The sequence below is a fragment of the Aquarana catesbeiana genome, linkage group LG03, assembly GCF_042186555.1.
Source record: "Aquarana catesbeiana isolate 2022-GZ linkage group LG03, ASM4218655v1, whole genome shotgun sequence".
Lineage (NCBI taxonomy): Eukaryota > Metazoa > Chordata > Amphibia > Anura > Ranidae > Aquarana > Aquarana catesbeiana.
Window position 1 is genome coordinate 78,007,491 of NC_133326.1, and position 137,713 is coordinate 78,145,203.

Below are 137,713 nucleotides of genomic sequence, written 5' to 3' on the forward strand. Positions count from 1 at the left end.
AAAATCAGCCTCCTGACCTACATTTAGGAGCTTTTAGGTATCAGCACCTCTAATCCCATATGAGAAAGGAAAGTCCTACAGCGACTGATCTAGAAAGTGCAGTAGCAAGATTTTATATGTAACTTATTTGGCAGACAGGAAAATTCACGGGATAAATTAAATAAAAAAAAAAATTATATTATATATATATATATATATATATTATATATATATATATATATATATATATATATATATATATATATATTATATATATATATATATATTATATATATATATATTTTGTATTCTGAGTATTAAAATCAACATCATAATAACAGTCAGGAGTAGGTGTAAGTAATGTCAGCCTTTATATTGTCCCGACTTTTCTTTCGTTGCACAGCACAACTGCACTGTCAAACAGGGAGAAGCATTGTTGTAGTGCTAGTATCATAGGCACTGCAGCACCACTTCTTGCTGTCTGACAGCGGCAGGTCAAAGCTTAGGAGAGGCTCGCAGTCACATGACCCCACCGAGGGAAGGACTTCCCTCACTCTTGATCTGGTAAGGAGATCTGCACCAAAGGGGAGACTTTACTGGGGTCTGTACTGAAGGGTTAAGCTGAATAGTTTCATGCTCCAGCATTCCTGAAACTAAAGGGCATACACAGCAATGTTTAGCATTAGTTTTTTTCATTTAAAACTTATAAAAGAAAACCATGATAACAAACAATGATGGAGGAAAGTATGTTCTGACAGGCAGTCACAATATGTCACAATGGTATTATGGAATCTGAAACTAGTTGCTGGGACAAGGTTAGCCAGCGCCCAGGGCAAAGATACCAAACTGTGACCCCCCCACCCACATACACCGTTCATGATTTGCAAGCATAAGGGATCCTACGCCCAGCAGAAACTTGCTTGTCAGAATCACTGCCGCTATCACTACTCCTGTCAGGCGCCTCCATCCCTACAGTAAACCATTGCACCCAGGGCACCCACCCTTCCCTCCCACCCCTTGTCCTGGCCCTGCCTGATATAAGGCAGGGCTGAAATGTACAAAGATAAGCTACACATATTTTGGGCACATCATATAAGGATATACTGTCACACAGCAGACATATGGGCATGGTTCAATGAAGACAGAGGATTTCAGATACAGGTGTAAAATATCCATGTTTATTATTGGGTCGAGAGGAATGGTGGAGATGGCTCTGCCAGCTTTCCTGTCTTTTCTGGCAAATTACTCACAATGTAAAAATAAATGTGTACAGAAAGACCGTTGGCCCGTGTATTCATATCTCATCACCTGCTTTGCTCAGTGAAGTGACTGAAGTTTTCCAATGGAAAAACAGGTTCACATTTGCCAGTTATTTAGTATCGTGAGCTCTATAAATCCCCCATTACTCACCAATCATTGGCTGCAAGAAGTTTTCCAGCACTCGGACAAGCTGCTGGTATATCTGGATGGCCAGGTCGCTCAGCACTTGCCTATATTCAGCAAGGTCGAAGTTTGTTAGACAATGATCATTCTGCCTGGGTGTGTTGTGCTTCATAAATGCCTGTAGAGAAACAATATCATGTTGATCCAAATGCTTCAATTAAACAATCTTAGTTCAAATCTATAGACATACATTTTAACTTTCCTAATACATGTATATGACAGATATAACTTGAAATGTAATACTAATATTTGCATGAAACAAAGTTACTAAGTGTGCATGGATGACTTGATTGAAGGAAGTCATGGCTCACTCAATGTGTATGAACCAGACTGTTGTATGCCATAGTAAAGTCTCCTACACTCAGCCACTAAGATGCTCTTATGGGGCGTACACACATGCGGACTTTCCGACGGACTTTTGACAGACTTACGACTGACTTTTTTTTACGAACAGATTTGCCTACACACGACCGGACTACGCACGGACTTGCCTACACACGACCGGACTTTCAGGCAGACTATGTCCGCCGGTCTTCCCGACGGAGTTACGACGGACTTTCCGAATGAATGGACTTGCCCAGACACGAACAAGTCCGTTCATTTTGAACGTGACTTGGGTACGACGGGACTAGAAAAGGAAATCAATCAACGGCCAGGGTTGTTGGGAAGAGGCCCTTGTCTTCATCAACATGGGGACAAGGTGCTTTGGGGGAGGGGAGGGCCGCAGGGCCCCCCCTCCCCCAAAGCACCCACCCCCCATGTTGAGGCTTGGCACGGTTCAGGAGGAGGGAGGGCACTCGCTTGTCCCCACCCCCTTTCCTGACCGGCCGGGCTGCGTGCTCGGATAGGGGTCTGGTATGGATTTTGGGGGGACCCCATGCTGTTTTTTCGGCGTAAGGGGGTTCCCCTTAAAATCCATACCAGACCTAAGGGACATCATCGCCTCGCGCTGGCCGCAATAGGAAAATTTGTTTTGCCTATTGCAGCGAGCGCGAGATGTAGTACCCTGCCCCTGCATCATATCTGGTCGGTCGGACCAGCATACAGACAAACGGGTTTTCCGTTAGGAACTGAGTCCGGCGGAGTTACAACGTAAAGATTTGAAGCAGGTTTCAAATCTAAAGTCCGTCGGAAGTCCAATGCAGCCCACACACGGTGGGATTGTAGTCCGGTCGGAAAGTCCGCTCTTGTGTACGCTGCATTAGAATCTTCTATTATTGCTGATCTTTTCAGATTTGTCAAAGGTTCCTAATATCTGAAAATGTTTCTCATATACATATAGGCATAAGCAAATTTTAATGCCAGAATCTACCCACAACATCTCTGTGTTACACAATCTAGAATTCTCATTTTGTAAAAACAGACAATTCCTATAAGAACAGTCCAGTAATAAGAAACTGTTAAACTTTAACTGAGGCAGATATAAAATAAAATGCATTTTATTAATTTTATTTAAAGGAGAAGTTGGGTTAAAAAAAATAAACACGCATACTCGCCTCCACGCTGCAGCATCAGTGTAATGCTGCAGCTGCCCCATGTTGGCTATTGATCAGTCAGTGCTCACTGGAGGGCCAGACATGGGAGGGGTTTGTACAGCTGGCTCCGGCTCTCAGCTGCACACTGAGAGGTGGGGCCAGCCGTCAATTAGACAGCCAGGTGGATCCCAGCAATATTATCAGGATCCTTTTAGAGCCTGGCGCAACTTTGCCATTTCAGCTGACAGCAGGCAATAGCCTGCCATCAGCTTACTCTGGGGCTAGGAGGGCAAAAGTAAGTGTACTCCCGTTATCCATAAGAGAAGTATGACCAAAAAAGCTTTGGCCATACATCTTTTTTAAAAAAATACCAAAAGTATTCAGCAAAAAAGACCTGTATCATAAAGTCTGCAATAGCTCTACATTTCTTTTATTGCACCAATAAGACCAGGCAGGACAAGTGACATACATTAGCCCATCTTAGTTATGTCTCAGACAGGAACACCCTGGATATGTCTACAGGGGTGTAACCAACGCTAGAGGCAAATTAATAAAGAGCTGTGCTATCCACTTTATTTATAAAAAAAAAATTATTTCACAGTTTTTTTTTAAAGGTAAATGTAAGCGATATAAGCGCTTGAATCCATCTTTATATCTGCATCTTATAATCCACTACACAGCAGCACTCAGACTGTGAGAGGGAAGGTCAGTACTTAGCCAGGCTCTGCAACGTGTATATGTGCTGACAGGGAACATGTTGATTTGGTGAGGGAGAAAAACGATAATTTCATCGGTCTGCTGCTATTTCAATATCCAGTCATAGGCTGGGGACAAAATGGTGACCTAGCTTTATCATTTAATACTGTACTGTCCGGAAGGGTTGTGAAAATTTCAGAACTGGCAACACAACGTTACAAATTCTTCTGCAGACATTTCACCTGTGAATTTAGCTTCTAAGCAACTAAAAAATGTAAGTTTTAGCCCAAGTTAACACTAGTCTGAATGGTAAAATGTAACGTTTTACTATGCAGGCCAGTGTCAAGTCTGCTCCAGCAGAGAGCTGTGCAGTGCCTATTTCAGTGCATTGCACTGCTTGTTTTTTTTTCTCCAACTTTATTTGACATGTCACATAGTGACACTTTATTCATGTCACTGCACTGCTGTCCAGTGACATGTAGGGCCATCCAGCGTGGTGTGGAAGAATACAGACACGCTGCATTTTTCCACACTGCAAACGCAAAGCACATCACACCAGCAGATTACTGCATAAAGTGTGAACGAGCCCTTAAAATAATTTGTTCACAAATGCCTATAAGGCTTACATTACACAAGCTAATGTTTACATGGCAACTGTAATATTTAGGGGATTGTTTGGAGGATGCACAGAATCGTAACTCATCTACCATCTATTAAAACCAATGTGGTCCTATCCTCTTGCCTCCCATGTAACGCATATGTGCAGCTTTAACGCCCACAAGCTGCACATATGCGTCCATAGGAAGCTAAGGATTCTGTGCTAACAGTTTGTGCTCACTGCGTGCTCTCAGCAGTCATAGCCAGCCCCTGGTCTCTAGTAATGCTTGGGAGCCAGCAGGATTGCCTCCCAATCATGTGACTACTATAACAGTCCATCACAGTGGTCACATGATTGGGTAGTCCTTCCCGTTCCCCCGGGGTGTAAAGACCTTGTTAAAGGGATGTCGGGGCTGGGTGGGAAGAGGTTAAGGTTGCACAACGATGAGAGACAGAGAACATTTGGGAGTGAAGTACCTCTTCTCCGCTGTACTGCTTCACGCAATGGAGGAATTGGCAGGTGTTGGAAAGCCAGAAGGACACGGTTTCAAAATCATCTCCTCTTTTCTGTGTAAGAGAAACAAACAAATACACGAAGCTTCAATGAAAACACAAGTTTCAATAATAGTTGAATCTAACCAACTTGGTTAACTAGGTGCATAATATATTCAGAAATACATTGAGGAGTAATTGTATGTGTGACAATGTGAGAATAGTTATATGGTGGTAGTCGTATGATTATAGTGATACAGTTGACCTCACACTTGGTTCTAATTTAGAGTTTAGTTTTTAAGTTTTTAATTTAGAGTCAGGACAACTAGAATCTAGTTTAGAATCAATCAAACATTCCTCGTTTCGAAATCTCGTTTCCTCAAGACTTAAGCTAGGTACATACAGTTCGAATATCAGCCGGTTCAGCAGGAACCAGCAAACATTTGGACCATGTGTACAGCTGTCCATCTGACAAAAGCCGGTCTAAGGACCGGCTTCTGTTGAAGGAACATGATGGAAAACCAGCACCCGCTCAGCCAATGGCACCGAGCACTGATTAGTGTGTTCTGGTGGGGGGGTGGAGAGTTTGCTGCACTAACATCACTTAATTAGTACAACAATCTCTCCGTTTTTTCCGTTCAGCATGCTGGGTTGAAAAAAAAAACAAAAACTGAATGTTTGTACCAGGCATTATGGAGTCCATGGATGAATCTATAAGTTCTGAAAAAGTGGATCATTTGAAGAATGCTTAGACGTTCGTAGATTGCTGGCATTTCAAACAATATGTCTGTCTAAAGACATGATGGTCATGAGACAAATTATTGGCGGTCTATTCTTTGTTTATGATAGGTGTTAGATTTTTTTTTTTGGTGTAATTATGTACAAAAAAGAAAAAAACATTTTTTTTAAACATAATTTTGTGGATTGCGTTGATGTGAAAATGACTGACAAAGAATAACGTAAAAATCTTAGTGAATCAAATGAAAAGGAGGCGCTAAAAATGCTGACAGTTACAATGGTAACAATACAATATTCTCACAAAATACTCAACTGTACAAACCGCAAAATAAAATATATCTGTGCACAGACTTAATTCAAATATCCATAGTGCAACACAAGTCCTTGAAAATTTGCCAAATCATATGTTGTCTCCTCCGCCACTGTGAAACCACACTCCTTTCTGAGGATGCCATATAGGCAAAATGCATATAGATGGGACTTCTGGCTGTCACTTTCAGCTCCAGTGACATCATTTCCGGTATTTGGAGTGCCCAGAGTGACAGCACTTCCAACTTAATACATCTAACAGAGTGATGGTTGTTTTGGTGCCAGGCTGGGCGCATGAAAATGTGAGTAAAATATTTTATGTTGAGTATTTTGTGAGATTATTGCACAGAGTTACTATTGTAACTGTTAGCTTGTATATAGCACCACATTTTCATTTGATTCACAAAGTATATACATGTAAGCGTACACTTTTAAAGGGGCAGCTGATATTATACAAGAGGAGTGATTAAATTTAGGAGCACAAGGCCCACTGTTATTTCCCTAAAAATATTTGGCATTAAGAGTAGGAAAGCGTTTAGATATATAATAAGACTTACCCACAGGTAGTGTAAATATCTCCTAAACGGGCACCAATTAGGAGATATTTACTGTCAGTGCCACTCCATATGGAGCGTAGAGGCGCCGCCGCCCTAATCCATGGACCCGGCCCCTAATCTGCATGCTGGGCACCGGACCATGGATTCCAATGGGTTTTTTTTTTTTTTAAGCACAAGATAAGAGCCTGAGGCTCTAATTGGCTTCAAAAAAAGGGTGGGCTCGGGGTGAAGAGCACTGCGCCCCGAGGCCACCCAGTTGTGTCACAATAGCTTATTAATATTCGCTATTGTCTTTATGCTTCTCCTCCCAGCCAATCAGGAAGCTTGAGGAGCGCGATTAGCCAAGAGGAGAAGCAATCGTATTGGCTGGTATCGGTGATGGGGAGGATGCACGGGGAGATCTATAAGCAGAGGGTTCTCTCTGCTCTGCATGGCCACCCGGCTGCGTGAGTACCACCCACCGTGATGGTGGTGGGGGGGTCCGGGTGGTCTGATTGCCGCCGCCAGGGGTTCGTTTGCCCCCCACCCCGGCTGGAGCACCAGCCGCCATTGTTTACTATACATGCAGCCAGTGAAGTCACTGGCGTATTCACTCTGAAGTAAAGGCCACCCGTGCCACTCTTTCAGAGCCCTGTGCCGTTAACGTCATCGTGCCGTCATCGTCACAGAGCCGGATCCCTCAAACCCGGAAGCGAGACGGGTGAAGATGGAAGCGGCCTCCAGCGATGACATCGCATTGCTGGAATGCTTTGTTTTCAGGTAAGTTTCACATAATGTGCTAGTATGCAATTATCACATTACCTTTCAAGGAAAAAAAAAAAACGTCCAGCGGTATACAACCGCTTTAAGAATAGAATATTGCAATCTTAACAACTTTACTCTTGAACCTGGCATATTTTTTATTTCTTTTGCAGTAATTTTACCTGTGGGCAGAACAGAATTTCAGAATAAATTCCTGATAAAACCGTATTGTTCATTATTAGAGCCCAGATACTAAAGAATAATGTTACAGAAGAACGTCTAGAAGAGTTAAACAGCAGGGAGTAACTTCAGACTAGGCAGTTTTGGCAGGCGTGCTCTGTACAACCATGCCCATTGTTCAGTAGTGGAAAGAAGCCATCATGCATAACATGTCATTTCAGCAGAAGTCATTGAGACGGTAGAATTCGGCTCCAAGTCACTGCATAGTTTGTCTCACTCCCTGTAGCCGCGGACATGCAGAACTGCGCCCAGCCTGGTACAGTCACTAAGACTGCATTCATACATGAATCACACATACAGCCATGTTCATCCCAAGGCAGACAATCAGACCCGCCAACAACCAAACTGTGCATGCAGGAAGAGAACAGATTTATAGTAACAAAGCGTAAATCATCAACGCAGTATATGGCTTTAAATAAGTCCAGTGAACACAACATCATGTGACTTAATGACATTTTCCACTGTTATTTCATTAACCATTTAGTGGATTGGAACATGTTTTAGATCAAAACAACTAACACCAGTCTTTCTTATCCTTTTTAATATGGAGGAACCGTTTAAAGGGATGGTAAACCTCAGACATGAAATATGAACAAAGCATATCCCTCTATAGTGTGTGCTTGTCTCAATTAAGATACCGTAACTGTCATTTCTGTCTGCTGCTTCCTTCCTCTGTTATCAGCAAGAATCACTTCTGACAAGTTTTCCTGACACCAAGAGAAAAAAGGTGACAGGGCAGGGAGCTCCAAAACACATCCTTAGCTCTGTTCCTGTGTGGAGGGGGCGTGTCCCTTCCCTCCAATCAGCTTATAGCGCTCTCCTCACTGAGCTCTGCAGAATGTAACTTGAGCTCTCTGTCCTTTTTTCTGACAGCTCAGACAAGCTGTATAAATGCTGGACTTATGTAGAGAAGACTGCAATTTATGCAGGAGGATTTGTTTACTCTCTGTGTATCACCTAAAGCCAGTCACTTCACTGGGTATATGTAAGGGGTTTGCAACCACTTTAACCACTTCCTGCCCACCATATAGCAAAACGATAGCCGGAAAGTGGTTTCATTATCCTGATTGGGCGTCATATGACGTCCAGCAGGATAAGCAGCGAACGCGAGCCAGCAGGGGGCGCGCAGCAGGGCGATCCGTGGTGTGGTGTGTCAGTCTAACACACTGCATCTCCGATCTAGGTAAAGAGCCTCTGACGGAGGCTATTTACAACGTTATCAGCTATGTCCAATCACAGCTGATCAGTGTAAACAGGAAAAGCCGTATATCTGCTTTTCCTCTACTCGCGCTGACAGACGCCAGAAAAGGAGAGCTGATCGGCTGCTCCCCTGAAAACAATGATAAGAATTTTGTTTGGTTACAGCGTCGAATGACCGCGCAATTGTCATTCCAAATGTGATAGCGCTAAAATCTGAAAATTGGTCTGGGCAGGAAGGTGTATAAGTGTATTGAAGTGGTTAAATAACATTCTGGGCTTGGAAAACTCCTGCTAATAGGGGAGGGTCTAGATGATGTCACGACACGGTGTACATGGAGATAGTGCGGTAATAATACTATTAAGAAAGTGGATTGTCACGGCTATTAGATTCATTGTATTTGCTGTATAAGCCTGGTGTGCTTCACCTGTAAAAAGTGAGTGGATATCTGGAGGTTTTTAGAAGCAATAAATTGTTTTACAAGGATAAAGCACACTGTTTGGTGGTTTCTTCTTCCCTATGAGGAGAAGAACTTGCACACGGAGGTATGCAGAAGCATCTGTGAAATCCATTGATCTGGGAATGTTTAGTAAGTCTACTATGAAGGATGCAAGCATTTAGAGACCATACTTAATTATACGATCCTATATTCCAGGTGAGAGCACATCTGGTGGAGGGTATTCATGTCACTTTAAAGGGCAAGTTCACCTTAACAGAAAAATCTCTAAGGTGAACTTACACAGGACCCCCTCCTCAGCCCCTCCCCCCCGTCCCGCTGACCTGGAGCACGGTGATCTCCCGTTATGAGGCCTGGTATAGCCGCCTCACTGGGCCGCGGCTTGGAAATCCCCTCGGCTTAATCTCCAAAACGTCCCCTGTCAGGAGGTATGTTTAGGAGCATTCTAATTGGTCAGCCCTGACACATGAACGGCATCGACCAATCAGATCCCGTGTAGCCCGTCTTGTCAGCAGGGAAGAAGTAGAGAGAATGCCGAGGGGATTTATAAGCCCCGGTCTGGTGAGGCGGGTATACCGGGGCTCAGAACAGGAGATCGCTGCACTGCAGGTCAGCGGGACGGGGGGGGGGCTGGGGTCCTGTGAAAGCTCACCTTACAGATTTTTCCATAAACGTAAACTTACACTTTAAGCATTATTGCCACAAAGTGCTGGATTAACACAAGTGATTGAATATACAATTACTGGCCACATTAGATACACCTGCTCAATTGCTTGGTAACACAAATTGCTAATCGGCCAATCACATGGCAGCAACTCAATGCATTTAGGCATCTAGATGTGGTGAAGACGACTTGCTGAAGTTCAAACAGAGTATCAGAATGGGGAAGAAAGGGGATTTAAGTGACTTTGAACATGGCATGGCTGTTGGTGCCAGAGGGCTGGTCTGAGTATTTCAAAAACTGCTGATCTACTGGGATTTTCATGCACAACCATCTCTAGGGTTTACAGAGAATGGTCCAAAAAAAAAAAAAAGAGAAAATATCCAGTGAGTGGCAGTTGTGTGGAGGAACATGCCTTGTTGATGTCAGAGGTCAGAGTAGAATAGGCAGACTGGTTTGATATAATAGAAAAGCAACAGTAACACAAATAACCATTCGTTACAACCAAGGTATGCAGAATACCATCTCTGAACGCACAACACCTTGAAGCACGTGGGCTACAGCAGCAGCAGCCCACTCCTGTTAGCTAGGAACAGGAAACTGAGGCTACAATTTACACAGGCTCACCAAAATTGGACAATAAAAGATTGGAAAAACGTTGCCTGCTCTGATGAGTCCTGATCTCGATTTTCAGATCACTGAGACCTTTGACCTGAAGGCTCGGTTCACACTGGGGCGACTTGGGATCCGACTTGTACGCCCTCCAGTCGCCCCAAGTCGCCCCAGAAATAGTTTCAATGGGAGTGAACGCTAGCGTCTTAATAGACGCTACTGAAGTCGCTCCGACTTCAGAGCGTACTCCCTGTACTACTTTGATCCGACTTGGTAGGCGACCTGTACCATAGAAATCAATGGAAGTCGCCTCCAAGTCGGATCTCTCTGTAAAGTCAAGCGACTTTGCAGGGAAAACCCCTCCCTCCCCCCCTCCCTCCCAGAGAGCTGATTGGCCACAGGCGAAGTCGCCTGTCATGGAGGCGACTTCAAGTCGCCTTGTAATTTGCTGAAGTCGCGCTGAAGTTGCGCTGAAGTCGCGGTACAAAGTCGCGCTGAAGTCGTGTTGCCCCAGTGTGAACCGACCCGAAGAGGCTTTGTTTAAAGAGGAATTTCGTTTTTTTTATTTTTCACAAGAAAAGGAATTTCATTATTTAGTCCAACATATACCAAACAATTATATGGCCACTATCTATGCAAAGCAAGTATCTTCAAACAAAACTATAGATCCCACTTGAAAAAGAGAACAGTAAGGAACTGGATGAGATCTGGGAATACATTTATAAAAAGGGAAAGCTGGTAATTACCGGTAATCATCAATCAATTAATGACTGATTACCAGCTTTGTCTGTGTCAGATTACTAGATGCACAGAAATGCAGTTTCATTTGTTCACCCGAGGCCATCCATGGAGTGGGAACTCCTGTTTTCAAACTTCTGGTTACACTAGGAGGCATCACACATTTTGACTGACATACATACTTTAAAACATGCAAGATATACACAGCTTGTCAAATTGTTTACCCCGGAGGAGCTGAATACCAGATATTTTGCTTACAAAGTTATAATCTTACTAGTGGAGTGACAGAGTTTGTGAAGGTCGGTGGTTGGCATACGTATTCCCATTTGGGTGTACTACTATGAATCACCAATAGAGGTGTACTTTAGATTAAAGTACTGTATGTGTAAACCCTCACCTTGTAAAACCCATTCAGTTTAAAATAGATATGTAAGGCAAAACATTTGTGTATAAATATAATAGAATCATTATAAATACCCTTTTTTAAAGTGATCACATAGCCTCTGTTTTCAGCTGCATACACAGTTCAGAGAGCAAACTGATCTTCCCAATGAATGGCTGTGCACGGGGCGTTCAGCACAAGTCTGATTGAAGGAGAGCAAGTGGAGTTCTCAACACAGCTAGAAAACTGACCAGGCTGAGCTCTCATGCCTAGTGTGGTCAGTTTTTAATAGGAAGCAGAGGGACTGGCAGGAGCACCGGGGATTTCACACAAAAGAAAGCAATACAAAGATTTCCAGTTTCAAATTTTTACTTTCAGAGATGTTATATTGTCCTTATAAATGGCGGACCATGATTATATGAAAGACATTAGTCTAATACCTACTGGTTAGAGAGGTATTTTTGTAGGAAAGGTGGTCTAACCAAAATTCTGTAATACATTATTTTTTTATGCTTTTTTTGAAACGTACTACAAAGATTTTTCCCTTCTTCCATTTTTATTAATTTGTTATGTTCCCCAGGGGACAAAGTATATAAAGCATTCAGTCCCATCTTCCTATGTTCTGTCTAATGCTATCTATGGGGCTGGACAGGGAATAACTTCTCCCCTAATGGCTGTCCGACAATGCAGCCACTTACCTCCCTGGGGCCAGTCTAACATCACGCCATGGCATGCACCACACGAGGATTGAGGTAAACATGAACTTTGGTGGATAGATACCTGCAGTTTGACAATATTTAATGCTGTTTACAGTCTGATGTACTTACAGCACCAGGTAAATGTGAGTGTTTTACTATAGATGCATTTGAAATAAAAACTGGTTGTTTTTAAAAGGATAAGCACTATGTTTAGCTTTTTCTTTTGGTCATGTGGATGCGTGCAGAGAACCCATAGGAGAGGAGGACCCAGATCCAGAGGTACCCATAAGGAGAGGAACATCATTTCAGATCCCCAGAGTGGCAAATACCGCATATAGGCCATTCTTTAGGGCTCCGCTTTCCTCAGTGGGGGAATCGATCCGCTGATCCCTAATGAGCAGGAGCATGACAGGTCCGTCTCCGCTCACTGTGCTGAGACGGACCTGTCAGAGCCCCACTGTCCTCTATGTGGAGATCGGATAAAAATTGACCCCCTGTCTGTTTTCATCTGATCCCATTTGATGCGATCCGCCAGATGGATGGAAAATACATCCACTGCTTCATAGAGGTAAACGGAGGGTCTGATCAGGTCCGCTTAAAAAACTGGCAGGCGGACCTGATCGGAAAGCCTGTGTGAAAGGTGCCTTAGCTTTAACCCCCAGGTGAGGGCACATCAGGTGAGGGGATAGTCCCCTTTGATGGCTGAATGATGGCTAACATAGAGGGGAACAATATTTATGTTGATGCACGTTTGAAAATACCAACAACTCTTACGATACTGCTGGAATTGGTGGTGTATATAATCACATATATACCAAAGAACATTTTAAAGACTATTTAATCACTGTTTGGATCATGATTTTTGGACATTTATAATTTGAGATATACCTTATATTGTATGATGGTAAGGTTGTCTTAAAGAGACAGGAACAACGATTTGGGATCACACCATTTCTGTCTATATTTGTAACATTTTAAGGCCCCTTTCACACTTGTGTGACTTGTCCTGCGACTTAGGACTGCAAAGTCACATGACAAGTCGTACCCCATGATTTCTAGTGGGTACCATTTATATCTGTGCGACTTCAAAGTAGTCCCTGTACTACTTTGGTCCGACTTTGAGTCGAGGTTCTTAGACCTCAAGTTAACACAGGCATTCTCTGAAATCGCTGCAAAATCATGGCTAAATCGCGGCCGCAAAATCGCAATAAAAATCACTGCAAAATCACGCAACTTTCAAGTCGCGGCAGTGTGAAAGGGGCCTAAAAGACTACACAAATAAAAGTGACTTTTTATAAATATCAAGTTTTCCCAGATCCCATCCAATTCTTAGCTGCTTACCATTATTTCAAATATTAGTTATGAATCAAACAAACCCCAAAAAAGTAGAATAAAGGATCAGAGAGATCAGAGGGAAAGGATGAAAAACTCACCTTTAAGATCTTTTTAATATCGTTAATTGTTGATGTGAGAAGAGAGCGAACTTTCTGGTCATCATTGAGGTAATCAGCATGGCGCACACACATAAACAATATATATGCCGGCAATCCTGGAATAAGGTTCACAGCAACACCACGGGGCTTTAGGTCTGGTAAAGAAATACAAAGCGATTACAAAATGTATATTTAAAGTTCCTGGGTATTTACAGCTCATATTCTCATCTGTAAAGCTCATATTTTGCCTCCACCTCTTTGTTTGCCTTTTGAAATAAAGTGAAATACTTGGTACTCCTGTGTATGAGGTGCATGTAATGGTCTACCCTCCCCTCTCACAATTCAGTGTTGGGCGGTAACCAATCACAATTCCCAAGCACTGCCAAGTGGGGATTGATAAGCCCAGACTGACTTAGAGCTTACACGGGACTATGTTTTACTTTGCTCTGGCTGGTGAACAGAGCAGAAAGGGAACAAAATGTAGGCCAGTATAAGCAATGGAGGAGAATTAGAAAAATGTAAGTTGTTGCACTACCTTCTCAAAGTTTGGGTGACGTGAAATGGTGCAACTACTACAAAACGAATGCAATGCTGATCTAAGGCCGCGTATTGCAAGCTGGCAAAAAAACTACAACTTGTGATATCACTGCAATTTCCTGAACTGCTTGATCCAGCAGCCCATGCAGATAGCTAATCACATCAGCTCATCTCTTGTAGACAGACTATAAAGATTATTACCCATGTAATTTCCAACTGCTATACCCATCAACAGCTTAGGATGAGTGGCCAAACTAAGGTCGGGAACCATCCAAGATTTGAACCATTAATGGGCAGGCTGAATGTACCAAGTTGATCAATCGATCAGTTTGGGTACAACCAGCCTGCCAGATTTGCTTCAGATTATCACAAGCGGCTGCTAGAGTTGCTAGCGATAATCACTGTCTTCTCCCGGTAGGGACAGCTTCCCGAAACTACCGGGAGAAGACAATTGCTTGGCAGGAGGGATTCCACGGGCACTGTCTGCATTGATGGTGGAAATGTGCAAATTTCTTTCCTGCAACCCATGAGCTGCCTAAGGTGCTTTACACAAGAAACAAGGTGGAGGATTCATTGGCCAGACTGGTAACGGCTTAGGAGGCAGCGAGGTACAATCTAGGCACCAGTTTCTTAAAACTTGGAATTTAGTTTTAAAAGATAAGTTGACCTTTCATAACATGTTGCACCCATATTCAGGGTGTAACATGTAACTTACATATAGTTACATAGTAGGCGAGGTTGAAAAAAAGACACAAGTCCAACCTATGTGTGTGATTACGTGTCAGTATTACATTGTATATCCCTGTATGTTGCGGTCGTTCAGGTGCTTAGCTAATAGTTTTTTGAAGCTATCGATGCCCCCCGCTGAGACCACAGCCTGTGGAAGGGAATTCCACATACTTGCCGTTTTTACACTAAAGAACCCTCTAACGTAGTTTAAGGTGAAACCTCTTTTCTTCTAATTTTAATGAATGGCCACGTGTCTTGTTAAACTCCCTTCCGTGGGCGTGTTTAAGATGGCGCTGTGAGCTGACACTTTCCTCTGAGCTCCGCTGGGATCTGAGTCGCAATCCGGACCATCGTGTGCCAAGACCTCTGCCTGACCATCAGCGGAGGGAGCCCTAAGCACAGGCAGTCTGGGAAACCAGCCGGCGGGCTACTGTTTGGCATGCAGCGGGTGCTATCCTCCCCTTCTGCTCCTGCTCCGGTCCCCACACGAGGTGCGGCACAGAGCCCGGCGCGCACGAGGCCTCCAACGGTGACACATCCCCTGCCTGACCTCCAGCAGAGGGAGCCCCAAGTGCTGGCAGTTTGGGGAACTAGTCGGTGGGCCTCGGCTTGGCTTGCAGCGGCCACTATCCTATCCTTCTCCTCCGGCCCCCCCACGAGGCGCAGCACACAGAGTCTGGGGCGCATGAGGCCTCCAACGTGGACGCAGAGATACCTGAATGAGGCGCCGCCAAATCGGGTGCAATGGCCGGTAAGGGGGAAAAAAATCAAATTCCCTCTCCTCCTAAAGAGCCCCCTTCCACTGCCAGAACCACCAGCAGACCCCTGGGCCACACGCAGTTCACACAGGGCATCACAGACAGGTCCAATGGAAGCTGAGGAAGCAAGATCCCCCTGGCTAGCAGAGATTATGGCGGCCATAGCCACATGCCAATCCACCCTCACTGCAAAAATAGAGGCTGTGCAAATGGATGTGGGCCTTTTAAGACAGGATATGGATAAACTCAGATCCAGGGTGGCAGAAACAGAACAGACGGTCAGTAACAAAGACGATACAGTTGCAGAACATAGTGCGGCACTTCACTCACTTCAAACCAAAGTTAAAAGCCCTGGAGTATAGAGCGGAAGACGCCGAGAGCAGAAATAGACGCAACAATCTGCGCATAGTCGGCTTGTCGGAGGGTGCAAAGGGCAATAACCCCACCTGTTATGTGGAAGACATGCTGCGCAACCTGCTACCTGACGCCCGCCTATTTTCTCACTATGCGGTGGAAAGGGCACACGGATACCCCACCTAAACCTGGCCCACCGGGTGCCCCCCACGAACATTCAAAGACTCCTCAATTTCCGGGGACAGAGATGAGATCCTCCACGCGTCCAGGACGGTGGGGGATCCGAGACATCAGAACAACAAGTTAATGATTTTCCCTGATTATTCAGTAGAAATGCAGAAACTCAGGAAATCGTTCGACCACGTAAAGGCTGCAATGAGGGCACGCAACATTCAAGCCTGCCTGAGGGTCCAGAATGGAGAAACAACCCGCTTTTTCACCTCCCCCCGAGAGGCTTCCACAAGGCTGGAGTCGCTGCTCCAGGATCGACAACCGAGAGCTTAATATGTGAGTACCCGCTGACATCGTTTAACATGCACTGGGTCCCGGGACCAAGCTTGACACTGAGAGCTACACTAACCGTGTCTTTCCCTGATGTTTGACAACCTATGTTGCACCTGTTGTGCCCTGTTTACACACAAGGTTGCATGCACAGGGTGCCCCGGGACACCCCAAAGGATGGGCCAGGAGACTCTCAAGGCCGTTGCGGCATGCACTGTTCCCTCTCATTCCGGGACTCCAGGGAACCTAACTGACATGCACACCTATCGATGGTTGATTTTTTTCTCCACTGAAGGGACCTCTCCAGTCCTATGCCCAGTTTTCCTTTTTCTTTTTCCCCCTAAATCATGGTCCCTAACAGTTCAATTAAACATTACGGCGAGTGGGAGAAGCAGTTCAGCTCACTCCTTGACCCCGCAGAACTTTCGGAGGGGTTGGGAGCGCCTCTTGCACAGGACCCCCCTTTGCAGCCGGCGAGCTTATTTTCTTTGGGATGGAAACCTGCCTCAGTTTTAAGCGGTTGGGGGGGGTGGGGGAGAGAGAGTTGCCCCAACGGGGCTGGTGTATGGTTAATTTTTGGTTTAAGAAAAAAATATTGCTAACATGTTCTGAAAGTGCATTACAAATCTCAGTACTGTCTGTCTGTTCTTACTGCCCCTTCCGAGTCCAACGAGCGGTCTCAGGGGGGCGGCACCCCTTCACTCCTACAATTACTCTCCCAAGACGCAAATATGCCATCCCTTCACATATTATCATGGCACACCAGGGGTTTGAATTCCCCGGTTAAAAGATCTCTGGTGTTCCAATTCATTAAGACCCACAGTCCACACATCTGCATTCTCCAGGAAACCCACTTGGTGGGTAGTAGAACCCTGACCCTAAAAAAGCCCTGGATTAGATACCACCATCACTCCACACACTCCAACTTCGCAAGGGGCATCAGCATCCTGGTGCACAAGTCCCTCCCCTTTAGGCTGCTAGACCTGGTATTGGACTCGGAGGGCAGATATGTACTGATTCATGCACAGATCCATTCCATTAAGTGGGTTATAGCAGGACTGAATTTGCCCCCCCCCAGCATCATTGTCTCTTCTAAATCAGATGACCTCAAAAATTGCAGAATTTGCCAGTGATAACATGGTCGTACCAGGAGACTTCAATATGGATCCTGACCTGGACATGGATAGGATGTCCGCAAGTGGACACTCCCACTCAGGACTTGTGGAGTGGGCAGAAATGTATGGCGCTGGAGAAATCCTCACTCCAGGGCATACACCTGTCACTCTGTATCTCACCGATCCTTCTCTAGGATCGATCTGGCATATGTGGGTGGCCTGGCTTTATACAAGGTAGCGGACATTAGGATACTTCCCAGGGGCATATCTGACCATGCGCCGCTTCTTCTAACCATGGAACTCTCCTCGGCCCCAGAAATTACTCTGTGGAGACTATACAGGTTCTGGGTGTCGGATGAAGTGGTGGATGGTCAATTCAGAAGGGCACTGCAGGAATATTGGAGAGTCAACCCCGGCCCGGCCAGCGCATTGATGGTGTGGGATGCTTTCAAAGCATACACTAGGGGGAGGTACCAGACTATTATAGCCCAGGTTCACAGGGAAAGACGTGCTGACTTGAGCAGTGCAGAAGAGAAGGCTGATCTGCAGGAAGCACAATTTGTTAGATCCAAGTACCCTAGGGTTTATGACACACTTCAGTCTCTGACTGGAGATGTCAGAAAAACCAATGATGAACTGACTTCCTACCTAGACCCCACTGACACCCCGGTCCTGACCGCAAAATATCGCGAGACGCTTGATGCCCCTATTACCATGGACAAAATCTTAAAAGATCTTAAAACTCTACAATCCGGTAAGACCCCTGGCCCCGACGGTATACCGGTTGAATTCTACAAGCAGTATGCCGAGGAGCTGACGGGCACGCTACATGCTATGTTAATTGAGGCGCAGAGGGTGGAAGAGCTCCTGAATTCCCTGAGCGAGGCAGTGGTAGTTGTGATCCCCAAGCCAGGCAAGGACCCATCCCTGTGCTCCTCTTACCGTCCTATCTCATTGATAAATGTTGATGCAAAACTCCTAGCCTGCTTTAGCGCATTCGGATCAAACGGGGTTCATGCCGGGGAGGGGAACAGACATCAACATTAGAAGGCTTTTTACACACATGAACAGGGCACAACCAGGGCCGGCGGGAGTGGTGGCTTCACTGGATGCTGAAAAAGCCTTTGACTAACTAGAATGGGAGTCCCTTTGGGGGGTCCTCTCGAAGTTCGGATTTGGGCCAAAATTCAAGACATGGTTGAGGATGCTCTATGCCAGCCCAAGAGCAAGGGTCCGCATGAATGGTACAATCTCTGATACCTTTACCCTGGGCAGGGGCACTCAACTTTATCTTGCGGATGCCTCACAATTGCTGCGGAGGGCACTAGACCTGTTTAAGGACTTTGGTCGATTCTCTGGCATCCGCACAAATTGGGGCAAGTCGGTCTTGTTTCCGCTGCACCCCTCGCTCCCAAAAGGGGACACCGGAACCCTACTCCAGTGGGTGGGGGAATTTACCTACCTGGGCATTAAGATTAGCAACACCACACATAAATTTACAGAGAAGAACGTGCAACCTCTCCTCTACCTTCTTACAGTCAAATGCACAGCCTGGCGCACCCTCCTGCTCACACCAGTGGGTAGAGTTAACCTACTCAAAATAGTATTCCTCTCCAAATTTTTATATTTCTTTCATAAAACCCCGTCCCACATACCTAGATCCTTCTTTAGGCGCTTGGAGGGAGTACTGACCTCATTCATCTGGGCCAGGAAGCCACCCAGGGTGGCAAAGCGGACATTGTACCTTCCCCTATCGGGAGGAGGTCTGGCTCTCCTAAATTTCCTGCTGTACTGAGGGACAGTCGTCCTAGTCACAGTACGCTGGTGGTTCTCCCAGCCCAGACAGAATCCGGGGGTGAGACTAGAGGCGGCTATCCCGCTGTGTCTCTTTCGTTTTCTATCTTAGCCACCCTAATTTCACCCTTACATTTCCTGTTGCATTCTTTATAAAGTTTGAATGCTGATGATGATCAATCCCTCAACCTTGTATTTTTTGAAGGCCTTCCCTTTTGCTTTTATATGCATTTTTACATTGGCGTTAAGCCATCCAGGACTTTTGTTCGCACTTTTAAATTTATTACCCAATGGGATGCACTGGCTAATGCCCTTATTTAATATACTGTTAAAGCGAACCCATCTCTCCTCCGTGTTCTTTGTTCCTAAGATTTTATCCCAATTTATATCTATCTTCTAGCAAGCTTCGTACTTTAGGGAAGTTGGCTCTTTTGAAATTCAGTGTCTTTGTATTTCCCTTATGTTTCCTATTTGTGTGATTTATACTGAAGTCAATTGACCTGTGATCGGGGTTTCCTAAATGGCCCGGTATTTCCACATCCGTGATCAGGTCGGTATTGTTCGTAATCAGTAAATCTAGAAACGCTTTATTTCTAGTTGGTGCGTCTACCATCTAACCCATGAAATTGTCCTGCAAGACATTTAGGAACTGGCGAGCCTTAGACGAATGCGTGGTTCCCTCCACCCAGTCTATATCTGGATAATTAAAATCCCCCATTATAACACTTCCCATCCTTGCTGCTAATTCAAATTGTTATAGGAGGTCCACCTCCCCCTCCTTCCTCAGGTTAGGGGGGCTATAGCATATTTCCAGTATTATTTTCCCCTTAGCTTCATCCCTAGCTCTACTCATATGGATTCCACCTCCTCCCTAGCTCCCTTAGTGATGTCATCTCTCACATTCACTTGTACATTATTCTTGATATACAGGCATACCCCTTCCCCTTTTTACCCTCTCTTTCCCTGCGATAAAGTGTATACCCTTGAATGGTTGCCAGCCAATCATGAGAGCTGTTGAACCGTCTCTGAAATTCCCACAAAATCCAAATCCTCCTTGTACAACAGTATCTCTAGTTTACTCATCTTGTCCGTCAGGCTCCTTGCATTGGTGAACATGCCACGTAGTTTAGACCGGTTGCATACTATCCTCTTATTGGGTGTTCCGAGATTGCAACTAGGACTTGTTACTATACTTACCTTGGGTTTATGTGCTTTAGTCAACCTACCACTAATGCCCCCAATACTACTCTCTGGAATATGTTCCACGTTGACTATCTCTGCCTCTGGACCCTCCCCAATCACCTAGTTTAAAAACCCCTCTTTTTGTCCATCTTTACTCCAAAGCAGATCTGCACCCTCCTCATTTTGGTGCAGTCCATCCCTTCTATAGTACTGGTGATCGACTGAGAAGTCGGCCCAGTCCTCCAGGAACCCAAACCCCTCCTTATTAGACCAGCCCCTCAGCCATTTGTTTACTTCCCTAATCTCCCTATGCCTTTCTGGTGTGGCTCGATGTACTGGTAGTATTCCTGAGAATACTACCTTGGAGGTCCTTTTCCTCAATTTAGCTGCCAAGTCCCTAAAATTGTTCTTTGGGACACTCCATCTGCCTCTGACTTTATCGTTGGTGCCAAAGTGCACCATGACAGCCGGGTCTTCCCCAGCCCCTCCCAGTGATCAGTCCACCAGATCCGTGATGTGCCGAACTAGTTATGAAAGGAGCAGCCCCCTCTCTGACAGCTAGCAAGGGACCTCCCACCCCCCGTTAGCTGGCAAAATTTTAGCCTTAGCGGCTGTTGGCTTGTAGTTCTCAATGAACTACCACGGTGCTGTGAGTGCTGTGGTAGTTCATTGAGGCTTCCTGTCAGAGTGTGTCGGCTTTCCCGTACGAGGTACAAGCAAGTTGATATACTGACAGTCTGCTGGAGACCTGCATGGCACTGGTGATTTCCTGATTGCTGGTGCAATGCTTTTCAGGCTCCTACAACAAAAAATAATAAAATGCACTTTTTTTTACCTGCAAAAAAATGTGCATTTAATATTTTTTTGTAAAAAGGTGAATTTATCATTTACGTAAAATTAATTACAAAACTTTCAACCTAAATATTCAGTTTGGCCTTTTAGATAGTAAGACAAACTAGTCACTTATTTCCCTGAACAATGATTTGCTTTGCATAAAACATCTGTTTCTTCACTTCACTTCAAGCTAAGTCTAAACAACTAGGCTCTGGCTACACAAACACTTAGCGCAGGCTGCATTTTTTTTGCAGCATAAACTGTACCCTGTGGTGCTCTGCAGTACCCTGCAGTGCAGGTGTGTTGTGCAGAAATGGTGTTAAAGGATAAGTTCACCTTTTTGCACCTGTTTTTAGGGTGGGACATGTAACATGCTCCCACTGCTGCAACTGCCGATAGCTGCAATGCGCTTCAATGCAGACAACCATGTCTCTGTTAACTGTATAGTTTACCACAACTTAAAGGAGAAGTGCGTAAAATAAAAAAATACAGTATCTCACAAAAGTGAGTACACCCCTCACATTTTTGTAAATATTTTATTATATATTTTCATGTGACAACACTGAAGAAATTACACTTTGCTACAATGTAAAGTAGTGAGTGTACAGCGTGTATAACAGTGTAAAGTTATTTTGACGGGACAGCAAATTAACACACAGCCATTAACCACTTGCCGACCGCCTAACGCAGATATACTGCGGCAGAATGGCACGGGCAGGCAAAATCACGTACCTGGTACGTGATCTGCCTCCCGCCCGAGGCGGTCAGCTTGTGTCTGGCAGCGATCAGACGTGAGGGGTAAACCATCCATTCGTGCCCCCCCCCGCGATCGCTCCCAGCCAATCAGATTCTTTCTCTGCTGCTGTATAGTACACAGCAGCAGAGGAAATGATGTCATCTCTCCTCGGCTCTGTATTTTCCGTTCCGGCGCCAAGGAGAGAAGACATCCGAGTGAGTGCACAAACACTACACACACAGTAGAACACGCCAGGCATACATTACACCCCCGATTACACCCCCAATCACCCCCCCCCCCCCGTCACACTGACACCAAGCAGTTTTTTTTTTTTTTTTTTTTTCTGATTACTGCATTGGTGTCAGTTTGTGACAGTTAGTGTGGTAGGGCAGTTAGTGTTAGCCCCCTTTAGGTCTAGGGTACCCCCCTAACCAAGTTTTAACCCCTTGATCACCCCCCATTGCCAGTGTCACTAAGCGATCATTTTTCTGATCGCTGTATTAGTGTCACTGGTGACGCTAGTTAGGGAGGTAAATATTTAGGTTCGCCGTCAGCGTTTTATAGCATCAGGGACCCCCATATACTCCCTAATAAAGGTTTTAACCCCTTGATTGCCCCCTAATTAACCCTTTCACCAGTGATCACCGTATAACTGTTACGGGTGACACTGGTTAGTTAGTTTATTTTTTATAGTGTCAGGGCACCCGCCTTTATTACCTAAATAAAGGTTTAGCCCCCTAATCGCCCGACGGTGATATAACTTAGGTTTTAGGGTCAGATAGGGTCTGCGTCGCCCCAGGCAGCGTCAGGTTAGCGCCAGTACCGCTAACACCCACGCACGCACCGTACACCTCCCTTAGTGGTATAGTATCTGAACGGATCAATATCTGATCCGATCAGATCTATACTAGCGTCCCCAGCAGTTTAGGGTTCCCAAAAACGCAGTGTTAGCGGGATCAGTCCAGATACCTGCTAGCACCTGCGTTTTGCCCCTCCGCCCAGCCCTGCCCAGCCCACCCAAGTGCAGTATCGATCGATCACTGTCACTTACAAAACACTAAACGCATAACTGCAGCGCTCGCAGAGTCAGGCCTGATCCCTGCGATCGCTAAAAGTTTTTTTGGTAGCGTTTTGGTGAACTGGCAAGCACCAGCCCCAGGCAGCGTCAGGTTAGTGCCAGTAGCGCTAACACCCACGCACGCACCGTACACCTCCCTCAGTGGTATAGTATCTGAACGGATCAATATCTGATTCGATCAGATCTATACTAGTGTCCCCAGCAGTTTAGGGTTCCCAAAAACGCAGTGTTAGTGGGATCAGCCCAGATACCTGCTAGCACCTGCGTTTTGCCCCTCCGCCCGGCCCAGCCCAGCCCACCCAAGTGCAGTATCGATCGATCACTGTCACTTACAAAACACTAAACGCATAACTGCAGCGTTCGCAGAGTCAGGCCTGAGCCCTGCGATCGCGAACAGTTTTTTTGGTAGCGTTTTGGTGAACTGGCAAGCACCAGCGGCCTAGTACACCCCGGTCATAGTCAAACCAGCACTGCAGTAACACTTGGTGATGTGGCGAGTTCCATAAGTGCAGTTCAAGCTGGTGAGGTGGCAAGCACAAGTAGTGTCCCGCTGCCACCAAGAAGACAAACACAGGCCCGTCGTTCCCATAGTGCCCTTCCTGCTGCATTCGCCAATCCTAATAATTGGGAACCCACCACTTCTGCAGCGCCCATACTTCCCCCATTCACATCCCCAACCAAATGCAGTCGGCTGCATGAGAGGCATTTTCTTTATGTCCTCCCGAGTACCCCTACCCAACGAACCCCCCCAAAAAAGATGTCGTGTCTGCAGCAAGCACGGATATAGGCGTGACACCCGCTATTATTGTCCCTCCTGTCCTGACAATCCTGGTCTTTGCATTGGTGAATGTTTTGAATGCTACCATTCACTAGTTGAGTATTAGCGTAGGGTACAGCATTGCACAGACTAGGCACACTTTCACAGGGTCTCCCAAGATGCCATCGCATTTTGAGAGACCCGAACCTGGAACCGGTTACAGTTATAAAAGTTAGTTACAAAAAAAAGTGTAAAAAAAAAAAAATAGTTGTCGTTTTATTGTTCTCTCTCTCTATTCTCTCTCTATTGTTCTGCTCTTTTTTACTGTATTCTATTCTGCAATGTTTTATTGTTATTATGTTTTATCATGTTTGCTTTTCAGGTATGCAATTATTTCTACTTTACCGTTTACTGTGTTTTATTGTTAACCATTTTTTTGTCTTCAGGTACGCCATTCACGACTTTAAGTGGTTATACCAGAAAGATGCCTGCAGGTTTAGGTATCATCTTGGTATCATTCTTTTCAGCCAGCGTTCAACTTTCATGTAAAAGCAATCCTAGCGGCTAATTAGCCTCTAGACTGCTTTTACAAGCAATGGGAGGGAATGCCCCCCCCCACAGTCTTCCGTGTTTTTCTCTGGCTCTCCAATCTCAACAGGGAACCTGAGAATGCAGCCGGTGATTCAGCCAGCTGACCATAGAGATGATCAGAGACCAGAGTGGCTCCAAACATCTCTATGGCCTAAGAAACCTGAAGCTACGAGCATTTCATGACTTAGATTTCGCCGGATGTAAACAGCGCCATTGGGAAATTGGGAAAGCATTTTATCACACCGATCTTGGTGTGGTCAGATGCTTTGAGGGCAGAGGAGAGATCTAGCGTCTTATAGACCCCAATTTTTTCAAAAAAAGAGTATCTGTCACTACCTATTGCTATCATAGGGGATATTTACATTCCCTGGGATAATAAAAATGATTTAAAAAAAAAAATACAAAATGAAAGGAACAGTTTAAAAATAAGATAAAAAAGCAAAAAAATAAGAAAAAAAAAAAAAAAAAAAAAAAAAAGCATCTCTGTGCCCCCCTGCTCTCGTGCTAAGGGGAACGCAAGCGTCGGTCTGGCGTCAAATGTAAACAGCAATTGCTCCATGCATGTGAGGTATCACCGCGAAGGTCAGATCGAGGGCAGTAATTTTAGCAGTAGACCTCCTCTGTAAATCTAAAGTGGTAACCTGTAAAGGCTTTTAAAAATGTATTCAGTTTGTCGCCACTGCACGTTTGTGCGCAATTTTAAAGCATGTCATGTTTGGTATCCAAGTACTCGGCCTAAGATCATCTTTTTTATTTCATCAAACATTTGGGCAATATAGTGTGTTTTAGTGCATTAAAATTTTAAAAGTGTGTTTTTTCCCAAAAAAATGCGTTTGAAAAATCGCTGCGCAAATACTGTGTGAAAAAAAAAAAAAATGAAACACCCACCATTTTAATCTGTAGGGCATTTGCTTTAAAAAAATATATAATGTTTGGGGGTTCAAAGTAATTTTCTTGCAAAAAAAAAAAAAAAATTGTTTTCATGTAAACAAAAAGTGTCAGAAAGGGCTTTGTCTTCAAGTGGTTAGAAGAGTGGGTAATGTGTGACATAAGCTTCTAAATGTTGTGCATAAAAAGCCGGGACAGTTCAAAACCCCCCCAAATGACCCCATTTTGGAAAGTAGACACCCCAAGCTATTTGCCGAGAGGCATGTCGAGTCCATGGAATATTTTATATTGTGACACAAGTTGCGGGAAAAAGACAATTTTTTTTTTTTTTTTTGCACAAAGTTGTCACTAAATGATATATTGCTCAAACATGTGATAGGCAGTGAAGAGTGAAATAAAAAATTTACGCCCTTAGAAATCCTGAAGGCGGTGATTGGTTTTCGGGGCCCCGTACGCGGCTAGGCTCCCAAAAAAGTCTCACACATGTGGTATCCCCATACTCAGGAGAAGCAGCTAAATGTATTTTGGGGTGCAATTTTAGCGACAACTTTTTGTAATTTTTTTTTGTCATTATTCAATCACTTGGGACAAAAAAAAAAAAAATAAAAATTTCAATGGGCTCACTATGCCTCTCAGCAATTTCCTTGGGGGTGTCTACTTTCCAAAATGGGGTAATTTGGGGGTGGGGTTTGTCATTTTAGCACCTCAAGAAATGACATAGGCAGTCAAACTAAAAGCTGTGTAAATTCCAGAAAATGTACCCTAGTTTGTAGACGCTATAACTTTTGCGCAAACCAATAAATATACGCTTATTGACATTTTTTTTACCAAATACATGTGGCCGAATACATTTTGGCCTAAATGTATGACTAAAATTGAGTTTCTTGGATTTTTATTATAATAAAAAGTAGAAAATATTTTTTTTTCAAAATTTTCGGTCTTTTTCCGTTTATAGCGCAAAAAATAAAAACCGCAGAGGTGATCAAATACCATCAAAAGAAAGCTCTATTTGTGGGAAGAAAAGGATGCAAATTTCGTTTGGACACAGCACTGCATGACCGCGCAATTAGCAGTTAAAGCGACGCAGTGCCAAATTGTAAAAAGTGCTCTAGTCAGGAAGGGGGTAAATCCTTCCGGGGCTGAAGTGGTTAATGTCTAAACCGCTGGCAACAAAAGTGAGTACACCCCTAAGTGAAAATGTCCAAATTGGGCCCAACGTGTCAATATTTATATTTCAATATTATGTTATTTTCCAGCACTGCCTTAACCCTCCTGGGCATGGAGTTCACCAGAGCTTCACAGGTTGCCACTAGAGTCCTCCTCCATGAGGACATCCTGGAGCTGGTGGATGTTAGAGATCCTGCACGCCTCCACCTTCTATTTGAGGATGCCCCATAGATGCTCATTAGGGTTTAGGTCTGGAGACATGCTTGGCCAGTCCATCACTTTTACCCTCAGCGTCTTTAGCAAGGCAGTAGTCATCTTGGAGGAGTGTTTGGGGTCGTCATGTTGGAATACTGCCCTGCGGCCTAGTCTCCCAAGGGAGGGGATCATGCTCTGCTTCAGTATGTCACAGTACATGTTGGCATTCATGGTTCCCTCAATAAACCGTAGCTCACCAGTACCGGCAGCACTCATTCAGCCCCAGAACATGACACTCCCCACCACCATGCTTGACTGTAGGCAAGACACACTTGTCTTTGTACTCCTCACCTGGTTGCCGCCACACACATTAGAAACCATCTAAACCAAATAAGTTTATCTTGGTCTCATCAGACCACAGGACATGGTTACAGTAATCCATGTCCTTAGTCTGCTTGTCTTCAGCAAACTGCGGGCTTTCTTGTGCATCATCTTTAGAAGAGGCTTCCTTCTGGGATGACAGCCATGCAGACCAATTTGATGCAGTGTGTGACGTATGGTCTGAACACTAACAGGCTGACCCCCACCCCTTAAATCTCTGCAGCAATGCTGGCAGCACTCATACGTCTATTTACCGAAGGCAACCTCTGGATATGACGCTGAGTACGTGCACTCAACTTCTTTGGTCGACCATGGCAAGGCCTGTTCTGAGTGGAACATGTCCTGTTAAACCGCTGTATAGTCTTGGCCACCGTGCTTCAGCTCAGTTTCAGCGTCCTGGCAATCTTCTTATAGTCTAGGCCACCTTTATGTAGAGCAACAATTCTTTTTTTCAGCTCCTCAGAGAGTTCTTTGCCATGAGGTGCCATGTTGAATTTCCAGTGACCAGTATGAGAGAGTGAGAGCGATAACACCAAATTTAATAATACACCTGCTCCCCATTCGCACCTGAGACCTTGTAACGCTAACGAGTCACATGACACCGGGGAGGGAAAATGGCTAATTGGGCCCAACTTGGACATTTTCACTTTGGGGTGTACTCACTTTTGTTGCCAGCGGTTTAGACATTAATGGCTGTGTGTCAAGTTATTTTGAGGGGACAGCAAATTTACACTGTTTTACAAGCTGTACACTCACTACTTTACATTGTAGCAAAGTGTCATTTCTTCAGTGTTGTTACATGAAAAGATATAATAAAATATTTATAAAAATGTGAGGGGTGTACTCACTTGTGAGATACTGTACATACTTACCTATATAGTTGGGTGCAGCTGTCCCACACTGGCTCTAAAACAGAACTGAGCAATCACATGACCGCTGATCGCTCAGTCCTCAGTGTTCACTGAGTAGAGAGTGGTGATGGTCAGTCACCCAGTCTTTGTTTTGCCCCTGCAGCACTCATAGAAGCAACGGGCTGTGAAGGAGGCAGGAGATGCTGGCTCAGGCTCTCAGAAGCACGCCGGGTGGATCTTGACTTTAAAGTCGGGTTCCTTGCAAAACCTGGACCGGGTCTGTGAAGTCAGCTGTCGGATGAATCTGGGTCACAGGAGTGTGCAAGAGAAGTGTGTCCAAAAAAGCTTTGGCCATACTTAACTTTTAAAGCCAATTTTCTACTTCAACTAACTGTGTGGTTTTACAAGTTTTTTTTAAAATGCAATTTCTATTATGTTTGTTAAGGCTCAGACAATGTATATGCGTTTCGCGTCAATTACCATGTACTCACTAAGGCCTCTTGCACATTGCAGCTTGAAAAAAGTTCAGGACAGCTTATTTTTTTATTGAGCTAAAATACAGCCCTCTAATTGTAATGTGCCTATGCAGACATGAGCATAAACAAACGGCGTGTATTTTTCAGTAAAAAATAAAGAATAGAAAATTCAGCATTTTTGGTCATCAATTTACACCTCATTTGCACACAAATGTCCATTACATATTGTCAACGCGAGAAAAAGTTTGCTCGCATGTGCGCGAAAACTCACAAACTTGCAGGAACGCATATGCGTGCAAATGCTTCCAAAAAAAAAAAAGGCTGAAAAAATAGATGCTCAAACAGGAGTATTGTGTGCAAGAGGCCTTACTCTTAAGCTGGCCATACATAGTCCAAAATTCATCTGGTTCAGCAGGCACTGACCACATTTCAATCCATATGTGGCCACGGTAGTTGAACAGAAGTCAATCTACCGATCAACCACCCTGTTGGATTTTAGACACTTGATCAGTGCTGCTGGCTATAGCTTGATCAGTGTATTCTTATGGGGGAAAGTCTCCCTGCTGTCAGAATACAAAGACACAGGGGGGGCAGTTTTTTGCTCAACCCACTCGCTGAACAAAAAAAAAAAAAAAACGGACTCATCTATGCCCAGCTTTACACTGCTTTAGTATCACAAGTGAAGGTCAATTACTTACTGCTAAAATATAGCAGGCAGTGAATAGGTAGCCTAGGTTTACTAAATCATCTTCACTTTATTCCAAATGACAAAGCAGATAACAGCTGTGCATTATCACCAAGCAGAAGTGAGGTAGGCCATTCCCCACACAATGACCATTTATGATCAATTTGCTCATTTGGCAACTCTCCATTAATTATTCAAATTCAGACTGATTATATTGGTAGACAATTTCAGTTCTAAATTTTTAGATGGGAGATAATAAACCGTATGTGGAACATAAATTGCTTCATTGCAGTAACCAGATATATAGTAGTAAGGATGCTATACGAGGTTTAGGATGTCTGCAAAATGTTACAAATGGCAGAAGGCATATATCGGTGTACGATGACCAAACCTAGCTATGTCTGTGGCACAATCACCAAACTTTTCCTCCAGCCATTTAATTACCATACCAACCAGCACAGCTCTATATATTTCACCATACGTTTGAAATTTAGGTCAGCCTGAGAGCCTTGATTTGCTGGTGTATGGTGGTGCTTATGGCTCAGAATACATAGGAAAAAATACATTTGCATATACTTCCCCAATATAAGATTTTTAATTAATTTTGGTTCATCCTCCTCCTTATACTCCAGCATTCCTTGGAAGTCTTTCTCCTTACGTGGTATATTGAGTGGACGAATAGGTTCAACTACTATTTGACCAGGAGACATATTTTCCATTTGACCAACTGTAATACATATGAAATGTGCAAACTGTAATTATGCCGAAACCAGAGGACATCTATAACAAAAGAACCCTACGGCACACCATGAAGACCAAAGTCTGGATGTGTCATGTCCTAAATACCCATTGTAAGGGGTATGGTGGATTATCCTACTAAGCAAATCATATTTCCCAGAAGTCCATTGTTTTTTTAAAACCTAACTCCAGCTACATTTTTTTTTTTGGATAGATAGGAGAAGACTTAAAATGTTGGTTATGATCGTTACTTTCTTTACACCCCTCCTGACTCTATAGCCTCATTGCAAGCTTTGCATAATTTACAGGTTGAAGCTTCTAAATGCTAGAACACTGACTGGATTGAAACCGTACTAAAATGTAATAAATAAATAATAGTTTATTGATTAAAAAAAAGGTATTGCATTCAAGTCCAATATCTATATTTATAATGTGAGACACTATCAGTTTTCTTTTGTTCAGCATCTTTTAAGTTCTACATTGTAAATATAGAAATTGGTGTTTCTGTGGTGCCTTGAGTGTACATGACAATTCTGTTGAATTGTCTGAGAATCCTTATCGAGTATATAGAGGTAATGTATTAAAGTGTCATTAAACCCAAAACATTTCTTTATATATGTGTCTTCAAAATTAGGTCCTATGCTAGTGTGCATATGCATACTACCATCCATCTGTTTGATCTTTATAAATACCTGGTTGCCTTGCAATATCTATGCACTGCCCCATTGTCAGTCACAACGCCATTGCAGGCGATCCTGTGCCACATTGCCACTCTTATTGTGCATGCTCCCCTTGGTGCCTGTTGGGAAACCATTAATTTCCTAATTTCTAACAAGCTGTCCCATATCTCCCAATGACTGGGGCTCAGAACCAACTTCGCCATTATAAAACAACTATTATTTAAAGAGGTATTTAACGCAACTTAAAAAAAAAAAAAACTGCTGCCAGGTAGGGATTTTATGAGACACTTTATTGGTCTCTACTGTCATAAATGCTTCCCTCTGCCTGTCAGCTTTCATGTACACTAAGCCACATATGGGCAGTTCAGAGTACATGTACAGCATCAGATCTGTGCAGCAATGATGTGCCTCCCTGTGGACATGTGGGGGAGTGACATCATCCCAGCATGGCCAATCAAGCGGCAGAAACAGATGGAACCCGCAAGAAAGATGGGACAAAGATGGAAGCGCCCAGGACCAACGGCAACAATGACAGTGCAGCAATAGAGGGCACCGTTTGACAGATAAGTGGTGGGGCATACTAGCACATTATGGCACAAACCACTTAAGGGCCCATTAAAAAAAAAAAAAAATTGTTTAACACCATTTTAATTCATTTTATTACCGTTATTTTGGATAGCAATAATTGCTTAAACGGTTGTTGATGATTTTTTTTTTTCATTTAATTTAGAATACTTTTCCTTCAGTTAAACTATGTGACTGCCAATCAACGCTGGGCAGCCACAGAAAAACAAATAAAACTTCCTGCAGTGATTTCTGCAGGATACATCGGAAGTTTAATGGTTGCTCTGCCCACCGATTGCACAGTGCAGAGCATATGAATAAAAGTCACCTGACCAGTATATATATATATAAGGAATAAAATAAGGTATTTGGAATTTTTTTTTTTTTAATCAGTTCTACTTACAAATGCCTATATTGGTATATTCATTTGTCATGATATGCAAATCTGGCTGAGGGTTTTATGACACTAATGAAGCCCAAATATAAAAAGCCACCATCACCAAGATGGAGACCCAATGGGATATCTTATTTGGTTTCCCTGCAACACAGTAACATCCACTTATAGTGGAGCTAGATCCGAGTTAATAGCATGAAATTTGTATTGAAAATGCTTCTGCAGACATTTTTACCATGGTACATGCTGGAACTATTTGCCATCTCCTCAAGGAATGTCAGAGCAAAAAAAATATCCAGTTTACAGAATTCTTATAAAGCCATGTGGGAGGAGAAAATCAAGCAAACAGTATATTCAGATTAAACTGGATGATACAAAAGCAGATGCAGCATATTACCTTCCAGCTCCCCGATTTTCTTTGCAAATGCTTTCAACTGCTTTTTCAGCTTCCTGACTGTCTTATCCTGCTTCTCAAGTTGCTCCATTAGATCCTGCAGAGATTAACATTATCTTAATAAAAAACACCCTTTTAAACAACATAGCAGGTTTTGCACACAACTTGCCAAGCCAAGGTTAGTGTAGAACAGGACCAGACAGCTAGGTAACAGCGCCACCAACGGGCGGATGTGTGTACTGCATGTATAGGAGTGTCAGTGCTGATTTGGGCAGAATTCAGTAATTGAAAAAAAAAATCTACACATCCCCTACAAGTCTAATGAACCATTCATTTAAAGTATGGCTTTTATGGCACAACAGATAATTTCATCTGTCAGAAGATACACTTGCTTGTGCAGGTACATATATTATGCTGTGGGTAATTTACCTGTCAGTGAGTACAAAAAAAAAAAAATATTGTGTAGTAAAGTCATATGGCATATATAACAAGCTTGTAGAATTCTGCCCAAAGAATTGCCAACTATAAATTACAAGTTTAAAAACTGCAGGGTAGACAGAATATAAATAGAAGGGAGCAACTACAGAAGAACCATGCAAATCATGGCATCCTGGCACAATAGGCAAAATATAAAATATTACATCCAACATGAAGAATCAGGAGCTGAGAGCAAGTCAGTGTAAAAAAGGCTTTCCATTCTTGGTAAAAGAAAAAAAAATCCAGTTGGAAAATAATGTACACTGTTAGGTGCTCCCACCATGTTGATGGAGTTCCCACTTCATGAGCTGTGCGGTATGAGACATGGAACTAGGAACTAAAGCACCACAGCACTGCTCAGTAGTCCAGATAAAATTTTATTCCAGTAGGAGTCAAGTGGACAATAAAAGGACCTACTGAGGAAGCTCTGTTTGTGGTGTAATGCGTATAGGAGTGGTACCTGCTGATGATGCCATCGTGTGCACATTTGAAGGAGGCCAGTGATGTGTAATGCTTTTTTTTTACATTTTATGATGCTCTTGTTGCTGTGGCTTACAGAGGATGTTGGTGAGAGGGGCTATGACCAAAGACAGATTGGATGATGTACCCATTATGGAAAAGCTCTTTTGACCTCTGAGGAAGCTTTGAGGTCCAATATAGAGGTGAGTGGACTCACTTGCCACATGCTTTGTGGAACATTTCACAGAAGATTACTGGCACTGTTCATAACTGAAGATTCTAATAGGGCTACTTCTCTATTGATTTAAGTATATGATGTGTTTGGACTTTTATCACATCTACTTCTGAATTAGGGGAAAGCTGACTTATTTAAGATTTCTATAAGTCAAAAGTATAAGTTTTGTCATAGTAATTCTGTTTTGAGCACATAATTTAGTAGTTTCGGTAGCGCTACACTATTTCATTTATTATGTTAATAAAAGGAGTATACAATGCTTTTTGGAAGGCCCCACAAACATCCCTTTCATCAGGGTTTTCAATAGGAAACAATGTATAAGGACTGAATATTGACTGGAACTTCAATCGTTTTTTTATTTTATTTTAATCTTCACAGATCTTGTCAGCAATTGGTTCATACACAATCCATGCTGTCTACCATTGTAACTATTCAGTGGGATGTTAGAATCTATATCTGGGCACTGAATGATTTGGATCCATATCATTTTGTATATAGTGTGGCATTTCAATTTTTACTCTTGCCACTTTGCCCTATAAACCAAGGAAACTGTGGTGGTCTGCTAGGGTATGGAAGCTACCTGCCAAATAAAATAACCAGATCACCTACATCGCCCTCATCACAACACTACTGGATAGCAACACCTATAAGGCAACTTTATGGGTCCAGCTCAATCTTTCAACTTTTGTACAATCCAATTATTTATCACTTTCATAAAAGTTAATTTTACAAAAAATAAAAATGTAGTAGTGAGTCTATAACATTTTGTTTACCTTTTTGTTGATTGGATTTGTCTAAATACGAAAAAAATAGTTGTGTGTAACTTGAGTTGTAACTATTTAGGTATATAAGAAATATGAAAATGCAATAAGAAATATGAAAATGCGATATTTCATATATTTACCTGATTAAACTATTAAAAAAATTAATTAAATCATGTTCCGAACACAATACCTTTTATATTAATTAAAAAACTGCTTACCGAACCCTTCAAAAATTGAATTCAGATAATCTCAACAGTTCGGCTTGGTTTCTGAATCACAGACACTTCCTAATAAAAGCAATCTGTTACTCACCTTGCCAGGTCCCTGGGATACACGACCTGTATACACTACCTTTCAGAACTATGGATCTCATAGTCACAGGGATCCTAGTCCGAACCCACTTGGGCAATACAGCTAGGAAGTGGCCAATCAGATGGTCCAGGCATTCCCCGCCCTGCAGCCATGCATATACATGTGCAGCTGTGGGTCAGAGAATGTCTTGGCCACTTATGGTTGGCTAAATTCAGTGATAATGCCCAGATGAGTTCAGACCATGATCCAAACATACCCACGGTCATCCCTAGTCATAGGCAGGCCATACACAGTGCAAATTTCTTTTCTGCAACTACGAGTTGCAAGAAATAAATTCACACGATTCCCCCATCAACACAGAGACAGTGCTGACGGGGGAATCAGCAATTATCTTCTCCCAGCAGGGGAAGCCATCCATGCCAGGAGAAGAGCGTGATTATTGCTAGCAGCTGCTAGTGATAATCGCAAGAGAATCTGGCAGGCTGGTTGTACCCAAGTTGACAGATCGATCAACTTGGTACATTCAGCCTGCCCATTAACAGTTCAAATTTTGACCGGTTCCTGCTGAAGTGGCCGAGATTCAAACCATGTATTACCGGCCATTGCCCCAGAATTCCCTCACTTACTCACACATTAAGATTTATAGATATAATCTTTAGGATTGTAAACTAATAAGTGCTGCATAAATGGCATTAGGAAGATGGACAGAGTTCAACTGAGTTTGATGGTATTAACAAAATGTATATAAATAAACTACATTACACCTAAAACTAGAGAAACCAAAAGAAAAAAATATGATCATGTTTGCTGTTTGGTAATGGTAAATGCCAGGACTGTGATGAAATTAAAAAGGCAAAAAAATAAAATTATGAAATCACTGTACACAAAATGTCAAAGGAGATGGGGCAAACTTTGCAACATTCCATATCTGACATACAACGTTATCTGTAAGTATGGAGATTCAAATCTGTATGTCACTCAACCTGCACTGGATTGTATATAATGTCATGTACAATAAACAATGGTGAAATTAGATTGCAATGTAGAGAATTTCATTGGGTTGTGGTTAGAATAACTTTGTGTACAGATGCGGTTAGGAAGTAGTTGTGCTCTTGTGCTGAACATGAAGACAGGACACAATGACACTGAAAGCTGTGATGGTAAGGGACACAATGAAGCCTTGTCATTACGACAGCATCAGACAGCCAGACAGGCTGAATCTCAGTTAGTTTTCAACGACACTACAAGGACAAAAGAGCAAGCAGATGTGTGATTTACATACAATGATCCGTCTGTAAAGTGAAATCCGGTACGATTGATACTTCATGGGATCATCTGCTTAGAACTACTCAAAATACTGAAAAAATAGGTAGAATGCATGTACCCTCTTCAATTAGAATTTCACATTAAGGACTAATTTGTTCACAATGACCAATAATTACAAATCTCAATTCCAGAGCCATGGTTAATTGGATTAAAAGCATGATTTTAGATTTCACATATAATATTTTACTATGCTAGTAAAACAATTTCATTGGTAATGCGGTCTTGTGCATGGTGCTCCTAAAAACAGCCAAATACGGTATTTCCAAATAAAGTAAGTGGTCTAGTAACAGAATGATTTAAATTCTTCTCACCAAAAATAATCCATATTAAATGGGGCTTGTCTAATAGGAGACACACATGTAGCCATTGAGGTTGATTTACCAAAACTTGAGCAAAGAAACCAGCAACAAAAACAGAGCAACTGCCCACAGAAACCAATAATGCTACCTGCACACTATGCTCTGTGTAGCACTGGTAGATTTGTGATCTACCACGTTAGGTAAATTTAGTAACTTGTTCGTTAGGAAGGTTAAGTTTGCCTCTGTTCCAGCTTGGCTGACGTTGCGTGTGTTTCCATGCTGACCGGTGGGTGTCGCTGTTATCACTGGTTAGTGTTGGAAAGTCAACGTGTCGAAGCGTATGGATGCTCTTTTGTCCCGGAGACAACTCGGTGGAGGTGGTCCTCAGAGTTGCATTCTGGGCGAGGGTATTTATGGGACAGACATTTTTTGGGGTTCGTTTTACAGCCACCTGCTGGCCCTCCTGGCCGACAGGTATGCATTAGAGAGCTATCTTGTGGTCCTCCGTTCCGGAGGCCCACGTCGCTGCGGTGCAGGGGTGGGCCCAGAGGCTTGTCTGGGGCCTACCACAGCGGCCGAGAAATGGTCCTGAGCTGTCTATCCCGTGTGAAGAAGCTGGACATCCGAGGAGATCCCAAGGGAGGACCCGTCATGGAAGGATCATGCAGAGTGCTGGTCTGGAGAGGGGCCTGGTGACTCGGTTGGAGGACGTATCCGAAAGTAACTATACAGCATAGTGTTGCCGGGTTGGCTTAAAGGTTCAGGCACTGTGACTGACGTTTATTGCAGAAAAAGACCAATACATCCTGTGGCAGAGGATCGTACGGATTTGTCCCAAACAAGTCTGTGACAGAGACTTTTGTTCCTGCTATGTACTGGCTGCTAGGCAAGTGAGAGAGGCCTATCCAGGCGGGCAAGGAGTGTGTCCCATGAGGGGAGCGCATCCTATTATAATATCTAAATTCTACCAGGACATTTGTCAAAGACCCTACAAGAAGATATTTGAGTTTCTTCTGCAGTTTCCTTTCCACCTCTTCCCTGCTACTTCCTAAGCAAGTTGTTTAATAAAGCATTGAAAACGTACTCAAGTGTTGGTGTGTGTGTCGTCCAGAGGTAAACTCAACGGAACCCTAGACCCGCTGCCGGTGAAACAGAGGGAAGGAGAGTGAAGGTAACAGACCAACTTAAATTAGCAGCTCCATCGAGAGTTAGTGCTACATCTGCATAAAAACCAATCAGTTTCCAGGTATATTTTTGTCAAAGCTTAAAGTGATTGTGAAGGTAAAAAACAAAAAAATAACAAACAGGTCTATGACTAAGCACCAGTAAGGGATGTGAAACGCGTCAGTTCTTTTTGATTCCACTGTTTCCGCATGCTGTATGGACTGAATTTTTATTTAATAAAGACATTTTCATTGAAGTGCGGCTGTCCAGACTTTCCCGTTTGCAAACATGTCTATACTTACCTGCTCTGTGCAATGGAATTGCATAGAGCGGCCGCTAACCTCCTCTTTTTGGGTCTTCCACTGGCGCTACTGGCCACACCTCTCTGTCCAGTGCCCCCATGCGAAGGCGCTTCCAATGAGGGCACTCATGCACGCTGGCTCCCAAGCTCGGCTGCAGCATCCATTGACAGTGGGACTTGGCCCCCCCCCCCCTTCAGTGTCACTGGCTTTGATTGACAGCACTGGGAGCTAATGAATTCCAGTGCCCCAGCAAAGCCAGCCAGAGCCGGAAATGAGGGGAGAAGAGCTGCAGACGTGCACTGCAATCAGGGCTCAGGTAAGTGAAAGGGGGGGGGGGGGGGGGTGAGTGGGGATGCTGATGCTTAAACATTTTTTACCTTAATGCAAGGAATGCATTAAAAGCGAAGTATGAGATTTTTTTTTTTTTTTAATCAAACTTACCTAGGTGGATGCAGGTCCGATGCTGCATATGTCCCTTGCCGGCTCTAAGCCTGTGAACCAATCGATCAAACACTGCTGATTGCTCAGTTCTCAGTGGTCCCTGAGCAGAAAACTGGTGATTGGCAGTCACCGCTGTCTGCTCCGCCCCCCCCCCCACGCTCACCGCACTGAAACACTGGGCTGTGGGGCTGGGAGCGGCCGGCTCAGGCTCTCAGCGGCTCGCTGAGAGCCTGAGCCGGGTCCCAGTCCAGGTATGTGGGTGGATCCTGACCGCATGGTCATGTTTCCTGAGCCTGGACTAGCTCTGTGACATCAGTCTGCTGAAAACAGGTCACAGGAGTGCAGAACGAACAAGCTTTGGCTGTACTTCTCCTTTAAGGTAAAAAATGTTTAGACTTTAGAACCACTTTAATTAAACAAGCTGAAGATAGACTGGCCATACATTATATATTTTTCTTGTACAATTTTCCATTAGATTTACCTAAAACATATAATATACGATCAAACTGAAACACTTTCAATATGTATGCAGGCAGGCCTTTCCACTACATAGTCGAAGATAAATCTAAAGAAAATTGTAAAATGTATGGCCAGCTTTAGAAGCCGATTGGCTACCATGCACAGCTGCACCAGATTTTTTACTCTCCAGTAAATCATTCCCATGGTGTGTCAAATCCCAGCGTTTTAGTTCACCTGAGAGGCACAGATGCAGCGTGTAGCCCCGCTGTCTGCAGTCTGTTAAAGTTGATGGCAGGCTGAAATGGGGCTGAACGCTTCAATGAATGGTGCCCATGTTTAGTATGTGTTCAGGAACATATGCCCAGAACGCAGACGTGGCATCTCAAGTTTGCGCATTTATTTTATTTAAAATAGGCAAAAATGATAAATCCAGCAAAACTCTTTAAAGTGAAACTTCATTCCAAACATTTTTCCTGATGGATTTGATAGGAGTTATAGATGTATGTGTGTCCTTTGGGGAGATCTGGCTGTGTCACTGGAGCAGGAAGTAAAATAGAGCTCTAAAATGGGGGGGGGGACAATAAAAACATTTTTATATTGTTTTTAGAAGTGCTAGAACCCCTATATCAAAAAATGTATTGATCCTGATACTTTTTCCTTTGTTACTCTAATCTATCTAAAACAAAAAGTTTTGGCTTGAGTTCCTCTCCAAATAAAGAATTCAGATCTCCGCTTCATCTCTTCTCCATGTGCCCTCATGGCAAGCCACTTGGGGGCACACGTGCAGTCACAATCCCCGAGCTGGGCTGTGTGCTTCCATAGACACATACAGCGCAGCACGGTCCTGCACCCCATTCCCTTCTCACAGGATTTGACTGACAGCAGCAGAAGTGTCAATGGCTCCCACTGCTTTCAGAAAAGTATGTGAGAGCAGACAGAGGGGAAAGAGAGGGGAGAGAAGACTGGAAGCTAGGCACAGTGGTGGATCAATATGGGACTTGGGTAAGTGCTGGAGGGGGACGGGGACATATAGTGAAAAAGTGTTTACCTTAAAGTGCTAATAAATCCAAGAGAAAGCATGTGTTCTATTGCAGCTTACCAATTCTTAGATGTGTTGGCTGCATTCGTTTTACAGAATAAGTTCACTTAAAAAAAAAAAATGTGTATTCATTTTTTGCAGTAGGAGCCTGGAAAGCATTGCACCAGCAATCAGCAGATGCCATGCAGGTCTCCTGCACACTGTCAGAGTATTTGCTTGCCATACATCCTGTACAGGGAAACCGATACTCCTTGACAGGAAGACTCAATGAGCTACCACAGCGCTCCACAGTGCCACAGAGAACTACAAGGCGACAGCTGCTAGGGATGTTTGTAGTTCATTCAGAGCTGTGTGTATGAATGACGCGCCCATGTGGGCGGAGCCCACTGCAGCACTGGTAACGTGCTACATGTTCCACCATAAAATTGGGTGTAGCATGTTCCCAAAGGTGAACTTATCCTTCTATCGTCTCTACTATCACCTGGTGATCTGGCCGGTAATTTTGCTGTGTTTCAAAAGAACAAGCTCTCCTGCAGATGTAGCAGTTTGAGGGATGAGGCAAACCCATTAACACTTACAGGGGTGCTTACAATCATCAGATTTTATTTATGTAAAACCTTTATTCCTAAAAAAAAGTCTGCTGTAACTGCATATAAAAGTGTGAGCTGGAGTTTGGCTTCAATGTGTTAGTGTATCTAAATCTGCTATTACATCTAACACTCTCCTACCCCCAGTCTGACAACAATGCTCTCCAAAAAGGTGCCCCCTGTGCTCCTTTATCCAGTGTGGAGGCACTCTAGTACAGGAGGTGCGATACTGGCCAGATCACCAGGTGAGAACAAAGGGAAAAAAGCAAAAAAAAAGAAAACTAATAGAGCCACCACATCAAATGATTGGTAATCTGCAATTCATTTCTGTTTTTGGGTTTAATACCATTTTAATGCAGAGAATGCATTAGGTAAAGACCTTTAGAGATTAGAACCACTTTAAATTGATATGTACCTTTTCAGCCCCAGGAGTCCAGTGTAGTGATTATAGCATAGGGCTTTCCAAACACTTAATCCTATTCCTCCCTCTCCCATGTCCATAATCCTGCTATGGCAGCCAGGAATATACTTGAAAAGACAATCCTTCCATTTCCATTACAGGCAAGATTCTCTTTTTTAATTGCTTTTCCTATGCAGACAGCATATAGAAGAAAATGACAGTGGGCAGCCTTGAGTTGCAGACAAATGAATAAATGAAAACACAATCTAAGCAATACTTTTGAGGACATCCCCAATGAATGACCTACATACCAGATTCTCATTGGTCAGCCGGGTAATCTCATGCTGTAAACTGGCTTCAATTCGAGCCTCAGGAGGCAGTTGCAGGTTCTGGGCAAGTAGCTGTTGCTGGCGGTTGTTTTCCTCCCGTAGACCCTGGATCTCTCCCTTGAGAGCTTCCAACTCATTCTCATAGCTCTTCTTCTGAGTTTGGAGCTGTGACTCTAGAACTCTAAACGGCAGTATAAAAAAGTCAATATTTGCTATACATCTCTTGGCTTTTTCTCTGTATGAAAGTAAAGCAGCAGAATTAAAGCATCAGCCCCATTCACCATGGCAAAACACACAAACCCATAAACGTTTTCTATAAGTAGTACTGGGTTTAAAACAGGACTGTTACATAAACCATCCAGGACAAACACATTGCTGGGTTAGTTTTATTCCATTCATATTGTCCCTAGTGCATGTATCTGTTTGGCTAGTGCAGGGGCATTAGACTGTGAGCTCCCTTAGAGGTAAGAATCTGGAGTAGATGATCCTACATAGAATATAAAACAATTAAAAATCAAGGTCACATAGTATAAATTATTAGAAAACATTTGTGTGTATTGATTATGATAAAATAAAGAGAGGACACATCCTCTGCTGGGTAAAATGCTAATGTGGTTTACTACATCGTTGCTTTTTTTTAATTTAAAGAGTAACTCCACTTTTGTTGAGAAACAAACATTCCCATCTGGTTGATCTATGTACATTGCAAGGGTTTTAACAAACTTTGTTGCAAAGTCCTGCCTTTTGTTATTCTGAAGAAATCACAGTTTGTTTCTCTGTGTCCATATGCTAAGTGAGTCAAATGGGAGTGGTTTCATAATTATCAATCAACTGCAACACCTGCAGGATTAATGAGGAAAACTTCAGGGTTAGCATCCCTTTAGAAGTGATTTTCTATCAAGAGTATCTTACCAAAAATGACATTTGTGTTGCAGGGGATGCCTGAAATCTGACTTGTGTCTTAGTGCAGACTTCTGGGAAAATTAGTGAGCCAATCACACAAGCAGGAAACTGTTTCTGGGCAGCATTCAGCATTCTGTACACATTCTGTCTACAGAACACCTCCAGGTAGCCATATTGCTGTAGATTGAAAAGGAAAGATACTTTTAAAAAAATTCAATTACAATATGACTTTTGTTGGGATTTTATGTGATAGACCAACACAAAGTGGCACATAATTGTGAAGTGGAAGGAAAATTGTAAATGGTTTTTAAATATTTTTTACAAATAAATTTGTGAAAAGTGTGGTGTGCATTTGTATTCAGCCTCCCCCATTCAATACTTTGAAGAAACAACCTTTCACTGCAATTACAGCTGCAAGTCTTTTTGGGTATGTCTCTACCAGCTTTGCACATCTTGAGAGGGACATTTTTGCCCATTCTTCTTTGCAAAATAGCTCAAGCTCTGTCAGACTGGATGGAGAGCGTCTGAACAGAAATTTTCAAATCTTGCCACAGATTCTCAATTGGATTTAGGTCTGGATTTTGACTAGGCCATTCTAACACATGAATATGCTTTCATCTAAACCATTCCATTATAGCTCTGGCCGTATGTTTAGGGTGGTTGTCCTGCTGGAAGGTGAACCTCTGCCACAGTCTCAAGTCTTTTGCAGACTCAAACAGGTTTTCTTCTAAGATTGTCCTGTATTTGGCTCCATCCACCTTCCCATCAGCTCTGACCAGCTTCCCTGTCCCTGCTAAAGAAAAGCATCCCCACAACATGATGCTGCCACCACCACGTTTCACGGTGGGGATGGTGTGTTCAGGGTGATGTGCAGTGTTCGTTTTCCGCCTTTAGGCCAAAAAGTTCAACTTTGGTCTCATCTGACCAGAGCACCTTCTTCCACACGTTTGCTGTGTCCCCCACATGGCTTCTCACAAACTGCAAACTGGACTTCTTATGGCTTTCTTTCAACAATGGCTTTCTTCACTCCACTCTTCCATAAAGGCCAGATTTTTGGAGTGCAAAACAATAGTTGTCCTGTGGACAGATTCTCCCACATGAGCTGTGGATCTCTGCAGCTCCTCCAGAGTAACCATGGGCCTCTTGGCTGCTTCTCTGATTAATGCTCTCCTTGCCCGGCCTGTCAGTTTAGGTGGACGGTCATGTCTCGGTAGGTTTGCAGTTGTGCCATACTCTTTCTATTTCCGAATGATGGATTGAACAGTGCTCTGTGAGATGATCAAAGCTTGGGATGTTTTTTTTATAACCTAACCCTGCTTTAAACTTCTCCGCAACTTTATGCCTGACCTGTCTGGTGTGTTCTTTGGCCTTTACGATGCTGTTTGTTCACAAATATTCTCTAAAAAAAAACAACCTCTGAGGGCTTCACAGAACAGCTGTATTTATACTGAGATTAAATAACACACAGGTGGGCTCTATTTACTAATTAGGTGACTTCTAAAGGCAATTTGTTCCACTATATTTTAGTGAGGGGTATCAGAGTAAAGGGGCTGAATACAAATGCACGCCACACTTTTCAGATATTTGTAATAAATTTTGAAAACCATTTATAATTTTCCTTCCACTTCACAATTGGTCTATTACATAAAATCCCAATACATTTACATTTTTGATTGCAACATGACAAAATGTGGAACATTTCAAGGGGTATGAATACTTTTTCAAGGCACTGTATATTTTTTTTGCTATTTTTCTCCCATGAAAGTGGAGTTACCCTTTAACGTTTAGGGCTCCTTACACTAGTGGTTGGGAGGCAGTAAAACCCAGCGGTTAGCTGCAGATGGCCGCAGCCGGGGGTATTCACAAACGCCACGGCTGTGATGCTTTGCTTCATGGATGTGACAAGAATTATATCCCGTACTGCTTTTGGTGGGTGCTATTGCCTGTCGATCATGACCCATTTAAGTGAACAGGACTGCTCTACACATGGTTGGGCCTTGCTACGGTAAGGTTAAAGGGGTTAAAGCAGGTGGTGAGGAGGAGATACAACACCTCCTCACCGCTGATCAAATGCACTCTTCACCAAGAAAGCACGTGTAAACGAGACCTTACAGTATCAATTATGTGACATGTTACAGTTGCACTGGAACATGGCTTTAAAGCAGAACTCCGGGCAAAATGTTTTTTCCATGTCCTTGTTGCTAATCTCCTACCTTCACCAAGTTTGCCATCCATGTTCTTCTGAGCTCTGTAGCTCCTCTGTAATAGGCGGCTAAACGTGCTGAAAAATCTTTATTGCCTGCTGACTTCCTATTTGTAAGACAGCAGGCTTTTATCCCTCTTATAAGCTCAGCCAGCGGTCTGACACGCCCCCTTGTAGTCCTCTGAAAAAACAGTGAGGAAGCAGACATCCTGTGCACGGAAGGGCTCTCACAGCCCCCGTTCTGTGGCGCCCACGGAGGAGGTGTCCTTCTCCTCCCTCCTTCTCCTCCCTGCCAGCAATCCGCCCATCCACAGTCTCCCCGCCGCATAGCCCGCTATTGTGATCTCCGTGCAGAGCTGATATTTTTATTAGAAATCGCTTGTATGACACAGCGGGGATGTCCCGCTGTGTCAGGTATAGTATATCAGAACACCGATCGCTGATGTCCAACTCCCTCCGGTATTGGCACAGTGCGCAGCGCTTCGTTGTTCTCATATACAATACCTGACACAGCGGGACATCCCCGCTGTGTCATACAAACGATTTCTAATAATAATCCCAGCTCGGCACTGGTGGTCCCCGACATTCGGCACTGGTGGTGGTGGTCCCCGACATTCGGCACTGGTGGTCCCCGACATTCGGCACTAGTGGTCCCCGACATTCGGCACTAGTGGTCCCCGACATTCGGCACTAGTGGTCCCCGACATTCGGCACTAGTGGTGGTGGTCCCCGACATTGGGCACTAGTGGTGGTGGTCCCCGACATTCGGCACTAGTGGTGGTGGTCCCCGACATTCGGCACTAGTGGTGGTGGTCCCCGACATTGGGCACTAGTGGTGGTGGTCCCCGACATTCGGCACTAGTGGTGGTGGTCCCCGACATTCGGCACTAGTGGTGGTGGTCCCCGACATTCGGCACTAGTGGTGGTGGTCCCCGACCACTTTAAATGCGCCAGTTTTAAAAAATAGAAAGTATTCAAAAACGCTGATCTTGGTGTTGTGAATACTTTCAAGTGCAGAGGAGGAGTTTGGAGTCTTTTAGACCCCAGATCTCTCTATAAAGAGTACCTGTCACTGACTATTACTGTCACAAGGGATGTTTACATTCCTTGTGACAGCAATAACAATGATAAAAATTTTTAATAAAAATGTAAAAGGACAGTGTAAAAATAAAAATGTACAGATTATCGGCACATAATATCGATGGTCTGAGAGGTGGCCGAAAAATCTGTATTGTATCGGCACCAAAAAAAAAACGATATCGGTCGATCCCTACTTTTTACCATGCTAAAAACACAAGAAAAAAGTTTTTCCCTTTAAATCTTATGGGACTCTTCAAACCATTTCGGTGTTCAAAAACCACCAGCTCAAAAACGAAGCTCCCCATTGAAATGAATAGAAAACATGGCAAAACCAGATCAAAAAATGCAACACGTTTTGCATTTTTGGTGCCTATTTTTTTTTTTTTTTGAGTCATTTGCCCATTTCTCATGGGTGCAGACAACCAAAAAACGCACCAGAAACGCAGCAAAAAACATGCGTTTTTGCAACGGAGCAGTATGAACGCCGCCCAAATCACCTACCCAAATTAGAAAAATCAACAAAATGTTTTTGGAATCTAGGGTTAGGAAAGAGTCTTGCTGCAAACATCGGGCTTTTCGGCCTCATGCACATGGGCAGTTTAAGGCATCAATGGGCTTTACGTGCGTATTTCTGTACCTGGGAGAGTCAGCTGCAGTGTACAATAACTAGATATTTGTGAGCACACCAAGGATCATCAATTTCGTCCAAAGGGGTTTTTATTCAAGAAAGATCACATCACAAAATAGTATAGTGCAATGTTACGGAGCCACACAGGGCCCCTTCGTCAGGCGTGTGATGTCATCCCTGACACTATACCATTACCACTAATCCACAAGGTCTATAAAACAGATATAAAATCCATATACACAGAGCCCCCTTACTACAGCTGATTGCAGTCACAGCTCACTCTGCACAGCTCTGGGGGAATTTCTAAGAACATCAAAGTTTGGTGGAGTTGCTGGGATGGATGCAATAATCCATTGTAATATTACAGGAAGACCCCGCCCCCTAGAAACAGATCCTCCAATAATGACATGGACAGAGCCGGATCCCCCGACAAAGGAGAGATGTAATGAGCAGCAAATAAATCTCAGCGACCACCGATGTTCTGTCAATATCTCCAACCACGTCACTTCCAGTTTATTTAAAAACTTAGTAATCAGAGAGTTTACTAAATAGGTGGTTGGACACAACACCGACAACCGAATAGAGTCCGGTGCAGGAAGACTGAGCTGTTTTGACAGCACAGCAGCTAACGAAGACAAAGTTGTCGCTGCCTCAGAGGTGGCCATTTTGTTGGCTAGTATCGGAGCGGAGTAAGAATCTCGGCTCACAATATCCTGCACCGGATTCTATTCGGTTGCCAGTGTTGTGTCCAACCACCAATTCGTCAAAAACTCCAATTACTGCTGGTTTTAAATAAACCAGAAGTTAAGTGGTTGGAGTTTGACGGGTTGGAGAATTTGACAGAACACCGGCACAACACTTACCTGCAGCCCGTGTTCCATCAGATTTGGCGACCCGTCAGAATTGGTAACGGACGTGACGTTTCGTCGCCGCCATCTTGCTACACCCCGCACTCCTCCATAGTAAGGATACACTGGGGGCAAGCGGACATCTTGTTACACCCATCAGAGTTTTGCATTTTACACTTATTTTTAACAGTAAAGTGAGTTGATATAGTGAAATACAGTACAGTACATGTTCCATTCCCTACCTGAACAACCCCTCTGCACTCCCAGGGCACATGACATCTTATGCCATCAGGGAGACCTGGCTGGACGAGAGTTGGGCTGCGCATGCGCTGATTGTAGAGAGGATACTGTGAGGTGCTGGTACTCGGCTGGGTAGGAGGCCGATCACAGTGCTCTATACAGACTCTTTCCTCCAGTCTCATCATTGTAGAGCAGACTTCCCCCGATCATAGTGCAGTTTATCTAGTATCTCACAAAAGTGAGTACACCCCTCACATTTTTGTAAATATTTTATTATATCTTTTCATGTGACAACACGAAATGTCACTTTGCTACAATGTAAAAAAGTGAGTGTACAGCTTGTATAAAAGTGTAAATTTGCTGTCCTATCAAAATAACACACAGCCATTCATTTCTAAATCGCTGGCAACAAAAGTGAGTACACCCCTAAGTGAAAATGTACAAATTGGGTCCTATTAGCCATTTTCCCTCCCCGGTGTCATGAGACTCGTTAGTGTTACAAGGTCTCAGGTGTGAATGGGGAGCAGGTGTGTTTAATTTGGTGAGATAAGAAGGAGATTAAGGGGGGGATGTGATCAACATGTACAAATATATAAGGGGTCCATATAGTGAACTTGGTGTTGAGTTATTCACTTTACGGTCAACACAGAGGACAAGGGGGCACTCTTTACGCCTAGAAGAAAAAAGATTTCATCTCCAAATACGGAAAGGTTTCTTCACAGTGAGAGCTGTGAAAAAGTGGAATAGACTCCCTCCAGAGGTGGTTCTGGCCAGCTCAGTAGATAACTTTAAGAAAGGCCTGTATTCTTTCCTAAATGCCCACAATATAACTGGGTACTGACATTTATAGGTAAAGTTGATCCACGAAAAATCCAATTGCCTCTTGGGGGTTAGGAAGGAAATTTTTTCCCCTGCTGTAGCAAATTGGATCATGTTTTGCTAGGGCTTTTCCCCTTCCTCTGGATAAACTGTGGGTGTAGGGATGGGTATATTTGATTTTTTCATTTATATGGTTGAACTAGATGGACTTGTGTCTTTTTTTAACCTGACTAACTATGTAACTATATGGCACCTCATGGCAAAGAACTCTGAGGATCTGAAAAGAATTGTTGCTTTACATAAAGATGGCCTAGGCTATAGGAAGATTGCTAGACCCTGAAAGTGAGCTGCAGAACGGTGACCGAGACCATACAGCGGTTTAACAGGACAGGTTCCACTCAGAACAGGCCTCACCATGGTCGACCAAAGAGGTGGAGTACACATGCTCAGCGTCATATCCAGAGGTTGTCTTTGGGAAATAGACGTACGAGTGCTGCCAACATTGCTGCAGAGGTTGAAGGGGTAGGGGGCAAGCCTGTCAGTGCTCAGACCATACGCCGCACACTGGATCAAATTGGTCTGCATGGCTGTCATTCCAGAAGGAAGGGTCTTCTAAAGATGATGCACAAGAAAGCCTGCAAACAGTTTGCTGAAGACAAGCAGACTAAGGACCTGGATTACTGGAACCATGTCCTGTGGTCTGATGAGACCAAGATAAACGTATTTTGTTCAGATGGTGTCAAGCGTGTTTGGGGGCAACCAGGTGAGGAGTACAAAGACAAGTGTGTCTTGCCTACAGTCAAGCATGGTGGTGGGAGTGTCATGGTCTGGGGCTGCATGAGTGCTGCGGGCACTGGGGAGCTACAGTTCATTGAGGGAACCATGAATGCCAACATGCACTGTGACATACTGAAGCCGAGCATGATCCCCTCCCTTCGGAGACTGGGCTGCAGGGCAGTATTCCAACATGATAATGACCCCAAACACACCTTTAAGACGACCACTGCCTTGTTAAAGAAGCTGAGCGTAAAAGGTGATGGACTGGCCCAGCATGTCTCCAGACCTTAACCCTATTGAGCATCTGTGGGGCATCCTCAAAACGGAAGGTGGAGGAAAGCAAGGTCTCCAACATCCGCCAGCTCCGTGATGTCATCACAGAGGAGTGGCAGAGGACTCCAGTGGCAACCTGTGAAGCTCTGGTGAAATCCATGCCCAAGAGGGTTAAGACAGTGCTGGAAAATAATGGTGGCCACACAAAATATTGACACTTTGGGCCCAATTTGGATTTTTTCACTTAGGGGTCTACTCACTTTTGTAGGCCATTGATTTAGACATTAAAGTGGATGTAAACCCAATGTCATCCTTTCTAAACTACTGCCATAGGGGTTATCTATAAGGATATACATGCCTCCTGCATGTATCTTTACCTGTCAAATATCTCCCCTCTGTCTGTTATTAGACCCGAAAAATGGCAGATTCTGTGGGCGGGTCTGTTGTCTGGAGCTCGTGGGTGGAGTCGTGATGTCAGTAGACTCCCCGCCCACCTCTACACCTCCCCTTGTCAATATGCATTTTCTCCTGTGTATTTCTTACCCTGAACTTCTGCTATGATCTCTGACATCGAGTGAAAAGACAGGAAAGTAACCACATGACTACAGTATGCCAAATCATGCTGAGGTGTGGAACAGCCAATCCTTGCAGAGCTGCTGAAGAAAGGAGTGGGGGAGGGAATTAAAAAATAATGCATGTCTTAGGCTAGTGCACGAGATATGTAAACCACCTGTCACTCACAGCAAGGGGGAGGATTTGACAAAGTTTCTCTCAGTTTGTCAAGATTTTTCTCACTGAACAATAAAAGAGACGGGTTAACTGTTCGGGTTTACATCCACTTTAATGGCTGTGTGTTGAGTTATTTTAAAGGGACAGGAAATGTACACTGTTATACAAGCTGTACACTCACTACTTTATATTGTAGCAAAGTGTCATTTCTTCAGTGTTGTCGCATGAAATGATATAATAAAATATTTACAAAAATGTGAGGGGTGTACTCACTTTTGTGAGATACTGCATAACAGGAGCCCCTAGCCTAGGAGGTCCTAGGAGACTGGGCTAGTGACTTACTCTTGCCTCTACCCTGTAGCTGCTTGCATGCAGTACATTGGTTGGCTGAAGGGGAGAAATGCTCAGCTCAGACACAGAGCGATGCGGCACACACTGAATCCCAAAACAGCTATTATGTCTACTACTATTAACTCTGGCAGCTGGGTGCTAAAAGGAGTATTTCAGCACCCAGCTGCCAGAGGGACATGGTTCAGATTCGCCATTGCAACCCCCGTTAACCATGCCAGTGTGTATGGGTAAATGGCTGCATACATGTATAGGTAAATTGATGTTCTTTTTGGGTAAACTGTATGTATACTATGTGCAAGTATGAGTAAATGACTGCATATGGCTGTGTGAAAGTATGGATAAATGCATGTCTGCATGAATGGGTAAATTACTGTATACAGGCATACCCCACTTTTAAGTACACAATGGGGTCTATTTACTAAAGCTGGAAAGTGCAAAATCAGACTTACTTCTGCATAGAAACCAATCAGCTTCCAGGTTTTATTACCAAAGCTTAATTGAACAAGCTGGATTAGAAGCTCATTGGTTTCTATGCAGAAGTGAGCCTGATTTTGCACTTTCCAGCTTTAGTAAATAAACCCCAATGTGTACTTAAAAGTGGGGTATGCCTTTATACAGTTAGGTCCATATATATTTGGACACAGGCACAATCAGTTTTTTTCAGGTATTTACCAAAACATATTAGAGCTATCCTTATATAATGGATATATATGGGCTGAAAGTGTACACTCTCAGATTTAATTTGAGGGTATGTACATTGAAAATTGAGGAAGGGTTTAGGAATTACAACTCTTAAGAATAGCCACCCCCCTTTAAGGGACCAAAAGTAATTGGACAATTGAATCAAAAGCGGTTTCATGGCCAGGTGTGGGCTTCTCCTTCGTTATAAGGTCTGGAGTTGATTCCAAGGGGGTTATTTACGAAAAGGCAAATCCACTTTGCACTACAAGTGCAAACTACAAGTGCAAACTACAAGTGCAAAGTGCACTTGAAAGTGCACTGAAAGTGCAGTCGCTGTAGATCCGAGGGGGACGGATCTAAAAAATAAAGAACAGCATTTTAGCTTGCACATGATTGGATAATAAAATCAGCAGAGCTTCCCCTCATTTCAGATCTACCCCTCAGATTTACAACAACTGCACTTCCAAGTGCACTATCAGTGCAATTTCAAGTGCACTTTGCACTGATAGTTTGCACTTGTAGTGCAAAGTGGATTTGCCTTTTGTAAATAACCCCCATGTGTGGTTTTTACATTTGGAATCTATTGCTGTGAACCTACATCATGCATTCAAAGGAGCTGTCCAGGCAAGTGAAACAGGCTATTATAAGTTTTCAAAAACAAAACAATTCCATCAAAGAGATAGCAGCAACATTAATAGTGGCCAAATCAACAGTTTAATACATTCTGAGGAAAGAAGAATGCACTGGTGAGCTCAGCAACATAATAAGGCCTGGAAGTCCATGGAAGACAACAGTGGTGGATGATCGCAGGAAAACATTCACAACATCCAGACAAGTGACGGACACTCTCCAGGGGTGGGCATATCATTGTCAAAGTCTACAATCAAGAAAAGACTTCACGAGAACAAATACAGAGGGTTCATTACAAGGTGAACCATTCATAAAGAATAGAAAAGCCATATTAGACTTTACCAAAAAAACATCTAAAAAAGCCAAATCAGTTCTGCAAAAGCATTCTTTGGACGAATGAGACTAAAATGGATCTGTACCAGAATGACGGGGAAAAAAAAAAAAAGAAAAGTGTGGAGAAGGCTTGGAACAGCTCATGATCCAAGGCACACAACGCCATCTGTAAAACATGGTGGAGGCAGTGTGATGGCATGGGCATGCATGGCTTCCAGTGGCACTGGGTCAATGGTGTTTATTGATGATGTGACAGAAGACAGAAGCAGCTGGATGAATTATACAGTGTTTAGAGATTTACTGTCAGCCCAGAGTCAGCCAAATGTAGCAAAGTTGTTTGGATGGCGCTTTACAGTACAGATGGACAATGATAAAAAACACACTGCAAAAGAAACCCAGAAGCTTTTGAAGGAAAAGAAGTGGAATAAACTCTGCAATGGCCGACTTAATCACCTGATCTCAACCAAATTGAGCATGCATTTCACTTGCTGAAGGCAAAGCTAAAAGGCAGAAAGACCCACAAACAAAGAACAACTGAAGCCCCCACCCCCTGATGCACCACATCCTTAGCCATTTGAAAGGAACCCAATGAGATATTCAGTACGATACCTACTTACACCAGATGGACTCTAATTGTTGGGATGCTTGTTGCTGATATCTGCCTGGAAGTCATGGACTACCTGCACCCGCTACTTATTGCACAGGTGAATCTGCATTATGCTGAATGGGAATGACCCCACAGATGGAAAGTGCTATACAGTGTCACGGGGACGCACAGATAATTACATACATCCGATCCGGCCAGTGAGTGAATGGGTCCCGACAATCCGAGTACTCCGTTAGAACTGCCGATATGATCAAGATGTGTATGAGTGAACTCACAGATACGTTTCCTGATGTGACAGCTGGATGGTTGTAGTTGTGGCAGTCGTCCAAAGAATTGCAATCAACAAGGTGACTGAATGAAGATGATAGAAAACAGCTATCCCCTAGGCCAAGCAGGTAATGCAGGTTAGATGGTAATCCTGTGTAAATTCTGCAGGAGCGTTATTCCCATAGTAAGCACCGTTTTGCGTTGAAAAAAGTCCCTGACCCTTTCCAAATACGTGGGGTGGAAGGGAGATATATATATATATATATTACATTAAATGAGGAACTAAAAGCGAAGACTTTTTTTCATCATTATGATCATTTAAAACATAATGCACAATACTGGAAAAAGTTTACTTTATATGTAATTGTAATGCCCTCTATTACCTCCAATCTATCAGCCTCCATGCAATCTTCTGGGACACATCACAGTTCTCAGAAGATTGCCCGGCCATTCACAGCGCGCATGAAGCCACAGCCGTGCGCCCACAGTAAGAATGCCGGTACCGTGAAGAGGAGGGGGAGAGGAGCGGGGCTTTGTACGCACGCATCACTGGACCGCAGGACAGGTGAGTGTCTGATTATTAAAAGTCAGTAGCTAAATCTTTTGTGGCTGCTGACTTTTAATTATTTTTTTTCGGCAGAACTCAACTTTAATGGATTCTATGCATTAAGCCCCCCAGAGCCCCCCCTTTAACTTACCTGAACCCGATCTTCCAGCGTCAAGAATGAGCACAGCAGCTCCAGCCGCTGTCTTGGGTCCTCATTGGATAAATTGATAGCAGCAGGAGCCATTAGGGGCAGGGCCAAGTCCTACTGTCTGTCAATGGACGCAGCAACAGGACTCGGGAGCGTACCCGCATGAGTGCCCCCATGGAATACGGCTCTCCGTGGGGGACAATCGATGCAGGGAGGAGCCAGGAGTGCCACTGGGGGACCCCAGAAAAGGAGGATCAGGACCGCTCTGTGCAAAACCCTTGCACAGAGGTAGTAAGTATAATATGTTTGTTATTTTAAAAAAAAAGCCCTGGAAGGATTTGCCCCCTTAATGACCAGGCCATTTTTGGCGATACGGCACTACGCTGCTTTAACTGACAATTGCGCAGTCGTGCGATGCTGAACTAAAAAAAAACAATGTCCTTTTTTCCCACAAATAGAGCTTTCTTTTGGTGCTATTTGATCACCTCTGCGGTTTTTATTTTTTGCGCTATAAACAAAAAAGAGTAACACTTTTGAAAAGAATAAAAAAACAATATTTTTTACCTTCTGCTATAATAAATATCCCCCCCAAAAAAAAGTTTGAAAAAACTAAAATTTCTTCATCAGTTTAGGCCAATATGTATTCTTCTACATATTTTTGGTAAAAAAATTGCAATAAGTGTATATTGATTGGTTTGCGCAAAAGTTATAGCGTCTACAAAATAGGGGAGAGATTTATGGCATTTTTATTTTTTACTAGTAATGGTGGCCATCTGCGATTTTTAGCGGAACTGCGACATTGCGGCAGACAGTTTGGACACTTTTTTGGGACCATTGACATTTATACAGCGATCAGTGCTATAAAAATGCACCGATTACTGTGTAAATGTCACTGGCAGGGAAGGGATTAACACTAAGGGGTGAACAATGTGTTAAATGTGTTCCCTTATGTGTTTCTAACTGTGGGGGGGTGGGACTGACTGGAGGAGGAGACAGATCGCTGTTCCTAATTACTAGGAACAGCAGATCTGTATCTCCTCCCCTGCCAGAACAGGGATTTGTGTGTTTACATACACAGATCCCCCTTCTGGCTCTTGTGCCCGCGATCACGGGTTGCTAACGGACATTGCGGCTTCCGGGCATACACGTGCCTGCTATGCTCTTAAAGGAATTAACGTACAGGTACGGCGATTCGTGGTAATGAGTAACCCGCCGCCGTATAATGACGGCGGCTGGTCGGCAAGTGGTTAAAGTGATTTTTTTAAACAACAAACATATACTTACCTGCTCTATGTAATGGTTTTGCACAGAGCAGCCCCGATTCTCCTTCTGGGGTCCCTCACCGACGCTTCTGGCTCTTCCTGTCTTTAAAGTGCCCCAATAGCAAGCTGCAAAGTATAGTATAGAGTACCCCTATACCAAGGTAAAAAAAAAAACTTCTGCCTTTAGAACCAATCACTTCCTGCCCAAGACTACATGTCCCATGAGGCATTGCTCCTCACACTTTCACAAGTTCTCAGGCACTTTGACATGCATGGATGGTGTACTGAGCTGTATGTGTGCTGCACTGTGTCTTCTGACATGTATGGATGTTGTATGATAGAGTAGTTGTCAATTAATAGATTCGTTGTTTCTGCCCTACACTATAAAGTCTGATTTTACAATCTCTGCTACCATCTGCTATGTAGCACAAGGGACAGTCTAATTTGATATCAAAACGATGTAATATGGAGTCAAATGTAAACAATACAGAGGCATTTGTACAATCAGCTATGTAGTGCAAGGGCCTGTCTGATTTCATACAAATGGAACAGATTGTTTACATCGGGCTCCATATTATATAGTTTTGGTAAGTCTAAAGACAATTGTACAATCAGATTGTATAGTTTACGGCCAGCTTTAACGTGACACTAAAAGATATCCGATATCCTTATTTTCTGAAAAAAATGTCCATACACAATTTTACGGGCCTGTCATTTATTTTTCATTAGTTTCTTCTGTATTTCCTTCTGTATTTTTCTGCCTTCTAATGTCCTCTATGAGCTCTCGAACCTCTGCTTCCCCCCCTCACTTCTGTTTGTTCATAATGAACAGAGACCGTTAGTTGAGGTCATACACTATATTGCCAAAAGTATTAGGACACCCCTCCAAATTATTGGATTCAGGTGCTCCAATCACCTCCATGGCCACAGGTGTAAAATCAAGCACCTAGGCATGCAGACTGCTTCTACAAACACTTGTGAAAGAATGGGTCGCCTTCAGGAGCTCAGTGAAATCAGGCGTGGTACCGCTATAGGTTGCCACCTGTGCAGTAAATTAATCCAGGAAATTTTCTTGCTACTAAATATTCAGTGACTGTTAGTGGTATTATAATAAAGTGGAAGCAACAACAACTCAGCCATGAAGTGGTAGGCCACGTAAAATGACGGATCGGGGTCCACGCATGCTGAAGCGCACAGTGCTCTGAGGTCACCTACTGTCTGCAGAGTCAAATAGCTACAGAGCTCCAAACTTCGTGTGGCCTTTAGATTAGCACAACAACAGTGTGTAGAGAGCTTCATGGAATTGGTTTCCATGGCTGAGCAGCTGCATCCAAGTGCAATGCAAAGCGTTGGATATAGTGGTGTAAAGCACGCCGCCAATGGACTCTAGAGCAGTGGAGGTGTGTTCTCTGGAGTGACCAATCATGCTTCTCTGTCTGGCAAGCCAATGGATGTGTCTGGGTTTGGCGGTTGCCAGGAGAACATCACTTGGCTGACTGCATTGTGCCAAGTGTAAAGTTTGGTGGAGGGGGGATTATGGTGTGGGGTTGTTTTTCAGGGTTTGGGCCCCTTAGTTCCAGTGAAGGAAACTCTTAAGGCGTCAGCATACCAAGACATTTTGGACACTTTCATGCTCCCAACTTTGTGGGAACAGTTTGGGGATGGCCTCTTCCTGTTCCAACATGACAGTGCACAAAGCAAGGTCCATAAAGACACGGATGAGCGAGTTTGTTGCGGAGGAACTTGACTGGCCTGCACAGAGTCCTGACCTCAACCCGATAGAACACCTTGATGAATGAATGGGAATGAATTAGAGTAGAGACTGCGCGCCAGGCGTTCTCGTCCAACATCAGTTTCTGACCTCACAAATGCGCTTATGGAAAAATGGCCAAATATTCACATAAACACTCCTTAACCTTGTGGACAGCATTCCCAGAAGAGTTGAAGCTGTCATGGCTGCAAAGGCTGGGCCAACTCAATAAGCCTGGGATGCCATTAAAGTTCATGTGCGTGTAAAGGCAGACATCCCAGTACTCTGGGCAATACAGAGGGGGGTCTACATTTCTACACACACTGAGAATTTGAAGGAAACTGAAAGCAATCAATGGGACTTTTTGAGTCAAGAACCCAAACTCGAATAGAATTTTTTTTTTTTTTTTTAACCACTTAAGGACTGGAAGATTTGCCCTCTTAAAGCAGAGTTCCACCCAAAAATGGAACTTCTGCTTTAAGTGTTGGTGACCCCCTGACATGCCACATTTGGCAAGTCCTTATTTTGGGGGAGGAACGGGTACCCTGTTTTTACAGGCACCCAGCTCCCACTTCCTCCCTGGTGCCGCAGCACTGAAAAGGAAGATCACCTCTCCCCCCTCCCTCCCTGCAATCTTCTGGGACACGTCACAGGTCGCAGAAGATTGCCCGGCCAATCACCCACAGTTAGAATGCCGGCGCCGCAGAGAGGAGGAGGAGAGGAGTGAGACTTCGTGCGCACGCATTGCTGGACTGTGGGACAGGCGAGTGTCTGATTATTAAAAGTCAGCAGCTACACTTTTTGTAGCTGCTGACTTTTAATTAGGTGGAACTCCACAAAATTAGTAACATAACAAATCTATCCGTAAACAAATCTTTCCGTTCTGCACACGTCTACTGGTGACTCTCATTGGTAAATACTGTAAATATATTTATTTAAATAATTGCATTGGTAATCTCTCTTTGCCATTTGGTCTTCTGGTTTATAACTATGGATGTTTTAAATTTACCCACTTCAGCCCTGGAAGGATTTACCCCCTTCCTGACCAGGCCATTTTTTGCGATACGGCACTGCGTTGCTTTAACTGACAGTCGTGCGACACTGTACACAAACAAAATGAATGTCCTTTTTTTCCCTACAAATAGAGCTTTCTTTCAGTGGTATTTGATCACCTCTTCGATTTTGATTTTTGCGCTATAAACATAAAAAGAGCATCAATTTTGAAAAAAAAAACAAAAAAAAAAAACACACTTTTAACTTTGCTATAATAAATCCCCCCCCCCCCCCCAAAAAAAATGTCTTCATCAGTTTAGGCCAATATGTATTTTTCTACATATTATTGGAAAAAAAAAAAAAAATCGCAATAAGCGTACATTGATTGTTTTGCACAAAATGAATAGAGTCTTCAAAATAGGGGATAGATTTATGGCATTTTTATCAATTTTTTTTTTTTTTTTTACTAGTAAAGTCGGTGATCAGCAATTTTTAGTGGGACTGCGACATTGCAGCGGAAAGATCGGACATTTTAGCCACTTTTTTGGGACCAATTACTGTATAAATGCAGGCTGGTTCAGGGATTTTTGACACTCTAGGCAAACCTAATTTTGCCACCCCCCCTGGCTCCACTCCTGACCCCACCCCTTCTGCCCTTCCCATGTATACCCCACCTTTAGAATGAAGCCCCCATCAAATGCAGCCTACCAGTGCCCATCAATGCAGCCTACCAGCGCCCATCAATGATTGTTTGCTTGCTTCCATTCATTCGGGATTTGGGACACAGACCTCCGCCGCTAAGCCTCTAACACTATGTGCGACCATGGTGCTTCTCCTCTCTCCCACTGCTTCCTGCATCACCAATCATATACAAAATTCCTAAGCAAGTCTGATTCTGATTGTGTGAATTGAGATGTCTCCTAAGGCCAACACTTTCTTTTACATTAGGATGTATGTTGGGAATTGCTCTCCTGTATAGCAAACATGTGTTCTCACATCACCAACAAAAGTGACTGGAAAAGACTGGAATTTCTGTGGTGCATTACAGGATCACCTGGAGAAAAACTGCACTACAAGACAGGTATGCTGTGCTCTCTGTATGTATTCCGTTTTTACTGAAGTGTACTTATGGGAAAAAAAAGTCCATACTTACCTCCAAGTTCCTGCACACCAGATCTGTTCTCGTCTAGTGAGCCCTGATCTGTGGTTGCTGGCTCTTGGCCAATCCTGTTCTGAGCTTTACTACCGGCTAGTGTGGCTGCCCATCACAGAAACTGGCCACTAGTAAGTCGCTGGTGGGCAAGGAAACCCTTAAAGAGGAAGTAATCGCCCATGCATGAATTTTACCTATCGATAAATCTATAATAAGGCTTACCTATGGGTACACTAAATATCTCCTAAACGTGTAACCTGCACAGGAGATATTTACTGTACATGCAGCCGGTGACTTCGCAAGCGGAAATGCTTTGAAGGAACGGCATACCAGTGTCTTTCCTTCAGAGTCCTGTGCCATAAAACGGCGGCTCCAGCACACGTGCGCAGGAGTGTTATCATGGCTCCAGCCACTCATACAGCCAGCGTCCGAACCCGTAAGGAAGACCAGGTGAAGATGGAAGTGCCTTCAGCGTGACAGTGCGCCGCTGGTAGGCTTCGTTTTCAGGGAAGTTTCACAAAATTTGCTAGTATACCTTTCAAGTTTAAAAAAATTAATGAAAAAGTATATCTTTCAGGTTAACAAAAACCCAGCGGTTTACTACCATTAAGGGCCAGTTCACACCAGATGCATATCCGTGTGCTTTTTGTCTGCACTAAAAATGCATGCACAGTGTTTTCCATGTATTCCAATGGCTCTAGTTCACACCATGCAGTATGCACCGGAAACTGACCAGAAACTGACTGCATGGTGTGAACTAGAGCCATTGGAATACATGGAAAACACTGTGCATCTATTTTGTGCAGAAAAAAAGCGCATGGAACTGCATCTGGTGTGAACTGGCCCTAAATGGAACCATTACCACCAACACACAATTCCTGGTGACTGCAGCTCTATGTCGGCATCCCTAAACAGCATCAAAGTGGTTCTAAAGGCAAAAGGTGTTTATCTTAAAGTGATTGTAAAGTCTTGTTTTTTTTTCTATAAAAATAACAAACATGTTATACTTACCTCCTCTATTGCACTGGATTTGCACAGAGCAGCCCAAATCCTTCTCTTCTTGGGTGCCTCTTCACTGCTCCTGGCCTTTCCCTCCTGTTTAGTGCCCCCACAGCAAGCAGCTTGCTATGGGAGCACCTGAGCCAAGTCACAGCTCTGTGTATCCATTCAGACATGGAGCCCAAACCTGGCCCCACCCCCTCCCTCCCCTGTTTGGCTAGCTAACTTTGACAGCAGCGGGGGGGGGGGCAATGGCACCGCTGCTGTGTATCAGCCAATCGGGAAGGAGAATTTGAGATGGCCAAAACACTTGGGGACATTGCTGGAAAGAAAGGGGCCTCAGGTAAGTGTTAGTGGGGGCTGAGGGGGGCTGCTGCACACAAAGCTTAGAATGCAAGGTAAAAGTGTATTTTCAAGTCAGATCCCCTCTCCACACTAAATACTTACCTGATCCCAATCTCAATCCAGTCCTGTACCCGTCTGCAGCAGCACTGCTCTTCTCTCCTTCTTCTCACAGGGAGCTCAGCAGCAGCAGGATCCACTGTATAAATGTGCAAAGCTCCACACTAAAGAGCTTTTCACATTTGAAGTCATTGTAAAGTCTTGTTTAAAAAACAAAACAAAATAAAAACAAAAAAACAAAAAACAAACATGTTATACTTACCTGCTCTTTGCAAAAAACTAGTCTTCTCGGGTCCCTCTTCGGTGCTCCTGACCCCTCCCTCCTGTTGCACAGCTTGCTATAGGGGCACCCGAGCCGAGTCACAGGGAGCCATTCAGACAGGAAGCCGTGACCCGGCTCCGCCCTCTCTCTTTCCTGGTTGGCTGACTGACCGACTTTGATTGACAGAAGCAGGAGCTAATCGTGCTGCGCTGCAGGCTTAGCCAATGAGGAGAGGAGTCCCCACCAGCTGAGACACTTCTGCTACATCGGTGGATAAAGGTGGTCTCAGGTAAGTATTAGAGGGGCTGCTGCACACAGGTTTTTTTTATATCTTAATGCATTAAAAAAAACAAATCTGCATTTACAATCCCTTTAAACAGTTTCTCCCGCTGCTGCAACTGGCTAATGCTGCTGTCAATCAAACCTCTGAGTGTGTCAATGGATGCACACAGCTCGACTGTGAGCAGGTTCTTTACATAAAGCGGATCTTCACTTTAAACTAAGTCTCATATTGCCCCTCCTCCCTCTCTTACAAAGCAGCACTTCTGCATTACCTCTTCTAGGCGAGAATTAGGTTTATGCTGCCCCGCCCCCTCCCTGATTCCACAGAGGAGCCTCCAGGTTCAGATCCATCCAGGACAGCTATTGTGGAAGGCTCAAAACGTTGCCATGTTTGTGCATGTACAGGAAATATCCTGCATAGATATGCTGCCAAAGGGCTCTTCCAGAACCCAAAAACCAGGCAGGGTCCTTCTCATACATCCAGGTTTTCACTAGGCACTGGTGATGTAGCCAGGTCCTCACAGTTGTCCCCTGAGAAGGTGATGTCCCCAGTGCCCTCCAGGGAGATCTTGAATGATGTCACACGTTTCATAGGAGATCTGATGAGATTTGTATTTCTTCAATAACAAACTGTCAGATCCCGTATGACATGTGTAAAATCAGGAGCAGACGTCACTGGTGGGCTGTACAATCAGGGGGAGAACAGACCATGGAGATGCCGGTAACTATTACAAGTTTATTGATTTAAAAGGGTTAGTTCAAGTTTCAAAAGGAAAAAAAAAAAGCTGAACAGACTCACACTGCCCCCCCATTACATTTAGCTCCTTCAATGATAATCTTCCACTGCCCACACTAGTCAATGCAGCGGTCCAGGCATTTAAAAAACGCACTGATGTGTACCTTCTTTCATCTGGGATGTTGTTCCAGAACAAAGAGGGCCCAGAGAGATGCTCATTGGTCAGTGTGGTCACATACCGGGGCTGACCAATGACTGCTCACCATAGACAAGCTTTACGATGTCGCTGCACTGGTTGGCATGAGTGGCACAGGATGGTTATGGAAGGAGCCAAGTTCAGCGTTTTGCGGGGGTGGGGAGGGGTTTCCTAGTGCACCCTTTCTTCGTTTTGCAAAAAGGTGAACGTAAGCTGGCCATACACTAATAGAATTTTGGTCAAAACATTTCATTTTAAGAACGTTTGTTCAAATTTCAAAATGTTATTGGAGTGAAATTGATGTCAATTTTTTTCTTCAACAAATTTCCAGCAGTGAATGTGGTTTTCATTCAGGAAAGTTTTTTTGTTCCAAAACGGAATGTTGAAAACAAGTGAAATGTTGAAGTCGTTTGGAATTACATTTACCGAATGATTAGATGAATTTTCATACAAATGTTTGTTAGAAAATCTATTTGTGTATGGCCGGATTAACCACTTCCCACCCAAGGACGTCATCTGACATGCTTAGGTTGAAGTAGTGATATCTGAATGATGCTTGCAGCTACGTCATGATGTCACTTTCCGCACTGACAGATGTAAAACACTGCCAGTTTTTTGTCCTGGAAAAAATGTTTTTTGTTTATCTCACGTTTTCCAGGGTAGAGGAGAGATTTGGGGTCTCACTGACCTCCATAAAGAGGACCTGTCATGCTTTATTCCTATTACAAGGGATGTTTATTTTTCTTGTATCAGGAATAAAAATAAATAAATAAATAAATAAATATATATATATATATATATATATATATATATATATATATATATATATATATATATATATATATATATATATATATATATATATATATATATATTTATTTATTTATTTATTTTCTTTTTTTGAACCAAATATGTAAGGTATCACCGCAAACATTAGAGTGAGAGCAATAATTCTAGCACAATACCTCGCACTAACATCATCTTTCACATTATATAAAAATGTAGGTAAATATTGTGTTTTGTTTTTTTTCCCCAAAAAATTGCTTTTAAAAATTGATACGCAAATGCCATGTGAAATTTCAACAATTGCCATTTTATTTGCCAGGGTCTGTGCTAAAAAAAAATATAATGTTTGGGGTTTCTAAATAATTTTTTAGTAAAAAATGATGATGATTTTTACATGTAGGAGAAAAATGCCAGAATTGGCTCGGTATGGAAATGGTTAACCCTCGATTGATAATTTATGATCAGATCTTCCAATTATTGATCCAAATCCAATGACCTCAAATAACTAGAGATTGACTGGAAAGAAATCATTTTTTGAAGTGTGTATGACCACCATTAAGGCTCTGTGTACACAGGACTGAGGAGGTTATGCCGGATCTTCCTGACACCGGTATGGTGTGTATAGTGCATGTGCATAAGTTGGTGGATGTGATGGGGGAGGAGGGGCATTCTTGGACCCCAATGTACCTTCCAGCAGACATACTTGGGGTGTAATGTATGACAATGCAGTAAAGTGTCTTGCGGTGTTTGCCATGTGATAGTACATGGAGCGTTCTTCCATCTCCCTATCCACACAGCGCACTCAGGTCCTCGCTTCTCTCCTTCGTCCCTTAAGTAGACCATACAGTATACAATGTGGTTGTACAATCTTCATCAGATTGTGGTGTATGGACCTGCCTGATCTGATACAATTGAATGGGTTGTTTAAATCTGTACTCCTATTACATAGTTCTGGTAAATATAATGAAGATTGTACAATCACATTGTATAGTGTATGGCCAGCTTTGCACAGAAACGTCATTCACCATGGATACGTATGTGCGCTGTGTGGGCATTAAAGCCCGCCCTCATTGCGGCCACACATGTGCATTACGTGGTCAGCAAGAGGTTAACATTGCGGTGCTGTTTTGTATATAAATTCTGACTTCTTCAGATGTTATAACTTTTCTTCCCCTCTCTGTCTTGTGGCTCCAGAAAACTCACAACTGTACTCTCAGCTTTGCTCCCTACCCACACATGCACAGTAAATTCTCATGGAAAGCTAAGCTGGAAGAGAAAGCAGACTGTGCATGCGTGGGTAGAGCATGAAGCTGAGTGTGCATTTGTGAGTTCTTGGGGCGCACAACCAAAGCTGGGTACATTCTGCCATCTGCAGGACAGAGAGGAGAGGACAGTCCCCTTCCAGCCCAGGTACCACTGTCACCTACCAGGTCCAGTTCCAATGTCACTGTACCCCGGTCTGGCCGCACACTGCCACTGCAGAACACCGAGTTCTCTTAATGCTGCCAGACATAGGAAGAAGGATTCTCAACAAAGTTCCTATACGCTACAGCATATGTCAGAGCCATATACATGTGTAGCAGGAATGTGCCTATGTACAACACTACGGCATATGTCACAGCCATTTACATGCATAACAGCAATGTGCTATTGTACAACAGTATGGCATGTGTCACAGCCATATACATGTATAGTAGGAATATGCCATTGTACAGCGCTATGACATATGACAGAGCCATATCCGTGAGTAGCAGGAATGTGCCATAGTACAATGGTACAGCATATGTCAGAGCCATATACTGTACATGTATAACAGGAATGTGCAATTGTACAGCGCTATGACATATGTCTGAGCCATATCCGTGAGTAGCAGGAATGTGTGACTGTACAATGCTATGGCATATGTCAGAGCCATATCCATGTATAGCAGCAATGTGCCATGGTACGGCATATGTCAGAGCCATATACTGTACATGTATAGCAGGAACGAGCCATTATACAATGCTACAGCATATGTCAGAGCCAAATACATTTATAGAAGCAATGTGTTATTGTACAGCGCTACAGAATGTCGGAGGCAAGTCTAAAATATAGCTGATGATTGCCTACATCCCTTAAATACATGTATATGGAACAAGGACTCTCCTAAATGGGACTTTACATGGCAACAGATAATATTACCCAAATTAATTGCAATTAGGAGTATATTGTTTGTAAAAATCTTTTAAAGTACTTTATTAACCACTTGCCAACCAGCCACAGTATATACTGTATACTGGGGCAGGCCGGCTCTCCTGCCTAACCAGATGTACCTGTACATCGGTCTATACATGTTAAACTGCAGGTACGCGCGCCTGCTGCACCCTGCGGGAGAGCGCCGGCGGCTCATGCGGACTCGATGTCCGCCGGCGCCCCGCAATCGCGGTACACAGAGGCAGAACAGGGATCTGCCTATGTAAATAAGGCGGATCCCCATTCTGTCAGAGGACATCATGGAGATCTGCTGTTCCCAGTGATCAGGAACAGCGATCTCTGTGATGTTCCAGTAAGCCCATCCCCCATACAGTTAAAACACACCCAGGGAACACAGTTAACCCCTTGATCGCCCATTTGCGTTAACCCTTTACCTGCCAGTGTCGTTTATACATCGATCTGAATTTTTATAGCACTGATCAATGTAATAATGTCACTGGTCCCAAAAAAGTGTCACTTGGGGTCAGATTTGTCCGCCACAATGTTTGCTTATAGCGCAAAAAATAAAAACCGCAGAGGTGATCAAATACCACCAAAAGAAATCTCTATTTTTGGGAAAAAAAGGACATCAATTTTGTTTGGGTACAGCATCGCACGACCACACAATTGTCAGTTAAACTGACGCAGTGCCGTATCGCAAAAAATGGCCTGGTCATTAAAGGGGGTAAAACATTCTGGGGCTGAAGTGGTTAATGTCACAACAATGGTTTTAAAAAACACATACAACACATGGTAGAGATGGCTATTCATACATACACTTCCAACTTGAAAGCATCAGAGTGCCTAATGCAATGCACATCCAATGCGTTTTAAAAATAACTTTCATAGTCTTCTTCTTCAGGGGTGTATATAGAAGCAAGTAGTAATATTCTATAATAAAAACATATCAACAAATTGTTCAAGAAACTGCTAAAAGTAAAATATATTACAAATCTATAAGCTTTTTTTGTATGTATTAACTGTATATATGGCTGGTACATGTTTGGAGGTTGAAGAAATAGCCATAGTAAAAACAAAGGAAAGTATAGGTAATGTCCTCCAGTTACCAGTAGGGGGCACAGGGGGCCGGGGCAATCAGCCTGAACTCCACTGGGGTCGGTTAGAATCAGAAGAGTGAAAAAAAAGTGCTGTTTGGACATAAAGATTCCAAAATCACTAGTGAGCCGTTATATATCTTAAAACATGTATAATGAATGAATAGAAATATAGGTAAATAAATATGTCTAACCTTGGAGGGATTAATATTGTAGTAGCAAAGTGGTTGTAAACCCACAAAAAAAAAAAAAAAAAAAAAAAAAAAACTGCAAGACAATGACATAGCAATATCATTATGAAATACTAACCTTAGATCGAAGCCCCCACAGCGGTCCCAGTACACAGCTCGGGCCGGCGACATTTCCCCCGGAGTAACTTCCGCGTATCGCGGCTCCGATAAAAGTGGATTGTAAGGGTTTACAACCACTTTAATATAAATGCTGCATCTTATAAAGTATATGTGGTATATGTAGTTCACAGCGAGGCATCTGAGTCTTTTTAAGGGAGAGAATTCTTAGGCCTCATGTACACTGCTGCTGGTAAACGAACGTTTAGGAGCATTTGGGCATTTTCAGCTTCTCCTGAACTCTCCTCTATGTTATCTTATCAGTACATGTACACAGAGTCGTTTACAGTAGTTTCTAGGCAGTACAGTTAGAAGAATTTTTTTTTAACGCAAAAAAAGGGTTAAGACGGATGTTCAGAGGCATTTCAAACGCCAAATGCCTGTAACAGCTTGTAAATGCTGCTAAATGCGGTAACTCGCGTTTAGCAGCATTTCATTTACAGACTTTTTTCATTTTAACAAAAAAAAAAATTTTTTTTTAAATAGATTATTTATATATATATATGCACGTACCTCCTCGATTTTCATTTCGCAGGTGTAAATAATTACAGGTGGATGGGTAGCTGAATATATCTCATAGAGGGGACCCAGACAGACCTAGAAAGCAGAATAAAAAAAAAAAAACTGCCAAGATGTCTTAGACACGGACATATACATTCAGCAAGGAGAGGCTTATCTAGTTTTCACAGGCAGCTAGCATGTCACTGCTCTGCTGGTTGGAGGGCAAATGGACAGAGAGAAGAAAAAAAAAAAAAGAAAAAAATAATCTTGATTTTGCAAAGAATTGTGGGAAAAAATTACAACTTCAAAAAACTCACAATGTCTCTTACTAAATACCTTGGAATGCCTACTTTCCAAAAAGGGGTAATTTCAGGGGCATTTGTACTTTCCTGGCATGTTAGGGTCTCAAGAAATGAGATAGGCCGTCAGTACTTCGGGTGTGATAAATTTACAGAGATTGGCACCACAGCTTGTAGACTCTATAACTTTCACAAAGACCAAATAATATACACCAATTTGGGTTATTTTTACCAAAGATATGTAGCAGTATAAATGTTGGCCAAAATTTATGTAGAAAAATTACTAATTTTCAAAATTTTATAACAGAAATGAAGAAAAATGCATTTTTTTTTTACAGAATTTTCAGTCTTTTTCTTTTATAGCGCAATAAAAAAAAACCCACCGGTGATTAAATACCACCAAAAGAAAGCTCTATTTGTGTGAAAAAAAGGACAAAAATTTCATATGGGTACAGTGTTGCATGACTGAGTAATTGTCATTCAAAATGTGAGCACCGAAAGCTGAAAATTGGTCTGATTAGGAAGGGGTTTAACCACTTCGCGCCCGCGCTATAGCCGAAAGTGCAGCGCCAATTGCCAGGAGGGCGTCCCTGGACGTACTCCTGTTTACTTCCACGAGGCGCGCTCCCGCGGGCGCACATTGGGGAAATTCTGTACTGGCTATGTCAGCCAGTCACAGATCGCTGTAAATGGCCAATCACAGCCAATCACAGCGGCCGTTTACAGCGCGATCAGAGCTTCCAATGAGAGATGATCTCATATGTAAACACATAAGATCATCTCTCATCGCCGACTCTCCCTCCTCACACAGAGACAGCGTGTGAAGAGGGAGAGCTAACAGCTGCAGCGTGAGAGTCAGAAAAACAAAAACAAAAAACGGAAAATTAAAAGTGCCCAGAGTACCTGTCAGTGCCATCTGTCCCCACTGCCATCTGTCCACAGTGCCACCTGTCAGTGCCACCTGTCCCCACTGCCACCTGTCAGTGCCATCTGTCCCCACTGCCACCTGTCAGTGCCATCTGTCCCCACTGCCACGTATAAGTGCCATCTGTCCCCACTGCCACGTATAAGTGCCATCTGTCCCCACTGCCACGTATAAGTGCCATCTGTCCCCACTGCTACGTATAAGTGCCATCTGTCATCAGTGCCACCTGTCAGTGTCACTTGCCATCTGTTATCAGTGTCATGTTGCCACGTATCAGTGCCATCTGTCATCAGTGCCAGGTATTAGTGCCATCCTGTCATCAGTGCCACGTATCAGTGCCATCTGTCATTGTCCTGGTGCTCCAGGGGCTTCGAAATGTAATAGGTAATCAACAAGTTAGATGTGTAATTTTTGCTCCTAGAACACGTGATGGTGCTCCCTGCATGTTGGGCCTCTCTATGTGGCTAGGCTGTGAAAAAGTCCCACACATGTCGTATCGTAATACTCAGGAGGAGTAGCAGAATGTATTTTGGGGTGTCATTTGTGGTATACACATACCATGTGAGAGAAATAACTTATTACAATGACAATTTTGTGGGAAAGAAACAAAATCTTCATTTTGCAAAGAATTGTGGGAAAAAAATGACATCAAAAACCTCACCATGCATTTTACTAGGGCTGCAACGGATCGTCACCGACCCGTGATCCGAACGGTTCAACCTGCTCGGATTGGCACACATGCGCTCCGCGGAGCGCGCCGCTGCCTCGGCCTAGCTCAGGAGCGGCGGCCATCTTGGTACACCCGGCGGCCGTTTACCACATGATCGCTCCGTCAAATGACATGACCCTGGTTCTGCTCTCCCCTCTGTGTACTGATCTGTACAGTGGAGGGGAGAGATCGGATGGCAGCAGTGCCAATACGCTGCCATACCCTGACAAATTCCCTGCAAATGTATTATTACAGTGGGGGAGACTGTGGATACTATTACAGTGGGGGAGACTGTGGATATTACAGTGGGGGAGATTTTTTTTGTTTTTCCGAAAATGATTCGTACCGTGACTCCTGATCCGAGGAACGATCCGAACTGTGAGTTTTTTGATCCGTTGCACCCCTACATCTTACTAAATACCTTGGAATGTCTACTTTCAAAAAAAGGGGTCATTTGGGGGGTATTTGTACTTTCCTGACTTGTTCGGGTCACAAGAAATGAGATAGGTGTGCAATATACATATATTGTTATTACACAGAATTTGCAGTGTCATTATTCAATTTTATTATTTTGTACTATATTTATTGTTTTCATTTGCACAGTGGTCTGATGTACTTATTAATGTACTCTTAATATTAAGCTTTGCTTGGATTCAGTCACTTTTTGGATTATTTGATGATAACCCCTGTTTTTTGGATGTGTGAGGCCCATTAGCGATTTAGAAATAGGGAAACCTACACCCAATTTTTGTTGTAGCAATGGTTTATTATAACCTTTGGTACACAATATGATGGTAGATTAATTGTTTTTGACACAATTATCATTTGGATTTTCTTTTAGAATTTCCATTTACGTGGTTTTACATTATTATCATAATAACTATTTCACACCATCTATATTGTATTTTTGCACACTTTTTTTGGATTTAGCGCCACATTACCTATTATTTTGTCAGATATTTTTTGGTGTGGGAACACCTTTGGGGTGGCGGCTTTATCATTGTATTATATATTTTTTTATATTTTAGTTTGTGGATTGCGCACCAGTACTCACTATTACTAAGAAATGAGATAGGCCACCAGTACATCAGGTGTGATCAATTTTTTTATGATTTGAACCACAGCTTGTAGACTCTATAACTTTCACACAGACTAAATAATATCCACTAATTTGGATTATTTTTACCAAAGATATGTAGCAGTATAAATTGTGGCCAAAATTTATGAAGAAAAATAATTTGCTAAATTTTATCACAGAAACTAAGAAAAATGTGTTTTTTTCCTAAATTTTTGGTCTTTTTTAATTTATTGTGCAAAAAATTAAAAACCCAGAGGTAATCAAATATCACCAAAAGAAAGCTCTATTTGTATGAAAAAAAGGACAAAAAATTCATTTGGTTACAGTATTACATGACTGAGTAATTGTCATTCAAAGTGTGAGAGCACTGAAAGCTGAAAATTGGTCTGGGCAGGAGGGGGATTAAGTGCCCAGTAGGCAAGTGGTTAAACCCTCAGAAGCTCACTATGGCAGGGTCCATGTTGATTGAAAAACTTACAATTAACATATGCACAATGGCACATATATGTAAAATTTGTAAGTGTTGTGTACTGGATCCAGCCGATGTTGCAAATAAAAATAAATAAATAGAGTAGAATATGTCAGTTAATGTAGAATGATTTGTGATTGTACAACACTACAGAATATGTCAGAGGAGGTGAATGGCACCTGGAAGGAAATTTGAACTAATTTGCATAATAACCGTCACATTTGCTGTCCAGTAATGCTGCAGGTATTTTGCTAATTTGCATAATAACTGTCACATCTGCTGTTCAGTAATGTTGCAGGGATTTGGCTAATTTGCATAATAACTGTCACATCTGCTGTCCAGTAATGTTGCAGGGATTTTGCTCATTTGCATAATAACTGCCACCCAGCCAGTTGCCGCGGCAACACATGTTCAGTGATGATGTCATAGTGAGACCTACCTGATAAACAGCTGCTCACGATGCCACTCTGACACTTCTAACTAGAAGCTTGCAGAGTACAGACGTGTTTTCAGTTGCTCCATTTCAGAGTTGGTGAATTATTCATTTTGTTATATAGAACATAATATAATATATATTAGAGGAAAGACTCTAGGAGGAATAGAGCGGTTTGTTTATATTTATATTTTAAAAAAAGATAAGAAATAAAAAATAAAATGGTGAGACAGATCCGTAAGAGGAAGGAGCCTTTTGCTCCAATCTCCCAGAGGCAACTTAGGGAATCTAAGGAGGAGGAAGAAGAAGTCAGCAGAGTTGAGAACGTCTGCTGTTCAACATCTAATAATTCAGATATGAGCACCAGAAAGAGGCGCAGAGAGAAAGTATCTGATAGCACTAGAGAGGAAGGACGGGGCTCTGTGGAGGGGAATGGTGCAACCCCAAGGAAGCAGAACAAATATGACAGCCCTGCAGAGACAGGACAGAGCTCTGCACAGCAGAGAGGAAAGGAGAGGGAATATACTGAAGAGCCTGAATGTGAGAGTCCTGTGTTGAAGAAGAGGACAGTACAGAGCTCTTCAGAGGAGGATGACGATACTACAAGGAAGCAGAGCAAATATGACAGCCCTGCAGAGACAGGACAGAGCTCTGCACAGCAGGGAGGAAAGAAGAGGAAATATACTGAAGAGCCTGAATGTGAGAGTCCTGTGGTGAAGAAGAGGACAGTACAGAGCTCTTCAGAGGAGGGTGACGATACTACAAGGAAGCAGAGCAAATATGACAGCGCTGCAGAGACAGGACAGAGCTCTGCACAGCAGGGAGGAAAGAAGAGGAAATATACTGAAGAGCCTGAATGTGAGAGTCCTGTGACCAAGAAGAGGAAAGTACAGAGCTCTTCAGAGGAGGGCGACGATACTAAAAGGAAGCAGAGCAAATATGACAGCGCTGCAGAGACAGGACAGAGCTCTGCACAGCAGAGAGGAAAGAAGAGGAAATATACTGAAGAGCCTGAATGTGAGAGTCCTGTGACCAAGAAGAGGAAAGTACAGAGCTCTTCAGAGGAGGATGACGATACTACAAGGAAGCAGAGCAAATATGACAGCGCTGCAGAGACAGGACAGAGCTCTGCACAGCAGGGAGGAAAGAAGAGGACATTTCCTGCAGAGACTGAATGTGAGAGTCCTGTGGTGAAGAAGAGGACATTACAGAGCTCTTCAGAGGAGAATGGTGAGACACCGAGCAGAAATTACACCGCAGAACAGAGAGGCAAGAAGAGGAAATCTACTGAAGAGACTGAATGTGAGAGTCCTGTGACGAAGAAAGGAAGAACAGACAAAGCAGGTAAGTGTTATAACGATGGATTATTATATAGTACATGGGGAAGGAGGGAGGGGAAGGCATTTCTCCACCAACTTCAACATTAGTTAAAATTAACTCAAACAGCAAAGATTTTCTTTGTTATCGGGAAGATTTTGAAACGTTAAAGTGGAACTCTGGCCAAAATGAATAATGACATACATGATACAGGCTGTCAGTAGATCACAGTCTTTGCTTTCCCGAGTTCCATCTTTTACATAGATTATCACCTGGTGATCCGGCCAGTAAGTCTGTGGTTCAGCTTTTTTTTTAACAGACCAAGCTGTCCAGCAAAGATGCCAGTTGAAAGGGTCATAAAGGAGCTAGCAGGAAGGGGTAAAGGGACCCTGTAAAAACAATACAGGGGCTCCAATTGCTGACCTTTTCTTAATGGCTCATGGTCCAGGCCTGACATCAATGCTGGCTTTCTATCAGGTCAGAAATGGAGAGTTTTTATTTATTTCTAATCCTGGCATGAAGATTGGTGAGATGGCAGTCAGATCCCAAGTATACCAGGGAGGGGCGCTGTTTGAATAGGATCTGGTTTCCCTTGTGGCAGAGGAATTGGCTATCGATTTGACATTTGTTTAACTGATTTAGGATACTTTCACAGTGAGGCGCTTTACAAGCGATATAGCGCTAAAAATAGCGCCTGTAAAGCGCCTCTCCTATTACTCCAATGTGAAAGCCCACTGGAGCGGTGCGCTGGCAGGACGCTAAAAGAAGTCCTGCAAGCAGAATCTTTGAGGCGCTTTAGGAGCGGTGTTTACACTGCTCCTAAAGCGCCCTTGCCTATAGAAATCAATGGGCAGCGCTGGCGAAGCTGCACTTTTAAACTTTTTCGGCCGCTAGTGACGGTTAAAGGCACCCCACTAGTGGCCAAAAAGTGCTGGTAAAACTACGGTAAATCACTGCTAAAAATAGCGGCACTTTACCACCAATACCCGCCTGTCCCAGTGTGAAAGTGCCCTACATGCAAAACAGAATGATCAGTTCTAGCTGGAGTAAGATGTTTTTGTTTGCTGTACTCTGTTTTAGCAGTTCTTTCTGTTTTGGAGCCTTCAATTCCTGTAACATGATTGGTGATGGGGTAATAAATGTAATTTCTTTCTTTCTCTAGGAGTTAGCGGAACGACATTGACTCACAGCAAAAAAAGAAAAGAACGTGAAACGGCCTCCCTGGGTCCAGACGACTTCATCTTCCATAAGATACTTGGAGAAGGAGGCTTTGGGAAGGTAAGTGATCGAAGATTACTAAGGAAACTATAAACACTGGGGGGGGACACAATATGACCCTCCGCACAGAAGACTGTACACCATGTGCAGCATAAACATGTACACTCAGCTAAGTCTGCGGGGAGAAGGATTGGAATGAAGTCCTCAGCAAGACTATCTGTACACCCTTGCCCCCCACCACTGCAAGGGTTAAATGATCATTTTAAGTCAACACTGAAAAATAAAAAACACATAGATCTCCACACACCTACATGAGTTGAACTACAATAATTTTATTGCCTATAAAAAGGGATATACATAGAAAAAAGCACCATACTAGGGGAGGGAATAGGTCTGCAGACTGTGGGATCTGTTTATCCCCTCCCATTTGTGAGGGTTTTTTTCTAAACATTATTTACACACTCATGTAGGTGTGTGGAGATCTATTTGTTTTTTATTTTTCTGTGTTGACTAATTCTAATTTTTGATCACACCCTCCGAAATCCATTCGGTGAGTGCTACGATTTCAAATAGGCGGGATTCCCATTTTGCTCTCTCTGCATGTTAAATGCTCATTTTGCCTAGGGGGAGGTGAATACGGCGAGATCATTAACTTATTAATCCAGACATCTCAAGTCTCCCGCGAGCCGCGGGAACCTCCCGCATTTGGTTGCGGGCTCCCAGACACCCGCGAATGCAGGGCGATCTCCTGGCTGCACCTGTCACTCAGCCACAGACAGACAGAGCAGCCCGAGTGGCCGAATAGAGTACGGCCGCTCTGTCTGTGGCTGAGTCAGGGACGGGCTGGGCTGGGGTGCAGGAACGTTAGTGCTGTGAGCGGACATCTGTCCTGTCACAGTGCTGTTCCCTGCTTCTGAGCTGACAGTCTGTGTCCCTTTAGAGCAAAGCCGAATGGAAGAGGGTGGATCCGCTTTGCCTCCTCCAGCCCCCTTTCTCACTGTGCCCGCCCACACTCTGGGCAGCCAGTGTGCTGCGTCTGAATAGGACGTGTGGATGGGAACATTTAAAATAAGAGGACATTTTATACTGTTAGGGATGCTCTGGATGCTGATGACTGAGCCTTGTGCTGGGTCCTTCCTTCCAAGTAGATGAGCTGTGACCGGCCTCCCCACCCCCCCTTTCCTGCTCGCTCCCAATCCCCCCCTGCAGGTGAGGAGGTTTCTTTCAGTACCTGGTCCTGTGTACTATGATGTGGGCTCACACTGGTGTGCTGCAGTGAGTGTTGGTGATCTCACTGTCTTCCTGCATGTTACCCCCCCAGTCAAATGCAGCCTCACCATGCCATGAATTGCAGCCTCACTGTGCCCATGAATTGCAGCCTCACTGTGCCCATGAATTGCAGCCGCACTATACCCATCAAATGCAGCCACTGTGACCCCCGACGCATTTAACCAGCATCCCCCTTGCCCGCTCGCTGTCTGAGTGGCACTTACCCCATCTCGGTGGCGTGTCAGGCAGCGGATGACGGCGGTGAGCTGTGGGATGGGCAGCGGGTCAGGGAGCAGCTCCTGTGTTCTCCATGCTTTTCCTCCTGCTAGATGTCCAATAGGAGCGCCTGACCTTTCAGCAAATCAGGTGATGGGTATCAGACCCGCACTTCCTGATTGCCGGAGAGGCGGTTCAGTGTTAGAAAAGCAAATATTCATTTGCTTTTCTAACACACCTGGGTGGTCTCCAAGCACAATGCTCTGCGCGAAGCGTCACCTCCCTGAAAGGAGTTTGAAACTTCCCTGAAATGGGTTTTTGCAGGTCGGGATGTCTGTTAGTCACGTCAATGGCAGCCAGCACTCTCCTTCGCTTCCCATGGCCCTCAACGTCCTTCCATATAATGCAGGACTCCTGGATCTGCACTATATGGGATGAGATCAGAGAGCTACAACCGGCCAGGCAATGGGAAGACACTTCGGAGGGAGTGGTCATGCAGTGCGGGGGAGGCCTGCGGGAGTAAGGAATACAGTAAATACAGTACATTACCTTATTCATTATCCCCAAGGTACAATGAGCAACTAACCCTTGTAGCGCAGAGGGTGACCCCACTGCAAGGGAACATTGTAATGGGGAGTGTCACACTGTGCCTGGCAGTGCAGCAACCAGTCAGAATCCACCTCGTCTGACTTCTGCTGAGTGAATTCTGATGCTTATAAATCAGCCTCCTGTGGTGAATAAGGCTGACAAAGTTTTTGTGTACAGAACACATATGGCAGTCGGTTATATTTCATCAAATGGCAAAACCAACAGGACAGAAGTAATGAAAGATAATTAGGCATAGAACATGAGGATTGTATAATAATGATATTCAGCTAGAGTGCATGGAAAAGATGTATTAACTGTCTCTCTCCTACAGGTGGTGCTGGCGACACACCGTGACAGCGGACTACTGGTGGCTGTGAAAATGGCCCACAAGAGGCAGCCAATTAGGGAGAACCCAGACAGGGTGCTAAATGAGCGCATAGCCATGGAGAAGGCTGCGGGCAGTCTTTTCTGCGCCCATGCTTATGCCACATTCCAGACGGAGGTAAGTCTAAGGTTGGAAAAGTTAAAAAGTCAGAATTATCAAATGAACAGCATATATAAAATGTAACATACAGGAGCACAAACATTGCTTGAATCCAGGATGAGATTAATCAGATGTAGAAGACATATGTATTTACAGCAACCGCTGGAAAGTGAGATGCTATACATGAGATAGATAGATAGATAGATAGATAGATAGATAGATAGATAGATAGATAGAGAGATAGAGAGATAGAGAGATAGAGAGATAGAGAGATAGAGAGATAGAGAGATAGAGAGATAGAGAGATAGATAGATAGATAGATAGATAGATAGATAGATAGATAGATAGATAGATAGATAGTTTTGGTAGAAAATTGTGACATGTTAGTTACTTTCATTTGGACCTTTTAACTGAAATTCATTTTCTGACCTGTCTGTATTCTTTTTCCAGAATTACTTATTCTATGTTATGGACTATATGAGAGGAGGAGATCTGCCTGACGCATTGGAGGCAAGTGGCATAATTGAGCCCACTGACACAATGGACCTCCCCACACTCAAACTCGTGGCAGCGGAGCTCGTGTGTGGTCTGGAGTACCTGCATTCCAGAGGCATCGTTCACAGGTAAATATAACATTCTTCAATCATTTTACCCCAACCCCCGATGAATGAATGGTTCAGTTGCTGTTCCATTCATTCCCTATTCATGGGTTATTACAATTCTTCTCCTTTCTCTGATGTAAGCAGAAGGGATTGGCAATGTGGTCATCACAGCGATCGCAAGGTACTGAGCTGTTCAGATCAGCTCTGCACACTGTGTCTGTGTACTGAGCTGTACAAGCATGGCTCGCTACACAGTGGTTAGAGGGCGCAACAGCTGCCCAAAGGCATTGTTAATAAATGCCCAGTAGTGGTCTGTACGTGGTTAAAGCGGGATTCCGGCCGTAAAAAAAAAAAAGTAAAAGTCAGCAGCTACAAACACTGTAGCTGCTGACTTTAAATAAATACTTACCTGTCCTGGGTGCCCACGATGTCGGCCGCCCGAGGCCGACCCCTCCCTCGGCACCGCCATCCTAGGTAAGGGAAATAGGCAGTGGAGCCTTGAGGCTTCACTGCCAGTTCCCTACTGTGCTCGCGCGAGCGGCACTCTGAATGGCCCCGTGGTGTTCTCGGAACACACACAGTTCCCAGAAGACAACAGGGCCGCTCACCGAGGAGCATAACACGCCGCAGAATAGGAAGACTGCCTAGCAACAAGGGTTTAGGCAAGTTTAAACTTTTTTTTTTTTTTTTCAAATTTTTTTTTTTTTTTTTTTTTTTTTTTTTAGGATTTTTGGTGAATTTTTTTTTCAGGGTGGTCCTCCACTTTAATGACAGCACAGCTCATTTAGTGCAATCAGTTCATGAAAGAATCGACTGTTTCCTGAATTGTATCAAGCTCTGCATGGACTGTGCTAGAAAAGGGAGCTTTGGTATTGTCGATCCCTCTGTGGATCAGTAATATTGGGGTATATGGGGGATAATTGTCTGAAATGCAGAAATGACACTTATTTTCTCTCCACAGGGACATAAAGAATGATAACATTCTTGTAGACAGCACCGGTCATGTAAAGATCGCGGACTTCGGCTTGGCAGTATTAAACGTGTTTGGATACAACATGGTGACAGAATACTTTGGACGTATGTTTAATGCGGCTCCAGAAGTAAGTTAAAAAATAATTTTTTCTACTTTTCTAATATGCTCATGTACATAGCAATTATATATCATATTAGTCCTAAAGAAACCTGTATAAATCTGTCAATAAAGGACCAGATTGGGCCTGTCCAGAATTAAAGAGAACCTGTGTATGAAGTGCAACTATGAACCAGATTAGGCCTAGATGATAGAAAACCAATATACACAGTATAATTATTGACCAGAATAAAAAGAGAACCTGTCAGCTTGGCCTTTACCAGTCTCAACTGAGGGTCGCATCTGGCACTAAAGAAAGGCACCGACTCCCAGCAGCAGTGCTAGTTCCATGGCTGGCATGTCCGTATGTGTGGCCTGCCCTGGAACTAGCACCACTTTTGGAAGTTGAATAATCAGAGCTTTCAGCACTGATAGGAAGTTGGGACAAGTTTAATGCACAGGGATAGGTTCTCTCTAACGTGCCAATAACCGGGCGAGAAATAACTGCTTTATCTGGACTATAGAAAGCTCAGATTTGATTGTGTTCTGGGATGGGAAGTTTCGCTCGGGAGTCATCCAGCCCTGGGGGACCCTGTCCAGTTACCATCCAGCCCTGGGGGACCCTGTCCAGTTACCATCCAGCCCTGGGGGACCCTGTCCAGTTACCTTCCAGCCCTGGGAGACCCATATCTTTGCTCAGGATTAGTTAAAATCCATATATGATGTATCACTGATATCATTATTAATATAAATATGTCAGGATAAAAATTACTCTTGCCAATTTGGCAAGGGTCAGAGAATTGTACTTATAGCTCTGTGTGCACAGACAGTGAATCTGGACAGTGTGTAATGGCTTGTTTATGTCGGCTCCACATAGAAGTTGGATGATTCTAAATAACCTAAATTATACATTTTAATGAAAACTTCTGGGTGGAACCTTGTTCTAAATGATGCTGCTTTCCAGTCTGATTTGTCATTCTAATCCTACTCTCTCTCTCTGATTTTCTCACAGATGTTGTTCAAAGTTCCGTATGATGGAGCCGTGGATTACTTTGCATTGGGGATCTTACTATTTGACCTGGCATTTAATCGATTTGCCTTTCCAGAGAGTTTGACTGAGGCACGAGCTATAAAGTATGATGTGCCACGCTACCCAAAGGGCGCTGACCCCGACGTCAAGGACCTTCTGGAAAAGGTACGTAGTGACAGTCCAAGCGGGACAGGGAAAGTAGACATATAGGCTCAGCCAAGGAGCCAGTGTGCTTTATAAATACGATTTGAACTTAACTAGCTTTGGGACTCTGAACAAAAGTGAAGCCCCGTTCAATCTAATGATCGTTAAAAAAAAAAAAGAAAAAAAAAAAAAAAAGTGTCATGTGACGGCACTCCCGTCCTATGATCATGCATTCTTTGCAGCATTATGCAGAGAACACACCGTAGACTCCACATTGCGCTCAATTTATTAACAGAATGTACATTACCAGCGCCATGTGGAATATTTCCTGCGATGTGCGGAGAGTGAAGGCCACAGGACTGTATAAATAGACTTCTTAGCAATGTTATGCCATAGCTGTCATCTTATGTTTTTCTATTTTCTTCCCCCACAGCTCCTGTGTAAAGATCCATGCAGACGCAATGATTTCATTGCCGACATACAAGATCACCCATTTTTCAACGGCATAAACTGGAAGGAAGTGGAAGCGGGGGAGGCACGCCCTCCTTTTTTCGTACAACGGAAGGTAAGTAAAAAAATCTGAGCAGTTTGTATACGGTCCACCAACCTGTCACTGTACACAGCTGTGACCAATCATGACACTTTTAGCGGGGGTGTTTATAGAGGAGACAATGACATTTGTGAGAGTTGTGCTTCTAGAGGAATTCCAAGCTAAACCCTAACTAATCTTAAAAATGTCCCCTCCCCCAACATCTATTGATTAACCTATGTAAAAAAGATGTATATACTTGCCTATCAGGCTGCTCCAATCTGGTCAGGTGATCTGACTTCCTTGTGTCAGCCAGAAAAAGCAGCTGCAAGGGAGAGGAGATAGTGCCGGTGTCTTGCTGAAAAAGTTCCCCCGGCGGACAAGGACCCCCCCTGTACTGCGCATGCACTGCGCTTGCGCAGTACGAACGGCCTGCGCAGTACAGGGGAGTCCTGATCCGCCGGGGGGAACTTTCTCGGCAGAACACCGGCAGTGGCTGGAATGCCTAGGAGTGGTGACATCACCCATAGACTCATATGGCCCAATAGTTTTTAGTGCTCCCTGCTCTCCCCTGCAGCTGCTACTGGCTGACACAGTGAAGCAGGATCACCTAAAAATAGGCAAATAGATATAGATTATATATATATAGATATAGATATAGATATATCTCTTTCTATCACATGTAATTCAGTATAAGTGTTAGGAGAGGAGAATCTGAATATTCAGACTTCATTTATTCTAATTGTGCAGCATTTTCATTTGCCATCTTAGCTTTACCTTGAATCTGACTCACCAGTTTGAGAGTCTCAGGGAAGGACTTACATTTCACGGCCACAGGGTTCTTTTATTTGATGCAGTTATGCACTCAAGAACTGGGAGACACTGGGGTTGATTTACTAAAGGCAAATATACTGTGTACGGCAAGCGCAGTTGCTCTAGTTCTAAGGGAAAGCTCTGCTGATTTCTATTATCCAATCATGTGCAACCAAAAACACTGTTTGTTTTATTTTTGTTGCATGCAGTCAAGTGTTCTTTGCAAAGTTTACCTCATTTACTAAGCTCTGGAGCAAGTGCATTTGCAGTGCACAGTATATTTGCCTTATTGCCTGACTCAATCTGGAGACTCAGGAGAAGTGAGATTAGGGGACAAATATAAACTATTCAGAAGTGAGTTTGCACAATTCTAATAGTGACAATCCTTATCTTTGCTTATGCACAGTGGTGACTGGTATCTGACATTTCAGTCCTATGGACTTGAATGGCCCACACATGGGCAGATGGTCCCCAAAGGTCATAAAGGCATTTCTTCTAATAAGTGGTGGATCTCATGGCTCTCTCTCTTTCTTTTTTAGAGCTTCAGAAACTTCACAAGAGAGAGGATAAAACCGGAAGACCTGATGAACAACATTGATTGTGACGGAGACCCTATTGAACCTTCAATTTCAGCTGAGGAACAGCAGCTGTATAATGGCTTTTCCTTTGTCAGTGACACATGGAAAGCCATCCAGAAGCTGAAATGAAGCCAAACACACCAGGTTGTTGGGATCTGGGTAGAGGTGAGGGGGTTGTGCTAGGAAGGTTATTTTAGGGGGGGGGGGGGGTGCAAGGAGATAGGATTAGGGAGGGTTTGTGCTATGGAGGTGATTTAGGAAGGTTTGTGCTAGGAGGGGGGCCTAGCGCTCTTTCTAAATCATCTATAACCATGTGCCAGAATGGGAATTTGAGTAAAGGTGGGTTGGCTGTGCTAGGAGGAGGTATTATGGGGGTTGTGCTAGGAGGGTTATTTTGGGGGGAGGTGAAAGGAGGAGGAATAGGGTGGGCTGTGCTAGGAGATAGGAGTAGGGAGGGTTTGTGCTATGGAGGTGATTTAGGAAGGTTTGTGCTAGGAGGGGGGCCTAGCGCTCTTTCTAAATCATCTATAACCATGTGCCAGAATGGGAATTTGAGTAAAGGTGGGTTGGCTGTGCTAGGAGGAGGTATTATGGGGGTTGTGCTAGGAGGGTTATTTTGGGGGGAGGTGAAAGGAGGAGGAATAGGGTGGGCTGTGCTAGGAGATAGGAGTAGGGAGGGTTTGTGCTATGGAGGTGATTTAGGAAGGTTTGTGCTAGGAGGGGGGCCTAGCGCTCTTTCTAAATCATCTATAACCATGTGCCAGAATGGGAATTTGAGTAGAGGTGGGTTGGTTGTGCTAGAAGGAGGTATTATGGGGGTTGTGCTAGGAGGGTTATTTTGGGGGGAGGTGAAAGGAGGAGGAATAGGGTGGGCTGTGCTAGGAGATGGGATTAGGGAGGGTTTGTGCTATGGAGGTGATTTAGGAAGGTTTGTGCTAGGAGGGGGGCCTAGCGCTCTTTCTAAATCATCTATAACCATGTGCCAGAATGGGAATTTGAGTAGAGGTGGGTTGGTTGTGCTAGGAGGAGGTATTGGGGGGGTTGTGCTAGGAGGGTTATTTTGGGGGGAGGTGAAAGGAGGAGGAATAGGGTGGGCTGTGCTAGGAGATGGGATTAGGGAGGGTTTGTGCTAGGGAGGTGATTTGGGAAGGTTTGTGCTAGGTGGGGGGCCTAGCACCCTTCCCAAACCATCTACAGCCATGTGCTAGAAGGGAAATTTGGGTAGAGGTGGGTGGGTTGTACTAGGAGGAGGGATTGGGGGGGCTGTGCTAGGAGGAGGGATAAGGTGGTCTGTGCTAGGAGACAGGATTAGGGAGGGTTTGTGCTAGGAAGGTGATTTGGAAGGGTTTGTGCTAGGTGGGGGGCCTAGCACCCTTTCCAAACCATCTACAGCCATGTGCTAGAAGGGAAATTTGGGTAGAGGTGGGTGGGTTGTACTAGGAGGAGGGATTGGGGGGCTGTGCTAGGAGGAGGGATAAGGTGGTCTGTGCTAGGAGACAGGATTAGGGAGGGTTTATGCTAGGAAGGTGATTTGGAAGGGTTTGTGCTAGGTGGGGGGCCTAGCACCCTTTCCAAACCATCTACAGCCATGTGCTAGACGGGAAATTTGGGTAGAGGTGGGTGGGTTGTGCTAGGAGGAGGTATTAGGGGAGTTGTTGTAGAAGTGAGGATTAGGGGAGCTGTTCCAGGAGAAGTAATTAAGGTTATTAATGGGGGTTGGGGGGTGCTAGGAGGAGGGATAGGTTGGGCTGTGCTAGGAGACAAGATTAGGGAGGGTTTGTGCTAGGAAGGTTCATATGAACTTGGTGTTGAGTTATTCACTTTACGGTCAACACAGAGGACAAGGGGGCAGTCTTTACGTCTAGAGAAAAAGAGATTTCATTTCCAAATACGGAAAGGTCTCTTCACAGTAAGAGCTGTGAAAATGTGGAATAGACTCCCTCCAGAGGTGGTTCTGGCCAGCTCAGAAGATTGCTTTAAGAAAGGCCTGGATACTTTCCCAAATGTACATAATATAACTGGGTACTAACATTTATAGGTAAAGTTGATCCAGGGAAATTCCGATTGCACTTTGGGGGATCAGGAAGGAATTTTTTCCCCTGCTGTAGCAATTTGGAGCATGCTCTGCTGGGGTTTTTCGCCTTCCTCTGGATCAACTGTGGGTATAGAATTGGGTAAATGGGATTGTACAATATTTTTTATTTTTATGGTTGAACTAGATGGACTTGTGTCTTTTTTCAACCTGACTAACTATGTAAAAGTGTGATAGCACGAAAAGCTGAAAATTGGCCTGGGCAGGAAGGAGGTAAAAGCGTCCAGTTGGCAAGTGGTTAAAATGGATGTTAATCCAATTGCCTCCAATTAACCACTTGAGGTCCGGGCCATAGCCGAATGACGGCTACAGCGCGGACCTCAATCTCCGGGAGGACGTCATATGACGTCCTCCCCTATGCACGCGCACCGCGCGCACCCTGCAGGGCGCGCGGTGTGCGCGCTGTGATCACCGAGTCACGGAGACTCGGATGATCACAGATCCGAGTAAGGGGCCGTTCCCGGCCCCTTACCATGTGATCAGCTGTCAGCCAATGACAGCTGGTCACATGATGTAAACAAAAGCTCAGTGATCGGTTTCGTTTTCTCCTCACGCTGACAGCGTGAGGAGGAAAAAAAAGCCGATCACCGGCTTATGTCAAAGGGACATCGGTCCCGAAGAGGAAGGAGGCACAGATGCCTCATCTGTGCCTTCAAGTGCCATCTGCCAGTGCCCACAAGTGCCACCTATTAAAGCCCACAAGTGTCATCTGCCAGTGCCCACAAGTGCCACCTATTAAAGCCCACAAGTGCCACCTATTAAAGCCCACAAGTGCCACCTATCAATGCCCACAAGTGCCACCTACTAGTGCCACCTAGCAGTGCTGCCATCAATCAGTGCCCAACACTGCCACCCATCAGTGCCCATAACCACCACCCATCAGTGCCCATCACAGCCACCTATCGGTGCCCATCAGTGCCGCCTCATCAGCGTACATCAACGAAGGAGAAAAATTAACTGTTTGCAAAAATTGATAAGAAAATATTAAAAAAATATAATTTTTTTTTTAAATTCTGTCTTTCAATTTTTTTAACAAAAAATAAAAACCGTAGAGGTGATCAAATACCATCAAAAGAAAGCTCTATTTGTGGGAAAAAAATGATAAAAATTTCATTTGGGTACCGTGTTGTATGATCGCGCAATTGTCATTCAAAGTGGGACAGCGCTGAAAGCTGAAAATTGGTCTGGACAGGAGGGGGGTTTAAGTGCCCAGTAAGCAAGTGGTTAATCAGGCACATCGTACATGGTTCCCTAAGCATTGCAGCATCTTATTTTTTTTTTTTGTGTAAATACCTTTTAACTAGCCTTTTTTAGCTCTGCCACTTGTCCTGTTTCATCTTTATATCCAAGCTGAGGGAGCTGAGTAGGAGGGACACAGATTCCTTCTGATGTATGCAAGATACGTCAGAAGAGGAATCTCTTATCTTCCTCCCTGTGGCCATCAATGCTGTGTGTACAAGTGTGTGGTGTGTAGTGATAGGGCTGTCAGTGTGTAGTGATCGGGTAGTCAGTGTGTTGGAACAGCTATATGGGAAAACTGGAGGCTGGTACTTTTTTTTAGGCGTGTGTTGGACTGGCTATAAGGGGAGGTCGGAGGCCAGTATTTTTTTTAGGCGTGTGTTGGACTGGTTATAAGGGGAGGTCGGAGGCTTGAGGGGCGTGGCTGGGAGTGTAGGAGATCATCTTTCTCAATCCAGACTACGGTGTTGACAGGAAGAAGGAGGGGGAGCTGAAAACAGGCAGAGGAAAGGGGAGACCTGCGGATGATGCAGAAACGCATTTAGACTGCGGTATCTTGGCTCAGCAGCCATGATAATTGTGGTCTGTTCTCAGGGGGGAAGACAGGAGCTGTCAGGATTAAACAGGTATTGTAAGAAATACAGAGAAGTAATGCAAAAAAGCAAAAGTACCATGCTGCAGCTGGCACATTAAAGAGACAGGAGCAGCATATTTTTTTGGGGGGGTTAAACGCTTTAACAAGGCAAGAAGCGTTTGATTTAACCACTTGCCGACCGTAGGATGTCCACAGCAGGCAGTATGAAAATTTTCAGCCAATGATTCCCTTTAATACAGAAGTAATTTATGTGGCTAAATACCCCCTTCCCACCACCTTTCCCGGGCTCTGCCGTCCGATCACGTAGCCTCGGAGCAATGCTGCACAGAACAGAGAGAGAGGAACTGACACTGTTCCTCCCTCTTTGTGATACCGGAAACAGGAAGCAATTAGTATGTCGTCACTTCCGGTTCCACCTCTGTTTTCCTGGCCGTTAGCAGCCGATAAGACCGATTTGTGTCTGATCAGCTGTATTGGAGGCCAGAGGAGAAATTTGTGGGTCTAATGGACCCTAGATCTCTCCATAAAGAGGACCTGTCACGGCCCATGCTGTCACAAGGGATGTTGTTCATCCCTTGTAATAGAGCCCTTGCCCTTCCATGTGCTCCTTGCTGTGAAGGCAGTTATAGGTGGGGGCAGGGGCCCATTTGTTTGTCCTGGTGTAAAATATGGTCCGGGGACACACTGTACACCTTTGCTGCCACTGTGCTCTTGCTGGGTGTCCAGTGTGCTCCTGTTCATTTAAGGGGAATTGGGCTGCCTTCAGGCTCACCTGCCCCTCATCTATCCATTTAATGCATGTGCTTCCATTGTGGAGACGCTTATAAATTCAGTAGCGATAGGTCTGCAAGCATAAACAGGGTGCCGTGAAGAGGCCTTGCAGCTTATGCATGCGTTTAGCAAATGCGTGCTAACTAAACCCCTGTTTTTAACGCAGACTGTTGGACAGGTTAATTTGGTCAGTTGAGAAAGAAAACAAAATGAGTGTAGCGTTAAATCAATCTTAAATGTCCAACATAGAGACAATATAGTCCAAGAGCTGGTAAACCTCTAGGTACGAATTAGAAGAAAGTCCTCCATATTTGTGTGGCTCCTAATAGATGATAGTCCATAGAAATTAAGTGACTTCACGTGTGGAACATATCAATGGGTGCATATCAATGATATGTTCCACACATGAAGTCACTTAATTTCTATGGACTATCATCTATTAGGAGCCACACAAATTTGGGAGGACTTTCTTCTAATTCGTACCTAGAGGTTTACCAGCTCTTGGACTATATTGTCTCTATGTTGGACATTTAAGATTGTTTTAGCGCTACACTCATTTTGTTTTCTTTCCTATATGCACATATCCTACTGGCCGTGTTAGCTGCTTATTCTCTTTCCTTAGGGCAGCGCAGAATAATTTGGCATACTTTCTTCTCTGTAATTTGGTCAGTTGGCAGACTGGTTGGTGAGTTGAGCTATGGAACGTTCTGTTTTTGTCTTTCATGTGATAGCCCTTCCATGTGCTCCTTGCTGTGAAGGCCAGTTATAGGTGGGGGCAGGGGCCATTTGTTTGTTACTGGTGTATATTTGGTCTGGGGACACACTGTATACCTTTGCTGCCATTGTGCTCTTGCTGGGTTTCCAGTGTGCTCCTGTTCCTTTAAGGGGGATTGGGCTGCCTCCAGGCCCACCTGCCCCTCATCTATTCATTTAACCACTTAAGGACCGCCTCACGCCGATGTACGTCGGCAAGGCGGCACGGGCAGGCAAAATCACGTACATGTACGTGATTTGCCTCCCGCGGGTGGGGGGTCCGATCGGACTCCCCCCGGGGCGGTCCTGTTTTGTCCCCCGGCGATCGGAGATGAGGGGGAGGCCATCCGTTCGTGGCCCCCCCCCACGCAATCGCCGCCGGCCAATGGGAACATTCCTTTGCTGCTGTATGCTAAACAGCAGCAAAGGAAATGATGTCATCTCTCCTCGGCTCGGTATTTTCCGTTCCGGCGCCAAGGAGAGAAGACTGCACTGTGAGTGAAAACACACACACACACACACACACACACACACAGTAGAACATGCCAGGCACACAAAACACCCCGATCCACCTGATCGCCGCCCGATCACCCCCCCCGCCGTCACAAACTGACACCAAGCAGTTTTTTTTGTTTTTTTTTCTGATTACTGCATAGTGTCAGTTTGTGACAGTTACAGGACAGTCTTGTTAGGACAGTTAGGGTTAGCCCCCTTTAGGTCTAGGGTGCCCCCCTAACCCCCCTAATAAAGTTTTAACCCCTTGATCACCCCCTGTCGCCATTGTCACTAAGCGATCATTTTTCTAATCGCTGTATTAGTGTTGCTGGTGACGCTAGTTAGGGACGTAAATATTTAGGTTCGCCGTCAACGTTTTTTTGCATCAGGGACCCCCATATATTACCTAATAAATGTTTTAACCCCTTGATTGCCCCCTAGTTAACCCTTTCACCACTGATCACCATATAAGTGTTACGGGTGACGCTGGTTAGTTTGTTTATTTTTTATAGTGTCAGGGCACCCGCCGTTTATTACCGAATAAAGGTTTAGCCCCCTGATCGCCCGGAGGTGATATGCGTCGCCCCCAGGCAGCGTCAGATTAGCGCCAGTACCGCTAACACCCACGCACGCAGCATACGCCTTCCTTAGTGGTATAGTATCTGAACGGATCAATATCTGATCCGATCAGATCTATACTAGCGTCCCCAGCAGTTTAGGGTTCCCAAAAACGCAGTGTTAGCGGGATCACCCCAGATACCTGCTAGCACCTGCGTTTTGCCCCTCCGCCCGGCCCAGCCCACCCAAGTGGTGCAGTATCGATCGATCACTGTCACTTACAAAACACTAAACGTATAACTGCAGCGTTCGCAGAGTCAGGCCTGATCCTTGCGATCGCTAACAGTTTTTTTGGTAGCATTTTGGTAAACTGGCAAGCACCAGCCCCAGGCAGCGTCAGGTTAGCACCAGTACCGCTAACACCCACGCACGCAGCATACGCCTCCCTTAGTGGTATAGTATCTGAACGGATCAATATCTGATCCGATCAGATCTATACTAGCGTCCCCAGCAGTTTAGGGTTCCCAAAAACGCAGTGTTAGCGGGATCAGCCCAGATACCTGCTAGCACCTGCGTTTTGCCCCTCCGCCCGGCCCAGCCCAGCCCACCCAAGTGCAGTATCGATGGATCACTGTCACTTACAAAACACTAAATGCATAACTGCAGTGTTCGCAGAGTCAGGCCTGATCCCTGCGATCGCTAACAGTTTTTTTAGTAGCATTTTGGTGAACTGGCAAGCACCAGCCCCAGGCAGCGTCAGGTTAGCGCCAGTACCACTAACACCCACGCACGCAGCATACACCTCCCTTAGTGGTATAGTATCTGAACGGATCAATATCTGATCTGATCAGATCTATACTAGCGTCCCCAGCAGTTTAGGGTTCCCAAAAACGCAGTGTTAGTGGGATCAGCCCAGATACCTGCTAGCACCTGCGTTTTGCCCCTCCGCCCGGCCCAGCCCACCCAAGTGCAGTATCAATCGATCACTGTCACTTACAAAACACTAAACGCATAACTGCAGCGTTCGCAGAGTCAGGCCTGATCCCTGCGATCGCTAACAGTTTTTTTGGTAGCTTTTTATTGAACTGGCAAGCACCAGCGGCCTAGTACACCCCAGTCGTAGTCAAACCAGTACTGCAGTAACACTTGGTGACGTGGCGAGTCCCATAAGTGCAGTTCAAGCTGGTGAGGTGGCAAGCACAAGTAGTATCCCGCTGCCACCAAGAAGACAAACACAGGCCCGTCGTGCCCATAATGCCCTTCCTGCTGCATTCGCCAATCCTAATTGGGAACCCACTGCTTCTGCAGCACCCGTACTTCCCCCCATTCACATCCCCAACCAAATGCAGTCGGCTGCATGAGAGGCATTTTCTTTATGTCCTCCCGAGTACCCCTACCCAACGAACCCCCCCAAAAAAGATGTCGTGTCTGCAGCAAGCGCGGATATAGGTGTGACACCCGCTATTATTGTCCCTCCTGTCCTGACAATCCCGGTCTTTGCATTGGTGAATGTTTTGAACGCTACCATTCACTAATTGAGTATTAGCGTAGGGTACAGCATTGCACAGACTAGGCACACTTTCACAGGGTCTCCCAAGATGCCATCGCATTTTGAGAGACCCGAACGTGGAACCGGTTACAGTTATAAAAGTTAGTTACAAAAAAAGCATTAAAAAAAAAAAAAAAAATATATAATATATATATATATATATATAAAATATAAATATATATATATATATATATATATATATATATATATATATATATATATATATATATATATATATATATATAAAAAAATAGTTGTCGTTTTATTGTTCTCTCTCTCTCTCTCTATTCTCTCTCTATTGTTCTGCTCTTTTTTACTGTATTCTATTCTGCAATGTTTTATTGTTATTATGTTTTATCATGTTTGTTTTTCAGGTATGCAATTTTTTATACTTTACCGTTTACTGTGCTTTATTGTTAACCATTTTTTTGTCTTCAGGTACGCCATTCACGACTTTGAGTGGTTATACCAGAATGATGCCTGCAGGTTTAGGTATCATCTTGGTATCATTCTTTTAAGCCAGCGGTCGGCTTTCATGTAAAAGCAATCCTAGCGGCTAATTAGCCTCTAGACTGCTTTTACAAGCCGTGGGAGGGAATGCCCCCCCCCCCCCGTCTTCCGTGTTTTTCTGGGGCTCTCCTGTCTCAACAGGGAACCTGAGAATGCATCCGGTGATTCAGCCAGCTGACCATAGAGCTGATCAGAGACCAGAGTGGCTCCAAACATCTCTATGGCCTAAGAAACCGGAAGCTACGAGCATTTTATGACTTAGATTTTGCTGGATGTAAATAGCGCCATTGGGAAATTGGGGAAGCATTTTATCACACCGATCTTGGTGTGGTCAGATGCTTTGAGGGCAGAGGAGAGATCTAGGGTCTAATAGACCCCAATTTTTTCAAAAAAAGAGTACCTGTCACTACCTATTGCTATCATAGGGGATATTTACATTCCCCGAGATAACAATAAAAATTATAAAAAAAAAAAATGAAAGGAACAGTTTAAAAATAAGATAAAAAAGCAAAAAAAATAATAAAGAAAAAAAAAAAAATAAAAAGCACCCCTGTCGCCCCCTGCTCTCGCGCTAAGGCGAACGCAAGCGGCGGTCTGTCGTCAAACGTAAACAGCAATTGCACCATGCATGTGAGGTATCACTGCGAAGGTCAGATCGAGGGCAGCAATTTTTACAGTAGACCTCCTCTGTAAATCTAAAGTGGTAACCTGTAACGGCTTTTAAAAATGTATTTATTTTGTTGCCACTGTACGTTTGTGCGCAATTGTAAAGCATGTCATGTTTGGTATCCATGTACTCGGCCTAAGATCATCTTTTTTATTTCATCAAAAATTTGGGCAATATAGTGTGTTTTAGTGCATTAAAATTTAAAAAAGTGTGTTTTTTCCCCAAAAAATGTGTTTGAAAAATCGCTGCGCAAATACTGTGTGAAAAAAAAAAAATGAAACACCCACCATTTTAATCTGTAGGGCATTTGCTTTAAAAAAATATATGTTTGGGGGTTCAAAGTAATTTTTTTGCAAAAAAAAAATTACTTTTTCATGTAAACAAAAAGTGTCAGAAAGGGCTTTGTCTTCAAGTGGTTAGAAGAGTGGGTGATGTGTGACGTAAGCTTCTAAATGTTGTGCATAAAATGCCAGGACAGTTCAAAACCCCCACAAATGACCCCATTTTGGAAAGTAGACACCCCAAGCTATTTGCTGAGAGGCATGTCGAGTCCATGGAATATTTTATATTGCGACACAAGTTGCGGGAAAGAGACAAATTTTTTTTTTTTTTTTTTTGCACAAAGTTGTCACTAAATGATATATTGCTCAAACATGCCATGGGAATATGTGAAATTACACCCCAAAATACATTCTGCTGCTTCTCCTGAGTATGGGGATACCACATGTGTGAGACTTTTTGGGAGCCTAGCCGCGTACGGGACCCCGAAAACCAAGCACCGCCTTCAGGCTTTCTAAGGGCGTGAATTTTTTATTTCACTCTTCACTGCCTATCACAGTGGCACAAAACCCCCCCAAATGACCCCATTTTGGAAAGTAGACACCCCAAGCTATTTGCTGAGAGGTATAGTGAGTATTTTGCAGACCTCACTTTTTGTCACAAAGTTTTGAAAATTGAAAAATGAAAAATTTTCAAAAACAAATGAGCTGCAAAATACTCACCATGCCTCTCAGCAAATAGCTTGGGGTGTCTACTTTCCAAAATGGGGTCATTTGGGGGGGTTTTGTGCCACCTGGGCATTCCATGGCCTCCGAAACTGTGATAGGCAGTGAAGAGTGAAATCAAAAATTTACACCCTTAGAAATCCTGAAGGCGGTGATTGGTTTTCGGGGCCCCGTACGCGGCTAGGCTCCCAAAAAGTCCCACACATATGTGGTATCCCCATACTCAGGAGAAGCAGCTGAATGTATTTTGGGGTGCAATTCCACATAGGCCCATGGCCTGTGTGAGCAATATATCATTTAGTGACAACTTTTTGTAAATATTTTTTTTTTTTTTTTTTTTGTCATTATTCAATCACTTGGGACAAAAAAAATAAATATTCAATGGGTTCAACATGCCTCTCAGCAATTTCCTTGGGGTGTCTACTTTCCAAAATGGGGTCATTTGGGGGGGGTTTGTACTGCCCTGCCATTTTAGCACCTCAAGAAATGACATAGGCAGTCATAAACTAAAAGCTGTGTAAATTCCAGAAAATGTACCCTAGTTTGTAGACGCTATAACTTTTGCGCAAACCAATAAATATACGCTTATTGAAATTTTTTTACCAAAGACATGTGGCCGAATACATTTTGGCCTAAATGTATGACTAAAATTGAGTTTATTGGATTTTTTTTAATAACAAAAAGTAGAAAATATCATTTTTTTTCAAAATTTTCGGTCTTTTTCCTTTTATAGCGCAAAAAATAAAAACCGCAGAGGTGATCAAAACCATCAAAAGAAAGCTCTATTTGTGGGAAGAAAAGGACGCAAATTTCGTTTGGGTACAGCATTGCATGACCGCGCAATTAGCAGTTAAAGCGACGCAGTGCCAAATTGGAAAAAAGACCTCTGGTCCTTAGGCAGCATAATGGTCCGGGGCTCAAGTGGTTAATGCATGTGCTTCAAAGTGGAAACGCTTATAAATTCAGTAGCGTTAGGACTGCAAGCATACACAGGGTGCCATGAAGAGGCCTTGCAGCTTATGCATGTGTTTGCAAATGTGTGTCAACTAAACCCCTGTTATTAACGCAGACTGTTGGACAGGTTAATTTGGTCATTTGGCAGACTGGTTGGTGAGTTGAGCTATGGAATGTTCCGTTTGTCTTTCATGTGATAGCCCTTCCATGTGCTCCTTGCTGTGAAGGCCAGTTATAGGTGGGGGCAGGGGCCATTTGTTTGTTATAGAACTAGGCGGGCATCAACATAAATTATGTCTCTTCGCAGACAATATCCTCATCTTTTTAACTCATTCTCATGTGTCCACCCAAATATACTAGACCTATTAGATACATTGGCCCATATCTCCAGACTCTATGTCAACCCCACAAAATCGAATGTGCTGAATGTTTCCTTAACACAATCTGAGCTTCAACAAGCCCAAACCTCTACCATTTAATTGGGTATCTCACCAAATCCCGTACTTAGGAGTGCAACTCACGACCTCACTACCAGACCTGTTCGCAGCAAATTATTTACCATTACTGAAACAAACCACTGGCTTAATGAAACAGTAGTCTTCTCTTTTCTTGTCATGGCTAGGGAGAATTAATGCCATAAAGATGTCGATATTACCAAAATTCTTATATTTATCTAGAGAACTTCCCATTCCAATACCGTCATATTTCTTAAGACTCACGCAACGCAGAGTTATGTCATTTATATGGAGCACCACAAAACCTCACCTACCTAAATCAATGCTGTTAATAAAATAAGCGGTGGGTTAGGTTTACCGAACTTTTCTTCCAACTACTATGTGGCACAATTATCACAGCTACTGTGGAAATTCCCCTATGGATTGCTGTTGAATCAATTGACAGTGACACCATTGCTGTGGCTCAAACCCAAAGATAGAGCCCATCTCTCTAATCCCATAACCAAGCATTCCCTGGCTACCTGGGACACATTCAGGAGTTCTTGCAACCTCCAATCCCCACATAACCCCCTCCTTTCCTTCTTCAGGAATCCCGCCTTCTACCCTGCTTGGAAATTTCCAATGTCATTCGCAGCCTGGTCTTCTACGGTATTGGTTCAATTGCACAAACTAGTCTCTATCAACACTATTCATACATTTCCTACATTATTAACTACTCTATTAAATGCCCTTTTTCAAAAGGGATTCACTGTATCCTCTTTGATGTAATCCGAGATACAAGTCATTCACTGCATGATGAAATTCTGCATCCCTTTTTAAAAGGGCATTTAATAGAGTAGTTAAATTGAACAAAAGGGACCTTATTCATTCTAGAAAACCCCCAAAGATCAATCGGTTAGTATCATTACCCAATTTTCCAAACAACACACTCAGAGGAGAGGTATTCTCACCAAATTTCGGCCTCTATTGACAGCAGTTAGTACAATTAAGAAATATATAAAACCTTAGCCTGTGATTAGATACCGACGGGCTCCCTCTATGAGGGACCGTTTGGTAACCAGACATCATATGCGTAGAAATTTAGACACTACTACCTCAACTGGCACATTCCCTTTCAGGCGATGTGATGTCTGCTCTTTCATTTCCAACTCTAAAGATATTATTCTTCCTAATGGCCAAACTCATATAGTTAAAGATAGGGTTAAGTGCAAAACTGTGGGAGTTGTCTACCTGGTTACCTGCCAGTGCGGATGTTTTTACGTCGGTAAAATGAAACGCTCATAATTTAAGCGTATCAAAGATCACATCACACCATTATATAAACAGCTAACGACTACTGCCCTAAATAGACATATTGGATGCCAACATGATTTTGATTCCAGTCTTGTTCGTTTTGCCGCACTTGAGCATGTACCTTTACATGCTCGAGGTGGTGGAATCGACGTTACCTTACTACAGTTAGAAACCAAGTAGATACACAGTTTAGATGCTACTAAATATCTGGGCTTAAATGAGTGTTAGTTTTAAATCCCTTTTATAGTTGTGGTTTAGCCCACTTTATGTATTGTTTTTTATTTTCAGATCTAACATACACACTGGTATACCCAAAACCTATCTTCTGAATGTGCCTCCACTTGGGTTGATTGTGGTTAGTGTACTTGGCCCCAGGCCGGGACTACATTCTACTGGCCTTTCACCTCCCCTCCCTTATTCCATACCCGATTATTCATTGCCCCTATGATCCCAGTACCACCTCAGGATCAACAGAGTATGTTCGGGTCATATATCCTTCATAATATTGTCTTTAATTCTTTTTATGATTCTTTATATCTTCAATTTTTTACCCAATTATATTTAAATGTAAGGTATCTAATTTCATGAATTCAATTGTTCATACTTTTTATATTATTTTTAGTGATGCTCAACCTTATAATTTTTTTGATTATATGTATTAATGTTATTGACATTTGTATACATGCTGCGTGTACTGATTGGAGGATTTGGTATGGGGAGGATGGGTCAAGTTTGCAGGGTCTCTTGTCCAACTGTTCTCCTCTGGTCCCTTCTCCTCCATTACCATTTTCCCCTTCTCCATCTTTCTCCATTTGCTCTGTGCCCCCTCTGGTTGTGGAGCGAGTGGAAATTTTCCCTAGGGACAGCAATCCGATCACAGCCGGTGGCTGTATGGACACCCAAGGGCAGACTGTCATTCGACATTCGGCCCGCCTATTGGCCACCCTTCACCCCCTATCATCGGCCTCTTTTTACACCCTCCCACATAGGTATGGACGGTGTCTCCCTGTCCTTCCCATTGGAGGACCCCTTTTTATGTCCCGCCTCCGTCTGTTCATGCTGCACGGCTTGGGCCATGTGACACGATTGACGTCACGCCAGGCATTCTGGGCATTGTAGGCTGCCGGGGGTTGGTAATGCGCAGGTGCGGTGGCCGTACTCCGTCCGCTCCCGGTCTGATGTCACACGCCGACTGGGTGGGGGGGCTTAAAAGGTTGATCCTGCCAGGCTCCTTTCGCTGTCTTCAAGGGGCGTTGGTACTCTGAACTTTCCTACAGTAGGTAATGCCAAGAATGGGGGGTCTCTTGTTTTCACTGAGCCATATCACTCTATTACTGAGCAGCTTCTAACCTTACTGCCATTTTCCTTTTTTATCACTCCTTTGCCTTAGGCTTTTTACGTTGTGATATTCTGGGTTTGCTTGGCGTTGAATCCAGGCACCGTTCTCAATCAATACCCTTTGTTCATTTGAACAACATTTTGAAATCTAAAACTGCACCACACTTTTATAAATGGTAAGCTAATAGTCACCATATAGTGATACTCTGCATGTTAAATAGTGTCACAGGTATAGAAATATAAAATAAGTAAACTCAATCTACTTTATTTTATTTCATTGTTATTTAGTTTTTCGATTCCAAAACTCCAGTCTAAATGCCTTTCTATGACTGATTATACTACTCTGGTCATTTCAGCGCCCCTTCTTTTAAACATTATCCATATGTGTTTTTGGTATGTATTGAGGCTATGTAGACCTATTTATGCAATAGACATGGGCTCTATGTGAGCTATTTGTCTCTAATATTTATTTTTTTTGTACCTTTTATTGGTCTCCCTTTTGTCCTCTGAAGCCACACTGCAGCAGAGCTGGCTTGCCATCCTTGGGACCTATTTCCCTGCTGACCCTGCCCTGTGGGGGCAACAGGGTAGGTTGGGTGATTGCTTTGGGGTAGTGGGGTGTTTATTCCCACTATATGGTTTTTTGGGGAGGGGGATGTGACAACTAGTACCCTTTCGCCCAACTATTCAGTATTGCGCACCATGTTTAATAGTATATTTTTTGTATATTATATTTACTTGATGTGGCGTATTCTAAAAAATAATGTTTTTTCTTTCTGTAGAGCTATAATTATTCTGGTCGCGTCTTGTTGCCCTGAGGAAGCCAATGTCTTGGCGAAACACGTAGGGAAGACCTGACCCGCCACTTTAATAAGCCAATATCATCTCGGCCAACAGTATATCCTATATGCTCCTTTCAATATTCATGTGAATGTGTATTTGGAATATATGTTTTTAAATATAATTGTAATAAAATTTGCTACTTTAATGATTATCTTCACTGATTAGTTTTGGCACCGCAATAATCCCCTTCCCTCTGTCCCTTTCTCTAAACTAACCGTTGGGATGAGGTGCCTTATCTAATAAGGACATACCAACCACTATCTATTTTCGACCAATTACTGTTGTTTGAAGAATTCCCAGATAAATGTGTACCTAAAAGCAGGGTGACACTGTAGGTACAACTATAGTAGTATCTCAACGTCCCACTATTAAATTGATACAATTATTGTTGTTGCCTTACTGATTTTCTCACCTCATTATCAATTGTACGCATTTCCTTGTCGCGAGTCATGCTACCACCACAAGAGACTCTTCCTTCTTTGTCTTCTTTCCTTTTCAATTTACTTACCCCTGTTCACCATTTTAAGCTGACCTACTGGCCTGCATCGTCTTAACACTTAGTCCTTTTTCTTTTCTACTTCCTTTTCTTCATTTTCTCTATTTTTCATTATATGACCCACAAATGGGATTCTCATATTCCTCAACTAAATACATACAACGAAGAGATTAAAACGCATCACCTTTACTGATAGTTTGATCCTTACTGCTTTTCTCTTTGACCTACTGCAATCGAGTATTGTAATATGAGTACCACATCCACTTCATACCCCATATTAGGGATGAGCTTCTGCCATGTTCGACTCGAACATCGCCTGTTCAATTGTTCGAATTGCGAACGTTATGGGCCGTTCGCGCCAAATTCGAGTGGCGCGTCATGGCCCATAATTCACTGCGGTATCGCTGTGCATTGCTGGCTGATGATTGGCCAAGCATGCACTATAATCCGCATGCTTGGCCAATCACAGCGCGGTCTGTACAGAGAGCCGTAATCGGCCAAAGCCAGGGTGGCTTTGGCCAATTATGGCTCAGGGGGTTTAGTACACGCCCCACACTATATAAGGCCGCCTACGTGGCGGCCTTCTGTAGTGCGTTGCGGCGGTGGAGAGAGATAGAGACAGTATCATTTGGATTTAAAGTTAGAGTAGGCAGGTGAGTCAGTCAGTTAACTTACAGTGTATTGTGTATACATATGCATATATATATATACACACATATGCATATATATATATATATATATATACATATGCATATATATATATATATATATATATATATATATATATATATATATATATATATATATATATATATATATATACACACACACATATATATATATATATATATATATATATATATATATATATATATATATATATATACACACACACACACACACACACACACATATACATATATACACACACACACATATATATATATCTCAAGCGTATCTCGCGTGGCCAAAACATCACCCGCTTGGGCACCACATGCTTGACCAGACATATGTCGACCTGCCATGCAGTTCATTGGCAAGTGTATCTAAAAGACCCACACCAAAGAACAAAGCGGACCTCTGCTTGCTCCCCATCAGCTGGGATCTCCAACCCCACTATACCTTCAGTGCTCTCTGAAACCTGCACTGAGAGGAATGAAGGTGTAGAATTAGGTGCGTCACAGCCAAGTACTTGCGGGCAATCTGCTATTGGTACACCGATGTCAGATTGTACCAGGCAAGTTTCCCTGCCCCAGCTGCTGCACCGCCGAAAGAAGTTTGCTCACAGCCATCCACATGCCCAGCGGTTGAATGCTAGCTTGGCTAAATTGCTAGCATGTCAACTGCTACCTTTTCAGTTGGTAAACTCTGCCCCCTTCCGTGAGTTTGTGGAATGTGCGGTTCCTCAGTGGCAGGTTCCCAAACGCCACTTTCTCACGGAAGGCGATTCCGGCTCTCTACCAGCATGTGGAAGGCAGTGTCTTGGCCTCACTGGACAGGGCAGTCAGCGGTAAGGTGCATATCATCACTGACTCATGGTCCAGCAGACATGGACAGGTACGTTACCCATCTTTCAACGCGCACTGGGTGACTCATTGGGCAGCTGGGAAGGATGCAGGACAGGGTGCAGTAGTGTTGGAGGTTGTTCCGCCACCACGCCTCCAAAATTCTAATAGTGGTGATTCTGCCATACCTCTCTCCTCCACCCCCTCCTCTTCTTCCTCCATGGCCTTTTCCTGTGCTGATTTGTCCTCAGAACCAGCGGTGCTCCGTAGGCGTTGAAGGGGCTACGCAAGCACACAGGCAAAAAGATGCCATGTGGTGCTTGAGTTGGTGTGCTTGGGGGACAGGAGCTACACTGGGGCAGAAATTCTGTCAGCTCTGCAGGGGCGGGTTCAGAGGTGGTTGACGCCACACCAGCTTAAGCCAGGAATGGTGGTTTGCGACAACGGCACCAACCTCCTCTCCGCCCTCTGACAGGGACAACTGACCCATGTGCCCTGTTTGGCTCACGTCCTTAACTTGGTGGTGCAGCGGTTCTTGGGCAGGTACCTGGGCTTGCAGGATGTCCTGAGGTAGGCCAGGAAAGTCTGTGTGCATTTCCGCCGGTCATATAATGCCAGTGCTCGGATGGCCGACCTCCAAAAAGGAATTTAACCTGCCCAAGAACCGCCTAATCTGTGACATGCCCACCAGGTGGAACTCAACGTTGGCCATGCTGCAGCGGCTGAACACGCCGCAGAGGGCCATCAATAAGTAACTATGCGACTATGGCACCAGGACAGGGTCAGGGGAGCTTGTTTTTTTTCCCCACCCCAGTGGGCTATGATCAGGGATGCATGCACTGTCCTGTCACCATTTGAGGAGGCCACAAGAATGGTGAGCAGTGACAGTGCATGCATCAGTGACACTGTCCCTCTTGTCCACCTGTTGGAGCACATGCTGCGTGGAATAATGGACAGGGCACTTGAGGCAGAACAGAGGGAGGAAAAGGAGGACTTCCTTTACCTCTCAAGGGCAATCAGTATAATCAAACACAGCTGGACTCAAATGAAGGTGGAGAACCATCTCAAGGATGATCAGAAGAAATCGACAGCACCTGAGTTAAATATATGAGTGTCACAGCAAAGGGTCTGAATACTTAGGACCATGTGATATTTCAGTTTTTCTTTTTTAATAAATCTGCAAAAATGTCAACAATTCTGTGTTTTTCTGTCAATATGGGGTTCCTGTGTGTCCGCCGATCAAGCAGGATGAGGATTGAGGGGGAGGAGGAGGATTGTGTCAGCATGGAGGTGAATTCTGGCACTCAGCATCAGCAGCATTCTTCAAGGGATCATTTACAGTCCAAAGAAACCCATGGACTTGTACGTGGCTGGGAGGAGGTGGCTGCGGATCATGTCGTCCTTCGTGACCCAGAGGACTTTGGACCGAATGCCTCAGCAAATCTACGCTGCATGGCCTCCCTGATCCAGGGTATCAAGGGGAGGGATCATTACTGGCTGGCAACCCTCCTTGATCCACGTTACAAGGGTAAGGTGGCGGACCTTATCTTGCTGTCGCAGAGGGAGCAGAGGATGAAACATCTTCGGGAGGCCTTGCAGAAAGGTTTATGCAACGCGTTTCCAGAGCCTGGGAAGTTACAATTTCCTGGTCCTCCAGGAAAACGTGTTGCTGAGGCTTCGGTCAGTCACAGAAGGAGCGGTGGAGATAGTGGCCGTCTGACCGATGCGTTCAGACAATTTTTTAGTCTGCAGCCCCAAGGTATGATCGGTTCCAGCAACCATCGCCAGTGTCTGATTCACATGGTGCAGGAATACCTAGGGGCAAGATCAAACTTGGACACCTCGGAACGCACATTCAATCCTGCTGCAGGCTTTGTAACCGATCATAGGGTGCGCCTGTCCACCGAATCGGTCGATCGGCTGACCTTCATAAAAATGAATCAGTCTTGGATCACCAGCTACCAAGCACCTGATGCTGATGTAACTGAATCATTTTTTTTTTTTAAATGTGAGATCCCTTCAAGACTGCCTATGCTGATGCTGAGTGACTATCCTGTTATGCTGAGTGACAATCCTCTTCCTCCTCAATTTTCATGCTGATAGCTTGTAAGAACATTTTTGGTTCTGGGCACTGCCACCAGTGGCTAAGGCCCAATTTTTCTGCCCCTGTTTAACAGGGGCATGTAATTACAATTTTTGATGCAATACTTTACAGCAGGGCTCATTCCTGCGCTCCAACTATAGTATCTGTGAGGGGTTGCAGTGTTGTGGCAGCAGTGGCTAAGGCTCAATTTTTCTGCCCCTGTTCAACAGGGACATGTAATTACAATTCTTGATCTACTATTTCACAGCAGGGCCCATTCCTGCGCCCACCAAGAGTAACTGTGAGGGCTTACAGTGTTGTGGCAACACCAACACCTAAGGCCCCAATTTCTGCAGAGTATATAGGGCAGGCCCCTACTTTCAAACATCCAACTTACAAATGACTCCTACTTGCAAACGGAAGGAGGAGACAACAGGAAGTGAGATGAAATCTACCCCTAGGAAGGGAAATTCTCTCCTGTAAGAGTTAATATGGGAAAAACATGTCTCCTCTCCACTGATGCTTTATCACCAATCCTTGTTTCACTAAAAACCCCAAAATTTTCAAAAAACATTTGTCATTGGGACAGAAAGTGAGGTGAAATCTTCTGAAGAGGTGCACAGACAGCAAAACAAATGTTACAGGGGTGATAACCCTTCCCTATGGTTTTCCAAAAAGCTTAAAAATAGATTGTTTGGCTGGAGCTACACTTTAAAAATGTACCAGTTCAAAATTACAAACAGATTCTACTTAACAAACCTACAGTCCCTGTCTTGTTTGCACCGCCTGTATACTGCTGTTCAGAGTATATAAGGCGGGGGCCCCACGCCTTTCCTTTTTTTAATTTGGGTGCGGGGTTCCCCTTAATATCTATACAAGACCCAAAGGGCCTGGTAATGGACTGGGGGGGTACCCATGCCGTTTGTCTCACTGATTTTCATCCATATTGCTGGGACCCGACATTACATTAAAGCCGCAAGCAGTTTTGAATGACTTTTTATTCCTTTAAAAATGTCATTTTGTGCAGGGACTGTTCTAAGCACGGGAAACACGCGCCACATTACAGGCATACTATAGACACCCCCCAGGTACGATATTTAAAAGGAATGTTTCACTTTTTTTTTCACTTTAAGCATCATTAAAATCACTGCTCCTAAAAAAAACGGCCGTTTTTAAAACTTTTTTTTTGCATGTCCCCTGGGGCAGGACTTGGGTCCCCAAACACTTTTTAGGACAATAACTTGCATATTAGCCTTTAAAATGAGCTCTTTTGATTTTGAACGGTCGAGTCCCATAGACTTTAACGGGGTTCTAAAGTTCGCGCAAACTTTTGGTCCGTTCGCAGGTTCTGGTGTGAAGCGAACCGAGGGGTGTTCGGCTCATCCCTACCCCATATACAGTGGGGACGGAAAGTATTCAGACCCCCTTAAATTTTTCACTCTTTGTGATATTGCAGCCATTTGCTAAAATCATTTAAAAGTTCATTTTTTTTCCTCATTAATGTACACACAGCACCCCAAATTGACAGAAAAACACAGAATTGTTGACATTTTTGCAGATTTATTAAAAAACAAAAAAAAAAACAAAAAAAAAACCTGAGATATCACATGGTCCTAAGTATTCAGACCCTTTGCTGTGACACTCATATTTAACTCAGGTACTGTCCATTTCTTCTGATCATCCTTGAGATGGTTCTACACCTTCATTTGAGTTCAGCTGTGTTTGATTATACTGATTGGACTTGATTAGGAAAGCCACACACCTGTCTATATAAGACCTTACAGCTCACAGTGCATGTCAGAGCAAATGAGAATCATGAGGTCAAAAGGAACTGCCTGAAGAGCTCAGAGACAGAATTGTGGCAAGGCACAGATCTGGCAAAGGCTACAAAAAAATGTCTGCTGCACTTAAGGTTCATAAGAGCACAGTGGCCTCCATAATCCTTAAATGGAAGACGTTTAGGACGACCAGAACCCTTTCTAGAGCTGGTCGTCCGGCCAAACTGAGCTATCGGGGGAGAAGAGCCTTGGTGAGAGATGTAAAGAAAAACCCAAAGATCACTGTGGCTGAGCTCCAGAGATGCAGTTGGGAGAAAGTTGTAGAAAGTCAACCATCAGTGCAGCCCTCCACCAGTCGGGGCTTTATGGCAGAGTGGCCAGACAAAAGCCTCTCCTCACTGCAAGACACATGAAAGCCTACATGAAGTTTGCTAAAAAACACCTGAAGGACTCCAAAATGGTGAGAAATAAGATTCTCTGGTCTGATGAGACCAAGATAGAACTTTTTGACCTTAATTCTAAGCGGTATGTGTGGAGAAAACCAGGTACTGCTTATCACCTGCCCAATACAGTCCCAACAGTGAAGCATGGTGGTGTCAGCATTATGCTGTGGAGGCGTTTTTCAGCTGCAGGGACAGGACAACTAGTTGCAACTGAGGAAAGGATGAATGCGGCCAAGTACAGGGATATCCAGGACAAAAACCTTCTCCAGAGTGCTCAGGACCTCAGACTGGGCCGAAGGTTTACCTTCCAACAAAACGATCACCCTAAGCACACAGCTAAAATAACGAAGGAGTGGCTTCACAACAACTCCGTGACTGTTCTTGAATGGCCCAGCCAGAGCCCTGACTTAAACCCAATTGAGCATCTCTGGAGAGACCTAAAAATGGCTGTCCACCAACGTTTACCATCCAACCTGACAGAACTGGAGAGGATCTGCATGGAGGAATGGCAGAGGATCTCCAAATCCAGGTGTGAAAAACTTGTTACATTTTTCCCAAAAAGACTCATGGCTGTATTAGATCAAAAGGGTGCTTCTACTAAATACTGAGCAAAGGGTCTGAATACTTAGGACCATGTGATATTTTAGTTTTTACTTTTTTAATAAATCTGCAAAAATGTCAACAATTGTGTGTTTTTCTGTCAATATGGGGTGCTGTGTGTATGAGGAAAAAAATGAACTTAAATGATTTTAGCAAATGGCTGCAATATAACAGAGTGAAAAATTTAAGGGGGTCGGAATACTTTCCGTCCACACTGTAACTTACCTCTTGTATTAAATGAGTACACTTCATCACCTTATAAATGTGCCCCCACCCAATCACAGTTTGAGCCCATTGGGGTGGATGGGTGGTCTGGAGGCACGATTCACTGTGTTCAGCAAACGAATAGGGGCTCTCACTATTGTTCTTTCAATCGCTTTGTTACACAGATTGCTACTTGACCTTATTCTTGTTTTTTTACTCATAGATATGTAAGAGATAGTCTGATTCTATAGTCATTGTATGTATGCCATGTATACATCTATACACTTCTCTGTTTTTCTTATGTAAACCTAAATAAAAATATTGAACAAGAATTTAAGCAGCACCAAGAAGGGCAAACTCTCTATCTCTTGCCTCTGAAGCCCAGCCCTGTCCAGGCAGCCTCCCCACCTAAGCTTACGGCATCATTAGGGACTGTCTACCTGTTATTTACCACAAGCCGAGAAGTGGGGGCCAACACTGTGGTAAGCAACACTGTTTGTACTGGCAGAGCTTCTGGGTTGAGCTAAATGCTGCTCATCTGTGCCACCTTTCTGTGCACACCCTGGCCATCAACATCTCCTATTCCAAAAATATGAGCAACACCAGTATGATGTAAGCAGCAACATGTTGCACTGCCACTTGTACAGGTATCCCCTGACTCTCTTTACTCATAACTGATGGAAAGTGATAACTATGACCATCTCATTTCATAGTTGGTCTTTAATAAAACATGACCAAAAGGTAACCTCAAAATGCAAAGTCTCCGCTCAAGCACCTGTAAATCCACCTGGTGTTTCCTGCAACGGGTGCTGGCTAGGCAGGGGTTAGTCTAACTCCTCACTTTCTGCGCATATGCATATAAAAAAGTCCCAAACACTGCACACCTAGCAAAGCCATTAGTAAACAGGTGAAAGCAGCCTCAGCCAGCTTCAACATAAGTCAAGACCCCAAGAATTGCTTTGGATGAAGTTGCTTTCACCAGTTTACTAATGACTTTGCTAGGTGTGCAGTGTTTGAGACCTTTCTCTATGTGAGACCAAAAGGCAAGATGTGGAAAACCCTAGTGTGCTTAGAATTCAAAGTGCAATGCATCCAACTTGCTAGGACACTCTGAGGGAAAAAGACAAATTACAACAGTACCACTCCTACTGCAACTCTGTAAACAGGAATTTAAAAAGAAGAGATGCTGTTGAGCTCCATGGATGAGGGCCCAGAACTGCCCCAGCCCCACACAATTATCCTCAGTACTGTTTATCTCCTGAAAACAAACATGCTGTGGATGTTGCTCAAGAAATTTAATGCCAACCCAGCTCTAATCAAGTGACTTAACTAGACTTATAAAGTCACAAGGATGGAGACATCTTTAGAGAAAGACAATTTTTACATATCTGTACATCCTATTTCCAGGTGGAAATGAATAGGATATCTCAAGGTTATAAATACGTGACTTTTTCATGAAGAACAAGGTGTGAAATTATGTTATTAACAGCAAAGTGACAAAATAATATAAAATAAATATGATATAAAATAAAATAACAGCATAATGACAAAATGAACAGGCCTTATGCAACGTTAATGCAAGAAAATTAAGTCCCAGCCCACATTAATGCATTAGATAAAAGTCTCCTTTTCCTGCTGGTCCTGAATTATTGAAGAAGGTCATTAAATGATTAAACAAAAATGGATACCCATGTACGAAAAGGAAAGATTAAGTCATCAAAATCTGATTTAAAGTTAAAAATAGACTGTAAATTCTGGCTAGAAAATAAACTGAACCAATGTGTTTTGTTTACTTAGTTCAGTAAAAAGGTTGAGGATGCGTCTACCAGAGACCAAAAATTTAGAAACTGCATATTTTCAGCACAAAGGTCCCATAAGGATGCCGGAGAGAATCTTTATAACACATGATTAGCATGTAGTATTAAGGCTTAAATTACATCTTGTAGCTACATTTAAAATTGCAGAATATATACAGCTTAATGCCACTAATTCCTGATCTGACGGGGTCCCAGGCAGAGTTGCAGTTTTCAAATTTTAACTTTAGAGAAAAGTCAAAGTTGAGTTCTACCACACACTGCATAGCAGAGCTTTGGTTATCTCTTAAGAGGTGCCCTGTGTTAGGAGTGAAGGATATTCCTGTGCAACGAACGAACAGTACACTATTGAATATCTGGATATTAAAACGTCATATTTGTATACAACAATCTGAAATTGAGGCTGCATTGCCCAAAAAGTATCACACCTAACAGATACAAAATTAAGCTGGCCATTCAATAATAGAATTTTGTTGGAACATTTTTATTTTCAGAACATTCCTTAGATTTTCTAATGATTAGTGGGGTAATATCGTCATTTTCTACAGTAGTAATGAGAATATTTCTCAAACGAATGTGGTTTTCATTCAGGACAATTTTGCATATTGTAATGAGTCTGGGATTTCATTCAAATAGTGGGTCTTCAAAGTCATATGGCATGTCGCAGATTATTCTCTTCAAGTGGCAGTGACTTTGAAAAGGTGCCTGCACTACTCTGATGTTACCTTGATCCACAGAGTTTAAAGTCGGATCAAAGTCAATGAAAACTGTGCAAATTTGGAGTTGCGCTAGTGTGAATGACACCTTAATGATGGCAAGAAAGAATGTTCAGACAAAAAAATTTCTTTGAATGTTCAAATGAAAATTTAACTCTGTATGACCAAGCTATGGGTAATAAACATCCAATTATCAATCAAATCTGATAGCTGTTATATATGTTGCTTACCTGGAGCCTATCAGTCACTGATTCACACTCCATCATGAGCTCTGGGATGACTTCACTTTGTTTCCCGAGATAGTCAAGTTCCTGGAAGAAAGAACACAATGAATAAATCTCATAATTAATCCAAAGGGCCAGTAAGGTAACTAACATTTTGTAGCAGAGTAGAAAATAAAAACAAGATCTGATCAGTGATTTTTTTCTTCAGAATTAATATTTTTATTAGCCATTTAAATAACTCTGTTAGGCACCAACTGCAACTAAGACGACCAGATAATATCACTTCGTAACAGTCAGGTGCACAAGGAAAAACTGAAATACAAAAACTGGACCTGTCTGCCACTAGACTTCCTTATGTCATTGTTGAGCATTGATGGGCCAGGAAAAAGTACTTTTCTTCAATGAAACAAAAAAAAAAAAAAAATAGGACAGCTTGCCTGTAAAATCCTTTTCTTGGAGTACATCACGGGACACAGAGCAGCCATAGTAATTACTATGTGGGATGTCCCAAAAGCAATGCCTCTGAGGGGAGGGAGACACATATCAAGCAAGCCGTCATCAGACGCGAGGACCTATACTGCTGCCTGCAGTACTGCGCTCAAAAGGCGGCATCCTCTTGCCACCTTACATCCACCTGATAGAATTTTGTGAACGTATGCACTGATGACCAATGTTGCAGCCTTGCAAATCTGAGTCATAGAAGCCTGGTGATGCACCGCCCAAGAAGCACTGACTGCCCTGGTAGAATGCGCCTAAACTTGAAAAGGTGGAACCATCCTTTTTAGACCATAGGTCTGAACAATAACCTGATGAATCCATTTTGAAATGGTTGATTTTGACGCTGCCTGCCCTTTCCTGGGGCTCTCTGGCAGCACAAACAAAAAACATCAGTTTTCCGTATCTGAGCTGTCACCTACAGATAGGCTTTTACTGTTCTCACTACATTGAGAGAGTGCAACAATCTTTCTTCCACAGAACGAGGTTGTGGAAAAAAGGAAGGCAGGGCAACATCTTGATTCAGATGAAAACCTGACACCACCTTAGGTAGAAAGGTTGGGCGAGGACGCAACACCACCTTATCCTTATGCACAACTAGGTATGGCTCTTTACAAGAAAAAGCTGCCAAATCTGATACCCTTCTGGCGGAAGTTACTGTAACTAAGAACACTAATTTCTTTGTCAAAAGAACCAAGGAAATATCGCGCACTGGCTCAAAAGGCTGTTTTTGCAAAACTGACAGAACCAGATTCAAGTCTCATGGGCACAAAGGTGTCCTAACTGGCGGAGCCATGTGCATTACCTCTTGTATAAAGGCCCGGACCAAAGAATGGGAAGCAAGCGGCCTTTGAAAAAACACTGACAAGACTGAAATCTGACCCTTGATTGTACTCAGGACCAGCTTCATTTCTACCCCCAACTGAAGGAAGGCAAGAATTCTACTTTTGACATACTTCCAAGGATGCCATCTTTTGGTTTGACACCAATATAGGCATTCCTGACCCTATAATAAATGGTTCTGGAAGCTGGCTTTCTTGCATTAATCAGGGTAGTTACCACAGAACCTGAAAGCTCCCGATTCTTTAGAATGTAGGCCTCAATAGCCAAACCGTTAAATTTAGCGATTGTAAGGCAGGATGGAACACTGTCCCCTGCGACAGCAGGTCTGGACGATATGGAAGAGTCCATAGACTCCCCTACTGTCATCCTTACGATCTCTGCATTCCAGGATCTTCTGGGCCATGCTGGGGCTACTAGAACCACCGGCTTCCGTTCCTCCTTGATTCTGCGAAGCCGCGGTAGCAGCTGAACTGGGGGAACGCATAAATCAGTGAAAACTGATCCCGCTGGGTCACTAACGCATCTGTCCCGTATACGAGTGGATCCCTTATCCTTGACACAAAGTTGTCCAACTTTCTGTTGAACCTGGAAGCCAATAGATCTATGTCCGGGGTACCGCATCTTTGGCATTTGGCCAAAACAATGTTGGGGTGTAGAGACAACTCTCCCGGGAATATTTGTTGACGGCTCAAGAAATCCGCTTGCCAATTCTCCACCCATGGAATGAAGACTGCCGATAGGCAAGGTACATGCTCCTCTGCCCAGGCCAGAATATGATTCACCTCCTACTGGGCTGCATGGCTTCTGGTGCCCCCTTGGTGATTGATATAGGCCACTGCCGTGGCATTGTCGGATTGTACCCTGGCAGGACATCCTCGCAACCTGAACGTCCAGGCTATTGGCGCTAGATGTGCCGCCCGAATCTCTAGGATGTTGATGGGCAAGGTCTTCTTGGACTCTGACCACTTCCCTTGGACAGTGGTTTCTTCCAGGACTGCACCCCAGCCCGAGAGGCTGGCATGCGTTGTTACTACCTTCCAAGTCACCGGCATGAAGGATTTCCCCTTCTGCAAATTTTTGGCCGTCAACCACCTATTGAGACTCTGGCACACCCTCAGGGTCAGACACATTGGGTGATCCAAGGCTTGGGTATCTTTGTTCAAGACAGACAGAATGTTGTTTTGCAACAGTTTTGAATGAACCTGGGCATAGAGGACCTCTTCGAATGATGCCACCATCTTCCCTAGTAACCTCATGCAGAGGCGAATGGAAGGACCCTTCTTGCCCTGACCACCTCTCTTACAGCGTTGACCTTTGTCTGAGGCAAAAACACCCTTCTTTGGGCTGTGTCTATAACCAGACCTAAATACTCCAGCCTCCTTACCGGATGCAAGGATGATTCCTCTAGGTTGATAATCCAACACCCTGGTTTAACCGTGCCACTGACTGATCTACCAGCAACAGGTCGTCCAGGTATGCTATTACTGCTATACCCTGGCCCCTTAGTTTTGCTAGTACTGGGACCAGAACCTTTGCAAATACTCGGGGAGCGGTGGCCAACCTGAAGGGTAAGGCCACAAACAAAGTGGTGGTGTTCTACCGCAAAACGCAGAAACTTCTGGTGAGCAGGAAATATTGGTATGCATCTTTGATGTCTATTGACACTAGAAATTCTCCTCTCCGCAAGGTAGAAACGACTGAGCGGATTGACTCCATGCGAAAGGAGCGGATGTTTAGGAACAGATTCAGATTTTTGAGGTCTAGAATAGGTTCGACACCTCCATTCTGTTTTGGTACCGTGAAGAGAACCCCATGCCCTGCTCCTCTGATGAGGTCTCTACGATTACACCCTGAGACATAAACCGGTCTATTGCCAGAAATAAAGCCATTCTTTACCCTGGGTCTTTGGGAATGTTGGAGGAAACTTCTGAAACTCTAGTTTGTAGCCTAGGGCTACCACAGAGATGACCCATCTGTCTAGGATCTTTTCCTGCCAAGCGCCTGAAAAGCACAGAAGTCTTCCTCCTCACTCGATCGAGCGGGGGTGCCCCTTCACAAGGAGGCCTTGGGATTCTGTTTTGTAGGCTTCTGCCCCCAGGGCTTTTTCTGGCCTTGTATTTGGCCCTGAGGCCTACCCTTTGACCCTGACGGCGGAGGCCGTCGCAACTGCCTGGAGGCTGATGTTCCTGGCATTAGTGAGGAAGCCCGTTTGTATGAAATTTTTTAGATGTACTTATCCAAATCCTCCCTGAACAACCGTTCCCCATGAAAGGGAAACCCAGCCAATCGCTTTTTACATGTCGATTCAGCTTACCAATGCTTTAGCCACAGAATTCTAAGCACATGTACCAATAGGAGAGCAAGGCGTGATGCCTGGTGAATAGAATCTTTGATAGCATTAACCGCAAAACATAAGGCCCTTGGCAGCTCAGCTAGATCTCGGGCCTCTTCGCCTCGAGAAAGCACATCTTTGAAAACCTGCTTAACTTCGTCCTTTTGGGCTTGACAAACACCTATTGCTGCTACTGCAGGTTGTGAAACTGCACCTGCTATAGCAAATGAGGCCCTAAATAAAGGTTCCAGTCTTTTATCGGCTGAATCCTTAAAGCGAAGGTCCGACAATTTTTTTTTTTTTAAAGTCAGCAGCTACAAAATACTGCAGCTGCTGACTTTTAAAATAAGGACACTTACCTGTCTAGGGTGCCCGCGATGTCGGCACCCAAAGCCGATCTGTCCCTCGGTCCTCGGATACTGCAGCTGCCATCCTTGGTAAGGGAATCAGGAAGTGAAGCCTTGCAGCTTCACTTCCCGGTTCCCTACTGTGCATGTGCGAGTCACGCTGCGCAATCCAAATGGTCCCTGCTGTCTCTGGGACCCATGTGTCTACCAGCAGAAACCGGGGGGGGGGGGGAGTGGGTGCAAATACCTGTATTATACAGGTATCTGAACCCCCCCTCCCCCCTGAAAGGTGCCAAATGTGACACCGGAGGGGGGGGTGGGTTCCGAAAAGTGGAACTCCGCTTTAAACACCTGGACATTGTCCACTGGACAAGTCAGACTCCTATTTACAGAGGAGGTAGCTGCGTCTACTGCTGGCAAACTCCACTTTTTAGTGAACTTCTCTTCCATAGGGTAAAGAGAAAACTTTCAAGGAGGAAGAAAATGCGTATCTGGGTGATCCCAGTCTGGACATATTAGCTGTTCCAGTAAAGGGTGTACAGGAAAGTCGTGAGGATCCTGTGGAGGTTTTAGGGAACCCAGAGAGGAAAAGGAGGCCTCAGCTGCCTCTGCTGGGGGCAATTTATATTCAGAACGGACCAACTCCGTAAGGGACTGAACCAGAAATCTTTGGGATTGTGAGGCTGAAAAAGGCTCTTCTTAGACTGAGTCCTCAGAGGAGGAGACATCTGCGTTAGGGTTTTCCCGATACCACTTTAAGACTGAGTACAAGTACCGATACTTTTTTCAAGTACTCGCCGATACCGATTACCGATACTTTTTTTTAATGTCATGTGACAGTTTGACTAATGGGCACTCATAGGTGGCACTGATAGATGGCACTGACTGATGGGCATTGATAGATGGCACTGATAGGCAGCACTGATGGGTGGGACAGATGGGATAGGCACTGACAGATATATGGCACTGATAGACGGCACTTATGGACGGCACTGATGGGCACTGATAGGTGGCACTTATGGGCAGGCACTAATGGGCACTGAAATGTAGCACCGATTGGCAATTGCTTAATAAATGACATGAATGATGAAAGGAGAGGAAGGATTTTGCAATGCTGTATGGCATAAAGCATTGCAAAATCCTTCCTTGCCTCTCATCAGTCATATCATTTAACATCTAGTTAAGTATGCTGCAATGCCCATATTGGTACACCTTGCACTTGGCTGCAGTAAGCCAGCAGCGGACATCTTGTTACACCCAGCCTGAACTATATATAACAAGATATCCGCTGCTGGCTTACGGCAGCCGAGTACAGGGTGTACCAAGATGGGTGTCGTGATGTTTACCCTCCAGAGACACGGAACGTCACTTCCTGTACCGAATGCGACGGCTCCGGTCACCATTGTGGAAGAAATATGCAGCGGCGCACTGCAACCTTGCCCCGGCCAGCTTACCCTCATGTTCCACTGCTACCAGACCGATCTCCGCTCCGCCCCCTCTCCGCCCGCCGACTTCCGGTTCCAGGTATCGGATCTAGCATCGGGAGCATTTGGGCGAGTACAAGTACTCGCCCAAAAGCTCTGCATCGGTCCCGATACCGATACTATTATCGGTATCGGGACAACCCTAATCAGCATGCCTCTCTTCCTGATCTCCCAAAGGTAAATCAACATCTCCTGCCCATTCCTGTTCCAATGCTGGAAGGTCAGGGGCAGGAGAGGGGGACCTGTCGCTTTTTCTCCCAGTCTGTGAAGAAGATGCGATCATCTCAGCTATTTTCATTTCCAACCCAGCTAATGCAGAAGCCAAATCGTCCTTAGTGACGTATGCAGAGGCTGTAAAGTTGGAAGCAGCTGCAACACCTGAGGGTCTGGATGGCTCAGACTGGCCTGTCGCTTCAGGTCCTTTAGGGGAGGATGGTACTGTGGAAGCTTGACTAGGATCCTCGGACCCTGACCACAGCACCCTTGCGCTCCTCCCTGCTGAATTCCCCTTCTTACTTCGGGAAGACATAGTCCTAAGCACAAAAGCAGAGGTATTAACACCATGCATCCACTGCTGAGCTCTAGTCCAGCAATGAGTATTATGCCACTATAATTGCTCAGCCTGATGCTGAGTATATCTGCCTTAAGAATGCCTGTGTCCACTGCTCATACAGCTTACGTGCCCCACATGTGCCCTCTTCCAACAGCCACCAGATTGTTTCCAGCGTGAAAAAAAAAACTTATGAAGGAGTGAGCCCTGCACCTGCGCCGTGCACGCCGGCTGCTAAGCCACGCCCCCTGTGTCATAAGATCGCCTCCCCCTCCTTTTTTTTTTACAAAAGGGATTATTTTCCATATGCGCAGAAACGCGACCCCTCGATCGGGATGGCTTGGGGGGGCTCTTCCAGGGGGGAACCTGGAACCCCATACCCCTTCTGGTGGCTGCAGAGCAGGCTGTTCCAGGCTATGACGCTGACACTGAGCAGAAACTGGAGAAGCATGGTAATGTTAAACTCTGAGGTATGCACTTTTACACCCTCTAGTGGAGACAACAGACAAGACATAATCCACTCAAATAGAGAAGTCCACAAGTGAACCTAGGCTCCTTAGGACCTTCTAAACTTACCATTCCCACCGTAGGATACTACTGGAAATCCCAGACAGACCCAAACTTCACCCATCACGGCGGGGCATGTCATGACAGGCCTAAAAGGACTGGGTCCCTTTTGTATATGGGGTTCCTCTTCTTTGGACCTGTACAGCACCCTGCCAGAGCAACCCTTGGTATAGTATATGTGACCAAGGCACTGGATCCCAGGGTCCAGCCCTCAAAAGAGGAGCATTACAGGCATGAAACCTCGATTTTCATCGGGTACCATTCACTTTGGCACTTTGAACGGATCCAATGGCATAGCCCAATGATCCTGTCAAGGATCTTCGTAGCAGAGCTTACTCTTAGTACATCATTAACCATGACCAACACCTAACAATGGCGAAAAAACTGGAGGTACTCCCTGTGTGGGAGGGGTTATATAGGGGGGGACTTCCTGTCTTGCGTGTACCAGTGTACATTCACCTATAGGTGGTGTATAACCCACATAGTAATTACTTTGACTGCTCTGTGTCCCGTGATGTACGATAAATAAAGGTTCCCAATGTGTGCTTTATCTAAGCGGTCAAAGCTGTGCTGTTCATCTCAAACACCATCATGCTTTTTTTTTTATCCAACTAGAAATCTTTAAAGAACTGAAGATCACCCGCTAAATACATAACAAGCTGGGAAGGTGCTTTACTTACCAAAAATGTGTATTCTTTTTCAGCCACTTTTGAAATTCACACACATTGGACCTTTCCCTATTTACTAAATTTCTCATTGGCATCCATCACTGCATGCTGATGTGAAAGTATCTAACACTGATTAAAAAAACTAACTTACCTTTTCTATGCCCACTTCCCGGGTCCCCTGAAGGCACTAATGACATAGTGCTGGACGCACAGATGCCCCCTGGGAGGGCAACGTCACTAGTACCTTCAGGGAGATCCCATAACTAGCCTGCAAGATCTCTGCACACGTGTGAGATGAAGTGCATGATGTCATTCACTTCATCTTGCTCATACGCCGTACTGCATTAAACTTGTTTGCTGTTTAAAATAAGAAAGAAAAAAAAAAATCAGTGGCCTTTCCTATAGGGGTGTTGGGAACTTCCTGCAGAAATACCAATTAAACAATGCAGGTACAGAACACAGGCTCAATACTTCTCTGAAGGGCCAACTCAGTAAATCATACTGTTAGAGAACATAAGCGCTCTATTTTTCTCTTTCTATTATTGCGCATGCTTCTGAGCAACAAGAAGCAAAAACCCTATATATGCTCTTGTAGGGGTCAAGGTCCAAAAATATGTGTAAACAAATTGCCCACATCTTCTCACACCTAACCTAAGGCTGCCTTAATCTCAGGGCCTTGCTCACACTGCAACACATTACCTCACCTTCAGTAATGCACTTTACATGCAAGTTCAGGTGTGCCACAGTGCAAAGTTAAATACAACCCAATGCACAACTACAGTGCGCTGCCATACACACACACACACACACACACACACACACACACACACACGTGCAGAACAGATGCATTGCCCAGAAAAAGGAAGTTGCACAAGATCTTTTTTGTGCATTGCAATGTACAGAATTATGTTGTAAGTGGGCTCTAAAATCCTAATCTAAATGAACCCTTTAAGTTTATGTCTAGTCAAAACTTTTTATTACGGAAGGATAAGAACACCTGTCAAGTTTTTATTGCCCTCTGTGATCCCGCTATGTAGATTCACCCTTTGTCCAGGTAACCATTCTCATTGACAACAAAAGGTGATTAGAAATCCAAAATGTTCAGTGTATTGAGACATATGACCCTAGGTGCTGGGCACTGGCATGCCCTTGGACCCATACAGTCCTAAACTAGGGGTCACCAAACTACAGCCCTCCAGCTGTTGCGGAACTACACATCCCATGAGGCATTGTAAAACTGACATTCACAAACATGACTAGGCATGATGGGAATTGAATTGTAGTTCCTGAACAACTGGGGGGGGGGGGGGGCATAGTTTGGAGACCTTTGACCTAAACCATGGGGAGTCCACTCTTTTGCCCCTAAAACATAGAAGGCCAACCAGTTGTCCTACTGCAGGGGGTGGGAGAATGAACGAGTCTTCACAGCTGACCCCTCTGCTTTTTCTTTCCATACCCTTCTCTCTCACCCCTTTCTCTTTCTAGACACTATCGCAATAGCTTGTGCCCTGCCTTTGAGTGATTGAGAGTATGTCTACTTTTCTAGTCTGTCAGAAACACTTAAAGGCAAAAAAGGGAAGACCAACATGGTCTACAAAATCAATGAGGAGATGGCATTCAACGAGACAATAAATAGCAGAAGTTAAATCATCGCCATCTCCAACTTGATTTTGTAGACCATGCTGGTCTTCCCTTTTCTATATATCTAACCTCTTGTATTGAGATGTGAATACTGACTCTAAGTCTGATATTTTGTATTACTCCTGTTTTTTTTTACATCAATGAAACTGTTATGAAAAAAAGAAGATGCAAAATTTTGCACTTGTCACCTGAACAAAAGGTGGGGGTAAATCTTACAATGGGGCCACCTGTTCTTGATGACTACCCAAAATGTGGGATTTTCTTTTACTTTCACTTTCCATGATAACGGTCATCGGGGCAAATAGAGGGGGTGACTCTCTCCAACAGGGGCACATAAAAACCAGATATGGATTCCAATCCCTTTCCACTGTATCAAAAAAAATGCTTTTAGTTATACTTTAACCCTTCCAATACTCTATAAAAAAACTAAAAGGTAAAGAAAGGTTTGGCCTGGTGCAGATGATTTTGACAGGCCACCTGGTAGCTTCACGGGTGCCATCTTGCTGGCAATGACAACTGCCTTGGCATCAATACCTCTTGTCATGGAAAATGAACAAGCATGCAGCAGGAGAGCCAGAAAAGTGTCTGAATTTCTTATCACTATTTGTTGTGTGCCTGTGATTCAGCAAACATTAAAAGACAAAGAATCAACATAAAGCTGGCCTTACACTATTTCAAATTTGGGTGATTCCTGAAGAAGCAGATGAAATTCACATAGTGGGTGGCCCTGTAGTCCCCTTACCGCCTCACATCCTTCAACTGAAAAATTAAAGGAGTTGGGCAGAAAATTGTCAACTGAACAGCAGCTGCATCCAATTAGATGTATCTGCTGTTTGGGTATTCTGACAGCTACCAGTGGCTACAAAAGCACAGCACAGAGAGATTCATCCATCCAGACAAGCCAGATGTGGAATCCTACATATTTTCCTTATAACATGTGTCCATTGAACAAACACACACACACACACACACACACCTCTCTGCAAAAGAAAAGTTTTAATTTTGTCATGAGCATTAAAAGAAAAAACACAGTTGCAAAACCGTGCATGCTTGGATCACACAGTTACGTTTATCTCTGTGGAGGAATTATAACTGAAGATCATACTAATCCCAAGAAACATTAGCAGCATGTAAAACATCTAATATGGTTGATCTTTTGATCCCTAGAGATCAATGGATTGGAATGTCTCTTGCAATATGCTGGTAAACACAAGCAAAGGGATCATCGCCAAGTCCTCTGCCTTTTGCTGAGGTTTAACCACTTGCTTACAGGGCACGTAAACCCCCCTCCTGCCCAGACCAATTTTCAGCTTTCAGCACTGATGCACTTTGAATGACAATTGCGCGGTCATACAACACTGTACCCAAATTACATTTTTATCATTTTTTTCACACAAATAGAGAATTCTTTTGGTGGTATTTGATCACCTCTGGGGTTTTTATTTTTTGCTAAACAAACAAAAAAAGATGGAAAATTTAGAAAAAAAAAAAATCAAGTTTTATATTTTGTTAAAAAATTTTGCAAACAGGTCATTTTTCTCCTTCACTGATATGCGCTGATGAGGCAGCACTGATAGGCTGCACTGGTGGGCACTGATAGGCACAGATAAGGCGGTACTGATGGGCACAGATAAGGCGGTACTGATGGGCACAGATAGTCGACACGGATGGGCACTGGTAGGTGACAATGATGGGCAGCACTGTTGATGAGGCACTGATTAGTGACTTGAGAGGTGGCACTGTGGGCACCGATAGGCGGCAGACGTGGGCACAGATGAGTTGTCCACAGCTCTTCCTGACCGGGACCGATGTCCCTGTCTTCCGCCGGTGATCGGCTGCTTTTTCCCCCTCACGCTATCACCACTTATGAGCCTATTGGGCTACTGTGATATCTCTACTCGTATACTTTTTCTATAGGCAACACTATTAGGCATGCACTCTTTGTTGCCCACAGACAGATTGCCCTTAAGTGAACCTCTCCCCATCCGTGGACTGCATCTGACTGGATTTCAGATTTTAATAGGATTATGATATTTGAAAAACATACATATTTTTCAAGAAACACCATGAATAAGTTTGATGCTATCGGGTCAAAGTGGCTTGAGTCTATGTCCCTGGCATCGGTAAAGACCAATCTGTACTATGTACTACTGCAATATCAGATATTGGGCTGTAGGTGACCATCTTAATATAGCTATCTATGGGTAAATATATATGTTTTTGGTTTGTCTTTTGTGGCCACCTTCAGTGTAGTGTCCGTTTTGGTTTATGTGATTCTGTTTGGATAATTTGTTTGTATTGTTTTAATGTTGTTTGCATATAAAAATAAAAAATCTGATTTAAAAAAAAATAAGGTGCTACAGTTTGCAATCTTTCACTAGCAATGTTTCCTTTTCAAAAAGTGCTGACCACAGTATTCTGAGCTCCAGAAAATATTAACATTTTTTGTAACAAGTTTAAATAAATGTGATTTCAGCAATAAATTCAGCTTTTTCTATTTCCAGTACTGTTCTCTGGTGAGTGCTGGTATACAACAATTGGTAGATATAGCTCAACAAGCCAATATCACCTTTTAGAAATGTGTATGCCTCTGTAATTTCACTATAGCATTGCTCCTACCTTGAAATCAATCGGTTTTCAATGCTAGAGCTGGGCAACTATGAAAAAATCATGCAAATAGTAGGATTTATACATGTCCACATTATATATATTTATTACAGTTAAAGAGGGAGTCCCGCGAAAAATTTTTTTAAATGTCAGCAGCTACAAATACTGCAGCTGCTGACTTTTAAAATAAGGACACTTACCTGTCTCAGGGTCCAGCGATGTCAGCACCTGAGGCCGAAACGTCGCTCGGCTCTCGGGTGCTGCCGCCGCCATCTTCTGTGAGGGAATCAGGAAATGAAGCCTTGCAGCTTCACTTCCTGGTTCCCTACTGCACATGCACGAGTCACGCTGCGCAATCAACGGTCCCTGCTGTCTCTGGGACTCGTGTGTGTCCCGGCAGACAGCGCGGAGGGACGGGAAGTGGCGTAGACTCCTGTGGGAGTCTATGCCCGGAAGTGGGTGCAAATACCTGTATTAGACAGGTATCTGCACTCCCCTGAAAGGTGCCAAACGTGACACCGGAGGGGGGGGGGGGGGAGGGTTCCGAAAAGCGGAGGTTCAATTCAATTTTTGTGTGAACCTCTGCTTTAAGTTACAGCTTTATAAATAACCAAAGTGTATGGACCATTAAACTGCCTTAAAAAAAAAAAAAAACATATTACGTAGGAATGGTTAGAAATCCATAACCAAAGCTGAAAATTAATAGAACAGTTGGTGAGTAAATACAATCATGATTTTAAAACAGGAGCTTGTCATCTACAGATGAAGGTTAAAATAGTATAAAGGTAAATAACAGGGAGATTCTGTAGCAATATATATTTTTTGTTCTTCCATACTATAATTCTGCCACTCTATAAAGCTCTGGTCAGATCTTATCTGGAGTTTTTCCATTCAGTTCTGGTCACCAGTCCTCCAAATGGATGTGCTGGAACTAGAGAATCCAAAGAAGGGCAACGAAACTTATAAGGGGACTGGAGGACCTCAATTATGAGGAACAAACTACAAAACACTAAATTTATTTTCGCTGGAGATGAGATGCTCGAGAGGGGACATGATAGAGATCTACAAATATCTCAATAGGGATCCCAGCATAGCAAATAAACTATTCAGCCCTAGGGAATGTAAAAAGACTTGAAAAAGGTTTAACCTTAAACTGGGACGGGGTTCCTCACTGTCAGGGCAATACGGATGTGGAACGCTCTCCCACAATTGGTGGTGGATGCAGGGAGTATGGATATCTTTAAAAGACTCTTAGACATCCTAAAGGACACAACATACAGGGATATGGGAAATCAGCATAGACAGTGATACATGCACCTACACAGGTTGAACTGAATGGACAATAGTCTTTTTTCAGCCTTACCTACTATGTAACTTTTTAATGGGATAACGTGTTTAGATCTGTCTGGTTTTAATCGCTGTGCGTCCCTGCCGCCACTGTCCCTCGGCTCCTCTTGATGACACGACAGGCTGTGAGGGTAATCTTTCCAATGGTGCACAAACAAAACAAACACATTTTTTTTCTTTGGAGTTGTTCACATGAGGGCGTATGCATCTGTGCCCCCCGAGTAAGGGTGTGTGAGGCTGTGCAGCTGCTGCTTCCCAATTGACTTGAATAAGACTATCTGCACAGGAATGCATGGAACACCTGTGCAGGTGGCAACCACCCCAACCTATAACTAGCCTTTGTAGTAAGGTGCACATGGAAGAGCAACGCACAACACAAACACAATTTTCCCAGCACACTTACCATCTAGCCTGCAAAAAATACAAATTGACCATCTAACAATTCACATTAAAAACAGAGTTTTGTTTGCACAGATTTGCAAATATATGCATAAGTCTCAGTGCCTACATCAAGATTCCTCTGTGTACTACGGTCCAAATGCTATAATTGTAATAATTAAGGGCAGGCTTGCCTGGATGAAGCCCACCCCTTCTTAAAGGCACAAGGACACATAGGGCACCCAGCAAGAGCACAATGGCAATTGAAGGCATCCAGTGCATTCCCGCATCAAATTCAACCAACAGTACAAAAAAGAGGCGACCACCCCAACCCTATAACTAGCCTTTGCAGTAAGGTCTATATAGAAGGGCAACACACATCCTGTGCATTCCTGTGCTTTTAAAGAGGGGTGGGTTCCCTCCAGGGAAACCTGCCCTTAACTTATCCACTGCTATATGTACTCCAATTTGGAGACTCTGAAAATGATAGAGCTAGGACCATAGTACACAGAGGAGCCTTGACATAGGCACAGTGGCTTACGCATATATTTGCAAATGTGTGCAAACAAATCCTCTGTTTTTTTAACGTGAATTGTTATACAGGGTCAATTAGTATTTTTTGCAGGCTAGCTGGTAAGTGTGCTGGGAAATGTTTGTTGGTTTGAGAAGCACAGCCCTCACATGGGGCACGGAGGAATACCCCCCTTGTGAACCCTTGAACTAGATGCCTTTAGAGTGGAGAAGGGCGCAAACCTCTTTCAGGTTTTACTACTGTATGTGGCACAGTGGGAGATTTCTCCTTCCATTTTGCCATGTCATCAAGGATGGGAATTGGGAAAATACAAGGGGATACGAACAACACAAACCTCCTTCCTCCCACTACGCAAAGATAAAAGTTTTGCAGTTTAGGTAAATAAATTCAGTGATTAAAAACAAAACCCACTAATGTGCCAATTATGTAGGTGTACGATTCCTAAATGATGTAATAGTTGTTTTTCTTTCCCCCAAGTACAGTAGTTACATTTAAATCTGATAAATTAAACTACATTTCTATTCTTCAGCATGTTTGGCATCAAACCTCCTGTATACAGTTTTCCTTTTTCTGTAAATATGTTGCAAAGTTTCTTACCTGGAGATTCTGCCAATAGCAGCATTTCCTGTTGTAGGCGGACAACACTAAGATTCTACCGTGCAATGTTTAACAGCGTTTTCAGCTTGCTGGACATTCTCCTTCAGTTGGTCTTTCTGCCTATCTGACAGATCATTCAGAGAGGCAGCCTATTGGCCAACTTCACAAAACACCCAAGTCAGGCTGATAAAGATAAGCCGGCAGTTCATAAATAGCAGCAGCATTGTCAATTTGCAAGGAAGTGCTGTTAATAGCAGAATCTCCAAGTGAGGAACTTTGCCACAGATTAACCCAAAATAATGTGCTTACAAAAATTGTATATGTTGAGGCATGAAGGCAAACATACTGAAGTGTAAAATGTACAGTTTGCGTACACTATATTATCAAAAGTATTGGAACACCCGCCTTTACACGCACATGAACTTTAATGGCATCCCAGTCTTAGTCCGTAGGGTTCAATATTGAGTTGGCCCACCCTTTGCAGCTATAACAGCTTCAACTTTTCTGGGAAGACTTTTCATAAGGTTTAGGAGTGTGTCTACGGAAATGTTTGACTATTCTTCTAGAAGCGCATTTGTGAGGTCAGGCACTGATGTGGATGAGAAGGCCTGGCTCACAGTCTTCGCTTTAATTCAACTCAAAAGGTGTTCTATGGGGTTGAGGTCAGGACTTTGTGCAGGTCAGTCCAGTTCCTCCACCCCAAACTCGCTCATCCATGTCTTTAAACAGTTACAGTGGGGAGAACAAGTATTTAATACACTGACGATTTTGCAGGTTTTCCTACTTACAAAGCATGTAGAGGTCTGTCATTTTTATCATAGGTACTCTTCAACTGTGAGAGACGGAATCTAAAACAAAAAGCCAGAAAATCACAGTTTATGATTTTTAATTAATTTGCATTTTTATTGCATGACATAATTATTTGATACATCAGAAAAGCAGAACTTAATATTTGGTACAGAAACCTTTGTTTGCAATTTCAGATGTCATACATTTCCTGTAGTTATTGACCAGGTTTGCACACACTGCAGCAGGGATTTTGGCCCACTCCTTCATACAGAGCTTCTGCAGATCCTTCAGGTTTTGGGGCTGTCACTGGGCAATACGGACTTTCAGCTCCCTCCAAAGATTTTCTAATGGGTTCAGGTCTGGAGACTGGCTAGGCCACTCCAGGACCTTGAGATGCTTCTTATGGAGCCACTCCTTAGTTGCCCTGGCTGTGCGTTTCGGGTCGTTGTCATGCTGGAGACCCATCTTCAATGCTCTTACTGAGGGAAGGAGGTTGTTGGCTAAGATCTTGCGATACATGGCCCCATTCATCCCCCCCCTCAATACGGTTCAGTCCTAACACATGCCCCCGGCCAGGCTGTATGGACTGTTTTGTGGTCAACCCTAGTGAACAAACAGCATCCTGAAGGCCAAGGAACACACCAGACAGGTCAGGGATAAAGTTGTGGAGAAGTTTAAAGCAGGGTTAGGTTATAAAAAATTCAAGTTGGACTTACCGGTAACTTGTTTTCCTTGAGTCTTTCAGGACAGCACTTGAGAGAGTGACTCCTCCCCTTGCCAACAGGAAACACCTCTTCCACCAAACTTTAAAAGGAGGCTCCTTTCCACACATTGTCAGTAGTAGTAGAGAACCTCCGGCCCCAAACTGGAACACATAATCGAGATATGATTAGTCACAGTATATATATGTAAAAACAATAGGGCGGGATGCTGCTGTCCTGAAAGACTCAAGGAAAACAAGTTACCGGTAAGTCTAACTTGAATTTTCCCTTATCGTCTTTCAGGACAGCACTTGAGAGGATAATAGAGACTTACCCCCCTAGGGAGGGACCACAGCCTATAGAACCTTTCTGCCAAAAGCCTGATCACCTGCTGATAGGAGATCCAGTCTGTAATGACGGACAAACGTTAAGTAGCTTGACCACGTAGCCGCCTTACAAATCTGATCTGGGGTGGCACCAGCTCTTTCTGCCCATGTAGTGGCCTGCGCTCTTGTTGAATGAGCCCTAATTCCCAGCGGGGAAGATAAACCCATTTGAGAATAGGCTACAGAAATAGCTGTCTTAAGCCATCTAGCCAATGATGCTTTTGATGCTTGTTGGCCTTTCTTGTTTCCAGAAAAAAGAACAAATAATGAATCTGAAACTCTAAACCCTCCTGTTACTTCCAAATACTGTAATAGGATACGTCTTACGTCTAAATTGTGAAACTGCTCCTCCTTTGCACCCGAAGGGTTAGCAGAAAAGGTTGGTAGAGTAATCTCTTGAGACCTGTTACTAAAGCTTGCCACTTTTGGCAAAAACCCCGGATCTACTTTAAGGACAACTCTATCAGGAAAAACTGACAAAAAAGGCTCTTTTACTGATAAGGCGTGCAGTTCACTAATCCTTCTTGCTGAAGTAATTGCGACCAGAAAAATAGTCTTCAAAGTTAAATTCTTTAGGGATATGGCCTGTAAAGGCTCAAATGGTTCTTTTGCCAGAGCCTGCAGAACCACCGAGAGATCCCAATTTGGGAAATGCTTCACCGGTACCGGTCTCGACCTGGAAAGTGCTTTGAAAAATCTCATGATCAGAGTTTCTGAAGATAAGGATCTCTCCAGATAAACTCCCAAGGCAGCCACCTGCATCTTAAGAGTGCTGACCGCCAGATTCTTGTCTGCACCTTTTTGCAAAAATTCCAGCACTGAAACTAGGTCTTTAACCCCCCTATGTTCGGAATGACAGAAAGAAACATAGACTTTCCATACTTTGGCGTAAATATCCCTGGTTACCTTTTTCCTACTGGAAAGCAACGTAGCAGTTAAACGTTCTGAAAAGCCTTTGCTTCTCATTAATTGCTCCTCAGATACCAGGCAGTGAGCTTTAACCTGTCTACCCCTGGATGAAGCACTGGCCCCTGAATCAACAGATCCTGACTGAGCGGGAGATGCCAACATGGTTTGATTGCCAACTGCAGAATCGTGGAAAACCAAGCTCTCTTTGGCCAATATGGAGTAATCAAAATGATTGATACTCTCTCTTTCAGTATTTTCCTCAACACTAGAGGGATTAATCGAAATGGAGGAAAAGCATACCCTAGGTGAAAATCCCACGGATGTGCCAGAGCATCTATCCCCTGAGAGCAAATGTCTCTCTGAAGGGAGAAAAAATTCGGGAGCTGCGTGTTTTGTTTTGAAGCAAACAGATCTACCTGCGGAAGGCCCCAAACACTGGTGATTAACGCAAACACCTTCCTGTTCAGACTCCACTCTGATTCCTGAACTTTTTGTCGGCTCAGATAATCCGCTACTTCGTTCAATGTGCCTTTTAGATGGACTGCGGATAGAGATAGTAAGTGGTTCTCCGCCCACTCCAGAATCTCTACTGACAGTAAGTGAAGGGCCCTGCTTCTTGTGCCTCCCTGTTTGTTCAGGTAGGCTATGGCCGTGGCATTGTCCGACAAAATCTGGACATGGCAACCTATGAGGTTTTGAGAGAAGAAAGCTAATGCTAGGGCAACTGCCTTCAGCTCTCTCCAATTTGAGGATCTTTGGGCCTCGAACTGGGACCATGTTCCCTGCGCTAAGGCTTGACCCATGTGGGCCCCCCATCCCTGCAAACTGGCGTCTGTTGTGACCACTTTCCCGGTCGGAAAAGACCAAAGAAGACCTCTTTGCAGTACCACCTGACTTTTACACCACCAAAGTGAACGTTTGACTCTGGTGGGAATCTTTACTTTTGTATCCAAACTCTCCGTCCTGTGGTTCCATGTCTTTAGAAGGAACCTCTGGAGGGTCCTGAAATGCAGCCTTGCCCATTGGATGGCTGGCATTGAAGAGGTTAATGTCCCCAGAGCCGACATAACCTTTCGGACTGAAATCAGTTGATTTGTTTGTAGTGCCGTTATTACCCTTTGGACCTTGATCTTTTTCTCTTCTGGGAGAAAAAACTTTTGCTCCACTGAATCTATCAAATAACCCAGAAACAGTACTTGCTGAGCTGGGATGAAATTTGATTTTTGAACATTCACTATCCACCCTAGTGACTCCAAATGACTGCGGGATTTGTTCAAATCCTCCTGCAACTTTTCCCTGGATGGGGCAAAAAAGAGGAGGTCGTCCAGATATGGAATTACCGCAATCCCCTGGAGTCGAAGAGGGGCGAGAGCTTCCGCCATTATCTTCGTAAAAATACGAGGAGCTGACGACAGGCCGAAGGGAAGGGCCCTGAACTGAAGATGTATAATCTCCTTGCCCATATTCACCGCAAATCTCAGGAACTTCTGGGACTGAGGTGCTACAGGAATATGAAGATAAGCATCCCTCAGATCGATTGATGCCATAAAACAATCTTTTGTCAGAATGTTTCTGACCGTGAAAATTGAGTCCATACAAAACTTTTTGTATAGGACTGATTTGTTCAGGGGTTTTAGGTTGAGGATAAGACGGAAGTTTCCGGATGGTTTTCTTATCAGAAAGATGTGTGAATAGAAACCCTGACCCTGTTCTTCTGGGGATACTGGTATCACTATCCTCTGGTGCCTCAGATCCTTTAAAACAGGGGTCTCAAACTGGCGGCCCTCCAGCTGTTGCAAAACTACAAGTCCCATCATGCCTCTGCCTTTGGGAGTCATGCTTGTAATTGTCAGCGTTGCAATGCCTCATGGGACTTGTAGTTTTGCAACAGCTGGAGGGCCGCCAGTTTGAGACCCCTGCTTTAAAAGGTTCTTCATGGCCAGAGCCTTTGTTAGATCCCTTGGTAGGTTTGTTACAAAGAATCTTTCTGGCGGGCGATCCGAAAACTCTATCCTGTAACCTTGGGACAGCATGTCCAAAATATATAGACTTTCTGTCATGCTGGCCCAAAGGGGAAGGAAACTTTGAAGCCTTCCCCCCACTGGTACGCACAAGTCATTGTGCTTTACCGGAGGCTGCAGGAGGATGGAAAAGGACATTTCCTTTGCCTTTACCCTTCTGCGATGCCCAATTTTTTCTTTTCTCCTGGGGTTTGGTTTGTTCTTGAGCCCTTTGGGAACGAAAAAAACGTTTAACTGGCTGCTTTTTCTTTTTGATGGGAAAAGACTTCTTTTTATCAGCAGTTCTATCTAGAACCGCATCTAAATCAGGTCCAAAAAGCAAGTCACCCAGGAACGGTATCCCACACAGCTTGTTTTTGGATGCCGCGTCCCCCGGCCAAGTTTTCAACCACAGAGCCCTTCTGGCTGAGTTGGCTAGGGCAGCAGATCTAGCTGTCATTTTAATTGATTCCGCTGAAGCATCAGATATAAATGCGACAGCGGCAGACAGAGTTGAAAATGAATCCAAAATTTCTTGTTTTGGTGAGTCTGCTGAGATATGGGCCTTAAGTTGCTCTAACCAGAACTCCATATTTCTGGATACCACTGTAGTTGCCATAGTAGGTTTAAGATTTCCCATGATGGATTGCCAAGCCCTCTTTAGTAGCTGGTCCATCCTTTTATCCATGGGATCTCTCAACACCCCCATGTCCTCGAATGCCAAATCTGTAGACCTCGAGACCTGGGAAAATGCGGCTCTAGTTTGGGGTTTTTGTTCCAAACCGCCGCTGGATCTTCACCAAAAGGGAAACGCCTTTTCAAGGCTTTGGGAAAGAAAGGCTTTCTCTCTGGCTCTGCCCACTCTTTCTTAATAGCTTCAGAAATAACAGAGTGTACTGGGAAATTGCGATTTTTGTGCTCGCTAAGCCCTGCATACATTTTATCATGCAGAGATAACTCCTTTCTTTCCTCCTCCAGACCCAGTGTGGTATAGATTGCTTTTAACAGGCCATCTACCTGTTCTAAAGACAATTTAAATCTTGAAGGTAAATTTTCTCCTTCCTCACCCTCATCAGAATCCTCAGATTGAGAGGGGGAATGTCCCTCTGGGGTAGGAGATGCCTCAGTCTCCATCGCCGGGACTATAAGTGAGCCTTGGGAGGACTGTGAGGTAGTAGGCTGACTCAGGGATGGGTTTGCTAGGGAAGAGCGAAATGATTGAATAGTCGCATCAAGTTCCTTTTTAACCGATGCAATCAAGTCGCTGCAAGCGGAAGAAGCTTCTTCTTTAACTAGCAAATCAATACAAGCTTGACATAACGTCTTCTTCCATCCTTCAGGTAGCTTGGATTTACATGAAGGACATTTTCTTTTTGCCACTGGATCAGAGCTCTTGGCCTGCCATGAGACAAAAGAAGAAACCATCCCAGTGAGACAACCTGTCCTATACCCAAGGATGCTCACCACAGGTGCACAGTAAGAGCTAACTGCTTTATGTGCCCAGACAGGCCCCTGCCACCGGGGGGGGGGGGGATAGAGAGAGAGAGAGAGACCCCACAGTACAAGGAAGACAGTATACAACTGCACCTTACCTGGGCCTTGCTGGTGCCTGTGCCTGTCCCACTCGCTGCCGCCATCGATTCCATCGAGGAGCGCTTGCTGTGTTTGTGTGGCTAAACGCCGGTTCCGGACTCCAATAGCGCCAGTGCGCCGGACCAGAACCGCTAAATAAGCACCAGCCCCGTTCCTCCCCTTTCCCTCTGCGATTTCCGGCGGAAATGACGCCGCACGCCTGTTCCGTGGGCGCCGCCCCCTCCGGATGCCTCACTTCCGGCGGATGGAGCCCCGCTGCCATCCCCAAGATGGCGGCGGTGCAATAAGCAACAGGCGGTGGACCTGAGAAAAAAATATAGTAAACGGCCACCGCCTGTCTTGCCGCCGCCTAGGAGCGATGCCCACGACAGTCGGACTCACCCTGAGCCCATATGAAGAGGGAGAGGGAGCCCAGCCAGCAGCACTTCACCTCAGCTGTGGAATGGGAGGAACAGCTCTCATGAGGTAAAAAAGTGTTTGATGGAAATCCAGGAAACCTGAGCTCCCAGGACAGCACCTGAGAGCCCTGACTTCCCACGAAGTGTTCCCTCCGGAGGAAACACAAAAACTGACAATGTGTGGAAAGGAGCCTCCTTTTAAAGTTTGGTGGAAGAGGTGTTTCCTGTTGGCAAGGGGAGGAGTCACTCTCTCAAGTGCTGTCCTGAAAGACGATAAGGGAAAAAATATCCGAAGCTATGTGTGACTGAAAACTAACACTGCACATCACGCTGAATACACCATCCCCATCGTGAAACATGGTGGTGGCAGCATCATGCTGTGGGGATGCTTTTCTTCAGCAGGGGCAGGAAAGCTGGTCAGAGTTGATGGGTAGATGGGCAATCTTAGAAGAAACGCACCAACACCTTTGCAGCCATTGAGCTACATGTTGGGTGTTTGGTGTGCTCCTGTACCTTTAAGAAGGGGTGGGCTCCCCTTCAGTCCACCTGCCCTCATCTATCGATCAGAATGCATGCGCCTCCATTGTGGGGACACTCATAGTTTAGCGTTAGGACCACAGATACCAGGGTGCCATGGCGAGGCTCTGTGGCTTACACATGCGTTTGCAAATGCGTGCGGACTAAATCCCTGTTTAGTCAGAGAGCTGGTCAGTAAGTAGGCTTGGGTTTTTCCTGGGCATATCCCAGGCTTTGTTGTTAATCTTAGAAGAAAACCTGTTAAGAGTCTGAAAAAGACTTGAGACTGGGGCGGAGGTTCACCTTCCAACAGGACAAGGACCCTAAACATACAGCCAGAGCTACAATGAAATGGTTTAGAGCAAAGCATATCCATGTGTTAGAATGGCCCAGTCAAAGTCCAGTCCTGTGTAGCAATACTTGAAATTTGCTGTTCACAGACGCTCCCCATCCAATCTGACAGAGCTTGAGCTGTTTTACAAAGATGAATTGGCAGAAATTTCACTCTTATGCCCCGTACACACGGTCGGACTTTGTTCGGACATTCCGACAACAAAATCCTAGGATTTTATCAGACGGATGTTGGCTCAAACTTGTCTTGCATACACACGGTCGCACAAAGTTGTCGGAAAATCCGATCATTCTGAACGCGGTGACGTAAAACACGTACGTTGGGACTATAAACGGGGCAGTAGCCAATAGCTTTAATCTCTTTATTTATTCTGAGCATGCGTGGCACTTTGTCCGTCGGATTTGTGTACACACGATCGGAATTTCCGACAACGGATTTTGTTGTCGGAAAATTTTATATCCTGCTCTCAAACTTTGTGTGTCGGAAAATCCGATGGAAAATGTGTGATGGAGCCCACACACGGTTGGAATTTCCGACAACAAGGTCCTATCACACATTTTCCTTTGGAAAATCCGACCGTGTGTACGGGGCATAAGTGTGCAAAGCTGGTAGAGACATCCCCAAAAAAACTTGCAGCTGTAATTGCAGTGAAAGGTGGTTCTACAAAGTATTGACTCAGGGGGGCTGAATACAAATGCACACCACACTATTCACATATTTGTAAATATTTGGAAAACCATTTATCATTTTCCTTACACTTCACAATTATGTGCCACTTTGTGTTGGTCTATCACATAAAATCCCATTAAAATACATTTACGTCTTTGGTTGTAACATGACAAAATGTGGAAAATTTTCAAGGGGTATGAATACTTTAAGGCACTGTAATTAGTAATGAACAGTCAAAAAATTAAGTGACAAAAATCTTAGCCTTAGAAGACATCTTAAAATTGGACTAAACAAAAGTTGGATGTATTTTTTGAAACCTCATGAATGCGTATCAACGCTGTGTCAATGACTGTATGTGCACTGCAGTGGACAGTGTTTTCACAGGGTCGCATTTGTGTTGCTTCGCATTGAGACGCACTAAAATTCTGACATGCAGTGGCGGCCCGTCTATAGGGGGAGCATGGGCGCCGCCCCCCCCCTTCAGGCAGTCAAAAAAAAAAAAAAAAATACAAAAAAGGTCGGACGCCGGACACAGTGCACTATGGGAAGCGCCACGCCTATGCAATCACGAGATTGCAGACGCGCCGCTTCATTTGCGGGCTTTTATCCCGCCTTGCGGCACTTTCCGAAGCGCTGAGTAGCTTCCGCCCGGTGCTTGTAGTATCTATTACTACAGCCGGGCGGTTTGATTGTCATCCGAGTTTGATGTCACTTCCTGATTTCCCTCTCCCATTGCGCCCGGGAGAGAGAAAACTGGAAGTATGAGGAGCCGGAGCGGACTCCTCTATCGCCGCTGTGTTAGGAGACACCGCAGGAGAGGACAACACAGCAAGGTAAGTACCGCTGTGCTCCCACGGAAAAAGGGGGGGGGGGTTCAATGGGACACTGGCAAGGCTGCATTTGGTGGGACACATCACCCGGTGACCATGCCCCCCCTAAAACGTCACAGTCCCAGCATGCCCAGGGACTGTGATGACATAAGGGGGCGGGGTCTCAGCCTATATAAGTCACATCGGAGCGCTCAGAGAGCATTCCAGCCTGGGAGACCGTCGTGTCAACATCGGAAGAAGAGGAGAAGAAGAGAAGGAGCCCAGAAGCCAAGAAGCCAGAAGTCCGGGCCTCCGCTGGCAAAAGAGCGGCATGAAGATAGCGGAGGAGTCGGCAAAAGAACTGGAACACTGGGAGAAGAGGCCAGAGAGAGCGGAGAAGAACCAACCGGACGCTGGGAGAGGAGGAACCGGAGGGACCCCCGAAGTCGGAAGAAGACCCCCGAAGCCGGAAGAAGAACCCCCCCCCCCCCAGAGCGGTCTAATAAATTATTTTAAAAACCTGTGTAGTGCGTTTTATTATTGACACTTTTTCCCTAGGTAAATGGGTAGGGGTACCATGTACCCCATACTCATTCGCAAAGGGTGGGGGGCCGGGATCTGGGGGCCCTCTTATTAAAGTGGGCTCCCGGATTCCGATAAGCCCCCCGCCCGCAGACCTTGACAACCAATGGCCAGGGTTGTCGGGAAGATGCCCTTGTCCTCATCAACATGGGGACAAGGTGCTTTGTGGTTGGGGGGGGGGGGGGGGGGGGGCTCGCTCGTCCCCACACCCTTTCCTGACCGTCCGGGCTGTGTGCTCGGATCGGGGTCTGGTATGGATTCTAGGGGGGACCCCACTCCGTTTTTTCGGCGTAGGGGGTTCCCTTTAAAATCCATACCAGACTTAAGGGCCTGGTATGCCCCGCACTCGCCGCAATAGGAAAATGTGTTTTTCCTATTGCAGCGAGCGCAAGATGCAATACCCTGCCCTTGCATTGTATCTGGTCCGTCGGACAAGCATACAGACGAACAAGACGAATGGGCTTTCCGTCAGGAACTGAGTCCGGCGGACTAAGATTTGAAACATGCTTCAAATGTAGGTACGGCGGACTTTTGGGGAAAAAAAAATCCGCCGGAGCCTACACACGATCGGATTGTGCGGCGGACTCTGGTCCGCCGGACCAAGTCTGCCGGAAAGTCCACTCGTGTGTACGCGGCATAACACTACAAGTGCGCTGTGTTGGGTTTCACAAGTTCTAAAATGCGTGCCAAAAAGGTGGGATTTTGCACCCGGCCCGTGCCAAAAGGTGGGATTTTGCGCCCGGCCAGGTGCTGCACTGGTGTGAAGGCAGAATAAGGCCCAACTACAGAAAAAGGCCCATTACAGGGTGGATTTGATTTAAATCACTAGTAAAAAAAAAAAAAAAGTCTTGATTTATATCATAATTTTTAAAGAGCAACTGTCATCTCTGTCCCGCAGTAGATCCTCCTCTGACCCGCTGTAGACTCACCGACAGTCCCATTCACTTTAATGGGAAGGCTGGTGATGTGGCAGTGACACAACAAGGAGAGGGACGTGGCGGCAGCAGGTGAGTGGATGCCCGCTAACGGGCGCTGTCATGATGGATCTGAAATGACAGGTGCTCTTTAAATGTAAGGACTTATTCTTGCTGGTAGTTAGAATCTTTAATATTTGCAAACAAAATGAAAGTTTCCTATTTAGAATAATAAGCTGTCAGGTTAGTAAAACAGCGATATCAGAACCAATTCAATCATACAGTTTGTAGTGTACATAGATTTGCAAAACAATGGGATAAAGAAATATTCCTGAACTTTGTTTTATCTCATGGTTACTGTGAAATTGTGTGAATGCATCAATGCAGTGCATGTTCTCAGCCTGCAGAGCTTGAATTCATTAAAATCCAAAAATGTAAACATCGCAGAATATACAGCCTCATGCTACATACCTAAGCTCCAATTCATGCTGAATAAACCTAATAATTAATGTATCTTAAATAGAAAACTATCTTTAGGTAGATTTTTACTCCAAAAGCATTTCATTAAAATAAATTTGATTAAAAAAAAAAGAAGGATTTAAAAACAGGAAAAAAAAAAAAAATTAAAATTAGGGATGCACCGAAATTTGGGTCGCCGAAACATATCGGCCGAAAATGGCCCTTTCGGCAAAAAGCCGAAAGAGAATTCTTGCCAATATTGGCGCCGAAAATGGGGCAGGGCTCCGCCCCCGCCCCTGGTGCCGTCAGTCAGGGGGTCTTCCTATATCGTAGAAGATAGTAGAGCAGCTGCCTGTTTGATTACAGCGCTGGGAACATCACAGCTTTCATTTCAATAGCGGTGTGTTCCCCGCCGCACGCTGTCACATACAGCCCTTCCCCCTTTTCCGGGCACTTTGATAGACAGATCACCCGTCCAATGGGACGGGTGATCTGTCTATCAAAGTGCCCGGAAAAGGGGGAGGGGCTGTATGTGATGGGTGATCTGTCTATCAAAGTGCCCGGAAAAGGGGGAGGGGCTGTATGTGACGGCGTGCGGCGGGGAACACACAGCTATTGAAATGAAAGCTGTGATGTTCTCGTCGCTGTAATCTAACAGGCGGCGGTGGCTCTCCTCTCCCTTCACTGGCTGCAATGGGGACACAGGCTGCACTACCGGGGACACTGGCGAGGCTGCATTGATCTCCTGTACCGTCTCCCCAGTCTCTGATCATCTCCTGTACCGTCTCTTCAGTCTCTGACCGTCTCCTGTACCGTCTCTTCAGTCTCTGACCGTCTCCTGTACCGTCTCTTCAGTCTCTGACCGTCTCCTGTACCGTCTCTTCAGTCTCTGACCGTCTCCTGTACCGTATCCTCAGTATCTTACCATCTCCAATATAAAAATATTTTTAAAAACAGTCACTTTCGGTATCGGTTTTCGGGATCAAGGAAGATTTATTTTCGGTATCGGTACCAAAAACCCATTCGGTGCATCCCTAATAAAGATAATCAGATTTTTATTTTTTTTTAATAAATCATTGCTTATATCCACCCTGGAAACTTGTATTTGTTTTGTTTTGTACAGGAAACGTGCAAACCCCGCATGTTCTGCCATTTACTGTTAATGACATCCCAAATGTACATGAGAGGTTGGGGGGGGGGGCGGTAAAACTCCATGGATGAGCACTCAACTACTAGCACCCTCTTCAGTTGCAGAGGCAGCAGCAGGGAGTGTATATTTTAAAAATTTAAAAACTTTCAAACATACAGCTTGTTATTAAAAACATAGTAACATACAAAAATACAATACAATACAATACAATACATGACATGACTTCCAAATTTGTATTCTGTCATACGAGAGTTTTTGTAACTTTAATAAACTCTTCATTTTTGATGTGAGACTTGCCTGTAAAAAACCCAGACGATCCTTTGTGTGATAATCTCATCATGTGTAGCGGGCGTTACTTCCAATCTCAGCACAGCTGTGTCTCCATACATGCAGCTCCACACCAAACAGATAAACGTCCCATCACACTGTGCGGGGCTCAGCACCCATGTGACGGCACATAAAATCACACGTTCTCCCGCACCAAACCACCCCGCCCCCCCCCCCCCGCCTTTTTCAGACAATTCTGGTTGCCGTTGATTTTTTTAATGCCATCCCCACACATGCAGCAATCACACGAGTATTCACACCCACCAATATAATGCGGATTGTTGGGAAGCGATTTCAAAAATCCCATCTGCACCTTTATTGTACGTTTCACACAAACATGGCTGCCCATTGATATTAATAGGCTGCCCTAAAACACGAGACGTGGGAACACACACACACTCAGATACACCTCGGGGGGGGGCAAGTCCTCAATAAAGTGAAAAGGGAATGTGACAGAACTCCCTTCTGAATTGTACGATCGTCCCTTCCTACAAAGTGCAACACATGACACAGCGCTACTCTCATGTATATGGGGCCCCCGTATTCCACATTAGGGGCCCCACACTTGGTGACAGCAAAGTGTACAAATCTGATCAGAGATGAGAAGTCATGAATGGAGCTCCTACTACAGAGAGATCACCCCCCCCAGGATGATCACATACAGAACTGGGTGACCCCCCAATATCACTACACATTATACAGGGGGGGGGGACTCCGCCATTACTACACATTATACAGGGGGGGACTCCGCCATTACTACACGTTATACAGGGGGGGGACTCCGCCATTACTACACGTTATACAGGGGGGGGGGGACTCCGCCATTACTACACATTATACAGGGGGGGGACTCCGCCATTACTACACATTATACAGGGGGGGGGACTCCGCCATTACTACACATTATACAGGGGGGGGACTCCGCCATTACTACACATTATACAGGGGGGGGGGGACCTCCGCCATTACTACACATTATACAGGGGGGGGGGGACCTCCGCCATTACTACACATTATACAGGGGGGGGGGGACCTCCGCCATTACTACACATTATACAGGGGGGGGGGACCTCCGCCATTACTACACATTATACAGGGGGGGGGGGGACCTCCGCCATTACTACACATTATACAGGGGGGGGGGGCTCCACCATTACTACACATTATACAGGGGGGGACTCCGCCATTACTACACATTATACAGGGGGGGGACTCCGCCATTACTACACATTATACAGGGGGGGGGGGACTCCGCCATTACTACACATTATACAGGGGGGGGGACTCCGCCATTACTACACATTATATGGGGGGACTAGAGGTGGTAGTGGGAGGACTGAACCATGTACAAGTAGGGGGGGTCCCCAGCACACACTTACCCCATGGTGATGGGTAGTCAGGCAGCTGCGGGTGACATCCAGCGGGAGTTCTCGGTGTCTCTCCGGCTCTCAGCGGATCACACACGCGGCTCTCATCAGTTGATCCTCACGGAGCTCCAGGCGGCACCGGGCTGAGTGTGATCCCGGGAAGGAGAGGCGGAGTCCCGGGGATGTAGTGTGCTCCGTCCTCCGGTGATCAGGATTAGTGGATCTCTCCCGTCTTCTCCGCTCTGTGTGGATGAAGAGAGAACACAAACGTCCTGTCGAGAAACGTTTCCCATCAGATAGTATCCGCCCTGTACTGCGCAGGCGCACAAAGGAGACGCCGAAAGTCTCCGAAGATGAACGGCTGTTCATGAGCTATACACGGCGCCTGCGGAGAGAGCAGCCCCGGCATCCCTTTAGATGGGACTCCTCCAGGGGGCCGCTAGGTGGCGCTGGAGAGGCGGAGAAAGACCAAGCCGATAACTGATCGATCACTGCCAGCCCTAAAGGGGAACTCCACCCTGACTATCACAGATGACTGATAATTATAGAAACATAAAATATAAGAGGGACAAATGACTTTCCAAATGAAAGTTTCCTCTTTTTTAACTTTGTTTCTGGTCCTGTTTTCCTCTTCTCTATCCTGGATGATGTATATCATACATGTGAACGCTCGCAGTATTTTATATGTGATATTATTACTGTAATCCCGTAACCTCAAATACTCTGTACTGTGTAGGTGTTTCCTCATGTAAATTGTATATGTGTCCCTTAAAAACATCACCGAGAAGATAACAATCTCCAAGTGTGTATATCAATCGATCAATGTTCTTTTTTTATGTAATAATTGTAATTCCTTTTTAAAAAAAAACAAGTGTATGTCTTCCTTGGTACCAGTAAAGTCCATTATTCCCTTTGGGTCCTTTTTCTCCTTATTTAAACCTCTTGCTGATGTGTTTAAATCATTATTTTTTTACTAGAAAATTACGTATAACCTGCAAACATAACACATTTTGTATTATGGGAATAGCATGGCGATCGTTGCAATTTCTCCTCCTTACCTTTAAAAGCAAAAAATAAAAAAATGTTTTTGATTACTAAACATTATACAGGGGGGGGGGGACTCCGCCATTACTACACATTATACGGGGGGGGGGGGGGACTCCGCCATTACTACACATTATACGGGGGGGGGGGGACTCCGCCATTACTACACATTATACGGGGGGGGGGGGACTCCGCCATTACTACACATTATACGGGGGGGGGGGGACTCCGCAATTACTACACATTATACAGGGGGGGGGACTCCGCCATTACTACACATTATACGGGGGGGACTCCGCCATTACTACACATTATACGGGGGGGGACTCCGCCATTACTACACATTATACGGGGGGGGACTCCGCCATTACTACACATTATACGGGGGGGGGGACTCCGCCATTACTACACATTATACGGGGGGGGGGACTCCGCCATTACTACACATTATACGGGGGGGGACTCCGCCATTACTACACATTATACGGGGGGGGGGGGACTCCGCCATTACTACACATTATACAGGGGGGGGGACTCCGCCATTACTACACATTATACGGGGGGGGGGGACTCCAACATTACTACACATTATACAGGGGGGGGGGGACTCCGCCATTACTACACATTATACAGGGGGGGGGGGACTCCGCCATTACTACACATTATACAGGGGGGGGACTCCGCCATTACTACACATTATACGGGGGGGACTCCGCCATTACTACACATTATACGGGGGGGGGGACTCCGCCATTACTACACATTATACGGGGGGGGGACTCCGCCATTACTACACATTATACGGGGGGGGGACTCCGCCATTACTACACATTATACGGGGGGGGGGGACTCCGCCATTACTACACATTATACAGGGGGGGGGACTCCGCCATTACTACACATTATACAGGGGGGGGACTCCGCCATTACTACACATTATACAGGGGGGGGACTCCGCCATTACTACACATTATACAGGGGGGGGACTCCGCCATTACTACACATTATACAGGGGGGGACTCCGCCATTACTACACATTATACAGGGGGGGACTCCGCCATTACTACACATTATACAGGGGGGGACTCCGCCATTACTACACATTATACAGGGGGGGACTCCGCCATTACTACACATTATACAGGGGGGGACTCCGCCATTACTACACATTATACAGGGGGGGACTCCGCCATTACTACACATTATACAGGGGGGGACTCCGCCATTACTACACATTATACAGGGGGGGACTCCGCCATTACTACACATTATACAGGGGGGGACTCCGCCATTACTACACATTATACAGGGGGGGACTCCGCCATTACTACACATTATACAGGGGGGGACTCCGCCATTACTACACATTATACAGGGGGGGACTCCGCCATTACTACACATTATACAGGGGGGGACTCCGCCATTACTACACATTATACAGGGGGGGACTCCGCCATTACTACACATTATACAGGGGGGGACTCCGCCATTACTACACATTATACAGGGGGGGACTCCGCCATTACTACACATTATACAGGGGGGGACTCCGCCATTACTACACATTATACAGGGGGGGACTCCGCCATTACTACACATTATACAGGGGGGGACTCCGCCATTACTACACATTATACAGGGGGGACTCCGCCATTACTACACATTATACAGGGGGGACTCCGCCATTACTACACATTATACAGGGGGGGACTCCGCCATTACTACACATTATACAGGGGGGGACTCCGCCATTACTACACATTATACAGGGGGGGGGGGGACTCCGCCATTACTACACATTATACAGGGGGGGGGACTCCGCCATTACTACACATTATACAGTGGGGGGGACTCCGCCATTACTACACATTATACAGGGGGGGGGACTCCGCCATTACTACACATTATACAATGGGGGGGGACTCCGCCATTACTACACATTATACAATGGGGGGGGACTCCGCCATTACTACACATTATACGGGGGGGGGGACTCCGCCATTACTACACATTATACAGGGGGGGGGGACTCCGCCATTACTACACATTATATAGGGGGGGGACTCCGCCATTACTACACATTATACGGGGGGGGACTCCGCCATTACTACACATTATACGGGGGGGGACTCCGCCATTACTACACATTATACGGGGGGGGACTCCGCCATTACTACACATTATACGGGGGGGGGACTCCGCCATTACTACACATTATACGGGGGGGGACTCCGCCATTACTACACATTATACGGGGGGGGGGGACTCCGCCATTACTACACATTATACGGGGGGGGGACTCCGCCATTACTACACATTATACAAGGGGGGGGGACGACTCCGCCATTACTACACATTATACAGGGGGGGGAATCAGCCATTACTACACATTATACAGGGGGGGGACTCCGCCAATACTACACATTATACAGGGGGGGGGACTCCGCCAATACTACACATTATACAGGGGGGGGGACTCCGCCAATACTACACATTATACAGGGGGGGGGACTCCGCCAATACTACACATTATACAGGGGGGGGGGACTCCGCCAATACTACACATTATACAGGGGGGGGGACTCCGCCAATACTACACATTATACAGGGGGGGGGACTCCGCCAATACTACACATTATACAGGGAGGGGGGACTCCGCCAATACTACACATTATACAGGGAGGGGGGACTCCGCCAATACTACACATTATACAGGGGGGGGGACGACTCCGCCATTACTACACATTATACAGGGGGGGGGGCTCCACCATTACTACACATTATAGGGGGGGGACTAGAGGTGGTAGTGGGAGGACTGAACCATGTACAAGTAGGGGGGGTCCCCGGCACACACTTACCCCATGGTGATGGGTAGTCAGGCAGCTGCGGGTGACATCCAGCGGGAGTTCTCGGTGTCTCTCCGGCTCTCAGCGGATCACACACGCGGCTCTCATCAGTTGATCCTCACGGAGCTCCAGGCGGCACCGGGCTGAGTGTGATCCCGGGAAGGAGAGGCGGAGTCCCGGGGATGTAGTGTGCTCCGTCCTCCGGTGATCAGGATTAGTGGATCTCTCCCGTCTTCTCCGCTCTGTGTGGATGAAGTGAGAAGACCGGCGGAGAGAGCAGACCCGGCATCCCTTTAGATGGGACTCCTCCGGGGGGCCGCTAGGTGGCGCTGGAGAGGCGGAGAAAGACCGAGCCGATAACTGATCGATCACTGCCAGCCCTAAAGGGGAACTCCACCCTGACTATCACAGATGACTGATAATTATAGAAACATAAAATATAAGAGGGACAAATGATTTTCCAAATGAAAGTTTCCTCTTTTTTAACTTTGTTTCTGGTCCTGTTTTCCTCTTCTCTATCCTGGATGATGTATATCATACATGTGAACGCTCGCAGTATTTTATATGTGATATTATTACTGTAATCCCGTAACCTCAAATACTCTGTACTGTGTAGGTGTTTCCTCATGTAAATTGTATATGTGTCCCTTTAAAACATCACCGAGAAGATAACAATCTCCAAGTGTGTATATCAATCGATCAATGTTCTTTTTTTATGTAATAATTGTAATTCCTTTTTAAAAAAAAACAAGTGTATGTCTTCCTTGGTACCAGTAAAGTCCATTATTCCCTTTTGGGTCCTTTTTCTCCTTATTTAAACCTCTTGCTGATGTGTTTAAATCATTATTTTTTTACTAGAAAATTACGTATAACCCGCAAACATAACACATTTTGTATTATGGGAATAGCATGGCGATCGTTGCAATTTCTCCTCCTTACCTTTAAAAGCAAAAAATAAAAAAATGTTTTTGATTACTACATATTATACGGGGGGGGGGGGGGGGGACTCCGCCATTACTACACATTATACGGGGGGGGGGGGGGACTCCAACATTACTACACATTATACAGGGGGGACTCCGCCATTACTACACATTATACAGGGGGGGGGACTCCGCCATTACTACACATTATACAGGGGGGGGGGACTCCGCCATTACTACACATTATACAGGGGGGGGGGGACTCCGCCATTACTACACATTATACAGGGGGGGGGGGGACTCCGCCATTACTACACATTATACAGGGGGGGGGAGACTCCGCCATTACTACACATTATACAGGGGGGGGGACTCCGCCATTACTACACATTATACGGGGGGGG

General features: G+C 44.4%; 2 protein-coding genes across 2 annotated transcripts; one reads left to right on the forward strand and one right to left on the reverse strand.

Annotated features, from left to right (window-relative positions):
- Window positions 1-498: 498 nt before the first annotated feature.
- LOC141133913 (unconventional myosin-Va-like) lies at window positions 499-64,952 on the reverse strand. The gene is made up of 8 exons (XM_073623530.1): window positions 64,900-64,952; window positions 40,401-40,599; window positions 31,829-31,922; window positions 29,638-29,782; window positions 13,447-13,603; window positions 4,668-4,757; window positions 1,390-1,540; window positions 499-632 (listed from the first exon to the last, which is right to left on the reverse strand). Exons 1-8 carry the CDS (start codon window positions 64,950-64,952, stop codon window positions 499-501), a joined length of 1,023 nt encoding a protein of 340 aa, XP_073479631.1.
- A 7,834-nt stretch (window positions 64,953-72,786) lies between these two features.
- On the forward strand, window positions 72,787-79,337 carry LOC141133914 (protein kinase C delta type-like). Its single transcript, XM_073623531.1, has 7 exons — window positions 72,787-73,030; window positions 74,291-74,461; window positions 74,894-75,066; window positions 76,007-76,145; window positions 77,127-77,309; window positions 77,722-77,853; window positions 79,170-79,337. Exons 2-7 carry the CDS (start codon window positions 74,339-74,341, stop codon window positions 79,335-79,337), a joined length of 918 nt encoding a protein of 305 aa, XP_073479632.1. The 5' UTR covers window positions 72,787-73,030; window positions 74,291-74,338.
- Window positions 79,338-137,713: the final 58,376 nt, after the last annotated feature.

Bases quoted from the DNA above. Each gene is read 5' to 3' on its own strand.
- LOC141133914 (XM_073623531.1), top strand. From the start codon at position 74,339: ATGGCCCACAAGAGGCAGCCAATTAGGGAGAACCCAGACAGGGTGCTA. The intron at 74,462-74,893 runs GTAAGTCTAAGG...TTCTTTTTCCAG, and splicing joins ATGCCACATTCCAGACGGAG to AATTACTTATTCTATGTTAT. The intron at 77,310-77,721 runs GTACGTAGTGAC...CTTCCCCCACAG, and splicing joins TCAAGGACCTTCTGGAAAAG to CTCCTGTGTAAAGATCCATG.
- LOC141133913 (XM_073623530.1), bottom strand. From the start codon at position 64,952: ATGTCGCCGGCCCGAGCTGTGTACTGGGACCGCTGTGGGGGCTTCGAT. The intron at 40,600-64,899 runs GTTAGTATTTCA...ACTGCCGTTTAG, and splicing joins TGTGGGGGCTTCGATCTAAG to AGTTCTAGAGTCACAGCTCC. The intron at 13,604-29,637 runs GGGGAAGTATAT...TATTTCTTTACC, and splicing joins TTAATTAAAAATCTTATATT to AGACCTAAAGCCCCGTGGTG.